This window comes from Dromaius novaehollandiae, chromosome 3, assembly GCF_036370855.1.
Source record: "Dromaius novaehollandiae isolate bDroNov1 chromosome 3, bDroNov1.hap1, whole genome shotgun sequence".
Lineage (NCBI taxonomy): Eukaryota > Metazoa > Chordata > Aves > Casuariiformes > Dromaiidae > Dromaius > Dromaius novaehollandiae.
The window spans coordinates 3,669,355-3,812,107 of NC_088100.1; the positions used below are offsets into that span (position 1 = coordinate 3,669,355).

Sequence of the window (142,753 nt, forward strand, 5' to 3'; positions counted from 1 at the left end):
TAACGTCATGACTCCACTGAGCTTCCCAAAGCTCAAACACTTCCCAGCTTGCCAAGGGGTTTGAAAATGCAGTTCTGATTATGAATGGAGACTGGGGATGGTAGTCAGTCTGCCGATGTGAGATGCCCACGTTTCACTGCTGACAGTCAGTGACGCAGCTGACCAAGCGTCGGTCTCTGCTGCTGAGCAGACCAAGTAGCTGTGCAGTAGCTCCAGTCAATACTAAGGTGGGACTTGGTGATCACATGGGTGTCTAAGGCCATTTTAGGCACAGTGGGTGATCCTGTTGCCATTCAGAGGGGTGTGAGTCTTTTGCTGTATCTGCTGGCCCTGTGTAGATGTCTCAGGTACCTTCAAGGTCACACCAGCTGCATCTGTTTGGCCAACTGTGTCCTGTCTGAGGGTGTCCTGGACTACATGCCTAAAGGGCAGTTTAGACATCCTTCTGGCACTGACCTGGAGAAATGTATCTGTCTTAATCCAGAGCTGAGTCCTGACCTGGGATGTCAAGTCTCCTAGACAGCTCCACACACTCACTTGCTCTATTTTCATGTCTACTTTTTCCATTTCCGTCTGTTCTCTGTGTGCAGGTCCAGGCCTCCCCTTGCCCAGCTTGGTGGAGGTCGAGAGCTCCTTCTGCATGGCAGGATCCCATCCCTGAACACCCCCTGGCAGCAGGGCACTGAAGCACCTCACACCCTTGGTCCTCAGAAGAACCCCAACATTTGAGTGTCAAGACCTGCACCAATAAAAGAGACGGTGAAAGACCTTTGCCTCCACCTTATTAGCACATGGAGAGGAGCCACCTCCTCCTGACTGGGGATGTGCCAGAAGCCGAGCAGAGCCCACGGCTTTCCAAAAATCCCCCCGCCTTCCTCCTCCCTTCCCCATGCCTTGCAACCCCCCAGCGGGCACCCCCAGCCTGCCTCCCCGGGCCCCGGAGCGCTGACAGTAACCATGCCGCGGGGGGCTGTCAGTCAGCCCAAAGTTGGGCAGTGTCAGCCACAGTTCGCTGTAATCTCCCGGGGGGAGAGCGGTGCCAGAAGTGACAGCTACCTTTATCCATGTCTCGGGCATATAAACAATATCGTGAAATAATGACAGGGGTAGCATAAGCATCAATATCCTTCAGCCGCTTTGCCCCCCTCTCTCCGCCCCAGAGTAAGTTCCTGGAAAGCCTCGTTTCCTAATACCTGGAGTTTCTTTGCTTATTAGCCTTATCTGCTGGAGCAAAGTACCTCAGTGAAAGACACTTTTTGGTGCTGTTTTTCAGAATGTTTTTGTAATCCTTGCATTTATAGGCAAAGACAAGGAGATCAAAGCTGCCCAGGGTTTATAAAGCATGTCAGGCTGAAAGTTTGACATCAATTAAAGTGATATACATGTTGTCCAGATTTATGCAAAAACACTGATTTCCCCCTGTCCCCTGCCCCCAAACCAGCAAGACTTTTTTCAGTGACCTTCATTTCAGGTCCTGCTGATGAGTGATCAGAGATCTGAGAGCAATGTGAAGGGGGCTTGATGCTCGGTGCTTCATTCCAGCTACAAGTTCTGGCCCTGCCTGAGCTGAGTTTGGCGATCTCAGCTACTTGCATTCACTCTCCTTGTGGCGTGGTTGAAGTGGAAGCATCAGCAGTTACAAATTATTCACTTGGAATGTTTTTGGAAGAAGGGGATGACACAGGACTGGAAATTGCGTTTTTCTCCTCAATCTTTTTTGGGGGGTGTGGGGGAGGCAGAGCACCCCTATGGCTAGATGGCTTGTGCAGGAAGGGGGGGATTTCAGTTGGGACTGACATCTTCTGTTTCCCAGGGAGGATCCCTGACCCCTTCTCCAACTTTCTTGCTGAAGCTGGCCTGCTATATATAAAAATAATGACTAATAAACAGTAAAGGTAACCAGAGGAAGAGGAGGCTGGCCACCATTTGTGCATCCATATCAGTGCAGTAAGATGGTGGGGACAGTGACCTCACTCTCCCCTGCCCTGGCACCTACTTCCTCTGGTCTTCTGAAATTTGCACTGCTTGTGCAAGGTAGTAAAATACGGAGTAGCAAAACCTAACCTACAAGAATGTCTTGGAAAAGACTTATGGTGCTCAGCTGCTTTGTAGCTCTCCTGCCCTTGGAAATCTGGCCAACGGAGAAGATTGCGGTGGTGCTAAGGATTGGGAAAGGAGCTCCAATATGTCAGGGAAGAGTGAGCTTTTCCCCAGGAGGAGGAAGCCCCTCGATCCCAGGGCTGCCACCACCTCTCAGTAGCTTTGGCAAGCCACGTGCTGCCTCGGTGTGCTTGGCCCTCTGATAGCAGGGGCTGCTGGATGAAGCCGTGCACGTTCCCCTCATGATTTCGTTCACCTCTGGTTTCTGGCCAGGCTGTAAATCATACAGGATCGTCTTCCTGCGGGTGCTGACTAAATATGAAAACAATCCAAAATATCCGACAACCTAAAAAAAGGTTCTGTATCTAAAAATGGCCAAAGGGAACGCAAGAGTGAGGATAATGAAAGCAAATTGGATTGTTCATCCGTAAATTAGATCTTGCTTTCATCTTGTTTTCCCTGCTGTGATTCAGATAGATATCCTCCAAGTGTTTCCTGGCAATCCTCCTGCATTTTTAACATCATAATTCCGTTCATTTACCCCAGCGTTCACTGCTCTTCCTGTGCCTTGTGACCGATGGCTGTTCGTAATGAACATTATTCCTCAAAAACAGAACAGGAGCTGACTGCCCCTTCATCCCTCCCTGAAACAAATGAAGAAATACTCCAAAGGCACCTGTGACAATGAGAAATGCAAGAAAGAGCAGGAGGTGAAGAGACCATAAAGGGAATCGGAGTCTGGCTCATGCTAGAGACATGCTCATCTGGGTTTAGACCTCCAATTGCATGGGCCATGTCTTCCCCAGCAGCCCCAGGAATTGCCCTGAAGTGATGTTGCCTGTCACAGAATTGCTGCAAATCTGACGGTGGTTTGGCCTTTCTGGGAAGGCCCCTGATTGCAGCCCAAGGTGGCGTGTCTGCACTTTCAGCTCTAGAAGTCATTAGTGCTCGCATTTGTGGGGAAAAAGAAAAATTCTCCAGGATCACACTGCATGGCAAAGATGCCTGAAAATCAACGATGTTTTTAAAACCTTGTGGTTTTCATGCTGATTTGATGACTTCTTCAGGAACTTGGGGCATTGCATATGTGAAACTGCTGCAGAGCTGAGCTTTGCCTGCATGCTCCCAGGTTTCCCCTGATTGAGCCCAGGACATCTCAGGACATCTGAGATAAATTGAATTTTCATTTAATTTGTGAAAGAACTGGAGAGTTCTCAAATGGATTACATTGATGACTCAAGCAAAAGCTGCTCCGTGATTACCTGGAGCTGCTGGTCCAAAGAGGCAGATTCACATGAGCAACCCGTTTTGGAGAAAAGAAGTGGAAGCAGAGACACTCTCAGAGCTGTCCTTTTGATCAAAGTGAGTGTTAGCAGCATTTAATAGGTGTTTGTGAGCAAACCCACCAGATGCTAAGGGTGTTGTCCCAGGTTTTACTCTCTGTGGTCAGGAAGCCAGTTTAAGGGAGTCTGGCCCTAGTGACATCTCCCAGGCCTGTGCCCCATGCAGCCAAACCCACCACTGCACCGAAGAAACCGTTTCTGGTGCTGTGTCATAAACCCGATCACTGGAATGATTGGGGATAACATAAAATAAAAAGAAAAATAAAGGGATAAGTTCTGCTCTCAAAACAAAAAAGATGAGTCTTTACTTCCCCTGCATTTCTGTTGATGTTCCTCAAACGAGCTTTGTCATCAGAGACAATGTCACCTAGAACTGTGCCCTGAGTCATGGAACAGCATCCTTTTCCAGATAGACACATGCATGGTGACATCAGCAGGACCTGACAGGTCTCAGAGCACACCGTGTAGGAGGAATCGTAAGTTTGGCATTCCCTAGGAGCAGCTGAATTCCTTAAAATACTCTAGAAGGTGTAGGATTTGATTGCAGAAAAAATGGTCACTATGAGTTATCTGGCACTGTAACATGGGGAAGTACTGTGACAGTTTTAGTTTCTTGGACCACAGGGTTTAGGAACTACTGAAGTGAGACATGCATTGCAAGATGCTGCATATGGTGCTCTTAGGAAAGTGGGCTGAGTGTGTTGCAATTTGTACCTTTGCTTTGAAAACAAAGAGGAAGAGGAGCAGAGCCATCCGTGATTCAGGAATTAATGTCCACCATAGAAAGCTTGGCTTTTAGCCCTTACTTTGTCATGAGTCACTTACCTGCTCTGACACAGCTATGTGATAGGAATAGCAGCTTCCGTCAGTTGCCAAGATTTTCCACTTCCTCCAAAAGAAACCCGGGGCTACAAGAAGCCTCCCAGATCTTAAGAGACTCAGCCTCCTCTTGCAGGTTTCAACATCTCTTCCAGATCAAACTCTAACCTAAGGAAAAGATTTATTCCTTTATTGCTCTTTCATAGAAAAATATCTCAGGAAAGCAATTTTGCAGCTTCCACTTGCCCACATTGGCTCTGTTAAATGTGCCTTCCTAATATAATCACTGGAAATGTAGTCCATACAGTCAGCAGAGCCTGGCAAGGGATTCAGTTCACACTAGAGCAGATGCCTGCATCTGATCATCTGAACTGCTCTCCAGGCTCCACTGACTGTACTGGCTAGGATGAATTTAGACACGTATTAGATATTTATATATAGAATATTAGATATTTATATATAGAATATAGATATTTAGCAGTTTTGGGGATCACTTGGTGTCGCTTCCAGTGCTAGTCTAGAAGGGTGTCTGTCTCCAGTAGACCCTACCTCACATCTACCAGCTTGGTGCAGATCTCTCGGATACCCTGAGGCGTCTGAAAGGTCACAAGATGCCTCTGTGAGAGCAGCTAGATCTCTGCATGTGGGTGTCTAATGCTGTCAGTCAAATCCTAGTGAAGTCATTTTTCTGGGAAGCAGAGATGTTCTGCAGTGATATTTGATGATGTGCATGCAGCCCAGTTTGACTTTCAATCTTTCGGAGAAGCAATCTCTGAAAATGCCAGTAGCATTGCGAGTTGGTGTGGCAGTTTTTGCATCGTGGTGTCTTGACACTGAAAATAGGCTGAGACCAACACTCATGCACCAAATAGCTGATGCAAGATAGTGGCTTTCCACTACAGCTCTCCTAGTTTGGAAACAAACCAAAAGTTCCTATGGGGCCCCATCTACAGACCTTTTACCTATCATCAGAGTTATATAGGGGTCTTTGGACGTGCAGATTTTCTTGAAAGACAGCCCGTAGTTTCTGCAGATACCAATGGCTCAGCATTTTCCACCTTTGGACTTCACTGTGAAAACTGATGTTTTGTCAATGAACTGAACCAAGTAATCAAATTCACTGTGGAAAGAAATACTAGTTACTGATCATATGCAAGAAATAACCAGAAGATTTTCTTCTCTTATGGCTTAAGCATCTTCTTTATTTACTATCCAAGGCAGAGCCCAGAAATTACTTTGGAGACAGATTCTACTCATTTCTCATACAAGTTTTCTGAGAGCTTCAGTTTCTGTGAGCTGCATTACTCAGTCTATGCTAGTGTTTACTCCTCCTTACAAAGCCATGACTATGAAAATTAATTCTAGGAAAAAGGGGACAACACAGCCACCAGAGAGGGGAATACACAGGAGTTAGCTGTTGTGTCTGTATTAGTGGGGTATGGGGCTGTAGCTTCACCTGTCTCAGACTGCACTGATTCCCCTTTTGTTAACAGTAAAAGAATTATTGGGGACAATTATTTTAAGAGTGAGATAGATTTTCATAGGATCTCTTCCTCTCCCTTGATGCTGCTGGTTGTCTCTTGAAGGGTTTGGTCAAATAACCCCAGTATCACAAGACTGTCCACTGATGGATGAATGCCTTTGGAAATGGCTCTTGTCAATTATGGAGCATATTCTCTGGAAATGAATGTTTAAGAGAGATGATTTCTAATTAACACAAGTGCAAGAAAGGGTAGCTAAGGGAAGGTATCTGAAAGGTAGGCTTACAAGCAAGAACAGACTGAGAGGGTGTTTCTGTGCACTTAGTAAAATGATGTGGAGAAGAGGATGTGATTGGCAACTTAAGTCAAAAGGCAAGGTTGGCACAGCCATGGAGAAACATACGTTGGCTGTGAATAGCTAGAGGTAAGAAATGCGAAATTGTGAGGGGTGGAAATAGACTCCCCATGGAAGCAGTGGGGACAAGAAATGGGGCCAGATTAGGATGGTGTGGGTGAGTTTCTCAAGGGACTGTATAGCGTGAAGCCTGGCCAAACGTGGTGAGTGTCAGCACTGTGCTCTCATCTGCCATTGGTGCCCTCTTGATTGAAGGGACTGTCATGGTCCAGGCTGGAGGGAAAATGTATATGTGGGGGTCTTTCTGGATGGTGAAGACTGGCTTCCCCTGAGAGCTGTGATCACTCACTTCCAGAAAACAAGGCTTCAGGGGTGTCCTACTTCTGCTCAGGTCTGTATGCTCACACCACCGCCAGAGGCAGAGGGGAACTGCTGTCAGAGCATTTAGGCAGGCAGGAGAACAGGGAGCAGGGGGGATGTGGGGTGACTCATGCCAAGCAGAAAAAGCCCAGCCGGTGTAAACCAGCATCTGCTGATCCTCAGCAAGCCTGGTCCTCAGCTGCACAGGTTGGGGACCCAAGCAAGAATGCATGCATTAAGAGTGTGATTTTAAACCAACACAGCCTGACAGAGCAGATGTGAACATGATAAGGGACGCGTAAAGAAATAAGCTACAACAGGACGACATCTTTCATGTCAATGTAATGTCATCTTACCCTATGGAGATTTTTCTGCTTTAACTGTGTCTGTGTCCACACAACATCTCCCAAAGCTGGGGGTGAAGAGCTGTGGTCCCTGGATGAAAAAAAATCTATTGGCAGAAGGCCCAGACTAGCTGAAATTTATACTGGCAAAACTGGACTGTGTCCCACTTAGCCTGTTTTTTTTCAGAGGTTTTAGTACAACTGCCCACAGCACAGCTTTGCTAGTGCATGCTCTTTGCAGCAGCAGTTTCCCAATATTTTTTCCTGGCATCCACATCCAGGTAAGCTGGACAGAGTAACAGTGAGGAAGGAATGGACTTTTTTGGTTTGAGAGACAAATTCTTTCCTCCTCACAAAGAAACCAGATCACTCTGCTCATGTGAAAGAGAAATGATACCAAATATTTCATATTTTTTTGTTTTATTACTTAATCTCACAAAAAGTTGAATAAGGGGATTATCATTTCAAGGCAAAACCATTGCACAGGAAGAAAAGGCAAGAAGTTTTATTTTGAAACTCAGATGAAGATTATTCAAAGTTTTCTCAGTTTTTTGGCTGAAACTATTTGCCAAATTTGACCTGAACTTCCAAAGAGACTCAATCTGCCAGAAACTGCATTTTTCAGTGAATTAATGATTGTCATGAAAAATTTCAGCCGGCTCAGACAAAGCCCAGAGCAGTTTCCAAGAGATAAAATGGTGCGAAAGTCTTCCCAGACAAGCCTTTATGGCTAGCTTCTTAAAGGAATGCATGTACCTAACTCCCTCTCAAATCACGGAGAGTAAGTACTTAATTCTTGGATGACATTGGCCCTTCATGCTTATATGATAACGGCAGTTTTCGACAGCAGAAGGGACTGAACCAATGATTATCAAGAGCAAAAGGTAGAGTTCATGCTAGCTCCATTCACCCCTGTCCAAGGACTTACACAGTTTTTCTTAGAGTACTATTTGAGCAGCATTTGGTAACACATCACCTGATGTGATGGATCTGTCCTGTGTGGTTTGGCCATTCTCCCTAGGAGCAAATTTCTGCACTTGGCAGGTTTCAAGCTCAGCTTGCTTTAGCTATAAAATGCATATTCTGCTGAAAAAAACCAGTGACCAGATCTGCTCTTTGGCCTTGCTTCATTTTCAAATCAAAGAACAGCCTCGGCATCCTCCCTCATCCTCCCTTTTGTTTCCCTCTTGGCAAAAAAATGCGTATATTTTTCCTAGGACGCTGGTATCTCTGCCCAGAACATGCCATGATATTATTTTTACCTCTGTTTTTTCTTCCTTGCTTTTCTTTATGGAAGAGCCTTAGAAGCCCTCTTTTTTTCATCTGAATCTGCATTTGCTTTGCCCTTTCCTTCCCTTCCACACTCCTCTTGATAAAAGGCCCTGGTGTGATTCCAATGAACTGCCAAATACACTGTGCACATACCTTGGCCGATTAAATCACCCTTTTTAAATAGCCCAAGCAGTTAATGTCAACTCTCCCTGCCAAACAGTTTCTTACCAACCCATATCCGTCCAGAGGAGCTGTGGCCAACCTTTTTGCTGCCTGTAACTCTTATTCCAGACTTGTCCTAAGACAGGACAGCTAAAAACCCAGACAAATATACAGACATACCTCAAAACAACAGGAGGGGGTGAAAGCAAAAGGAAAGAAGTATTGCTGGGCAGACTGGGCATTGCTTTGCACCAAAATGCCATTTCCTTGTTGAGTATGGCCCAAATGTTGTGATAATGGCCTCAGGAGAGTGACTGCTTGGTTGCACTGTGCCTCTAGGTGAGTTTGGAGCTTCACTGTGCTGGGGCTGTTGTAATTGGATATAGGGGGCCCTAAAATCTGGTCTACTCCATGGAGGGAGTCTGGTGCCCCTGGGGAAAGACTGAGAGGGACTGAGTGGGGGGGAATTGGGAGCTATCTGAAGACTGGTGGTAAGGAGCTCAAGGCACAGGGCTTGAGTGGAAACAACATTGTCTGAAGAACCACAGCAAGAGCAGAGAGGTGGTTTTAAGGGCTCAGATGTGGCTTGGTGATTTACCAAGGTCTTGCTTATGTCTGAGACATTGAAGTGCTTCCTGATGCCTCAAGTTTTCTTCTCAAGGACATGGGTCAGAGTGGCTTCCCTGCTCATGGGTGGTGAGCTCCCCACAGCACTGAGGCTCTCACTCTCAGGGGGTCTCCCCGGTGAGGCAGCTCTGCCTTACTGAGCCTTCAGGACCTTACAAAAGTTGCATGCAGACAAAAGGCTGAAGGACAAATAGAGGCAGGAGGAGATGACATGACTTCCTCTGGGCTGGTTGTGGTCAATGGATGACCAGGGAAGGAGAGGCCCTTCTCTGGCTAAGAAACAGCTTTCTCCTCAGGATGGAAAAAGCCTCTTTTCTTCTATCAGTACTGGTGAAGAGTTGGCTTGTTGGACTGCAGCAAAAACTGAGAGCTGACACTGTCCTGTGCATAGTGTGTGCAGGTTCAGGTGCATTTCTGTGTCTGCAGTGCCCTTAAGATCTCCAGGCAGCTTTGGGCACTGCAGGGTCTTTTATTTGTCTTGTTTTCATGTTTGCTTGTCTTCATTCAGGCATGAGGCCATTCTTTCCTCTCCTCTCTTCCATTAACTGAAGGACATCCGGGCTTACCTCCCTCCAGGACCCGCCAGGATTGCATTATATGGTTGCTCCATGCACATGGGTATTGTCGCTATCTCAGACATGCCTTCACACTCCTCACCTCCACAGCCATAGCTAGCTTGGCATATGGGAACCCACGCTGGGATGAGGAAGGACATCAGCTCTTCATCCCATTTCTTCCCAGTGCTGCCCAACACTGGAGATAGAAGGGAAGAGCATGGCCCCAGTTTCCCAGTCTCCATCGGCAATTAGAGCTGGGTGAGCTGTGGCTGGACAACTGCATGGGGAAACAAGCGGTTAGTGCTGTGAATACTTTCCACAAGATGTTACAAGAGCCCAGATAAAAGTGTCTTTAAAATCCATGTGAAAACAGAGTGGATGTTTGTTTATATGGATAACAAGGAAATCCAATGTTACGACAGCAAGACCTTAAACAACAAGCCAGGGCTTTGTAAGGAATACAAACCCTTATGTCTGAGAGTAGCAGCTAAATGAGGTATGGAAGAAATATCCCCTGGGAGCAGCTAGTCCTGCTGCTGAGGCTATCTGGCACCTTCCTCTGATGCAACCAGCACTCCCTTGCCCCAGAGGAGGTAGACCAGGCACAGCATGGCAATTTCTCTGCTCCCCAGTGATGCAGCACCCTAGGGCCGGCAGCCTGGAGAGGGGACTTGTGGCCGGAGCACCCTGCACCCAAGCCCTGCTGTTGCACGCTTGTCTGAAGCACAGCCCTTGCCTGTCCTTCCCGCTCCCAGACGGCAGTCAAGGCCTCCGAGGCAGGAGCGCCTGACGCAGGCGTCTTCCCCCCCCCGCCGCCCCGCGACGTTCCAGTGCCCGGGAACAGGACGTTCCTGCCCGCCCCGGGGAGTCTGGGGTGGGCAAGGGAGCCTGGGCACAGATGCATGCCGCCTGTTACCTTGAGCACCGGGGAACATCTCCGGAGTGAGCGGGGATGCAGTCGGCTTGTTTTTCAGTCCTCCTCCAAGCAGAGGAGGAGGTGGAGGAGGAGGAGCGGGGCCGCCGGGAGGGATCGCATGGGAGACTGCATTGGAAACACTCGGCGCAGCTGGGCTCTGTCCCATGGCCTTCACCTTGCTGCTTTGCTGGGGAAAAGGAAAGGGGAGGACTTGGCGGGGGGGCCTTTGATTTCTCTTGCCTTCATACTTCAGTTTCTTCCCAGGTGGAGGAGAATGGGATCACAGGGAACCATGGCTGGACATTTCTCCTGCAGTGAAAGGAGCTGAACCAGCTGAAAATTGACTGTCCAGAAACCCCACACACCAATTTGGGCTGGTTTTTGCTCCCTGGAACAGTTCACCGAAGGGGCAGCCAGCACCAGCATCGGTGAGATGTGCTGTGGTGGGTAAGAGAAGGGCTAGTGAGACTTTGTTTTCAGGATAAGCATCATTTTGTTGTCCTAGCCATATCCTCAGATGACATCCTGATATCCAGGTCTTTTGCCTCCAATGGGCACAAGGCTGTGAGAAGCCATCTGAGTGAAATACACCCTGTCCTGCAGGCTCAAATCTGCCTTACTTGTGTACAGGGAGCTGAGAGTGGGAGACAGGAGAGATGTTCAGACCATCAGCCTGATAGGTGATGCACTTATCTCATCTAATTGCTTTAGATTTGCAGGTCATGTCTTGAGGTGAGAGTGTTACAGGTGCTATGCTGAAGGCTTTGCAGTCTTCCACCAGCCCACTCTTTTTAGACCAAATACATAAGAGAGAAACCAGGACAATGCAGAAATCAGCTTCACCTTCTGTCCCCCTTGGGAGTCAGTCCCAGAACTCCCACCCCAGGCAGGATCCAATGTTCATTAGGGTTTCTTTCTGTTGATACTTCTGACATGGCCACCCTCAAATCAATATCACAGTCTCTGAGTGATGGCGAGATCTCCCATGAACAGGCCTCCACCCTAGAAGTGTTTCTCTCTAGCACTACCCACACAAAGCTATGCGTGTAGAGTGTGCGTGGACACACATTCACACTCCTACATTCATCTGCCCATCCCTTCAGTGCACCTTGACTGCCCAACTCTCCTTAAGTGTCACTCAGCTATACAGAACTGAGCCACTCTTAACAAATTTGGCACTATGCATGCCTCTTCCTCAGGTTCCCAATGTCACAGGAGTGAGAAAGATAGAAGGGGGGTCTCGGGGGAAGGGTGTAAATTGCTCACTGGGGTTGCTATCACATCAAGCCCACTGTTTACAAGCTGCTGCCAGGTTATTGAAGATCAGAGAGTCCCCGGGTCTAAACACAGCTACTCCTGGAGTGCAGCATGTCGAAGCTGGTTGATACATGTCCACCCGCTGCCCTTGAGTTGACCTTTAAGACCTCAGAGTTATCAGAGGGAAACGACCGTGCGGTGGGGCTGGAGGACCACCTACGGTGCGACCTGAGCTGTGTGGCGATCTTGCACAGCTCAAGGAGAGGAGATCTAGAGATACATCTGTCTATCTACAGAGGGGACTCCTGGCCCATGTAGATCCAGGACTGGGAACCTACATGGGGATGTAAATTCCCAGTGTAAATATCTTTTGCTCCACAGTCTGCAGAGGTGCTTTTACCCAGTCTATCAAGACGGACTGATTAACCTCCTCTGTGAGGTCAGCCCATGGAGCGAGATGGTTCTGTCCACCAGATGAAAGCCAATGCTGGTGATTTCCAGCAAAATTGGGCTTAGTGGCTGTATCTGTACTAGTAAATTAAATATTGGCAGCAGTTTGATCGTCTGCACTGTTAAATTGCTAATGCAAACCCAACAACGACTTGGCCCAGGCCGACTAGCACAGACCCAAACAATCCCTGGGCATGGGTCTAGAGACAGCACAGGCCAGGGATCATTCCCAGAAGGCTTTTTGGATGTGGCCACCCTGTTCTGGAGGCTGAGAGAGTTTAACAGTACGGACATGGCCAGACCAAGCCAGTTGGCCTCAGGGTCAGAGGCCAGGCCAGGCACTTTTTTTCTGTTTACCAGCACAGCAGTAATGAGTAGGCTTCTACAGTTTTAGGTGCTGCAAAGTCAGCACCACTCAGAATGGCCTTAGTGGGGTTTGTCTGTCAGAAGCAAAACCGTTGAGGTCCTTAGATGAAGATGGCAAAGGCAAGGTGCTGGTGGAGAAGGAAGATGGAAGCCCATCCTTGCTGTAGGGCAGGCTCCAATTCCAAGTGTAGAAGGACTTGCTGTGTAGCCCCTTTCTAATATATCGCTGTGGTCAAGCTGGTGTCCTGACTGGGACCCATAGCTTATGGTGCAGGGAAGAGCAGCAGACTGTGCATGTAGGGCTCAGTGGGGAGGAAGATCTGCCATTTTTCACATCACATTGCTAATCCTTAGCAGAGAGGAACCTGGAAGCCAGGCCAGATCTTTCATGCAACGGTTTCTTCCCAAATAAAACATATGAGCTCAGCTCTGGGCTAGGTGCCTACATGCCACTCTCTGCTTGGAAATACATTGAAATTGCTGCTCTGAAGTTATTCCTCTGTTTTTTGCTTGGAGTCCCCAGGCAGACACTCAGGTTCCAGGAAAACCCAGAAAACTGATTGCAGGCTAAGTTAACACCACACAGAGGGATGTGGGTATGTAAGCATCAGATGCCAGCAATAGCAGATAGCTCCAAAGTATATGTCCTCATTCCCAGACACCAATGTGACTATGTTTTCTTGACTCCCACCTCTGGGCAAGTGGGACAGCACAAATTGCCCTGCTCCTATGTGCACTGAATGTTCCTCAGAGCATTAAACTATTAAAATTATTGTTTTTCTTATTCAGAGACTTCAGTACCATCTGGTAATCATGGCCCACCTTCATGTTACTGCCTGCTGGTCCTCGAGGGGCATATGGTGACCATCCGTTATGGTGTCTAAGCCCAGGAGCTACAGTGGATCAGACCTTCATAAGGTCTGATCTGTTGGCCTTATGAAATCCCCCAACATGAAAGCTAAGCAGAGTCCCGAGGCCCTAAATGCCCAGGATCAGCTGTCAAATTAACTCAGCATCTTGCTCTGCTTCTAGTCACCTCCATTTGGCACCTCACTCTGAAGAATTTCCTCAAAAGAGCAACGTCTTTGAGAAGTCAAAGCTGGAATGGAAGCTGCAAGACAAGACCTTGTATGGAAGGATGGCCAGAATGTTTGTGCAGGGCCTAAAATAAAATAGTTGCGCTGCAAAGCTTTGTAAGGGATCTAGCCGTAGGTGGTCCATAGGGGAACATGTTGCCTCAAGATACACGCAGACTGGGGGGAGTGTTTTTTCCACTGTCTCCGTATTTCTGACTTTTTGGAACTGTTTTCCTGGTCCACCTGAGCCCCACTAAAGCTTTTCACCTAAATGAGGTGTTTGGGGAGGTGCAGGGTGAATGAACCAGATTCTCGAAGGTGTGTGGGTGGAGGGTTGCAGTTGGTTTCTCTGTTGCCTAATAAGGTGCTGCCTTTAATCTGAAGCTTTTTCTGCAGCTGGGGCATTTATTCATATTTTTTCAGCTCATGTGTCATTTAACAAGGACTATGTTCATGCCTTTTCCTTCAGAAAAGGATATCCATTGGTCTTCTTCCTCAGCTGCCAGTTTTCTGAAGCTCATAGGAACATGAGGTCTCTGCAATGTCCACCATTCTGGCCAATTTATTTGAAATGGCACATAGGTGCAATGGCTGGTGTGTGAGAGGCTGACAGTTATAGGCACAACTGCATTTATATCCTCAGGAAATTGGGCCTACAGCAAGAGAGAGTTTCTTGCCCTGCACAGATGCCTCAAAGCCAGGTGACACAGGTGTCCAGCTGCAGTGCCAGAAGGATGAGGGCTTGAACAAATGATGCAACTGAGGCCTTGCTGTCTAGACCCAAATTGTGGTGCTCTGTAGGTTTGTTATTATCAGAGGTTACCGGTTTGTCTGGGACAGCTTCTCTTATCCCTTCAGCTCTTCTCTGTTGTGTCAGAGATTTGTAGCACAGGAGTTTTTCATGCAGTAGCTGCTCTCCTAGGCCCTAACCATTGGGCTAGGCACTCAGTTTCCTAAAGACCCTGGCTTTGCCCCCAAAAGCCCACCAATTCCCTCGCTTACATGATATGCATCTCTCCTACCTATCTGCTGTGTTTTGTTTTTTTTCTGCTGTTGTGTTTTCCAACAGTCTGACTGACAGCTTCCCTTCAATTAAGCAGAATTTTCACTGTGAAAAGCTCTTTTTACCCAGATATTCTCAAATGTCTCTAAAGCAAAGGTCCAAAGCCCATGGTTTGTGGAGGGCATTTAATGATAAGGAAACACTTGGGTGATAGAGCAGTTCTTGGCCCTTGTTTAATCACAGGGCCACCTTTGTCTTCGAAAAGTATCCTCCCATATGCAGTGTCACCACAAGGATTTTCGTGCACAGCTGCCCAATGCAAAGGTAAAACTGACATGATCATTTGTTCCTCCTAGATAGGTGCACGTGCATTTCTTTTTTCTGCCATCACCGTGCTGCCCACATCAGCTACCACTGGCTCATGCACCGATGTTTGAGTTCATATGTCTGCCCCTAGATTGAGTTCACTCCCCAGGAGATGCCCTGACCCCAGGAGATGCCCTGACTAGTGTATCAGGGAGATAAGGATGCTCTTCCTCCATTGGACAAAATTCTGGTGCAAATGTTACAGGAAAGAGAAGTTACATGAGTGTTAAGGGCTGCAAGGGGCAGGGGCTGTGTCCGCCTCTCCTGCTGCTCGGAGGTGAGGCTGGGCTGTGCTGGACTGTGTGGCAAGCTGGAACTGAAGCCCTGACTCTCTTTATCAGCTGTGGGCTTTCCTGGTGGAGCAGACATCACATCCCCCCAAGCATCCCCAGTGCAGGGCAGGAGACTGACCACAGCAAAGCTTCCATCACTCTGCCATGGGTGGCTTTCTGCTATCTCCACCCTGTGGCTTCAGGCTGCTCTGGAAAAAAGAAAAGAAAGATACGGCCAGGAAGAGAGATCAGGTGAGGATGAGTTAAATATAGATTTGAAAGGCTGAGGGAATTCTCTTGCTATCACAGAGACAATTACGACCAGTAAAATACCTGGCTTGGGTACAACTGGGGTGACATCTGGCATTCAGAAGGTGGTGGTGGGAACTGGAGGACACTAGGGCCCCAGGGACATGCTCCTTCCTCCTGCTTTGCCGGCACAACTGTGGAGTGCAAATTTATGGTGGAGAGGGTGAGCTGGCTGTAAGTTCTTTGCTGGGGCATGAGGAACGCAGGCACAGGCTCCCCTCACCTCCGAGGGAGTCCACTCCCCTGACGCCCGCTCCCAGGATCACGAGGCCTGGCTCCAGCCCACAAGCAGGCCAGGCTAGTGCCGGGGTGGCTTGTGGGAAGTTGGCTGCCCCTTCTCATGAATGCTGAATAAGCTGCTAATTTTAACTGGAAGTGACCTTGAACAGATGTTGGGGAAGGAAATTCAGGAGAAGGGAGGCCTGGAAGCTGCCTAGAAAAAAGAGGCTTCTGTCTCTGTATGAGGCAACAGCATGAGGGGAGCATCCGTGGCAGGTCAACGCAAAGCCTGACTCCAACAGTGGACCATTGCAGATGCCATGAGGAGGATGGGGAAAACACGGAACAAGAGTCCTGAGAGAACAGAACAGGAAAATCCACAACTTAGAGCCTTTCTGACCCAGAGATGATGTCATAACTCCTGACTCAAATCACTGAGGGGTGGTCGATCATCCAGAAAAAGCTCCAGCCCTCCCACCTGCATCTTTGAAAGACTAAAAAGAGTGTCATTGACACGTCCCACAAACCTCTCTGGTTTAGCCACCAGCCCTGAGAGAGAAGAAAAGGCTTCACTTGGGCCTGCTCATGCTTTAATTCTCCATGGAGGGTTTTTCTGGCTGCTGCTGGAGTTGGGACATTGCACTGCATGGCCAGAGGAAAGGCCTTTTCTGGGGCAGACTTGCTGTGGATTTTTATCTCTGCCTCACATCACCAGCTTGTCTCTGCTCTCTGTGACCCACAGAGCCTGGCTATGACATCTGGCTCCAAACTCTCCTTTGGTTCGTGGGTGCCTCAGGGATGGCTGACCAGCAACCCACACTTTTCAGACCCATGCTTGAGCTTCACCAGCCCTTGGGGTTGCTCTGAAACAACATGTCTTGGGGAAAGAAGCCAGAGGAAGTCCCTGGACATTGTTCCCTTTCAAGAAACAGTGGAAAAGTGGAGCAGCCCAGAGACCGAGGCTCAGCCTGGCAGGACATTGATGCCCTTGTTTGCTCTGTACTGTTTGCCAGGGGATATTTGCTCTGCCTTGTGTGGGTGGAGGTAAATCAGAGAAAGTTGAGGGCTTCCCATCACCTCCCTTCCCTGGAGGTCCTGCCTGGCTTTTCAGTGGAAGTGTGGCAAACTCCAGGCACCCTGTCCTGCAAAGAATAGGTGGGGACACTCGGATCCGCAGGGTGCCAGGCTCATTATCCCCCTGGGAGAGGTTCTGAGCTCCTGGCACATACCAGTGGGTGCTGTTGAGGAGGCGGTGCCTGACAGCGCTGCTCCACTCAGAACCAGACAAGAGCCTGGCATGGAAGGGCATTCAAAAGAACTCCTTTCCCAGGACATGTGTAAGGTACATCATGGCTTTGCTTTTACTCTACACCAGCCCAGCAAGCCCACTTCCACAGCTCCGGGCTCCAGCTGTGGCTGCAGCCTCTTGAAGTGGATACAGAACTCTCTGCTGGGCAACCAGCCCTCAGGAAAGGGTACCAGCTCCCCCGTTAGCCAGAGATCTGGAAACGTAACGGACACAAGTCTTACCTACAAGCTTTTGTGCTGCATTCTCAGTGTAGCCCTGGGTACTTTTTCCTTGCCTCTGCCCTGGCTGAGTCCTGCCCACACAGGGTTGCAGTGTGAGCCAGTCAGGCAGTCCCAGGTATTAATGCAGCATGGGAAGGAAGAAGAAATGTGTTCCCCAAGATATGGTAGACATCCTGCTGCTTTTGTCTCACACTGAAGACTACTATCTTAGGGAGGGGAGACTGCCTTATTCTTCCTACCTCCAACAGATTTGCTCAGATAAAAGAGATTATCTTTCTGGGTGCCCTGACATCCTCTTTTGGTCACCACCAGTGCAGCAACACTCCCTCTCTCCTTGTCTCCTTCAGCATCAAGGCCCTGCACGGCCTGGCTCCAAACTGCATCATGAAGTAATATTCTTTAGGTCTTTATCCCCTGCATAGAGCCATGCACTCCCTGGCCTTCCTTCTCCTTTCTCTGTTGTTACAGCTCCACTAACCTCCTTGTCCTGCTCTAATTTTAGCCTAGCTTCCTAAAAATGTTCAGGAAAGACTAGAGTGTGTGTTCAATCCTTCATTAGATACTAGAGAACCCACACTGCTATGAGTGTCTTGGTTATGTGAAAGCTTTAGCTGGAGCTCATGCTTTATTAGACATCAGAGAAGCCACTTGATGTCGTCAGTTCTACTGCTTCCTGCTATCCTGTTCCCACGCTGGTCTTCCTTTGGTCTAACTCTCTTCTCTCCTTTGATCACCTCCTGATTTTTCCATGTCTGTCTCACCCCCTGGCCCTGGCTCTAAGTTCCCAGATGCTCTTTCCACTTCGCTAAGATGTCACAGTACAGAGCTATTCCCTGGAGAAGGCTTTACGCTGAAGCCGGGGGTATATGTCCACGTCTGTAAGGTGGAGCACTGAAAAATGCCACAAAAGTCTTCCCTCCAGAGCCTAAAATCACTTTCAAACAGGGTGTTAATGCAGATGAATTCAACATCAACAGAAGGCCAGGCATTTCCTGTGGAGACAGCTTTTCAGATAAAGGATGGGGATGAAGTGATGGGACCAAGGCTACATGGGCAAGCAATAGCAGAGACAGATAATGAAAGTCTGGCTCTTTCCATATTAAGATTGGCACCCTGGGAAAAATGGAAAGGGATATCTTGGTTGTTATGCAAGATATGTTACACTGGGTTTTAATCCTTGTCTGGGTCATTCAGAGAGTTCATACTCTAAGGCAGGGATTGCCTCTTATCTTGTACAGCACCTTGCACAGACTGATGCCTGCCAAAATATACAACACATCCTTCTTGGGTAGTTTTAAAGAGCCCTTGTAACTGACCTGTTTGCTTGAGGGGACGGTGATAGGGTCCCTGCTGCAGATCACTCAAGGATCACAAACTAAGCATGAAACCCTGGATCCCTTTTACTACCTTTCTCCTGCTCCATGGGTCTTATGTGAGCCTTTGGCTGGGGCCCGTGCAGATCCCCTTATCTCCAGCTGAATGATTTTGGTTGTGGTGGAGCTGTGGTGCTACTTTCCCAGAAGTTTTGGAAGCTGTCGTATGCATGCATGATTGGTCCTGAGGCTGATGGTTTCCCTCAGCAACTTGATGAGTCTCAAGTGGTGACACAGCCTACAACCCTACTCCGTTGAAGCCAAAAGAAGAGCTGCCAGTGACTTCCACAATGGCTTATCGAGGGCCTTAGTGGTGGAAACACATGCACTTATGCAGCCAGGTAAGCATTTTGTCTCCAACCATTTATTACAGGTGTGGTAGGAATCAAAATTCAACAAGTGTTTGTGCAGCATGAATAAAAAGGGCTATGATGTCCAGTGCAGAGGATGTATAACTTACAATCGCTCCTTTGTTACATTTACCCTGGGCTTGGCCACATGTTATTATTGGCCGTAAAAATACCCAGTTCCTTTCTAAATTCAGCTATAATACTTGACTCTCTGGCCTTGGATGATAATGAAATGCACAAACACTTAGCAGACACGATGTAACTCTTCTTCACTGTTTGTTCCAGCACAAATTATCCACAATTTTCAGTTCAATAAAATATTTGCAGCCAAGGAGTCATATGTCACAGGCAGCCCATTTCAGACGTATTTATCTGCAGTATGCCATTTAGTTAAGAGATCTCCTAGTCCTGCATAGGGTTCCTGGTAAACAAGAGAGACCAAACTGAAACTCAAATAGAGTGAGTGATTGTTTCTTCAACTCACATGTAGTTATTGAATAAATAACTAATAAATCCCTTGTGTCTAAAATTGCCTTTGTATATTTATAGCACGTATAGCTTGTCCTTTGGAACCATGAAACAAGTGGACCAAGCCTGTGGTTTTTTTTATCTTAAAGTAGCACCAGGACATTTAGGCTCAAGGAGCCCAGGAACCAAGTTGTGAAGACAGAGATGGGTGGACAAGCTTTGCTGAATATTAGGATGAAGAAGTCAATATAATTGTGTCCAGGCCCTGGCCACATCACTGCTCCCCAGCTGTTCAAGTTGATTTGGAGGATTAGTTCTGACAACTCAAAGAAATATTTGGGAGGAACCACATCTTCTTCCATGAGGATCAAAATTGCCTATTGTTTTACTGTGGAAGGCAGTTACAGATCGAATGAGCCATAGGCATGATAAGGGAAGAGCTCTGAGACACCGGGGATTAATTTACCTGCAGATTTGGACACTTAAGGGATATTCCACTGCGTGAAGATAGACGTCTCACGATCTATTAGACACTCAGAGGTTTCTCACCCAGCCTCCAGTTGCAGAGCCAGTGTGGTGCAGGTGTCCCATAGATCACATATTCTTTCCACCAGCCCAGTGAAAATGCCCTGGACACCCTGGCATATCTCTGCTGGATTTAGGGGCCTATGTTTTTGCTGAACAGTTGACAGAGCCTTGGGAGCAATTTGGCTAACCATACATGTTTGCTAAAACCATCCTAGAGTCTGCTGGTGCTATGAGCTAACTCTCTGCCGATGCCCTGGGTGCACTTGGAGACTCCTGCATGGAGGTGTCTGGAGCTGGGCCCCAGCCCAGCTGTGACACTGGGAGGGACCTGCAGGGATGAATCCTCAGCTGGTTTAAATCAGCACCTCCTTGGCTTTAGTGCAGCTGCACTGATTTGCCCCAGTGGGAAATCATATGGGAGAGGAGATTAGTTACAGGATTTCTGAGGCCTGTATCATCTCCCTCGGTTCCCTTCCTCCTGTGTCTAGGAGCCCTCATTTACTGCTCTTAAAGCCCCTTTCACTTCTGGAGATGCAGGGAATGACTTCTTCCAGGCTGTGCAAACTTGCTGTCTCCAGAGACCTTGGCCTCTTGGAGGCCAAAAGCCTCCAGCCTCATAAGCCAGTCCTGTGGCCTCCTTTCCTCAACTGGGAGTCTGGAAAGGAGGAAGAAACAGTGTGTGAAGCCAGGAAAAGAGCGCAAATGCTGTTATCCCATCAGGAACACCTGGATAATGATGCTGGCATCCTAGTGGGAGGGTTTTGTCTCATCACAGGCAATGAACAGGCACATTATGGCACTGAAGAACAAGGCCTTGAGCTGAATGTAGCTGACAATAGCCCAGTTGTACCTATAGATTTGTTATGAATCTTTCCACAGCTTTTTCCTTCAAGACTCCCCTGCAGCAAGGAGGTGCACTGGTTAACTCTGTGCCATGTGTTTATGAAGGTCAGATTTTTTTTTGGCTGTAAGTGGTTATTGCTGTAGTTTCTTTCTGACAGCATCCTGTTGATGTTACACTGTGAGAAGCCCCCTCTTTGGCGGGGCTCAAAATCTGGTTCACGGAGTAGAAAATAGGGTCTTCACTTTGGACCAGACCGTGTTCACCTGCAGCGCAATGCTAACATGGCCAGGTAGCTATCCTAGCATTAACTTAGCCCACCTTGTACCCAGGTTAAGTACGGCCTTGCCACACACTACCTGACCACTTACCAAGTTTTAATTATATTTTTAAACCTTCTGTGATTTCTACCTTTCCTCTTATTCCCTTTCCACACTTTATGGAAGAGAAATCCATGGAGGGCTTATCAATAAAGATACCACTTCTGGCTCAGAAATTGCCCAATGTGCTAAATGTTGGAAGAGAGAAAAAACATCCCTGAATATTTGTTCTTTTCCTAAAGTATTCCCTGGATGTCTGCTATTGCTCACTTGCAGCGAGAATACACTCTTACATGCATAGGCTTTTACCTGGCACAACTGTTCTTACACGAAAAGTGACATAACCTTGTCAAATCTTTGCCCTTGCAAGCACGTCAGCCCAAAGGAGCACCCTAACACTGCTCCTCTCTTTCACATTTCCTTTCTCTGCCAGGATGCTTATGACCCTACAACTTCCAGCTCTGAGCAGACCAAGCAGCCCAGGGACACCCTGCTCAGTGCCATAATCTGCAGCATTTGCAGCTGTGCTGGCAGGAAGCTCTCTGCAGCTGACCCAGATTCACCACTGGCAATGACCAGAAGTCCACCTGGTGCCCATTCCTGCCCTCTTCGTGCCCCTTTTGGTTTTAGCCCTATTCCTTCATCCTTCACACACACACCCCCCCCAATGTCCAGTGCAATCCATTGCTGACGATCAGAGACCATTTTTTCGCCCGGCTGTACGTGTCGTGCACGTCCTAGTGGGCAGCAAGAGAGCATTTGAACCCTGCCGGTGCCAGCAGAGCTGGGAATGGAGAGGCCACACCATGGCACTGGCAGCACTCTCTGAGGATGCACCAGTGCTGGCTGCAGGAGGAGAGCGGCCACAGGGAGTTTCTGCAGCCAAGGGCTCAGCAAAGCAGGGAGGGTGAGGTTTTGGGGATGTTTTAGTTTTTTTTTTTTTTTTTTAATTCGTTTTTCCCCCCTGCCAGCTGCCTCCCTCTCTGGATGGGTGGCAGGAGGCAGGAGCCCTCCCCAGATTTGCGAGGAAGGAGGGACATCTCGTGGCCACACCAAGAAACATCTCTCTTGGCTTCTGGACCATATGAGCCGGCCTGTCGGGATGCACCCCCCCCCCAACGACCACCCCCAGTACCATCCTCTGCAACCTGGGGGCCTTTCCTCCTCCATGAGCTGGAGGCAGAGAGGCAATGGAGGAAGCTGTTTTTGTCATGATGCCCCAAAAAAGAAGCAGCATTTGGCCTTAGCCTGGTCTTTATTGTTGGCTGAGGGCGGGGGGCACTGTGCTGACAGGCTGCTCCGGAGCTTGGGGGGCCTGGTGTCGTCCAGGGCAGCGTGGAGAGGACACGTTTCCACCCATGCCCGTGGCATGAAGGGGGTTGTAGTATTGCCAGCAGTGGCATCGAAGGTGGGGGAGAGATGTGCAGCCCCCCCCTTAGCACCACCCTGGGCCAAGTTCCCCGCTTCCTTCAGCAGCGCCCTGCCCGTGGGCAGCCCAGGGCAGTGGGACCACAGCTGGGTGGACGGAAGGGGCTTTTCACAGAAGAGTCTGTCTGCCCTCCTTCATGGCAAGAGGCAATGACCATGATTTGGGTACAGACCTTCAAGGCTGGGGGGGAAGGAGCTGTGCCAGCTCTTAGCCATTTTTCTCTTGAGTCTCCAAGAAAACAACAGATCTGGCAGCATCCACCTCCCTCACATCCCTCCTCTTCCCCATCTCCAAATACATTGTGTGGCAGCACGCAAGATAAAGGGAATGGCTGGAAAAGAGCCATCACTGGCTGGAGACAGGATGGGCCATGTGGGCTGGTGGCTTTCCTTGGGCTCAGTCCCCAGCTGCGGGTGGGACCTTGGTTACTGCTGTGGCTCTGGCTCGTACTGCTTCTCTGTGGCAGTGTAAAAGTCCTCGAGGACCGACTGCAGGTATTCGAAGGTGGGGCGCTCCTCAGGCCTATTTCGCCAGCATTTCAGGATGATGTTGTAGAGTTCGCCGGGGCACATGTCCGGGCAGGGCATGCGGTAGCCCCGCTCCAGGTTGCGAATCACCTCGGGGTTGGTCATCCCTAGGGAGAAAGGCAGTCCCGCAGGAGTTATTCGGTGCCATGGGGATGATGCCCGGCTCACGTCCAACCCTATGACAGGGCCAGTCTGGGACCATAGTGCCAGGCAGCATCCAGACACGGTCCCTTCTGCGGGGTCCTGCTCCCCCTCCCTTGATCCCCAACCTCCCTCCATGGCTTTCACCTGGCTCAGGTATGTCTAAGGCTTGCAGGAGCCTGAGAGAGGAAATCTTGCATGAAGAGTTAGGGGCATGTGTCTGGACACAGGGGTATGCGTGTCCACATGCGTATGCGCATCCAAGTGTAAAGCAGCATTAGATGCTTTGAAGCTCATCTGTGCTCAGCCCGAATTTGCAGCGCACCGTACCTGGGTATGGGATCCTGCCGTAGGTTATGATTTCTGTCAGAAGGATACCGAAAGACCAAACATCAGATTTGATTGTGAAAACTCCAAAATTAATGGCCTCTGGCGCTGTCCACTTAATAGGGAATTTGGCGCCTGTCAGGAGAAAGCAAAGGGAAATAGGACATTTAGGTGGAGCATCTCCCAGCATTCCCGCCGGCAAACGACTGTCCGAAAACTGAGTTCTGTTGACTGCACTGTGGGGCTGCGACAGGAATAATTGAAGGTACTGTGGAGTTTTGGGGATAAAGTTAAACTTTTAAGTTAAAGTACTTCTACAGCCAAGAAGGAGGTAATTGCTGCTTGCCTCCTGCTTTCATTATAAGGTCTCTTCTGCTTGGCATCTCTGTGCCCCTCTTGGATCTTTTTCCAGTGCAATCAAAGCTATTTCATCTTACAAGACTCTTTCACATGCAAACGCTTATAAACATACGTAGATAATGATACAAAGAGGCCCAATAAGGAAAAAAAAGGTTGCACTGGGAAATACCCATATTTCATGATAATACCCATATTAAAAAAAAAAAAAATTCTGGGCAAACTATTTTACTGATAAAGCTGCAGAAATCAGCAGACTTGTACCACTTTTGCATCTCTTACATATTTCGCAACAGGATCTCAAGAATGGAGCGCAGGAATTGGAGTCCCGAAAGCCGACCAGAGCAGCGTGCGCTGAGGGACCGGTGCTGGGGCCGAGCAGTGCCTGTTGCAGCCACTTAATGCATGAAGCAGGACCAGCTACTCGTTAGACACCCATCATGCCTCCAGTATTAACCTGCCATGAGCAGCCAGTGGGTTTCTCTAGCCCAGCGTACGTGTCGGCGCTATTTGAAGTAAATGCCTAGGATAGCTCTATTAGAAGCCAGCAATGGTAAGATTTTATGCTTTATAAAAATCATGCGCTGGAAGGGGGCTGTATTTAGCAAATGTGCACAAAAACTGCAGACAGATACAAATTCACTGCTTCTTACAGATGCGTACATAAATTTAAAAAAAAGTCCCATTTTGTCCACCAAGATCTTGTTTCACACACTGCAGATAGCAATGACCATAAAATTGCAATTTAAGTTTTGCTAAGGTTAAAAAAAAAAAACTTGATATGTAGGAACTGAATGTGTTAAAGGCTGCAGAGAAACAACATTTTTATTTGTATATCTCCTTGCAGTACTGAAAGTCCAAATGCAATGCATGAAATAAGTGCCTTTGTTCTTGCATGTCATACTTTTGACAAGTAGACAAATGAGGTTAGGAAATGCAATCTGTTAAGTCAAAATTGTTCGAAGTAGATAAGGGGCAGTTGTTATTTAAGATTAAAAGTAGCTGGAAAAGTGCTAATAGGAATTATTCTCCATAGGAAATGTAGATTTTCTGAGTATGCTAAAAATAATACTGATTTCACCAAAACTACTCTAAGGATAAAAACTCTCTAAACTAGTTCCAGCAATCTCAAAATAGCCCTTAATGACATTTCACAAATGATATTTGTGATTTTTTTTTCCATTTTGAAATAATTTTGCATGTTGGATGGCCACATTTTGTATCATAAAGTATTCTGAGAACAGCAGACTGAAACGGATGTTTTTCATCTTGTAAGGAAAAAAAAGCTTATTCAATTTCCTTTCTCAAAAATGTTCTTTATGGGAAATTTCAGCATTAGAAATCTTCATCCCACCTCTAGAGGAAGGCCGATTTCCAAAGACTGAAAAATTTTTGGTAAGAGCCTCTTATACTATACTTAATTGATTTATTTCCGTCATTTCTGCTCATTTCTCTGATCCCGTATAAAGGATCTTAGCGATCTGAATGACAGTCTCACAGCTGACCTCAAAATACAGGAAAGAAATTGTTGCTGGAAGAATTTGACTTAACCCTGTTGTCAAACAGCTGTAAATGGACATCTGCGTCAAGCAAAACAGCTCAGTGTGACGCCTCTCAGCCACACTGTCTTGTCCTTCACCAATTCAGAGGTTAAACCAGCAGCCCCAGCAAAAGGTTGGCTTTGCTGGTGGAGCCATAAGGACGTTTCACATTAACAAGTGGGAAGTTGTTTTTTGCATTTTTTTAAAGATATTCCAGGTACTCTGTTCCCATCAGAGACACCTGCCAAACTCCAAATGCAGACTCGTATGGTATAAGTTGCCCCTCAGTTACTGAAGGGACGGAGCTGCTCTGGGCTCAGCTTGCACGGGATGTCTGGAGTCTGCCTGTCGCCCTAAGTCTGCGGTTCCAGCTCCCTCTGCAGCCCCGAGGTGCTTGGTGACTTAATTACACTGCTATTTCCTCCCCTTCGGACTGACTCACTATTAGCACGCAAGCACAGGCAGAGGGCTACTTTAGTAGTGATCAAGTATCTCCAGCAACAGAACCTGAGATTCAGCAGGACTCCTCCACACAGTGCCAGAAAGACTTATTTTTTCCATCTCCCTCCGCAAACCTCGGCGTCTCTATCGCATCCCCAAGGTCTGCTGCCTCCACGGGGATGCCCTGGTCACCTCTCTTTCTTGCTGTGCCTGCTGCCTGGGTGCTGGTGCCAGCTGAAATGGGGACTCTGTGCTCATGCTGCCGACCACGGCGTCCCATGCCCACGTCCCGGCAGGCATCTCCTAGCCCAGCCCATGGATGCCAGGTATCTCGGCATGGCTCCGCGCAGCAGGAGGGTTGCAGATAAGGGGAGGTCCAGCCAAGGGGCTGCAACGGTGAGGCAATGCTGGGAACAACACCCACCTTCTTGTGCCAAGTATTCATTCTCGATGATCCGGGCCAGGCCAAAATCAGCAATTTTGCAGCAGAGTGTCTCTGAGACGAGGATGTTGGCGGCTCTCAGGTCGCGGTGGATGGAGTTCATCCGCTCGATGTACGCCATTCCTTCTGCCACCTGGGAGAGGAGGAAGGGCCCTGTCTTAATCCATTTACTTTCCCTTGACAAAATGTTGGTCTGGCTGCATCCTATCCGTCTTGACAAGCATACACGTATAAACAATGTGTGTAGGGTTGCCAACGTGTATTGGCCTTTATACATGCTCCATGGATGGATGGATGGATGATAGATAGATAGATAGATAGATACTGGCCATGTATGTCTACATGTGTGCGTCTCTACCAACACACACCCTGCCTCTAAAAGCTTCAAACAGTGAGGTCAAGCCGAACAGAAGCATTACTCTCTGTTTTGCTAAGAAGTTACAGCTTTGAGACATGTCTGTAGTGAGATGCAGAAAATTGAAGCAAACCTGAACCCACATCACTGGATTCCCAGTTTCTGCCACAAGATTCTCCCCTCTAGTTGGGATTTGAATCATAAACGTTGCAGATTAAATATATGCATTAAAAAAGAAAAAAGCTCAAGGAGCTCATCAGTCCCTCAGCCACAGCAGAAAACTTCAAATCTAAGACAATTAGATGCCCTTCAGCAACCTCCTCACTCTTTCTAGCTGGTCTGCTTTGGAGTGGGCAGGAGCTCCCTGGAGGTCCCTCTACAATAAAGCTGAGACCAGTGTTTGCTTTCCTTGTGCTGGATTCTGCCTAGGACCCAGGACACAATGTAGTTCCCCTCTGATAGCTACATGAAGCAAAAAAACCCAGAAAACCCAGGCATCCATTGGAATATGACTGGGATAGAAAGCACATCCCTGGGCAAATCCCTTATCCTGGGCACTCACTGCCTTCTTCAGCCACTGCCAGTACAGACTGCTGCTTTGCAGAGAATTTATTTTAGGAGGGATTTACTTTTCTTCTTTCTTGGACTCTCTCTGTGTCTAGCATCTTGGAGCAGGGAGCAACACTGGGGAGGCATCTAGCATGTGACGAGCCCCTGTAAATGATGGCAATGATCTTTTATCGCTAGGCACTGAGGGATTTAGCAGAGGGAGACTGAACAGTTTCTGTATCAGTCGAGCCTCAAATTTGGGATAGGCTTTTATCAGAGGCTGAGTGGATACATGCAGCCCCTGCTAATAATGGTTAGCACCTATTTAAGCTTTCATGTGCCTGCGGGTTGAAGGCAAAGCAACTTTCCACTCCACACAGATTCACATCAGCATCTTTGCTTGCATGTGGTTTTAAACAGGATACTAACACATACTTTCCAATGCTGCGTTTCTAACCTGTGTCAACACCCATTCAGTGCAAGTGCTGTTTGCTGCAGTGGAAAATGGAAGAATTGATGTCATTTCCTGTCCTGATGTTAATGAGATAGTACCCAGCAATGGGTTTGTTTCAGCCCAGAGTGCATTCAAGCATGTGCCCTCAAAAATGACCACAGGATCAAGTGCATCAGCTCAGAGCTTTCTAATTTTAACTCCTGAGGATGCTATTGAATCCAAAATTGTGCTCTAGAGGGCCAGGCTCCTTTTGGGCCATGGTGTCATCAAGACACCATGAGTAAACAGATTGCAAAATAGCTCAAGAGACTTCCCTCCTCCTCCTCCCAGAGATAGCGAGTGATTTTTTTGAATCCTGCTGCTCTGGGGAAGCTGGTGATGGAGGTGGGAGAGGAGTGATGAAAGTTGGCCTTCAGACTGACACCTGTGTCTCCATGGGTTTTGAGGGATGGACAAAAAGCTGCTTCTTACCCTGCTCATTGCAGATAGCTCGTGTGGAGATATTACATGGCTGGGGTGTGGGGGGTCATAGGAGCTCATGGTGACATCCACATGCACTTACTGACCCCGAATTACTGAGGGGGACTGTTCGACCTGCTCTGCACCACCGTAACGGAGCAGCTTCTGGCCAGCTCACGTCACGTGGTTACATTCAAGGCTTGAACCCTGAACTCGGAGAGGAGGCTCAGGCGCATGGCTCTGCAGGATGCCCGGGGACAGGTCTCTCCTGTGCGCCACAGCCCTGGTTTGGCTCCTACAGCTGGTTTGTTGTCAAACCTGCATAACCCTGTTCCCTAGGGCAGGCTGGACCATTGCCCTCTCTCCAAATGCTTGCATGCACCTGCCTGGAGATACTTCGTTATTCCAAGTGCTCAAAGCAAGTTATAAACTGTGTGTGAAATAAATGCACTAGGACTTGTAGCTTCTGCTGTCCATTCCTCAAATCTGGATGCAACATTGGCCAGTAGCTTTGCTATGGAGCTTTTTGGGTCACCCCTATGGCTGCAGTCGGGTTCAGATTGCTCTGGCTTTGGTGTTTTCTTATTTTGTATTAATGTATCAGTCTACGTTCTCTGGTTTATCTCTCTTCTGCAAGTCCAAGGGTTCCGTAACGTAGATGAATTTGGACCCTTCTGCTTATCATCAGGAATTTAAAACAAACCACAAGTTATTTTTTTCAGGAGAATGAAATAACAAAAGAATGAAAAAGAAAGAATGAATGAAACAATGAAAGAATAAAAGAAAGAAAGAAGTGGAAGAAAGAAAGACGTGAACAAGAAAAGAAGGATTTTAAACAGGGAGGCTGCATTCAGCTCTATAACCTATCGCAGGCAACAAAGGTAAAACTGCAGATAGGGAAGTTTTGTCAGTAATGAAGAGGAAAAGTACTAAATATGCTCCTTACATCATTCATGGGGGTGAGAATAAAAATAACCGATTTAAGGCATTTAAATGTTTTGCAAACAAGAAGCAAATTTTTTCACTATCATACAACCTTAAGATTCCCCACTCTTTAATTCATTTTTAAAATAACTCTGTATGATGGCAGAAATCAACTCTACACAGCATTTGCTTGGGCTGGCTTTGGCCCAGAGAGGCTGGGTGGTCCTGTGGGTAAATTCCAGACCTGCACCTCAAGTCAGCTGTACTCAGCCGTGACACTGACTCTGCATGGCTTTTTTTCAACATTTCCAAAATTAGCTTAACTCTGCTCAGGGGTGAGTCAAACTCTGGCAACAGCTGTCTAGGACCAGAGTCGAGGGATTTTGCCAGTCTCATCCTTCATGTATAACTTGTTGCCAAGACACTGCCACTCTGGTCCTCAGTTTCCCCAGCTTTGACCCTTTTGAGTTCAGATGCCCTGCTGGATCAAAAAGATACGGTACAGCTACAACTATTAACATTTATTGCCCCGGGAGGCTTTGAGGGAAGCAACCCTACTAAGGCAAAAGTTTGTTCTTGTAAGGAGCAATATTTCCAAATTTGGCGGACAGAGCATCCTTTGTGCCTAATCATCAGAAGGGAAGACCTCCTGCAAGCCAGCACGTCCCCACATTCAAAGTCTTTTTCTGAAATTTCTCTTCCTTTTGGTAACAAGAGAAACAAACTTATTTCCTGCTCGGTAAGACAGAAAAAAAGTATCTCCAGCACTTCGCTAAGTTCCTCAGAGGGTTATCCTAAAGACGGAAGAGCAATGCTGAGCTGACTTCCATACCAGCATAAGAGTGCTGAGGAAGAAATCCTTAGACAGCACACCAGGAGGTGCTGTTTTTCTCCAGGAAATTGATATTCTGGCACATGCTTCAAACTTGCAATAATTTCACTGGGACAATAACAAATCATGCCTCAAGTTCATTTCCCAGAGTCCATTTACTAACCTGAGAAGACATATCAATAAGTTTTGGGAGACTCAGTTGGCTTCCTTCTTCTGTCTTCAGGTAATCCAGCAAACATCCTGCAAAAGAGGAGAGACTGTCAGGACTGTTCTGAATAATTGTATGAATTTACTTTCCCTGCTCCTTCACTGAATATAAGCAAAAAATCTACCTGCAGCCTAGACAAAACCCAAGGAACAACAGTAACTGTCCTTTGGAGAATCTTCCATTAGGAAAGTTCCCAAATGCAGCCAATTTCCCCCTCCCACTCCCATCCCCCAGACCTTTTGCAAAATCCTGTGCATCCTTCACTCAAAGTCTCATAGGCAAGAGGGGCAAAAGAAAGGACAACTTCACCATGAAGGGAGTAAAAATCTCAAACAAACTTCCAGCAGGAACCGTGGAGGTCTTCAAATGGAGCATCATCATTTTGCAAAGGGGCTTATGAAATGTGAGACCACAAGAGGCAGGATTTGATCATCCAGGAAATCCCTTCCAGTGCTGGAAACAACCTTCTAGATCACTTAATCCTCCTCCTTACAGATCTGAGATAATGCTCTCCACATTATGCATGGCAGTACCTGTCAGCTTATCGACATACTTTTGCAGAAACCCCAGCCAAAAAGCTCCATGAGGCGCCTTACCGTTGGCCATGTACTCTGTGACTATGTAGATTGGCTGCTTGGTGACTACCGCGTATAGCCGGACCAGTTTGTCGTGTTGGAGCCTCTTCATCAAGTTTGCCTCTGCCAAGAAGGCATCAGGATCCATGCTGCCCTCCTTCATGGTCTTCACAGCCACCTTGACGTTGTTCTTGTAGTAGCCTGCAGGGAGATAACGAGGCCCTGAGAAATTTTGGCCTCTCTGCAAGCTCTCCTGGGCTGCGCAATAAGGAATACAAGAGCCTGCAGAGTAGGCTTCCCCTTCTGGGGAAGTGCTGGGGAAGAGGGCAGGGATGTGCTCAGTATCACTTCTAACAGGTCTCAGAGGTGTCTTGAGGGACCGGTGCTTCTGGGAGTGGGGAATGTTTCCCCATGCACGTTGCCATCCAGCTCAGCAGGGCTGGAGACCGAGACACTAAGCGGATTTGGCTGGTTGCTTTCCCCTGCTGTTTGTGGGTAGGGGGAGAAAGCGATCTTTGTGGATCCTGTTTCAGAGGAGCTGATGAGAAAGGCTGAGAGATCAATGGTTTCTAATCTCCCAGCAAGAAGCGAGTGCCAGTGGGCTCCTAGCAACAAGCAGCGATGAGAGGAGAGAGGACACACACGGCACAGCTGCCAGTCAACGTGCCTTCACAAGGAGCTGTCGCTGCTCCAGGTGGAGGCCTGTGCAGTGAACGTATACTGGCTCATTCCTCCCAGCCTTGTAGGATTTTTCCTACGGGAAATCCCTGGGGGCTTCCACTGTCTGGAGTTTGAAATAATCTGAATTCTGGAGCACCCACCTGCTTTCTGGGCAGAGAGAGCCCTCCGAGCTGAAGGGACCTGCATTCTCAGGCATTTCATCATACAGAGCCATCACTTTGCATCCCTATCTCTCTCTCTCTGTCTTGGCCCTCTGTCCACCACTGTGTACCAGCTCCGCCAGTCAGGACTTTGCAGTCAGGAGGTAGAGCTCAGTTTGGTCCTGTCTACCCTATAAATTCCCAAGGCAACCACAAAAAGCATGGGAAAGGAAGCTGAGCATGTCCCACTTGCTCTTCTACCAGTCAGCAATATGCAGGGACACATAACAGATGCAGGGCTGGGTTAGTGAGGCAGACTCTGCAGTGGGGCAGAGTCCCAGGGAAGCAAAGAAGGTGGGGCAGTGTCACCTGGGTACCCTGCCGTGTGCAATTTAGGATCCCACATTCACACCCAGGATCCCTGGGCAGAAAGATGGGAGCATGCCATGGGAAGTGAGTATGCAGCTTCTCTAACACCCCTTGTAGGTGTCTGGACTACGAAACTCATGTTGAGTCATTAAGTGCCTTGTACTTACCCATCCACACTTCCCCAAACTGCCCACAGCCAAGTTTCTTCACAAGTTTCAGAGACTCCCGTGGGATCTCCCATTCGTCCTGCGCCCAGGGTCTCTGGGGAACCAGCGATATGCAGGGAGCTGTGAGCCTCTGACACAAGCCATCACCCTTCTCTGTGTGAGGAGAAAGCACAGAGCAGTTCAATAGGATGGACTGACCCTTCAACCCCACATCTAGCCTGCTCCTCCATCCGCATGCTAGGAAAAAGTCCACCCATGGGATACCTCTACAGCCACACCATAACTGTTTCAGTCACAGGGATCAAGGCACCCAGAATGGACCCACTGCAAGGAAAAAGCCCAAGGAGAGCCATATAAGAGCAAATTCCCCTGCCCAATCTGTCCAAACCCTGCCTCCTGCATACGCCTTCAGCATTCACTCCTTTCTTTGCCTGCTGGAGAAACTCTCTGGCTACATGGCTGTGGGCAGAGCTTGCCCTCACAGTGCCCAAGGAGGAAGGATAAGGCTCAGGTGCCCAAGTTCACCTTGGAAAAGGACACCTTGCCCATGAGTGTGGATGGAGTGATGGTGGGTGACTGGCAACCCTGTTCTTGCCCTGCCCACACATCCACCTTCTGCTAGGAGACACACCCACAAGGGAACGCAAGCAACTTACGGCTGTAATGATGGATTAGCTGTGGCAGGCTGGAGAAAGCAGTCCTGGGGGAGATGTAATACCCCCCGCCATCTAAGGTGCGGATCCTGTAGTGTTTGATGATGTCCCCATGAGCAGTGTCACTGTCTCTCACAGACAAAGAATAGGCACCTGGATAAAGAGCAGAAGATGGAACTGTGAGGACAAGCAATGCCTGATGCAGGGACCAGCTACCTCCTCTTTCCTCTGCAGTCTGCAACTGCAGTGGTTCCTTGCAGATCCCCCCCTCTCAGCCCCTGCTGAGGCCTCCTCAGGGCAAGTCCTACCAGGCTACAGACCTCCTTCTCTCTGAGTCAGGTGGAGGGATGAAGGTTGACCAGAGCCCAGCTGAGCCTGCCGGGGCTTCGTTGAGGCCTGCCTATGCAACAGCTAGAAGCCTCAAGGGAGAAAAGGGCAATCCAAATATCGCTAGTGCATCTCCAGCCAGAGCAATCAGACTCTTTTAAGGTGATTAAGGTTCTCTGCCACAGTTCCAAGTCTCCCATCTGAGCTTTCTCACCCGCGACGTCCCATCGAGATGAAATAAGTGACTGCATTCTCGCCAGTTTGCAGGTACACAGGAGTGACAATGAGTTGAACCACTCAGCCAACACAACCAGAACTTCAGTTAGGGGAATAGATAAGGTCAAGAGGTATGTGTTCCTTCTCAGCAATACTGGGGACCACATGTCCCCATCATCCCTTACAGTTCTTGTTCCAAAGTCAACGGTTCAGCTGTCGTGGGCCTCCCTTTTACCATGAGTTTGTACTGGGGGTAATGAATAGGGGCTCAGGAGGTTGGTCTTGTTCAGCTGCAAGTTTGTGGCTATGGGTAAGCCATGATTCACAAAGAGATTTAGGTGCTTTTTCATTTCAAGGATGCTACTTAAAGATCTGCCACTCTGATCTGCTTTTCTCTCCTTATAGTGGTTTGTAATCCAAACCATGGGCTTTTGCGCACAAAAGCAGCACTAGATGTTGCTACAGAGCAGCAACTTCAAGCCTATTTCACTGTAAATTTCAATACAGTTTCACAATGTTTTTTTCCCTTTGTCTGGATCATATTTCCGGAGTAAGTTGTTGTAAGCCTGCTGGGCTGTTCAAAGTCTAATACGTCACCTGGACTGACAGGCTGCTTTTTTAGTGTTTGAAAAGGCAAGGCTATATATGTTAAAAAATATGTATCTATCATGTAGGATCATAAGCAGAAGCAGGGCATTCCACGATGACTCTGAAACCTTAATGCTTCATATGAGGGGAAAGCTTACTAATTTATAATGCTCACTGACTGGTATTTCTCCATCACAGCACCAATTCTCACTGCAGTTTCCTCCACTGACCGGAAATGATTCCTTGTTCTGACTGCATTTCTAAAAAGCAAGAGAAGAAAAACACCTCCATGGACATTTGTGCTGCTGCAGTGATTATAAATCCTTATAAGCAGGATTTGGGAGATTCTAACTTTTTTCCAAGTGCAGGCATTCATTTGGAGGTGACTCTTTTTCTGAGGAGACCAGACTGAAATTCAGTGGCTTAATTTTCACAGAAGACAGAGCATCTGCCAGTTTAGCTGTGGAGCCAGACAACCCCAAGACTGGAAGTACACAATTTTAGTATGGTGAGGTCCCTGTGAATGGAGAGAGGTTGCTCTTCTGAAACATTTTCCTTCACCATGAGTGTGGTTTTATGGCCTGAGTGAGGCAAGATTCAGGCTTGAGAATTCCTTTTGGTAAATCACCCACGCAGCCAAACCTCTGAAGAGCAGCGCTGCAGGGTCTTTAGCAGGGCAATAAAAACTCCAGGGAAGAGCAGAGAAATGGCCCACTTTTACAATCCGTGTCTCAGCTAAGGTCAATTTCTCCAGTGAATGATCTTTGGACCCCAGCTGGTGCAAAGAGTGCTGCTAAGACTCATGTCTGCACTGCTCAGTATTAGTCCTGCCAGAGCAGATCAGCCACATTTATGCTGCATTACACTTGGCCCTAGACCTCTACTGGTACTTGTGTGGCCTGAAAGTGCAATTACTATTATTATTACTATCATTATTGTGATTGTTGTTGTTGATTATGTTGTTGTTTTAATTTCATAGTGCTTCAAATAATACGCAGGCCTGGGTGTAGCCCATTAGAGCTGGGCTTATATTGCATGAAACCAAAGGGGTGCCTTACATGTCCTGGGATGTGGCAAGAGGTATGTGTGGGTATTTGAGAATGCAAAGACTGCGAGAAGAGTGTCTAAGATGAAGGAGCTAAACTTGGTGTGAACCCAGCTGTACCAATGATCGACAGCATTGCAGAAGGGAGCCCAGGAATTAATGATTAACACATGTGCAAGTGTGTGATTGGGGCTTGAGAGTTAGTAGAGAAGAGGGGAACTGATCTGTTTGTTAGTGTAGTTGCACCCGAAACGGCTCCTCTCCAGCAGGACCTGCTCTCCAAATCCCACTGACTCTTTAAACCCTCTTGCATCTCTCGAACCAAAGACACACAGCACACAGCAGTGACAGGGGCTCCCAGCACCCTCCAGGCCAATCTATCAGGTGCCTACTACCAGTGTTAATTTTATCCTGTCATTAGAGGTAACAGTTGTATTTCACCCCCTGCCAGAATTTAGGTCGTTCGCTGGAGTTGGTGTTGTAGAGCTTTCCCCATCATTCACTGTGGTTGAAGGGTTCCCCTGGGAGTGCGGCGGCAAGGCAAAGCACCAGGGCTGAAAAGCTTCAGCTCTCTCTTCTCTCAATGACAACAGCAAGTGATTAAAATTAAGTGGAGCTAGACAGATGGCAGGACTCCCGCTTTCCCAAAAAGTAACCAGGATACCTCAGAAGTCCTTCCTCCTTCGTTACAAAGGACATTCGCCTGCCCTCAGGCAGACACTGCATCCCAGCACAGCCCTGGGCAAATGCACAGGCAGACCCACACCCTAGCACACACCACCACAAAGCAGGGTGGACACAACCGAATCTTGCCCTGGGCAGTCTGGGTCTCAGACCCGCCTGTTCTGTAGCTCACTGGATCCTCACCCCATCCTTCACAAGTCTCTCAGCTCCTTTCCGTTCAAAAGACAAAAACTGGGGAAGACCTCCAGAAGGTACAGTGGGTGAGGATCAGCTCCAGATTCACATACCTAGGGCTGATTCAATCACCTAAACGTGAATGTTTGGTACCACTCAAGATACTCTGGGACATCCACACAGGTCTGGCAGGTGTATTGCGAACCCACACCTTCTGGTGGAGCACCCGGAGCCAAGCGGGACACCCTGGAGCATCTCAAATGGCTTTAAGATATCCAGGTTTTGGCAGCCAAATCAAACCTCATTGCCTACAATGAGATCGCAGACGACTACCATGTGCGCAGATATTTACATTTTGATCTCTATATGTCAGATTGAGTTCTGCTTTCATATTGTGTATGTGTGATCCTTTATCTCCAAAGGCCTCATGGAGCTCTTAACTCCTTACATTTGTACGAAGTGTCGGATGGTACCAAGTGCTGTTTTTGTGATAAAGATAACTCCTTTGTACCCTGTGTCCCCTTCTGCAGAAAATGAAATCCTGCAGACTCCAATCCCAAGCTGAAGCTCTGTGATATGGGTGATGTTATCTTCCAGCATCCACTGCCTCCCCGACTTGGGGTGAGAAACCCAGGAGTTCAGCTGGATACTGGGGCTGATCTCTGCAAGGGCCGGGAGCACAGACATGGTAGTCTTACTGCTAGCCAGGAGTTCGTGACTCGGCACAGCTGTACGACTGTGTTCCCACAGGTTTCAGAATGATTATTACTTCGGGGGAAGATTTGTTTTTTCCAGCAGCTTCAGTAAGCTAGTAGTCTAGTAAGACAGTAAGGCTAGCTCTCTGCCGGTGATTTCACTGCCGATCTGATTCCCACACCCTCCTAACAAGGAGCCCATCTTCCTAGGGTATTAAATGTGCCTTTCATGGCCTCTGCAAAATGCTGACTGCAAGAAAAGCCCCTAGATTTGCAGAACTTTAATATCCTTAACCGCAGGCAAAATGAGACACCTGCAATGCCTAGGGCGGACTGTGACAAAGTAGTGTACTTACGCAGGGTGCAGAATGCCTTCTGCTGTGGCTGAGTCCAGTATGAGACGACGACCCTCCACAGCATGCAGCTAGTGGGTCGATTGCCCTAGCTCAATTCTGTGCTCGGCCATGAAGGTCAAATGTTGTTGACGACGTGCTAGGTGAATGAAGATATACCATGGCACGGAGAAAATCAAGAAGAACCTCTGGGGTTCAAAGGGCAGGGTTAATTCCATGGCACTGCCCTGGATATCTTTTTGTGGGTCACACTGTTTTATATAAGCAAATGCAGCTTTACAGCACCTTTGGAGGTGCAAGGTTTTTTCTTTTCCTTTTCACTTTACAGAGTAGGAAACTGTGGCTGAGAGAGATCAAATGGTGTGAACATGGTCATTCAGGAAGTCTAAGGCACAGCCAGTACGCAAATAGAAGCTGAATTCATAGAATGATTCAGAGAAAGACTAGGTGCTTGAAGGAACAGCAGCATATTGAGACAGAATATTGAATATCAGAAAAGACAGAGATGAGACCCACTTTTCAGAGCAGAAGCTGATTTCTGACCCTTTGGGATTAAGAGGGGACTTCCACAGAAATGGAATATGATATGGCTGCTAATGCAGAATATCACACGCTTCCTGCTAAGTCTGCTTCTAGCCAGCAAAGACAGGACATTGGAGACTGAGTCTAGCCTGGCTATTCCTCATTGAATCTCAGGACCCCACCTCTGCCCAAGCCCCATGCAATATGGACTCACCCACACTCCAGAGAATTACTGCCATTGAGGGAGTAATTTTGTTTTGTGTTTGCAGCTCAAGGCAAGCAGAAACAAAGGACAATTGCACTGAGCAAGTGTAGGGAAAGGTCTGATTCCTGCCACGATAGGCATCCAGAGATACCACAAAGACTAAGGGCATGTGTGGGCAGAGGGCCTTACCCCTTGCCAGACCTTCAGTTGCAACACATGAGTGTCTGCTGGGCCTGTGAACAGCACATTAATTGTCCCCTATTGCCCCCAAGTGCAATTCACCGTTTTGGACCATGACAGGCATCTCATCAAATATCCCAGCAAGCAAAGGAGAGAGAAAGAAAGGGATAAACGGAAGAGGAGAATGTGGTGACTAGTCCAAGTTTGACTATTTCAATGGCGCCACAAAGACAGTGGGAGAAATAGCATTCAAGTAACCAAATGACTCACCGGGAGCAATGCTAAAAACAAGTTCTTCAGAGTTTCCTAGCCTGAATGCTCCAAAATTCTGAAAACTGCAAATCTGCATAGAAAGCAGCCCTCCTAGCTGCCCTCTATTCAGCAGGGACATGCAGAGGTGAAACCAGGGGTGGAGCAGGGGGGGGAAGTTAAAAGTCTAGATAAAATTAGGCTGCTGTAACGCTAACACAGCACCCCTACATGATGGCTGGAGGGGGGAGTGCTACAGGAAGGGGAGCATCTCGTTGCCCCACTTAGCACACTAGATATCACATCTGTTCAAGAGCAGCACTTCAGTGTGACTCTACTTGTGCGGTGAGATCCTGTTATTGGGGATGGCTGCAAGGTCAGGTCAGCCATACAGCCAGGGCTCTGTGCACCCAGACTGCCTCTCTCTGAGTAAACTGCACGATGCCAGAGCCTGCTCTCTGAGGTCACATCCACGTGATGAAACTCTCTTAACCTCCAAAACAGGTTGGCTACATTCAAGCTAACTGTTGGGAATGGTGCCTGGTTCATGCCAGGATCAAACTTGCACAGACACCGAGTGGACGACCTAGCTGCAGCATCCAGCCTCTGGCACTATTTCACTTGCTAGTAAGGATGTAGCCATGGAGGAATGGGCAGATACTGCCCTGGTGAGCACCCAGGTGAATGGGAGAAAAGACACACCAGAAAGGAAGAATAAGCTACCATAGGCAAGAACTGATTGTAAAATGGAGGACTCTTGTCTATCTGCTCCCACTCTCACTGTTTGGCCAGGGCCTTGTGGAAGCATTTGGGAAGAGAACCAAGGAAAAGAAGATCCCATGTTACTTCAGAGGGATGCTTTAAGTCTCTACCGATCTGTGTTAGGAAGAAACAGACCAGCTTTCCCCATATGGTAAGGAAGGACTCCTGTGTACGTTTCACAAGAGTGAAACCAAAGTGCGGTGAAAGTAAAGTACTTTCCTGAACTGCTCTAAGGAGCTGGTTCAGAGCAGAACCAGGGAACCATCATCAGCACCATTTCTTCCATGCTGTAAGCACAGCTACTGGTCTGGAAGATGCAAGGAGAGAAAAATAGGGAAGAACCAAAGTGAAATCCCCATTGGACAATTTAAATCAACTTTCAGACTGTCTACAAATTAACAGAACAAAGAAGTTGCAGTTACGTAGTTATTAAGTACTATGGTTATTAACTATATCCACTGCCTGAAAGAGGTGACCACAATGCTCAACCTTTTCCGTCGTCACTGGGTGATGTCCTCAAAAGACAGGTTCATATGGAGAGAAAGTGAATGATGCCCACCTTTCCTGCTCCAGTCTCCTTCAAAAAACTCTGCCTCTGTTTGCATCAACTCACCTCACTACAGACTGACAGGGAACAAATATTTCCTTTGGGAAAATACTTCTTTCCAAAACTTCCTCCAAAATTCTGCAAGTGTCTGCTGGAAACAGGACAAACACTTCCTCAAAAGTACCAACAAGAACGTCCATTTGCCAAAAAAGTAGTTTCCTCAGGGAGAACAGGAAAAGGTAATCCATTAATCACTCTTTTGGAAAGTCATTGCTGCTTATCTGTGTCCCTGCATCTTTGCAATGAACTATGGTGAAAGGAACCACCTTTACCACAGTCTGAACTAGAAATAAAGGTAACAACATGAACAAATCTTTGCTCTTGAAATCCCCAGCTCACTTCTACAGCCCTCCTGAGTCCGGCAAGCATTATTTTCTCCTGCCAGTTCCAGGAAGCTCCATAGAAACACTGACACAGCTGAACCCTGCAGCTCCAGTCTGAAAGGTTTTCCAAGCAGTGGCAATAATGAGAAGTTACACTCGCTCTGTGAATCTCACCTTTGCTGGTTTCACTCTCTCTGACAAGAAAAGAGCCAACTTTGTTACCAGGTGCAAACAGCAGCCGTTCAGCATCTTTTCTGCTCAGAGTTTTAAAATACCACCTGGGAGACAGAAAATGTAAAATCATCATTGAAAAGGAAAAAAAAGCTCTGAAAAAAAGTAAATTCTTTCCAGTTAGTTACGTTTTTTTTACCATCATACTCTGAAATTGAGGGTTATTTTTATCAGCAAGTAGCTTTATCTGCTGGAAAAGGCCAGTAATAGATTCTTTATGGTAGATTAACACCAGATTTTAATTACTTTAGGCTTGTTCCACAGCCTAGCGATTGAGTCAGAGAAGATAGTAGATGGTCTGCGCAGTATCTCTACATGAGGGAAGTGCAAGCATGGCCTCCGAAGCACATAGAGACCCCCCAGCTCCTCTGGCGAGCTAGCAAGCCCTGAGCCATGCCCAGGCAGGCTGCATATAAAGTAGGTACGTGGGCTGGATGCAGAGGATGGTGCGTCCACGGCCACTAAAACCTACCCTTTGCATCCAAAGAGCATTTATACCCCAGCCACATTTCTGTGCACTGTTAAATGTCTGCTCAATTCAGTGATGGTTGGGTCCCTTAAAGAGGAGATTGCAAGAGGAACAGATCATTTATAGCTGAAAACCATAGGGGTAGGTACCTCATGGGAACCCTTGCTTTCTCCTCTGGCATTATAGGAATAGAAACCCTCTTGGCTCAAGTCTTTCTTACCATCTTCTTTGAAGGAAGCCAAACACGAAGGCTGCATCTGTGCTACGGAAACGAACAGTGCCAGGATGTGGGCCTGGGTGCTGGCACTTGAATTTCTCCACTGTTAAATTGTTCACGTGGTCCCCTGCACAGTTGAAGCCCTGATCAACCCACCCCCTCTCCAGTGATTCTCAGTCTCAGTTTGCATACGGCCACCCTGTTAGAGGCTGAGGGATTTTCATAGCATGCTTGTGGGTGGACGGCCCTCAGCACTGAAGAATGGGGCCCAACAGTGTTAATTTACCAGTGTAATTATAACCCTACATTCTTTCCCCAAAACACTTGTTTTTCATGGTGGATGAAGTCAGTGGGGCATGAGTCTTTGGACACATTCCCAATAGCAATCTCATGCTCCCTGCTCCTCATCCACACTGCACTTAAAACTGCTTCTAAACTTTTGGGCAGTGTTGTCATGGATGATGAAAGGCCTCTCGCCTTCCAGCCCGGCAGTGACTACTTTCTACTGGCAAGTAAAATTTTTCCTGTTGAGAGGCTGGGCTCTTTCAGAAAGGAAAGCCTTGTGTCAATCAATGTTCACCATTTGTAAGCCTATGCACTTACTTTTCCTGTTCCAAGCTGTCTACTTCTGCAACGAAGTTACTGGGGATATAGCCTTTCCTTCCGCTGCTGAGGGATTTTGCCAGCCACCAGTCCCCCTCACTGCAAACCAAGAAGAAGGGAAAGTGTGAGAAGATTTCATAACAGGCCGAGGCTAAAGGTGCAGAGACAGCATGGTTTCTGGGCTTTAAAGAGCAAGCAGGCCAGCCCTCATTGAGGGAGATGTTAATCTGCTCTGCAGGCCCCTCTCAGTTTCCTAGGGCCACTGCTAAGTGGAATTTTCCTGAGAAAAACAACAGAGAGTCTTTCAGGCACTTCGGAGGTGGCAGTGTCTTTCCATCAATGCACGGGAAGTGACCATGGATCCAAACCAAGGTACCTCTGCTAAGTGTCCCAAGTGAGAGGAAGGAAATTTGGGCCACTGTGGGCTCTCTGGCTCCTCTGCCCCAGCCCAGTGGTCTTAGCCCACAGTGTCTGGCTGAGAAGTGTCACCTCACAGAGCAGTCAAGGATGGAGCAACCCTTCTGAGCAGCCTGCTCCAAGGCAACGTGATGGGCCAAGCCCACCTCCACCTCGTTATGGATGAGGCAGATGGACTGTCAGCCTCTCCTCTCATAAGTTTAAAAGAAGAAAATGAAATGAAACCATTCACTTCTCTGGCTAGACTCTGTCCTTTCCTCCGACTACGCCCAACCCACATCCTTTGCAAAAGCACGATCAGCACAAAATATGAAACAGGCGCTAGGTTATTGTTGTTATTTATGCTACTTCTGCACCCACATGCACTGGCAGACTTGGGCTCCAGTGAAGAAGGTCCCAACGATGCTCAGGCAGGGACACTGCCTGATCCCAAAGTATCTATAACCCAAGAAAAGCAACCAAATGTCACCTTCCCCATCTTGGAGAAAGAGAGAGCAGAGTGGCCAGAGTCACACTCGCCATCTGGAGCAGAGCCAAGAAACACGCACAGCTCTGGTGAGCTGCAAATTAGCACCCAGCTCCAAGGTCCCCCGACTTTCCCAGCCTGACCATGCACATCTTTGAGCTCCCTCTGGCAGCAGGTTACTTACGTAGAGAGGACTTGGAGTTTATCCCCCTTGACCAGCTCCAGGTCACGGTCACTTGAGGCAGCAAAATCGTACAGTGCAATCACAGTGAAGTCATCTAAAAGAAGAAGCGACACCATTGAATCCAGCCTGGTCTCTACTGAGGGGTGATGCGCACTCAGGTGTACAGCATGGTGTTTCAACACCCACCAGCACAGGGGCTTGCCCCCCCCCCCCCAATTCCCCCAAATCCAAGATTTCCACCAATCCAATTTTCCTGCCAACCTGGACTTGCACTGATACCCCAAACTGTTGACTATATAGATATTTGCAAAGCACTCCAAACCCCTGTTTCCACAAAAGCTAGTGAGTCAACAAGAAAAAAAGGTTTGTGAGGAATAAGAAGAGTCATAAATAAACTGTCAGTGTTTGGCCTCAATTTTACACGGTGGTAAACAAAAACCGCTGTGGCAATATTTCCCAAGGTGGCTCTGGGATTTCACTCAGAAGGATGAGGGTTTTGTTTGAAAAAGGCAGAGAGTCATCTATGTTCCTGCTGCTCGAGCCCATTGCTGGGATTTAACACTCGCTCCAGACGCTCTTGACTCAGCCTGTAACTGGGCCTTCCCTTTTATGCACTGTGTCTTGCAGACCCACATGTGACACCACATTCAAATCTTGATGCTGTTCTCTACCCAGCATCGCTAACGCCCATCTGCTCCCTTCGGCTGACTCTATTAAAACGTTCACTGAGGCAGCTGCCGCTCCAGGCTGTCCTTCCCCTCCTCTGGCCTTGGTATATTTTGGATTTCCTTACTCCAGACCATGAAACTGGTGCTTTCTGCCTTCCTGTCTCCCATTTTACATGTAACCTGGGCAGACTGAGGCTGTGAGTGGGTCTGAGAGCCCGTCCCCTACCCTACCCTATCACTTTTATTCCAGCCATATTGGTCCAACCTAAATTTTGTCACGGCAAAATAGACCTTCAGGTGCCGGGCTGTGCATGGCAGAGCTGCTGCCTGGTATTTGTGCTGTGACACTGCTAACCCAGCCTGGTGCAGGTCTCTGCAGGCGGGAGGCTCAGGGGAGCTGAATCGCTATGTTTGCATGTCCGGGTTGTGCCGGTGCTGCTCTGCGAGAGGTTGTGCAACCGTTCACATGTGCTCTGCATGCTCACAGCTACTGAAGCAGAAATGAGGAGCTATTTTAGGGCAGATCAAACCTTATAAAGAAGATCAGCACGCAAAAAAACCACCAAACTAAACACTCAGTAGCAAAAAAGAAAAGAAAAAGAAAAAGGAGAACATTGGCTGTGGAAAGGTTTTAGCTTGTACACAGCCTTATTAATGCAGTAAGAGCGATGGATGGTCTATATATAGTTTTTCAAAACAGACTGTCAGGCCGCTGTCTCTGTGTGACCTTTTCAAATACTGCCACGAGCAAGGGAGCCAGACTGGCCCTTTGTCATCACAAGATAACATGTCTCTGGGGCAACTCGGGTTCTGTGTGTACGCGGGGCCTGGCTGCTGCTCTGCCTGGAGATTTATTGGAGAGGTCAGATGAGAAAGGGCTAGCGTGGGAGGGGAGGAGAGAACTGTAGCTTTGCAAACCAAAGACAAGAGCAGTTCCCTTCAGGCTTGTAAGGAGGAACTTGGAGATCAATGAGAAGTTTCAACAGAGCCTCACCTACTCCTGTGTATGGGGGAAAGGATGGTCAGGCACAAGGCAGAATGCTTTGAAGTCTTTAAATAGCTCACACAGCTGGAGGCTTCCCCTCGGGGGATCTCAAAGCATTTGGCATTAGCAGTGCATCCAAAATCTCGCTGCCTCCTGGAGAAAGTTGCTGTTACCACTGCTTTTGAACTTGGATGTGAGCAACTCTGAAAGGAGAGAAGGCCACTCAGCGAGCACCTCTCACAGTCATCCGTGCGGCTTGCGGTGTAACTGCTACCTCCCTCCTTGGCCTTGGGCTTCACCCGTTCATCAGGTTAATGGAAGTCTTCTCCCTAAGATTAATCATTTCTGCCAACAGTCAGCTCATAGATTTCAGACCCTAACATATCTGCAGCACACGCAATGGTGTAGCCATGTCAGGCATGTTTAACGGGTGAATGTCCAAAACCCTCTAGCACAGAGCTTCTCTGACAGGAAAGGCTTCTGGGCATGTGCCCACTGCAAGATCTCCACTCGAATGCGCTCATCCACATGTATGATCCTACTCTTTTTGAAGATAAAATAATACTGTGCTCGCACTTTTGCTTTGAAAAATAGAAGCAAATGTGTAAACATCTTCAAGCACAGTGTGGATATGTATTCCAAAAAATAAAATTAAAAAAAAAATGCAGTTTTGATCTTGAAGCAGTTGAAAAAGTACAAACAAACAAACAAACAAAAGCATTGAGAGAGAAAAGGAGAAAGGAAAAGAACAAATAAAGCAAAGACAGAAAGGTTTTATGTGCTGAAGAATATTATGTCCACCTCTTATCCATTTCTCAAGATATGTATTGAGAAACACTGCACACTTAAGCGAGCCAGAAGAAAGGCTCTCTCTGCTCAAGCCAGCAAGACTTGCTGTCTCATGATGAAAGTGCTCCTTTCCGTCTCCTAGTCTGCCACCCCGCTGAAAAAAAAAAGTGTTGATAATAGTTTCTTGGCCCAATTGATCAAGTTAGATCATGAGTGATTCTGTACAGCGCCCAGCACAGCAAAGCTGCTGGAGCTGCTAAGAGTGGCTGCTCTGCAGATAATGCTAACAGTCCAAAGACTTTGATCGCGAGCCAAATATGTCTTGGCTCTGTGTTGCTGTCACGAAAGTTAGATACCAGCTCAGTTTGCATAGGCTGAGTGCCAGTCAGATGGCTTAATAGAAACGATTCAGACGGTCTTCCCACCGCTGTCCCGTCATGAATGGGAGGCCTTTGCAGCCATCCCACGGCTACAGAGCCATGCTGAGACTGTGCCAAGGCTCCTCAGAGGACGGCAAATTGTTTTCGAGCAATGCTAGGATGGTCGAGGGGTGAATGACAGCTCCTCAGAGCATGTGTTGGCCACCTGGGTGTGCGGAGCTATGAGATACTATTGCTGAAAGTGGGTCCAGCTTCCCGTTTCAGCACAGCATGGGCTAGTTCGCTGGAGTAAACGCAGACTAGAAAAGTGTGCCTGAGCAACACACAGATGCTGATTGCACACCGGCCTTACTGCTGCGCTCGCTGCGGGGGACCTTGTTCGGTCCCGTTGATGGAGACGCAGAGCCTGTGTGCTGGCACCGTCGCCTCTCCCAGCGGTCAGCAAGCCCGGGTGTGACCGTGTGGGAGATGTCTCTCAGGGCATCCAGACTTGCACTGGGAAAATGTTTTCTGCCCAAAAATATTTGAGCCTCGTGTTTTGACTCAGTGAAAGTATTTGCAGATAATTTCTGCTTTCTCCAGAAAACTATGACAAACCTAAACCCATAACTTTTCTGTTAGGAAATTCAAATGTTTTGGTCAGTTCTCCCTCATCTTCCTTCCTTCTCTTTCTTTTGATCAGCAACATCTATTTTTGATCAGAAGTTTTCATTTTTCTTCGAAAAGTCAGACTTTTCAGTAGAAACAACCCTTCCTTTTTCCAACCAAGTTCATAGCCATGTTCCTGACAGTGTTCCTCTCAAACTCAAATCCACATGCAGGGAAAGACTATAAAAACTGATGCTAATGTTGAGATGCCTCAGAAGACCTTAATTTCCAGAGCGTGCTTAGCTCTCACCCTCTGACAATCAGCCTTCTTCATACCATGGTCAGTAAAAATCAAGCAGAGAGGTTGAAGCTACAGTTCCTCAGTCAGAAGAAATGTGCTCCCCTCCCCACTCCCCAATAATTCTCTGTGCAGTCCTGGGTTATTATAATTAATGCCTGAGGACAAGCAGCTAAAAGTTCACCCTACAGAGCTGAGAGAGGATCCAGCACTGACCTTAAAGATATCAGTGCTTACCCCTGAGGTAAAACAAATGACAGACTCTCACAAGACAATCCACCCTAAAGTGAAATGTGTGTTGGCAGTAATTCAAACACTAGAGTCTTATCCAGACTTACAGACTTTTTGCATTTCTTCATGCTACTTCTAGAAGCCAAGTAAAGACAAGAGTAGGCTTACATTAACAATAAATAAATAAACAATTTGCAATACATCAGTGAAAACCTGAAGCTTGCCCAGCACTGAGATCAGAAGGAAAAAAAAATAAAATGTAAGGAATGTAAACAGTGTAAAAAAGAGAGGAAAAAAAGGTTTTTTAAAATTTTATAGCAAATCTCATATTTCCATAATCAGTAATTTTTGAATGACTGACCTTGTAAGTGCTCCACAAGCTATAATTCAGGTCTTTAATTTTTTTAATATAATTCAGGTCTGTGATGTTTAATGTGATCAAATTGTCTGGATTCTGTGCTTCCTCTGTCAATTTATTTCCCTTGCCTTCTTTCACCAGAATAAACACAGGCCTCAAATGCCTCACATGGTTCCTCTCAGCCCATTTTGATACACAAGACAGAGGCAGACAGAGTCACTTCTGGAAATCCAAGCACTACTAGAGAAAAATAAGAACTTCCCCAGACTATCGCTGTGAGTATTCCTCCAAAACTGGAACTGAACCCAACAAACCAAAACATTTTTGATAGCTGAATATGGCTAACATGCTACTTAATGCATTTTTTTAGCATCTTTCCACTTCTGCCTTCTGACATGAAGCAGAAGTAAAAGCTGCCTCTCTGAAGATAGGTTTTGTTGTGTTTCTAGCCAGAGTAAGAACATTGATAAAAACCCCATGAAAAACTGCCCTGGCGATGTCTGCTCAGTTTTGGAAACACGAGACCACAGTTGCTTAGAAACATGCCATGAAAACAATTTTCCAGAAGAAAGCATGGTTTCTGGAAAACTGGTATGTCCATGGAAATTCACTCCAGTTCACAAGGCTGAAGAGCTACACCTTGCACCACACCTGTGTCAGCACAGGGGAAAGATGGAATAATATCAAACTGGCTCAAAACAAAACATTTTAGTGTTCCCGTACTGATCTCCATAACAAATGTCTGTTCTGAAGAGCATTTTGACATTCCAGTAATTTCTCTGGACACCGCATGAGAGAGACCCCAAGACCATGAAGGTGTAGAGCCACTGTTCCACCCCTCCTATTTATTTACCGTTTCACCTTTTCCTTTTCCCACAGCCCCCAGATTTTCTCACTTCATCCCACCTTGCATTTCCCCTCCTTTACTGTTAAAAGGAATAAGATGGCCCAGCATGGGGTTGTTGTGCCATCTTTAGAGTGGCTCCTACAAAAAATATTTTTGGCACATTTTCTAAACAGCCCCTCACACATAGTCTTCTCTCCTTTTCCATTTTTGCCTCATATTTCTCCAGCGTGCCTCCTTCTCCAGAGCCTTGTCCCTCTCTCTCCTCCAGGCTCTGTCTCCCTCTGTCTCTCTCTCTCTTTTTAATCTGCAAAATATATTTGGCATAAATAGATACAAAGTGCTGTGGCAGGCTGGGCAGAGGTAGCAGAGGGTTTCCTGCTAAAAAGCAATCATCTACCAGGCGCCGACAGACAATTCTGCAATCTGCAAATAATTGCAGAGGTGGTTGAAGCCAACACCCAGTCTCCAAGCAGGGGCTCTGGGCATCCTGATTTTATTCTATGTTTTTTGTTTGTTTATTCTTTTCCCTTCTTTCTTTGAAGTCTATGTGGGCCCTCTGATGCCTTCAGTTCCCTCTGAAATTTTCAGATGGCTGGATATGGCATCTACAAGTTGTCACTGTGCAGACAGGGCCTCAGAGAGAGAAATCTCCTGCAGCTGATGTCTCAAACCTCACTTTGCTCAATCAATGAAGAAAGAGCATTTTTTCCTTCTCTCTTTGATGGGTGTGAGAAATTGGCAGAGAGAAACAGTTAGTGATTTAAACTGAATCTTCCGAAACACACTGATAAACTCTCTGCCTGGTGACTGTAAAAATACAGAAACCGCACACTCGCTACATGACAACTTGTTCTCGAGACCTGCTGTTGAGAGACCACCATCTTGTAAAACCCCACGGGAAGGCGAAGGAAGCAGCAATTGATCTAAGAATCTTACCTTGTGCAGAGGCTTGGTTTAGATGAAGGCTGTTGATATCTTGCCTGCCCTTTGATATAAACGGAAAAAGAAAAAAGAAAAGACATTTATTACTTTGCTATGTTTGCAGGAGGAGCTGCTTTGAGCTTCACAGATGACTGGAAGTCCGATTTGGAGTCCACTATAGTCAGTCAACATCCCTCTATTGCTGGCAAAGGCTCCTGCGTCTGGCTTCTTATGTGTTGTGATGGTTTTAGCACATTTTGCCAGGATGTGTTCATAGCTGGCTTGACTGTCTGCTTGAATAATCCTTGGCTCCCTTCTGAATAAAAGCATAAATCTGCTACCCACTCGTTTAGAACCTGGTCTATCCAATTCTGTTCGCTGGTGCCAGACCTTGGATAAATGGGGGAAGAGACGCGAATTGTCCCATTGAGAAATGACAGTCTCAATATTATTCTAAGCAGACTACCCGGGATACACTTTGCCGTAATTATCTCAAGGCTCGTAGAATATTCTTTGCTCAGGGATATGTTCAGGAAACAGAGCCTGCAACTGAACTAGCAGATTAACCACCAGAGAAGCACCGCAGCTCGCCTGCCCACACCGCTAACGTTAACATGGTCCCTAGTACGGCTTTGGCCCAGCCCAACCAGTACCGACCCACACAACCCCTGGGAATGGTTTAGGGGTTATCATGGGTCAGAGACCATTCCCAACTGGCAACTGGGATGCAACCACCTTGTTTTGGAGTCTGTGCTTAATAATATGGAAATGGCCAGGTGGGCTCAGTTGCCCTCTACCCTGCTTTAGACCACAATCCCGTGATCATGTGAGCAGCTGAAGGTGTAGCACCTACTGACTAAAGTGTGTGTTTGGCCACAGCCGGAGGTATTTATACACGTGTGAAGGGAGTGAACTGCAAGCACTGAGTTAAAAATGTCTAGTGCCTGCTGTCCGTGTTACCCTTTGATTCCTGCTTAGCAGCAGTGTGGGGTGGGAGAGATGCTCACTGCTCTTTCTAATCCAACTGAAATATATATGGATTTTCCTTGACATACAAGAGCTTGGTGCCTGTGGCAAAAAATGAGGACCAGAAGGTGACTGATGATGCTATATTTATACTGAAAGCAGCTCCTCTCCAATGAGCTGGGGAGAAGAAAACTTAGGAAAAGAACATCCTCTTGATCAATCTGACATTTGCTGTCATGAAGACTGGACTTCGGAACTGTGAGAGAACTCAGGAGTGAAACTAACAGGGTGAAAATGTCTCCATCTGTCATCAAAAGCAATGTTAAGCAATTCCTTTCAGAGCTCAAGAGCTGAGATGGTCTCGCATGGCAGTCGCACCTTGATCTCTTGTGCTGCCTGCCTAATGCAGTGTTGAGAAACCTTGCAGCATTGTTAGCAGAGAGCAAGACAAGAGAAAGCAACGCCATCCCCTCTGCACAGCAACAGGCAGAGATGAAGTGATTGCCCAGGTTTATATAGGGAGTTTGTCTATCCAGGTCTCCTGAATCCTAACCTAGTGTCTTACTGCTGTGACCTTCTTTCTTCAGCCTGCAATCTTCCCTGATGGTAAAGTTTCGATTGTGGTTTGCTGCTCTGAATTTTAGCTTGAATCTGGCCCATCTTTGTGCCGTTTTGCAAATCAGCAATATATGACTGCATTGCAGAGCACTGAGGGCAGCAGTCCTGTCTGAGAGATACAGGGCCAACACGGAGGAGCTGTGCTCAAGTTGTGCATGGCACACAGAGCAGTGTCCCCCGCACCTTCTCCTCCTGGCCCCTGTTTTGCTCCCCTGTCCAGCCTGTGCAAATAATTGTGTTCAACACAACCAGCTTTTGAGAGCCCCATCACTGTTAGCCCGCTCAGACAATTCACCACCGTAATATATCCCATAAAGAAAAGGGCATCCTTTTTGCCAGAGGAAAACCCAGAGTAGACAGGGCTGATTGAACAGTTCACCCGGTGTTAAGAAGCTTGGCGGGGGGGGGGGGGGGGGGGGGGGAAGCCAGGGATAAATATTTGTTTTCTGTCCTTTGAACCACGTTTCCCAACTGGTCAATCAAATTTCAGGAAATAAAAGCACTCAGGTTCCTACCATCAAACATAAGTACTGCCTGTTTCTCTCCAAGCACTAATTCAGCTGTGGAGGACCCCAAAAAGAAACAAGACACTTACCTTAGGTGCGGTGGGGGGAATTTTATTCCTGTGTTTTGGGTTGCTTCCAGAAGTGCATTTCTCATTGGAGGTCAGCTGATTTTTGCTCCCAAACAACCCCATCCTGAAAGGAAGAACAGAGAGGACTTTGTAATGAGACTGCTGCTGGGTGAAGGGGCAGACAGTGAGGGACAAAATGACCTCCTCATTCACAAAGAGCAAGTTGGAGGAGATGACAATGAAGGTGCAATGGGACAGTGAAGGGGTGAGTCTGAAACCATCCCACCTACAGTCCTCTCACTACCTTTGCCCCTCCGCATCTCACAGTTTCTGCTGTTCTTCTACAGGCTTGATCATTCACACTTTGCAGGTGAGGCTCAGAGAGACACTGTTAGTCACTAGCAAGAAATGGGCACCATAAGGGGTCCATCAGTAATATTTTTAGATGCTGGCATTAGGGTGAGATGAGTCATACCCCTCCAGCTTTTACTTCTCTGTACTAATTTTAAAAGGAGACACAAATGACTACTCTGAATGTGTCCATTCTACAGCGCGGAGATGCTCCATCTGGCACTGCACAGTCTCACTCCGGAGCCAGGTGATGCTGCATGCGTGCACTGCTGAAGGGTCGAGGGAGTTGAGGGGATGCTGGAGATCCCGGGGAATACCACTGTGCTGAGCGAAGCAGATGCTCCAGGACTTGGCTCTTCTGTCCATGTGCAGTGCCCTAGTGCTGCTTGACATGCCCTGAGGTCACACAAAGTGTAGATCTCCTGCACATCCTGGATTACGTTTCCAAACCCCGTTTGGGTGTCGCAGACATCACGGAGCATCTCAAAGAGCACTAAACACAAACCAAACCCTTTCCATGGGCTGTCCTCTGCTTCCAACTAGCATTTTGACCCTTGTGCCTGAGGGCAGGTATATGTTGCAGCCCAGAAGTGCAATTTCAGCTCTGTCCAATAACCATGGTGTAATACTAGATCTGGGCAGCCAAAAGAGCCAAACCATGGCAACCTGGGCCTGCTTAGCCCTGGAAAAATTAGGGAGAAGCTGAAGCCAGAGTCACTGAAGCTCTACTGCCAGTAGTATATAAGGTATCTACCCCGTCCAGCACCAAAGTCTGCCCCAGCCCCACGCCCTTTGCGATCTTCTGCCTTTCCTGCAGCTCTAGAGAATGAATTCGAGGTGGGGGTGTCAACCCTCTTGCACTAATGGGAAAATTAAGGCCTGTCCTTCCTCCCTGTTCATGCTATAAAAAGGGAAAACGCTGTTTAGCTGCAGCCAAAGATGTCACAATGTCTCTGAGAGACAGGACCAGAGCAGAAAAAGCTAGCTTCAAACCAAAGGCATCGAAACGTGTGGGCTAAATGTCCAAAATAACCCAAATTCTCAGACCTGAACAGAGACACTTTGACTCCTGTTCTTGTCAAAATACCTCAAGGTCTGTGATGAACAGAGTGTCAGAGATTGGAGGTCCAGGGATCAGTACATCTTTGTGGATAGTCAGTTTGCACAAAAGTCAATCTGGTGCTATGTCATGATAGTCAGAAACCAAAGAACACATTCAAAGAAACTTTTCACAAAGCATCTTTGCAAGAAAAACAAATTCATCTAGCCAAACATTTTTTTTTTTGTGGATTCTAGCAAGTTTATAATGCTTCAAAAATTGAGACCTCTGAAATGAGAAGCTGGTTTCCAACAAAGACATCCTAACATCATAATGTATTATTTTTTTAAAGTGTCTTCTCTCTTCTGCCTCATTTTTATTTTTACTGATAAACTGAGCAAAGTCAAAGGAATTGGTGAAATCTTTCAGGATACCATTGCACATTTTTATTTTTATTTTTATTTTATTTTCCAATTGAAAGTTTTTCAGCATCCAAATTTCACAGAGTTCTTCTCACACCTGAATTTTCGGATGGTCCATCCATCTGTACACAGGTCTCAGCACCACTCTGGGCACTGACTCAACACAGTTGGAGGGGAAGTATCGCCTGCTGAATTAGTCACGGCATTTCCTGAGCAAGTTCATTTAAATTTGGCAGTCTCTTCTCCAGGTTTTAACCAGGTTTTACTTTGCTTAGATGATCTGGTTGCCATGCAATAGAACATGTTTTATTAAGGAAGATTTTCCATCTCTTCCATTTGCAAATTTTTGGAAGATAAATTTCTGCCAGGATTTCCGATTCTGAATGGTGTTATTTACCAAAATAATAAGCACGAGCAGCTAGTGTTCCCTTTTCACCCAGGGAGCTGCAAGGTATTGCTTTTAGTCAAGGCAAGATGATAGACAAGTTTTAGATACCACTCGCTACCAACCTTAAAAAGGCCCAGAGTCTACATGAGCTTTGAAAGTCTCTGTATGGTCCTTGTTGCTGTTTCACTGAAGCATCTCAGGGTCTTTCACAAACTCTGCCTTCAAGGGGGACATACAGACCTAGCAATTGCTCTCTTCTTTATGGAGTTAGGAGACGCGAGGTGTAGTGCAAGTCAGTGATATGCTTTCACAGCCCATCACGTCACTAAGATCAGCTTAGGAGAGGACTGACGGGCTGTCTGTGGAGTCGTGGATGTGTGTTTTGAGTCTCAGTGGCACTAGCGGGGCAGAGCAGGAAGGGACAAGGAGGTAGGTGGTGAAGGGGTGAGGACATCCTAACCACGGCCACCCTGGCAAGGCCTGCGGGAAGCAGGTACCGTGCAGCTGGCTGTGATTCTGGCTCACGTGTCTGCCCACAGTGTGTCTGTGCCCAGGTGGGCATTGCCAACCCTTCTGCTGCACCACCTTGGGCATCCAACCACGCCAAGATGGGGACACATCTCTACCGTATGCCCTAGCCACCAGACCACTATCTAGCCTGTGTACACATGCTATCACAAATAAATCATAGCACTTGCGTAAAACGGGGTTTTCTCTGCACACGCATGTAGCAAAGAAATGTTTGTTGTGAGGCAATGCAGAGAAGCAAACAGCATGTCCCAGCTCGGGCGGGAAATGGTACTGGTGAAAAGTCTCCCGTAAACCTCATCCGCCACCACCCACATCTTTGCACAAAGAGATTACCATAGCTCTAGATACTTAGTATGCCTATGAAATCCACAGTTCACACTCTCCAGGTCTTCTCTGCAGGCTTTGCTAGCCAACGTGACAATCCTTCATGCCAGCAGGTGTTATACAAAATCCCAGAATAGTGCCGCAGACAAATGTTGTCAGATGCTGAGAGCTTCTGCTGAGCTCCCACCCCAGAGCTCGTGGAGTTTACTTTTTAAAAAAGTAATTGTTTTTCCAAAAGAGATGGTGGAGCTGAATAGACATTTTTTCGACAGTGTTTTTGTTTTTGGTTAACGTATTTTAAAATACGTGCTCCAACAAAAATTTTGAGAAAAGTAACATAGGTTTCCATGCCTTTTCTTTTTTCCTGTGGAAAAGAAATCTGGGAAGAAAACAACAACTGAGAAAATCATGACCACTACCTTTTGTATACTTACTAATTTTTCCCATCTAAAAAATTCTTGTTTATTTTTAATGACTGAAAGTCAGGAAAAACTTCTTTCTAATAATATTTGTGAATAGGGTAAGAAAATATTATTTTCTTCATCACATCAATTCAATGTTTAACTAAACTGTTCTAGTTTGTTTGTATTTTTCTTTACTCATTTCATTCTTTACCAGTTGAAAAAGGAGAAGGTAAAAAATAAAAAGTTCAAAAAAAGAAAATGTATAAAGCAAATTCTTTTTTAAGCAACCGGAAATCAAAATGGAATAAAAATGTCAAAGGTGAAGCAATTTTTTTTCCATATATTTGAGAAGTTTTAGCAATATAGAGTCCAGCTTTGTTTTGAGTAAAAAATTTTCATGCAAAAGTCTCTTTGGGAGATTCAAGATATTTTGTATTTTCCAGTGAGCTTTTGCTGTGGAAGCCAATAGACACAAGACAGTGAGTGCTGTGTAGCATCCATCTCTGACCTCGTGTGGACAAACAGGCAGGTCACAGACACACAGAATAGTTTTGCATAGGATCTCCAAAATTTGCTATGTACTTTTTAAGGGAAAAGAAGGATATAGCCTGTTCCCAGTCCTAAGAACTGATCCATGGGGGCACCCAGAACTGGGCTTGTGGATACCAAAAATTTTGGCAGTGCAGTTACATTTGTACCCTGGCGAGGCAAGGGACAGACACCAGGGCATCAAATGGAGGAAGGCAGAGACGAGCCTGGGCCATGAGACCCCTTTGCCTGCTCCACCTCCTCTGTGCTGGATGCATCTTTCCATCTCTCCTCATGGCTCACCCAAGCCAAGTGGATGGTCAGAGCACTTGTTGTTACAAAAGGCAGTATTTTACCCAAACTGTCTGTTTTACAGCCCTGTAAAAGGGAGCCCTGACCACCGAGCACAGCACGTTACCGTTTTGTCCGCAGTGAGATCAGTGTGTAGCTGCAGAGCGACAGAAGGTTATTTCAGGAACCTTCAGAGGTACAGTCGAGGTGACAGTTCAGCTTGCGAGAGCTGGATGCCGGCACAGATGCTACAGCACCAGCTGTTGTCAGTGCAGATGTGATGCATTTTTGCTCACTGATCTGCACCAGCACCAAAGGTCTCCACTCCAGGGGCTTGTCCCACCCCAGCTAATGCTCCAGGGGAAATCCCCCATGCCCAGCCTTCTGCAGGGAGAAACCAAAGGATGCCCACAGGTTTACACCAGCCGAACCAGCCGGCATTACAGATAAAACGTAAAGAGCAGATGTCATGTTTGGGGGAGGTAATAAAAGGAACTGATACTTCATGGAGGTTGAGCCTCAATCCATATGGGTGGGATGTTTCAAAGAGCTGAGAGGACTTAGGCTCTGAGTGGCAACAGGGCCAGGGACCTGCCCTGCTGGACTCTTCAAAAAATCTCGCCGCAGGGCCCTGCTCAAGCAAAGCTTCTGCTGGCATTTTGGTGACAGCTTTGCGGTGGAGCTAAAAGGATGTGACTATATGTCTTATCGCTTGCCTTTCTTCAAATGAGGCTAGAAAATGTTTCCCAGAGAAGCAAGCCATTGAATTCTGCCAACAATCTCAGTGAGGCCAAGGTCCAGCAGAGCTGGACACTGGTCTTCCCTGACCGTGGGGTTTGGGGACCTGCCTTGCCCCTGTGCCCTGCTTGTCCTGAGTCTCCAGGGTAGTTCCGACATGTGCACAGTTATGTCTTCTGCAACAGGGATGTGGATGACACAGACAAAGGGCGATGGGATTGCATGGGCGGGTGCGGGGAAAAAAAACAAGACAGACTCTAGCAGAAAAGCAGAAGTGTCTTCTCATCATTTGCCTCACCCCCATGAAACTGTGCCATGGAAAAAAAGCTTAAGACCTGAGCAAGCCAATAGTATTTCACTGTGAGGGCAGCTCCAAACCCCTCCCCCAAGCCCAGTGAAATCACAAAATGACCCCCCCACACCCTTTCCATCCGGACTGTAGTGTGGGTCTATCAAATGTTTTCATAGTTGACCAAGATTAGATATTCCACTTCATTTTAAAATTTAAGAATGTCTTTTTTTTTTTTTAAAAAAAACACATTTCAAAAGGAAATGGCATTAAAAAAACCTCTAAAAATTTTATTTTTAAAATGCAGATATAGACAGTTATAGAGGGTTTTAAATGCTGAATTTCTCTTTGAATGTTCTCCCCCTATGAGAATTACTGAAATCAACTCACTTTGGGTACAATAATTTAATTATTCCAGATTTGCACTTCCGCAGACATATTAAGTGCTCCAGCAGTTTTCTTTTCCCTCAACAAAACAATTCTTTGTTACGTTTCCTGACTTGGCACTCCTGGATTGCTTTGCAAGATGCAGAGCTGGAGAGTTACTGAAAAACTCGGTTAGATCAACTACATAAATGGGGGCGAAGGAGGCTTTGCTACCTAACCACTATCTATGCTGCTGTTGATCATTTTTGCTGGGTTTTGGTCAAGCTTTTTTATTATTATTTATTTTTAAGTCTCTAAATGATTAGCAGCTTTGTTGCTAGGAGGTGGTTAGAAGAGAGCTGTGAACGATGACAAGGATGTGCTGTGCTATAAACAGCACCAGTCACACAGAAGGCCTGTCTGAGGGAGAAGGTGGAGAGAAGACCACTGTCCTGTAGCAGGAGGCGGCTGCTGACGTCCAGATGGAAACCCCCTCCCTGAAGGAGGGAGGACAGCGAGACCTCCAGCGATACACACATGCTCTTGGGTCTTCAGCTTTTTGGCTCTTACAGCCCAAACTTGCTCCACGCTAGGGGCAAGCAGGCTGTGCATGGAGGAATTACAGAAATGCAGAAAGTGCCATTAAAGAGCTGAAGTGCCAGGAGCAAGAAGCATCACGATCTTTGCAGGGGAGCAGGCAGATGTGTGTGTCTCGCATGTTGCATCCTGGCTAGAGGAGTTGAGAACTGGGGGTATCCTATTGGCAAAGCTCAGATCCCACCCAGTCCCTGGTCTTTGTCAGACAGAGACAGCAGGTTGGATTTGTGCTCACATTAATGCATCTTTCAAAGACTTTGGCTCATGTAAAAGGTCTTCCAGGGAGTGTGAAGAGCCCTTCAGAGCATCCCCCAGGAGCAGTTGGGCTCCCCAGGAAATGGCCCAAGCTGGGGTTGCATTACTGCAGATCCCAATCCCAAGCTTAGCCAGTGTGGCCAAACTGCTCTCCCCAGGGGCTATCTTCTGCTGCCCAGTGTCTAGGGGACCAGAGAACAACTCCAGAGGAGCTCTGTGCTCCTGTGATTTACCCCTCAACAAGAGGCATCCACTGCAGAACAGAGACTGGAGTCCGCTGGGTTATTTGGGGATCTCTTATTTGCTGTGATCGAAACCTGGCCATCTTGCTATTTCCATTGCAACTTAAGTCTGTCCCAGACCTCTGGCTTTTCCCATGCCATGCTTTCTCACTGAAGCAGGTGATTCTGACCCAGGCAAACACACCCAACAGCAAATCCAGTTATTTCAGGTCTGTCCAGAAAGCTGAGACACCGTGTCGCAGAAAGCTGGGGGGGCAGCTGGGGGTAGGAGCGCACAGATTTCCAGGCCCTTGAGTTTAAGCAGATGCAAAAAGTTTCTTGACAGGGGAGGGGGAAAAAAAGAAAAAGAAAAAGATAATAAAAGCTCCTTGCGCTCTCCAGAAGTAGAAAACAGCTGCCTGCTGCCAGAGTGGCCGTTCGCTAATCAAAACATCTGTCTGGAGGAAAAATGGCTGCTTACATTGAGCATTGCGCCCTGCTGGAGCTTGGCAGATGCTTGGCTGAGCTGCAAGAGGCTGCGAGCCAGCAAACACAACCACGGCTCTGGGTCCCGGGGAGGTAAGAACAGGCCTCCAGGTCAGGAGGACAGATCTCCCTGCCTCCTCTAAACAAGCTCTCGTCATGAATTCACCCGAGGCATGGTGTCATCCAGGTGGCACGCCTGCTTGGGACAGGTCTAAGGGACCTGAACTCCTGCAGCACAGGGATGGGGAGAAGCTGGGATGGGATGCACCGGAGAGGGGAAGGAGAAGGATGTGGCTGGCACAAGTGGGTGAATCTCTCTTTGGGAGGGGGTGCTTTGTGCCAGGTATGTGTCTGCAGTTCTCCAACTGTGAGAGGGCTTATTGCTAGGTTGCATTGCTCAATCACAATTTCTGCAGTGGCCAAAGCTGACATTTCTACCCAGATGTATCTGCTGTTTAAAATGGGCACGAGCCAAACTTGCTCCTGGGTGAGTTTGGAGCACACTGGGGAAAACCGCTCTGCACAGGCCATCTCCAACTGTGGTCTAAGCCCTATGGAAGTGCATTCAGGCCATGTTCATTTGGCCAAAATCTGTAACGCTCTGTCTCACAGTGCTTTTTGGGCACACCACAGTGGCCTGTCGGGATGGGGGGAGGGCCTGGCCTCCTGCTAGCCATGTCCCAGGAGAAGCAGTGAAGTCGGTGGCAGGCTGGTGCTCTGGCATTCGATGCCCTCAGAGACCCCCTTTGTCTCGGTGGGCATGAATGACGGAATGAGGGTCCCTCCCACCACCCCCAGATGAGGCAAAGGGCAGCAGGGAAAGACGTACATCCCTCCTCAGGGCTGGATTTTAGTGGTTGCTAGATAGTGCCTCATCATCTCTACATCCCATGGGGAGGGGAAACAGGGCATGGGGGCATGCAGAGGGGAGGTGAGAAAGGAAGACGACAGATAAGTCTGTTGGGCTTCTCTCTACCCTCAGGGAAATGGGCAAGACAGTGGCTTGTTCCCTACTTGCGCTGTTTCCTAAGCAGCTGCCGCTGCAGCCACGACCCAGGATGGATGAACCTCTGGTCTGACTCATGACAGGCGCTCTAGGGAGCTGAGGGCAGAGGCACTTGCAGAGTTTCTCTGGAATATCCTCCCGCTTCACACCTCATCCACCCCATCTGTGGGACTAAGCCCTGACTATTTTGAGTGTCACACCCTCAGATTTCAGGAGCAGTCTGGTTTTGCAGATGCTTTTAATGGACTTGCTTTTTTTAACCATGTCTTTGTGTCAGAATTGAATCTTTTCTTCCCCCCAAGGATTCTTTGCTCTATTTTGAATATCAGAATGATCCATTTAGGAGGGGGTGTAAGCTGCACTTCCCAGAGAACCTGGCCAATCAAAATAACAGTGAAAAAAGCAAGAAACACAAAGAGAACCCAGATACAAAACCCAGCAAAACCCACAGACAATTAACAGCTGTCATTAAAAACAGCTACAATGACTGTGAATGGGTGATGTTTCCACTATGTAAACCAGCAAATTTTAGGAAACAGCTGAATAGTCCGGCTTTACAATGATCTTTACTTTTTGTGATTATAAAAGACCTTTTTAAATGAAATGCATTTTGTTCCAACCAGCCCCAGACCTCTATGAACTCACTCAACTACAGCATTGAAGACGCAGGGTGGTCTGACGAATGAAGACCTGGACAGGGACTTGTGGGCGACTCTGGGGAAGTTACATTCTCATTCTGCCTCAGCATGTTCAATGGGGAAAGAGAAACATGTCTGTCTTAGGAGATATATATTTTATAAGAACCAGGATTTATTTCTACAGACTCCTTAGGCTTCCCAAAGGGTGCATAAATTGGCTTCTTTGAGGTGTTTTCAATGTATATGACACTGACGTAGGGACAGTGGTACAGACCTGCTGGGTCACCATTTAGTCTTCTTAAGTTGCTGCAGGGACTGTGTCCGAAAAACCACCACGTAAACCTCTGAGGGTGATCGAATGACATAGTTTTTACATTATATCAAGGGGCAGGAGGGGACTTCTGGTCTCAGAGATCTTTAGACTGAAAAGATCTCCACACTCCAGCAGCTCTTACTGAGAAGGACAAACACAAGCGAATATCCGCTGAGTGTGATGTACAACCTAAAAGCCAACCCACGCACTGGTGATGTTGTTTACAGAAGGAAAGGCTTCACAGAGTGACTCGAAGCAGAGGTCATCAAGGCAGAGAACTTTTACTAGCCACATGGGTAAGACCCAAGAACGAGACGGGAGGAGAGCTGGCTGAGGATGCGACGCTGTGTGACATGGGACTGGAGAAAGCAGCTTCAAGGCTGCTCCAAGATACACAAATGTTGCCCCGGCATTGCTAATGGGACTGTAGAGTGACCTTCCCTTTGACCTTTCCCCAGAAAAGCCACACTGGACACACGGCATGAAAATTAGCCTCTCTGCACATCACTAAGGCTCTGAAATGGCTCTGTGCTCCTGACAGAGGAAGGAAACCCTGTGGTGGGCTGCAGGTCTGCAGGGCAGTGGTCTGGGCCTGAAGCAGGAGTCAGCACGTGTCTAATTTGCTCTGGGGTCATGCCAAGGCCCTCACCTTATAGCTGCCTACGTGTTGGCACAGGTTTGGGTCAGCGTAAGGGGTTTCTGAAGGTAGCCAGAACTGACACCCTCCCCATTGCCCCCTTGGGCAGGTGCTGCAGAGGCAGGTGGCCGTTTGCATACAAAAGAGATATAGAAATGAGGAAGCCTTTGCAAACAGATTTGTCAAACTTCTCCATCTCCAGCCTTCTTTTGCTGGCTCAATTCTCCTCTAGCCAAGGACAGGGGAGAGGAGGGAGAGCCAGAAGCAGTCAGGGTGGGGGAGGACAGTTCTGTGGGAAGCTGGAGTGCCTTGAGCTTTAGAGCGGGACCTCATCCTTTGGTGGAGCGCACATCTGAGGTACCTGACCGCGCTTTGCTAAGCGAGCTTCACTTCCTATTCCTACGAAAAGGGAAGTTGCTTTTTTAGAAAGCTGCTTGCCATCCACTGCTGAGGTAGGAAGGAGGAGTTATTATGAAGTGCAGCAAAGGCTTAGAAATAAACTAGCAACTGCCAAGACATCTTGGGAAACTAGGTGATAGCACAGTGGTTCCAGACAGAAACCTGCTTCTGATTTGAGACACTCCCTATTCTTAAAATGGGGAAATCAAGCAGTAGCAGCCGTGCTGCTGCAATGACCCCTTCAGGGACTGCCACACTTAAAGTGGCTGAGAATTGAGAAGTTTAAGTAAAAGGAATAGATGTGGCGCAATCCCAGCTATTGCATTCCAGGGAGGTTTTCTGGTACCCTCGTTGGATGCGTACCCTTTGCTGTTGTGTCTCCCCTGTTGTCTCCAGGCTGATTAGATAAGCCAGTGTCTCGTGGCTCTGAGGTGATAACCTGAGTCAAGAAGCCCACACAGTGAAGGCCTTCCTGCAGCTTGCTTTCTCAGAAATCGTGAAACACTAGCCCGGGGCTGCCCTTTGAAAGCAGGTGGAGGGAGAACACCGAGAAAGTATGCGAAAAAGAGAGCTAGAAAGAGAGAAAGTCTCATGTATGCAGCTCCCAGGTCACTCCAGATGGGCTCCATGTGCCCCCACTTCCCTTGTCTAAAAGTGCAGGCTGTAATCTCACCCATTTGAGTAGGGTCTGTCCAGCAGTGCTTTCCACCTTTTTTTCAAATGTGGATCCCCAGATGTTCTTCAGTAGCTTTGCAGGCCTCTACAAGACCTAGCCAGTCTCTAGAACTGCTTTTCCCCACTACCTTTTAGCCTCTTTTAAGCAGCGCACAAAGCTCAAGCGTCCAGCCCATGGGGTGAATATTACTCTGACAGAGGAAGAGGGGCTGCTCTAAGAAAGGTCTCTAGCACCTACCACTCTATGGACCGTGGAGAGAGCCCAACCTCCATCTGGATGACCCAGAGCCCACCACGGTGATCTTCTCAGCCAGACATCCACGCTGGTGGGCTGACTGCAAAGTCGCATTCTGTGGCAGGGATGTTATCTCCTGCCCTTCTCCATGCAAGACATGTCAGCAGTGACGTCAGGCAGTGACGGGGGAGTGAACAAGAATTTCTAGTTCTGGGTGGAAAAGGTGACCTCCTTCCAGCCCACTGACTTCACTCAGGGTTTTGCTGTGGGCTCAGCATAGCAGGAAAGGCCGCGGTGGGGAGAGGATCTCACATCTGCCAGGGATCACTGCTCAGACCTCTGGACTGCAACAGGGGCTTGACATTTCATCAAGTTCACACTGAGTAAGAGTGTCCCCATTAAGGCATCTGCTCCTGAAAGGAATCTGGCCTTGGTCTGAAAACATCAAGAGGGACAAACACACCTCTCCTCCTCCCAGTGGCCTCAGGGGTTTCTTCCCTACACCCTGCCAGTTCAACTGGCGGAGACATGCCACAGAAGGCTCATTCCCTCCAGACACAGACCTTTGCTTTTGTCCTGCACAGATGACATTTTTCCTGTTCCCATTCACTCCCTGGTAAGAGTGAGTGCCTAATTTACCATCTGAACTTCCTATTTCCACTCCCTTGGCAGATTAAAAACCTGTTTAATGCCACATACTGTTGCTCCTGGAAAGTGCTTATGCATTATAACCAACCCACAAATCTTCAGCAGTTAGATTTTCTGAGCTCTCTAAGGCAACATCTCTACTAGTCAAATAAACAGTATCAGGGCCCATTCTCTGCTTCTGCAGCTAGCAGGCACAGTCCGGTCTGGTCACTTTTCAAAACAAGGTGGTTGCATCCAAACTCCTTGTGGTCCCATGCAAACTTCTGGACTGTGCCTGGGAAAGTCCAGCTTGAGAGCTCAGGTTGTGCCACTTGTCTGCCAGGACACTAGGACCTCACTGAGTCTCTGCTTTCCGAGACACAGGTTGTCCCTCTAGGCCAGTCATCAGGTTGGCCCTAGATTTACTGCCTTAGATGTGTATAGGACAATATTTAGATGCCAGCTCCGTGTGTAGCCACAGTTACCAGGCCACCCACGGCACCAGGCACTGCCCTGGGCTTTGCAGGGTGGTGCTGGGCTCTCTAGAGAGCATGACTGTACATGCTGGTTTAACAAGCATTATTTATTGATGAATCCTGTGGGCACTGCAGTGCTATCTGGAGGGACTGGGAAGAAAATGCAGCAGTGCCTTTGGATGGTGGTGACTAGGGGGAATTCTACCAATAGGACAACAGCAGAGATTTTGTCTGGCCCCAGTGATGAAAAGCCCTTTTGGAGGGAGATGGCAAGCTTCTTTATCTCACACACACAAAAAAAGAAAACTAATAAGGAGAAATGCAAATATTTTAAACAGACTCCTTGTTGGTGGCCTCATAAAAGCATGAATTTCCACTGGCTGGAATCAGTACAACCACTTGCAGAAAATAACCGCTGGAGAAGCACCGAGCACAGCCCTCTGCCCTGGGGCAGGATCAGCCCTGACGAAACCTTCCCCGCAGGAGCCTTTTCTTGGTCCCTGGAGCCTGCCCTCCCTGGGTGTGACAGCGCTGACTCCTCTCTCCTCCCCACACCAGTCCTCCTTGCCAGGCTCTCTCCACCCTGCTCCCAGCACGCATGTTCTGGCTACTTGCAGCAGTGAGAACCTGGCTCACTATCCCTCATCTGATGGACTGAAGGACAAAACACTGGGGTTTTTCCCCCGCTTATTCAAAATCAGAAGATGAGCTTGACTTTCAGACTCAAAAATGGGATTCAGACTTTCTCAGGGTGCTCGATGGGGACAGAAATGTGAGAGAAGGAGGCCATGTGTTGGAGCCGCTGCTATTGCAGAAGTCATTATTTGTGGCACGGAAGTGGTGGGGCTGATTTGCTCTCAGATTATCTCATCTTTGATCTAGTCTAATTCTATGGCATTGGAGCAAGAAGAAATCTTATTTCCTTGGAGTTTCTTGCTTTGCTGATGTCCAAACTCTCACTAACGTCAGCAGGACAGGCATGGTGGGTTTATGTCCACACAGCACCGGGTTTACACAATCAGGATTTCTTCCCACCTGGCTAACATCTCTGCTGTAAAGAGTCCCATGGTCATGATTCTCTTCTGTGCACAATTGTTATTTATTGGAAGCCCACCCAGAAACTTTTACTCCGAACATTTTTTCCCACTTTCCCCAAAAATTCCCAGGGGAGAAAAGAAAGAATTCTGTGGAAAATCGAACTCTTGAAAATGTTCTGTCACAAAAAAAACCCACACGTATATTGACATTTTTCACAGGAAAAAGAGTAATTTCCCGTGCAAGCTTGCTACAGTAATGTCTCAGGTGGCTACATTCCTCTTCCTGTGCTTCTCAAACACTGAAGGCCAAATAGGTAAGAGACAACAGGGAAAAACTCCGAAATAAAAGTCAAGCTGGAGCTTTTATCTTAGTTCCTCTGTTTGCTTGGTATGGCCTTAGTTCTCTTTCCTTCCATCCCATGCTGCTGATGGTTTTCTGCTTATGCTTGTTTTTTCCGTAGACCGCATATAACCTGTACTCAAAGCCCGTTTCTCAAACATCAACCCCCATACAGCCATTCTGAGATCCCCTGCTCTGTTTTCTCAGTTCCAAGCAGTTCAGCTCTCCCTTCACCCTCAGCAGTTATTCACCTAAATACAGATGCCATGGTGGCTCAGGTGCTGGGCAGGTACCTGTCTGGGCTGAGAGCAGTCCCACAATTTCTTAGCTCCTCTGCCCATGGCATTTTGTCAGGGTTTTCCTTTTCCCACCCAGGCTTCATTGAGAAGAGGAGTATTTTCTTATGAAAACATCGCATGTGACCTGATGGCCCTTATCCATGTGCCGTCGTAGCATGGGGAAGCACGGCGGTCTGAATGACTTTAAGAAACAAGGAGGATGTGAGCTCCTGAGTACAAGGATATATTGTAATGTAGTAAACGGACCCTCATGAACCTGGGGTGTGGGACCAAGTGCCTCGTTTACTCCCTGTCCATAAGGACCCTTAAATAGATAGCGCAGAGTTTGTTCCTACAACCTTCATCCACCAAAAAAAGTTATGTATTCAGCCATTGGTGAGGCCGCCCAGACATCCCAGACAACCAAAGAATTTACTCTTCACCCCTCTTCAGGTAGCAAAGAATTCCTCTGTAAACCTCGTGTTTTCTGTTTCTGCTCTGTCTCCTACAGGTCTGGCATGCTGTATTGACAGGACCCTGAGAGGTGCTGCACACTGCTATTTGATCAGTAACAGATTTGCTGTTTTTCAGAGGAACAGAAATAATCTCTGAGATGCAGTCAAATTTGGAGAATAATTTCAGAAATGAATGAATAAAAGATTGTCAAGGAGAAAAGAGAGACTTTAAAAGCCTGTTTCACTTCAGAAACAACAGGATTGCCAAAATGTAGGACTGGTCCCTAAAAGGTCATCTCACCTGTCTGGTGGACCTACACCATTTCTGAGAGACTATCTAGCTTGTGCTTAAAAGCGTTCAGTGATGGAAATTTCCGCTGCTCCCCGGACAGTCTATCACAGTAATCCAATTCCTCTAGCCCTAAAAAGATTTCCTAATGGTCAGCACCAATTTCGCTCACTGAAAGACTTGCAACTGCTTGTCCTGTCCATACTGGCCATGAAGTTTAGTCCCTTCCTCTTTACAGTGGCTTTTTAGCCACACTTCTCTCTCCTCTAAATGAAGCAGCGTTGTTTCTTGCAAACCTTCCTTACTGATCACACTTTCCACACCTTTGCTCAATTGTGTGCCTCTCTTTTGGGAATTTTAGAGTTGGTTTTGGAAGTCTGAATAGGCGAGCTTGCAATGTTTTCCAAGGTAAAACTGACTTACGTTAGAAAAGGCAAAATTACTCCAAAAAAAAACCCCAGAAATATTGTTCTTCAGGTCAACAGCAACATTTCAGCCTGAGGTGAATGAGTCTTTTCATATCAGCCATTTTCTTGAAGAAAAGTTATAAATTATAAATTATAAATTATAAATCTATGTTTTATTTCAACACAAGGAGTTGCTGTCTTTTGACTTGCAGGGAGAGGGCTGGCCAATGTAACGAATTCACCTGGGTTTACTCCTGATACGAAGGACAGACTGACCTTTGCACATGGCAAAGCATGAAATACTAAAGGTCTGGTTTACATTCTTCTTCTATACATTGCGCGTCAACATTTATTTTTAAGCAATAATCATGACCATGTATATCCTGTTTTGTTACAGGGATGTGCTTTCTTTTGAGCTTCGTGGTGACTTCCAGTGGTGCAGTCAACTCTTCCACACCCAGTGGCAGGACCCCGAGGCTGTAAGCTGTTGCCAAGAGCTCTGGCAATGGAACTTTCTTTTTTTTTATATCTCCTCCGCTACTCCTAATCTCTGCTGCTTGCAATGTGGTGCAGACCTAATGAGAAAGCTGACTTGCACCACATAAATTGAATCCGTGAATGGAAACTTTGAGGTTGCCAAGAGCTTTTGTAGGATTTAGTCCTAGGGACCCCCTGCAAAATTCTTGCCCACGATTGAACCCTGTGGGCCTGCAGGAAACTGTATTGACTTCAGAGGAGGGCAACCACATGGAGTCAATGGTTGGTTGCCTCCTAAGCCTCGTGAACCGTGGAAGCGCAGCAACGAAACTCCCTTTTTAGCATAGAGAGAATGGAAAGAATGAGAGGAAGGAAGGAAGACAAATAATGATGAAGGAGTAGTATGCCCAAGTGCTCCTGCTCTGCTGTGACTCCTATGAAATTCACAGTGACCTATTTTAAGTGTTGGGCCTCCGAGATAACACTGGGGTATCGCTGGTGAAGAATTCCTCCTTCCCAAAACACTCGTCCCCACTTAAACACAATCTCAAGACTTGATGTGCTCATAAGGATGCCATGGAGAATTAAGGGCTGGAAAGTCAATGAAGAGAAGGGAGTCACACAGCAGGAATAAAAAATAAGAGCTGATATCCCTGTCTGAAGTGGATACAGTCCAAACTGTTCAGAAGCTGGATGCTTTGTTTTTTGTTTTGCTCAGCCTGTGTTATCATGGACTTATTTAATAGGCATTGAGGAGCACATCACCTCAGCCGAGATAGAAATGCATGCAAGAACATCCCATTTCTGATTAGGCAGAACACAGAAAGTCATTAGAAAAGCATAACAAGAAAAATCAATAGCCGCTTTGCAAAAAATTTCACCTATTTCTTGGGTCTTTCCTCCTCCACCATAAAATTCAGACCTCAGCTGAATTCAGGTGCTATTTTGGCAGAACAAAAAAAAAAAAAAAAAAAAAAAAAAAAAAAAAAAAAAAAAAGAGCCAAAATGTCCAGGAGAAAATATGAAGTATAGGTAAGAAATCACAAGTTCTACAGCCCCCAAATCTTATACAGGTTACTGAAGCCCTGACAAAATGACTGATCAGCACTAATAGAGCATATTAATGAGGATGCCTTTGCTACCCTGAAGCTGTCCATTTTTCTCCTTAATTTCTAGCTGCCTACTCTTCTCCAGCACGTTTGAGTCTGTACCACTTGTGAGTGCTTGTGAGAGCAGTAGGAACCCGTGCTGCTGAGAGCATAGGTGTCTTGTCCCGATTCTGTACTGTTACTCGCAACCCTTTTTTTTAGATCTATAATCAGTTCAGTCTCACAGCAGCTCAGCAAGATAGACAACAAACACCCTCATTCCACAGGTGAGATAACTAAAGCACCATGAAGGCACTGCCTTGCCAAACATCCCTGGCTACAAAGCGCTGAGCAAATGCCTGAGATGGTCTGAGACGCAAACACCCCACAATGCTGCAATGACCCTTCCCCCAAGAAATCACACAGCAAACAAGGCGGCTCCTGAATTATCCAGGCTCCAACTTAGAGCATTGAAATTTGAGCCAGGGCTAAACTACAGCCAAGACAAAAAGTTACAGAGGTTTATGCAGACTTTGCTTGTCTGGGTATGGGAGGTCCCTGAGGGAGAAGCAATAAGTCCTTTCTTCCTACAGCTCCAGTGTGCTGAAGGCTTTGTCCACCAAAAAAGAAAAAAAAAACTGCATTAACCTGCTGCTGGTTCTATCAGGTGGACTGAAAGAGCCAGTGGCTGAGAACAAGATGATCATCTCAGAGTAGAGACACTGCTCCAAAACTATCCAGCTCATCTGTGGGGCGAAATGGAGCAAGGACCCTCAAAGCCAAATGTGCCTCTCTGCAGCATGGGAGTTAAAGCCTCAGCCTTTCTCTGCACCATATGCAGCTGTCCAGGGGTTCGGCTCAGCAAGCATTGCCCAGATCCAGGGTATCCACCTCCCCTTAAATTCAGAATTGGGGCCTTGATTTCAGTTTTTCCCTTCTCTTTTCTTCCGAAGGAATTCAGTTGGAAGAAAGTCATTCGCCCCTGCTATTTAAAGGGCTTTCATCTACTTTCACTCTTCAAGAGAAAGAGGTTGATCTGTGCCCAAGAGTAGGAACCTGCCAGGTCAGCTTGTGACTTAGACCATGGTGGCATCTGAGTAAATCAGTCCCACCTCAGAGTGCCCTGATTTCAGCATTGAGACACTCCACCAGAAAGAAGAAAATGCTCCCTGCCTTAATCCATGCCACCAATGTACCTAGTTCCCTCAGACATTCCACTCCAAATCTTTAAGGGTTTAATTAGCATCGATGCATGGGTGATAAGCAGAGTGGGCCAAATCTTTAAATACTCTAAGAGGATGCACTCAGTGAAGCACCAGGCAATAAATACAACAGGCAGCAGGAATGAAGCAAAGCCCATGGAAAATCGTTTGCACTTACCTGGTGATTCCTTTGTTTGGATTAAATCATAGCCTGCTCGATCCTAGTTGTCCACCAGAGTTAAAAAATCCTTTGCTGGATGTGTTCCTAAGATCATAAGGCCTTCTTGATAAGTTTTAATCCTTAAAGCACATAGAAAGAGAAACCCTAATTCTTCTTGTTGTTGTCAGTTGACTGCTGTTAGTGGTTTCCTGTCGACAACAGCTGAATGACAACTTGAACTGGTTTGTTACACTTATAGCAATTAAGGGCTGGCAGTATAACCGCGCTGTTCATTTAGAGCTAATGTTAGAACAGTGGCTACCTTAGAAGAGCCGTTACCCACAAAGGCTCGGCAGGCTATAAAAAGTACCGTCCGTGTAAAAACAATGTCCTGAAGCTGCCTCATTCAGTCTGGTGCCGGTTGAAAGTCACTGCCTGGAGCCACAGGGTGTAAAGCAGGTCTGAAAACAGGAGGAGAGATTTGGGTCCTTGATTTTTCTAAAATGGCCCATTCACAGCTAACAGCACTCTGGGCCAATAGCAGAGGTGGAGATAATTATTTCATGCATTTAACCTTTGGAAGAGTTTTTCTCCAGCCTGGTTCTAGTCTGAACAGTTTCCCCTTTTGTAATCATCTAGGTTATGGTGCTGTAATCTTACTTTCCATTTGAGGTTGTGTTTCTGCTAAGAATCTCATTTAAAGAGAGTGGTCGTGTTCTGTCTCAGAGCTGGCTGCATTTCAGCAATGACTAAAAGACACCTGATGTCATTTAGGGCATCGGGGGATGGGAGGTGCAGCTGATGGAGCATCTTGGTATCTCTTTATCTCTTGTACATGAAGATCTGGCTTATCTGTAGTTTGTGCAATTAGTGACTTGCTATACTGCGAAAAGCTTTGCCTGGGCTGAGCAGCCGGTGCCCACCTGGAGGTGTAGGCAGGGATCAGCTCACATCTCATCACGGGGTGTCCTGGTGACCACGAAGGTCTTTGGGGCACAGTGTTGCTTCCAGTCTGTGGAGGGCTGTGAAGCTCCATGGCTCTCATCCCCACACCCATCAGACCTGCCAGCCCACCTAAAAGCCAGGAAGCTGATGAGAGTCAGCTATTGGATGCTGTTCACTACTGGAATCCCTGATGGATTTTGGATAGAGTTTCTGCTGAATTAACACAAGTGGAAAGGCAAGCTAGTCAAAGCTCCATCAGAAAGGATGACAGTGGGGCTGCCAGGGGTAATTCAATGATGTGGTTTTTGTCAGTTCCACCTGAGAAGAGGGATGATAGATTTTGGTAAGAGGTGGTTGAATCTTGGGTCTCATTCCTGCAGTTTCAGGTAACTTTCCTGGCTGAGATTACATCCTCTTATCAATGGTTATTGAGGAGATGGGAACATTCTCCACAATTCTCTGGAACAGTGGTCATCAGGAGAGAGTTGCAAATGATTGATTTTGTGCTTCATTGGCTGGGCTGAAAAAAAAAAACAAAGCAGAAGAACCTAACAAACAACATGTTGAACTTCTTTTCATTTTAAAGTTAAAAAAAGGGGTCATTTTGGTCCAGAAACTTCTCCTCGACATGAAAAATCAAACTGCTGGGCTTAAAAAATGTCAAAAACAATTCTTTGTCTTTCATTTTTGCTCTGAGCTGAAGATATTGGCCAGGTTCAGTTTGTCAAGCCACCAGGTGTTGAAGTGAAGATACATTTCTTTTTGTCAATCAGCTACAAATTCAGGAAATTTCACTCAGCTATTTTCATACCAGCCAGCAGACACTGACCCTGAGATGGGGTGGGGTGACAAGGACTGGGATGCTGTGGCTTGTCTCTTCAGAGGACCCCTGTGTCCTGTGGCAGCTTGCCTGCATGCTCCTGTTGCTCCTTGCAGATGCTGCCTCAGAGCTCACTGGGGAATTAGGCTGTCCACGCTGCTTTTCTGTGCAACCCACCACAAACACGGCCACTCTGGCACCTGGTCCAGAACAGCGAGCATAGCTCAGACACAGACTGCAAAAAGTCTGGATCCTGAGGATCTCACCCATCTTCTTGGAGTGGCCCCCACATATCTGGTTGGTGGTACCTAAATGTCAGGCTTTGACAGACCACATCTTCACCACTTTGGGGGTTGAGCTACCAGACCTAACCAGCCTCTGGGTTAACCTGTGCTCTCTTTCAGCAGCAGCCTGGAGGGCTGATGAGCAGCAGACACCTCAGACAAATGGACATCACACATGAACACACACACACACACACACACACACACACACACACACAAAACCCTACACCTCTGGGCAGTGACTGAGGATCAGTGTGAACATATGTAGGAAGATGTAGACATCAGGAATATATCACACATTCAGATCAAGGGCAGCAGGTACTGGACGCACCTCAGTGAGCATCTAAAAACTCAGCATTTAACCCATCTTGGACACAGGAGCCTCTGGAATGAAATTCATCCCATCCTAAGGTTAGTTTCTGATATGGTTGTGAAGGCTCATGGGATTTATTTACCTTTCTTTTCTCTGGCTCAGCAAGCCAATGCAATAAGTTAAAGGTAGGCACAGAATTTTCAGACAACTGAAATCTGAGCGGATGGTGTCCATCCAAGACCTCTCCGCTCCCCTTTTTTCAGTGAAGATGCCCAGAAGGATGGTATGTTGCTAAGCAGCCTTATTTGGAAGCCAGGTAAGACTGGAAGTGGAATTTTTGGTACACTGGCAGTTCTGAAAAAAAATTACAACAAATATTTTAGGTAAAAATGGAACACAAAGCCTTTTTCCAGAAAAAGAAAGAGGTGGAAAAAATTGCATCTCAGTGCTGAGATTTTGAATGTTTTGTGTTTCCCTGAGTTACTGCTGTGAACTGGAGTTAGCAGAATTCTCAATGGAAAGTGATTACAAATGAGCCAGTTCAAATCTTTGGAAATGGTTTTGATTTTCTTTGGAAATTATTTTTAGCTCTTCACGATTTGGGAACTTTTTTGGAGTTAGAGGGAAGAGTAATTCACTAACCCAACATATACATTTGCAAAACCAGTTATGGAGTTACCAAATTGATTTTTTTCTTTAACTTTTGAAAAACAGCTGACCTGAAAAAAGCCACCATGGTTTCAACAGGACTTAGAGCACTAGTGTCCTTTGCTTCTGTCTTTGTTGATGACTCACCTGAAAGAATCATGTAATGAAAATGCCACTGCTCCCCCCGGGCAACATCTGATGCAAAAACCACTGTGTTGTTCCCTGACGGTGAAACTTAAGCAATCTAGTTTCCTGTGGTTGTTACTCATGTGGATGCTCCGGTGTTCAACCAGCTTGGCTGTGTTCGCCATAAAGCTTCTCCTCTAAAGGTATTCATCTCCTCTCTCCTCCTCTGGGCTGTCGCTTCCAGTGAAACTTTTCAAGACTTTGTGTCTTTGAAATATCTTTTCCTCTGCCAAACTCGGGCAGAATTTACCAGAAAGTTTTTAAGTTATCTGGGCAGAGGGACTGGTGGACAGACAAACAATGCTATTGATTTGGAAATCCAAAGGAAAAGAGGCTAAGGGGTGGAAATCATAAAACCAACCTGTGAAAATTCTAAGAAAGAAACATAAGGGATGACAGGGATAGAATTTGAAAGAGGAGGGTCGAATTTGAAGAACTGTTCCAAATAGTGGTGATATATTTGCAGCCCCTTGCCTGGTTCCCGGAGCACTTCACAAAACACCATCTCTCCCCTGCATCCCTACTCTATCTCTGTTTACGTGCTGGGAACTCGCACACAGAAAACACCAGCTTCTCACTTTCTTGGACCTGTTTTACTCTGGAACAGCCCCCACCACTTTCTACCACATTATTCCAAGTTCCCAGCAGCCGAAATCCTCCCAGTGCCACATCTCAGTAAGCGTCAGTGAACCTATACCAGGCTCCGGGCTGGGCCTGGATGCTGGGGTGGACAATGCTTTGCATGGGAACAGGAGTGCACGCTCTTTCCTGGCAGGCATATCATTTTGGCAGGGTGAGGGATGGGTGCTCAGCATCATCCAGAAATGGAGCAGGGACAAACACACTGCCCTCAGGGCAGGAGGCTTGCCCATGCAGTGGGCAGTTTTGTCCATGTTGCTCAGCAGCCTTATGCCAGCCCAGCCAGGAAAAGATACTGCTTAAAACCAGCTGGCCCAGATTAAACATCCTGCCCCCAGCACAAACCAGTGGGGAAGTGATGCAGATGATCTGAACCTCTTCAAAGAGCAAGGTGGCACCAAGATCGTGAGCTGGGGCTGTGCCACCGAGAACTGCCAGGTCCCAGGCCAAACAGAACCGCAAGACAAGGGCTGCTTGTGAAGACCTACAGAAGGACCTCGGTGAAACGCTGAGCTTTGGGCAAGGCGCCACTGTTCACAACAGCACCTGCTGCTGGGAGGGAGAAGCATGGCCTTGCGCCTGCAGTGCACAACCTCACACAGCCATGGGTGTATGGGACCGGGACAAGGGACAGGCCCAGTATGACCATCAAAGTTGTGTCAAGTCAAAGCCTGGCGACTTTAGTATCAGGGACAAACTGGAGGATTTTGGTGATAGATTTGCCTGGGGAAGCAAGAGGGACCTTGGAGGGAGAAGGAAGGGACAACTCCATCCTGAACTCCTGCTGGGGGTCTGCTCCTCGGAAGTGGGACAGACAGCAGGAGAAGATGGAGCCAAAGCTTCCCGCAACGCTCTTGGGCTGAGCACTGAAGACTTCGCTGCACTCCTCTGCCCGCCTCCGCACACCTCCGGCTGCTTCCTACGGCCTCTTTCTCGACAGTTTCCTGCAGATTTGCAATCTCACCCCACAGATGAGTGGGCGTGAAAGGACACATGCACGTCTCAGAGTAAAGTCCAACGTTTCAGCACAAAAACCGCATCACCAGCACTTTCGGCCAAGCTGTCTTCTTGCAAATGGAGGCGGCTACGGTGTGGACACACGCTCATTGCTCCAGCCCTTTCTGCAGGGGTGGTGATCTGCAGCGAGACAGCACGTGGGGGGCCAAACAGCAAACATCTGGGGGAATGTGACAGCTTTGTCCAGCACAGCTGGATTGGGCCTTCTGTCAAAATAATGCTTCTTGTGACAGAAATGCTCCCTCAAAGGCATCGTGCTCACATCCCCCAGGCTCCTATGGCCCATTCCTAATCTCCCAGAGACCCTGATGGTAAGGTTTTAATCCTGCACACACCAGCAACAAATCTTACTGGTTTTAAGGGGAGGGGATACAGGGCTGGAGCCCTTCCTGGTCTCGAACACAGATCCCTCACTACCTTCCCTTTTGATGCTATACCTTTACTTTGACAGAAACTGTTCCTGTCTAAACTGGCGCTGTGACAAGCCCCAAACCCCTAGGTGTCTGAACATCCCCAGTGAAGCCTTCACGCTGCCCTATATCTCCAGGAGGATGTCGAAACAAAGCTATGACTGCACCACTTAGTCATTTCCTTTGCCCTGGGACTCTCTGAGTCTCTTGAAGTCCCTCAGTGGTCCAGGGACATGAATGGCTGGGTGACCATGACCCTCTGCAAGCATCTGTATTTGCACCTGGGCCCTTGTGGTGACCAGGGGACTGACAGAGCCAGTGTTAGCTGGAGACCTGCTGCCCTCTGTAGGTACCTCTGCCACATTTCCAGGGTAACTCGCACCCAGGTGGCCCTCAGGCCATCTCAGACTTTCAACGTGCGTGTCCCTGTGCAGGGAGCGGAGGTTGCACCCAGCTAGGACGGAGACGGCTGGGCACCGCAGCCTTCTCCCCATGCTGGAGACAGCAGTGCCCAGGCAGGCTGACACCCATGGACCTTGCCTTAGGGAAGAGACCTGATCTCATCAGTGACCAGATGAGAAGTGACCATCGATGCTCCTCCAAGATGCTTCCAGCAGGCAGTACCATGAGATGTCCACACTCCTCTGGTGGGAGGGCCAGCTCCTTCAGGCGCCGTGAGCGGGATGTGTACAAGGAGAAATCATCCCAAAGCCAGGAGCCATGGCAAGGAGCAGATAGTTTAAATCTGAGCTGTGCTGAACCACTGTCATTATGTCATTATGTAAGAGAAATGGCCCTCCGGAGCTGCCCATTTCTCTTTGGTGTTATGGAGATAGTTTAGAGGGTCCAGATCAGATTTAGCCAGATAGCTAAAGGGCAGGTGGGTTTTGCCAGCACATGTAACTTATGGTACTAGGTGCTGCTCCAAGCTGCTATGGCATAGGAGATTTGGGTTCCCAAGAAAGCCTGGAGGGATTTTCACCACAGCAGGTAGTTCCCAACCTGGGTTTTGCAAATCACATCCCAGCAAGGATCTAGGCCTGTATGAGATTCCAAGGATTCAAAAGTACTCCGGAAAAAATGCTGTGCCCAGGGATGCTGAGGGACTTAGTTCCCAGGTCTGGCAGCTTTTCCAAGTCTGAATACAACAGAAAGACCTCTCTGTTTCCAGGCCAAGGAAAAAAATCCAGGGTCCAGATAGGGACAGCATTAACATCACCAGGTTTATTTTTACTCACTGGAGGCATTGTGGGGAATTCACACCAACTTCTCGAGCGTCTGCACTGCTGGGGCACTGCCTGCAGCACTGAGAAATGCTCAGTTTGTTGACAGAGCTTCTCCCCCCAAAAGATCCCTCAGTGCTGAAACCATATGGGTTTTTGTTAGATGAAGGGGGCACTGAGGGGCAGAGAGGTGGCTGTGAACTCATGACACCTAATCTCTGCTGCTTACTGCAGGCAGCTGGGGTTTGAGACTCATCTCTGAGTGCATTTTGGTGGAAGGAGAGGTGCAGGTCCCCACCACAGGCCTGAAATGGTCTCCAAAAGGGCCTGTCTATTGGGTGACGAGAACTTAAATGAGATAAATTCAGGCCAAAAACATTCGAAACCCATGAGGAGACTTCAGAGGGACCTGGCTGCAGCCTTTCACTAGTGTCTTTGGCAGCTCATTCGAAACCCATTACACAACTAAATTAAAAATAAACATTTACAGAAAAAGAAGAAGGTGACAGTGTGTGGTCTGTTGCTGCGATGATATAGATGTCCAGCCTTGGTAGCAACACCTCTGTTAGTAAACTAACCCGTGCCAGGCCCGGTCTCCGGCCGTGAGGCCAGCTGGCCCTGTCTGGCCACATCCGTGCTATAAAACACTCTCAGCTATCAAAACTGGATGACTGCATCCAAAATTGTCTATTGAGAATGTGGTCTCACCTTGCAAACTCCTGAACCATGCCCAGGGAGTGTTTGGCCAGGGTCAAAACGAGGCCACCGATTGCATTACACCAAGTTCCCGTGCCCATACCCGTTCCCTGACACTTTAGTTCATTGGCATGAACCCAGCCCATGTTTTGATAAGATGTCGCAGGAAATGTTGAACCACACATTTGCCAGTAAGAGCTTAATTGCAGTTATAGGTCTGCATCAGTTGATTTTAAAATGAAGGAACAGCTTTCCCATCTCCTGACTCCCTCTTAACCACCACTAGCCCCGGGAAGGGTGGGTGAAAGCCTTCAGACGACTGCCTGCAATGCAGCTTTCTGAGAGCTAATCACCAGGCTGAGTTTGCATATGAATATTTGAAATTTAACAAAAAGGGTGCTGTCCAAGCAAAAAAACCAACGAAACACACACATTTGCATCAGAAATGTGAACGGGTGTAAATGCTGCTCTTCGTTCTTCTAAGTGTGTGTAGCTGCGTCTCTCAGGGCACCCATTCCCTGCTGTGCTCGGTGCTGTACAAAGTCTCCACACTATTGGGGTGCTCTGGGAAACCCCCAGTCTGGCTGCCATTTGAAAGGAGGTCTCCCCCCGCCTTCCCCTTCGGAAATCCCAGCGCGCTGTGGGGGTTTGCAAGGTCCTTGTTGAGATCTTGACCTCAGAAGATTGGAAATTGCTCTCTGTTGTCAGTGGAGGAGAGGAGGGACGATTTAGGCAGAAGAGAGGAAGGGTAAAAAAAGGAGGCTGTGCATGGGTACCTCTCACAAAAGCTTAATGTGGAAATGGGTGTGGAAGGACTGACAGCCAACATTTAACCCTTCGCACCACTCGGTTCACAGGCATAACCAGTTGCCCTGAGACTCAGTACCCCAGATGTGCATTAACCACACTTGGGGACTGATGTATGGGCTGATTTTGAAAGCCATCCCCAGGCTTCAAAGGGTTAATCTTTAGCCTGTGATAAAGGGATGAACCTCGCTCCAGCCCCTGGGTGTGTGGGTTTGAAGTAGGGCCCGAGTCAGCAAGCTGCTGGGCCGTGTGCCTGTACTAGTCCCTCCTCGGAAGCAGCCAAAATGGTTTCCAGCCACCCTGGAGGAGATGTGGAAGCAACAGGCACTTTCCAAAACACAGTCAAAGGCTGCTTTCCATGCAAAAAGTATTTGGCACTATTCTGGATGAGTGGTGCCAGCGAGTAGGTACTAGCCACGGGCTTCTCCCCAGGTGCCCCTGGACACTCACCTACCAGCCCAGAGCTTTCAACACCTTGCTGGAGATGCTGATCCACCCTTGCAAAAACACCCCCATTGCTCCCTGCCCTTCACACAAGCGCTGACCTTTTGACAAACTGTGGTGTCTAGAAAGCTTTAGCGAAAAGCTTTCCCCTGTGCCAGAGGTCCCCGTGCTTTTTTTTTTTTTTTTTTTTTGGAAAACAGCTCACAACTATCCATTGCATGCAACAGGGACAGCCGCGGGGACGCAAGCTTGGCTCATGCCGGGGGGGAGCCTTTCCCACAAGGGCTGTGGGATCCTTCAGGATTTCCTGGTGCTCTGGGGCATCCCCAGCAAGCCTTTGGGTTGCTGCCATCAACATCAGTGGGGAGCACCCCCAAAACCTGGGTAGTCGAGGTGGTGAGGACATCTCTACCCCTCCTCCCTCCTTGGGATCCCACAAGGCAGCAGAGTCGGAGGATGTTTAGGACCCAGGCTGCGCGGCTCCTCCCTTTCAGGTCTCTTCAGGGTTATTGCTTGGTGGGAGGTAGGTTCAGGGCTTGATGGTATGAATGAAAGAGAGACAGGAAATCTGGACTGAAAAGCTCAAACTGGAATAGCTCGCTTGTCTCCAGGCAACAGGCCTGACGCAACCGCTGGGAAAAAAAAAAAACTCCCTTAAATAAAAAAACACACACACAGAGATTTCTGAAGCAAGACAGAGACAAGGATGAGACAGTCTCCTGGAGGCACTGGTGACACTGCTTTGCAAATACCAAGTTGGAGACTCGAGGAGGAAGCAGCGAGCCAAGATGTCCATGGAATATTCCCTGTGACTCGGTCCCCGGTAAGTTTGTTTCTCGCAATGGTTCAGTCGTGCTGGGGCTGAGGCGAAGCACAGCCTCCTGGGGACACCTGGGTGAATCCAGGACGAGAGCTGTCTGAGAGCCATCTCGTGCAAGGGGGGGGGACCCCTGGCATTTTTAGCCGTGCAGAAATGGGTAGCAGCAAGGACTTGGTCCCTGGGGAGCACCTGGATGGAGGCAATGGGGACCCCCTGCCCTGTGAAGTTCAGCACCAGGCTTGGCCATGCCTCTCCCTACACGCTGGGGCTGGGGGCTTGTCTTGTCCTTCCAGCCACAATCTCCTGCCTTGCCGAAATACCCTGGAGATGTCCCACACTGTGGCACAGCGCTGTTGGGGGGTGGCTGGAAATCTGGGCAGGGTGTGAGCCCTCTTGCAGTGCTTTCAGCTGGGAGAGGCGTAGGGCTACCTCACCACCTCCATCGGGATTTTTCTGTGCTAGCTGGGGTGTAATGGGGCAGAGTCTGGCCCCGGTTCGGGACATTCACCTGTTGCTCCTTTTGCCCCCTCTCCGAGACGAGCGAGAGCCCTAGAAGTGTTCGCTGGCTTGTTCAGTGCAGACATGATGGGGTAAAGCATGGTGGCCTTGCAGGGCGTAGCTGCCTTCGATTTTTGAAACAGGCACTGTGTGTTGAGCAGAGCAGGTTTCCACCTGCTCAGGTCTGGCCCATGCAGCTCACGCTAGCACTGAGGGAAAAAAAAAGAAAATCACCCAGAACTTCTTCAGAGCCCTTTATAGCAGCTGGGGGCTGATTACTAAAATAACACCCCTCCCAGTGCACACACTTGTGTAACCCCAGCCAGCGCATCCCACGCAATGCATCCCCACGCACACACGAGCCGTGCACTCACACCACACAAAAGCGCATCTTGCAGCCAGCACCCTTTAAAATCCAGGAACACGGACACCTCTCCCACAATTCCCACCTGCGCGGGGCTAAGGAGACTTCTCCCTGTTTTTCTGTGATGCTCCCAGTATTATTTGGCACCGCTCTGCCCTCTGGGGCTTTTCTGCGTTAGGTACCTTGGTGGGGGGGTTAAAAAAAATTAAAACCAAGAGTCCTTTTCCAGTGAGGGCAGCTGTGTCTGGCTGTTACCACATTACCACGGCTTTGTCTGCTCATTCCCAGTATCTTACAAATTTGCCACTCTTCAGTGGGAACGAACCCATTTTGGCTACTGTGGGTCTCCTCCCTACCAGCCATCATTTGAACATGCTGGTCCTGTCGCTGTTATTTGCATTTCAGATCTCCTCCACTTTCGAATGCCTGTTGAAATGTTACCTCCTCGGAGGGATCTGTGCAACACAAAAAAACACAGAATGGGAGGAATGTGGCTTCTCCCGTGCTCTGGGCTTGTAACAGCTCCGCAGCCATTAGGTGTTTGCAAAATCTGGCAAGTAGACACTGCAGAAAGAACAAATCAGCCTCGTAGTAATTTGGTCTTTTTGGGGGGGAAGGGATTGGGAGGTCCGCTTTGTACCAGCTCGCTTTATATATATTAAATAATAACAAAGCGTAAGTCAGATCAGTATTGCAAGCACCTAGGAGAAGGCAGGTCTGAGCATAGCGCTTGGATGATTAGCACCCGAGCAGCTGCTAAGGCGAGTAATTGGATGGGACAGGGAGCATGTAAAGGGGATTAGGGCATCGCCAAAGGGCTGACCCCCATCCCCTGATCACTTTAACTTGGAGCCTGGGGGGCTTAAATGGGTGCTGGGCCCTGATGCTACAGGGGCTTGAGGGGGTTCAGTGCTGGCAGAATGAACCCTAGAGAAGCCAGAGTTTTTTCCTAAAATATACCCTTCAGCCTGCTGCTTTCCATGCTGCATTTAGGGAAAAATAGCTCCACGTGGCAGTCCCCTGGGAAGAGAGCATTTCTCAGCCTGATCTGGCTCATTCCCAAGGAGTCCCAGCCCTTTGCATTACCCCGGTGGCACTGGTACAGAGGTCCCTGCCTGCTCTGCATGCTCTTTTCATTGGTGAAACACAGCTACATTTGGGGTGGCAGTGGGGAAAACAGGGGAAGGAAGTAGCTCTGACAAATCACAGGTCCTTCAGGGGCATTTTAGGGGGCAGGTTAGGCCTGCCCCCTACATGATTTGTCCCTGAGACTGGGAGATCCCAAGACCTGCTGGGACTCTGGGGCAGTGCGTGGAAAAGCAACTTCTGCTCACAGTCCCTGGCTCCCCCTGTGCTTCCACTGACCTTGCCAGAAGATGGCTAGCATGGATGGGTATCTCCTCACCAAGAAGGTCTCAACTGGCCAGTTCTGCTTAATCGCTTCCCCCTTAGGATAAATATACCTTGTTTCAGATGGTGGGCTGTGAGTCAGTGCTGCCTCTCTCTTCCATGGCCAAAGGGTGGGCTGAATCCCCAGCTGCCGTGATGCCAAGTTTGCCAAGGTTTCCCTCTCACTGGAGGACTGCTTTGCAGGAATGTCAAGCATCTGGCAATGCCTGGGTCATCTCCAGTCTGGATTTTCACCTAACTGTGGGATATCTGCTGGTTGAGGGGAGCTGGGCTGATCTGAAAATGGAGCTGTCAGGATCCATCAAAAGCAGACACCCATCTCAGTTCTGCTTCCTTGATGGAGCCTGCTCAGGTTTTGTGCAGCAGAGGCAGGAGGGAACAGCTGTAGCTAGGCAGGAAGGGATAGGTGTATGTATCAAATCAGGTTCTGCCACTATTACTGAGGCTTGAGACCAGCCTGGAAAAATAACTTAGAGTATGGAGTACAAACTAGTCCCTGCTGCTGTGCCTCCCCAGGCTCCTGGGGAAAAAAGGGGCTGCATGGCGCAATGCCAGTGTGGCCATGGACCGTTGTCCACTCCAGCACGGCTAAGGAGGGGCCTCACAGCCTCAGGCTGCATCTGCGGGACAGGGTCAGTCCCCTCACCTTCCTCCCGGCACCTCTTCGCACCTCTGCTCTGCTTTTCTTGTCTGTTGGGTGGACTGGATGCAGTTCCCCACTGCTCATCCCTCCTCTCTTCTTTGCATTGGTTGGGCTTTTGTGTTTTTTCCAGGGGCCTTTTGGGCAGAAAGAAGTGCCGGGGGAATCCTCACTTACTACAGGTCATATGTGAGTGGAAAACCCCACTTCTTCCCCCTTGTCCCCATGAATCTGGGAAAGCTGCATCCTAAGGTGCATTCCCACTGCTCACCTTAGCATCTGAGTTGTCTGGGAGGTCTTTGGGTTTTATTCCTGACAGTAGATTTACAGGAATATCCAGCTGTTTTTAGGATCCCATTAAATCAGGTGCTTTACCAATGTGTCAGCCCACAGTGTGAGGCTGTGATGTGACCATCTCACAAAACCAGCCCCAGGGTCTTGCAATATGGATCAGCCCAGGGACAGAAACTCACAGCTTGGCTCACAGCAAGGCCACTTAAGGGCAGTTTGGAAGCTGTCTCTAGATACACCTAGTACTAGTAAATACAATACCAGGACTTTGGCACTGGCATTCAGTCAGCTCTGCTACCCAAATGTTAGCATGGTCCCTGCCATGGTCTGGCCCAGGCTAAATAGTGTTCTGGACCAGGTCAGCAGCAAGAAACTCTCTCACTCTCCCAAACAGGGTGGCTGTGTTCAAACTGCTTGTTTGGGCTAGTGCTAGTTGGCCTGCACCAAAACTGCATCAATGTGGATAACGGAGGGACAGCACTTGGGTCTCCCCTTGGACTTTTTTAATGTGTTAGGCTGGAAGTTGGGTTTGCAAGTGTGTGAAGGGACACAGCTAATGTGGGTAGCCCTCCAAGGATACCTGGAGGCAGAGTGACCAAACCAGGACCTGCATTTTGCTGTGTTCATGCATATGATGCTAGACTTGGTGACTTAGGTGTCCTCACCTTGCCCCTGAAAGAAAGGCCAAGACTCAAAGGCAGCTGAGTATGGCTTGTAGATGGCTTGGACAGCCTAGTGGGCACTTGTACAGGGCAGAGGGGTCTGCCATGACCCTCCCCAGCCCTTCTTGCTCCTGTACACCCCTCGTTTGCTTCCCCCTCAGATCCTCATCCCCACAGGGAGGTGCCCAGCACTCCCTCTGCCCCCACAGAGGGATCAATCCTGGGCAGTTCATTGGTGGAGACCCCAAAACATCCTTCCCAGATGCGGTTTGGAGCCTGGTGGGTGATGGGGAAGGAGCCAACATGAAGAGAAAGGCACCCTCTGGCATGAATGCTTAGCAAGGCCAGAGGTTCCCCTGGGCAGGTGCAGGCAGGACTCAACACCATGATGGATTCAGGATTTGGCTGCCCATAGCTGACACCATGGGCATCCTTGTCCCTCCTGTCCCTTGGCTGTGCCGACCAGGCTGAGAGCATCTGATCCTGAGGGCACTGATTTCATCAGGGGCTTCTGTCCTGGAGGGAGTCCTGGCTTCAGGATCAGGCCCCTGGAGTGACTGGTCTTGCTGGTATCTTCTGCTTTTGGGGGGAGGGAGGCTGAAAATCACTTAAGGATGAACGAGAAGGGCATTTTGGAACCAGATCAGTTTTATGTGGGAGCATATTTCAGGTGTTACAGAAACCAGTCGCTTAGCCCTGAACTCACCAGAGTCCACACTGCATAACCGCTCACCTCCTCAGGAAGGTTGTTTTGGCATGGAGAAAGGAATTATTCCTGCATGAAAACCACTGGCTCCAGAAAGCCAGTGTGTCGGCCCAGCCTGGATATCTTCTTATCTTGTCCAGGTCCCTGGGGCCTCGGCATTGCTGCTGCCCGGAGGATGCTCTGGAGCCTCAGCCCGCTGTGCGCAGCAGCCGGGGAGGCAGTGGTGGAGCTGGAGTCCGCCCGTACTCCATTGCTATGGCAACCCCCTTGCAAAAGCTTCTCCTCCTCACTGCCCGCTGCCAACCTGCTGCAGACTGGCAGGGTCCCGGCTCCCAGCTGTCCCCAGCATGATGCTTGTGCAGCTGAGCCGGTGCTGGTTAAGCAATGAGGCAGCGCTGGGGAGAAGGAGGTGGGCTAAGTAGCTGTCATTGTCCCCTCTTTCTACCTCTAAGGCAAACGTGCACCTGGGCTGGCCACTCTCACTCATGAAAAGGGAGTATCACCAGTTGTTCAGCTGCTGCTGTTGGAGGAGCATATCCAGGTATCTGATTATTCCTCACTCTGGTACTCCGCAAGGGCCAGCCATCTCCACCATCCCCATCTTCTAGGCTTCAGGAAGGAAGGCAAATTGCTCTCACCGCACCCTGGATGCCAGTCCCCCATCACTCAGCATCACCTCGTTATTTCTTTGGGCTGTTGTTTCAGCCTCAGGGTCCATCTGACTCACAAAAACCTGCCGCAGAAGATTGTCAGATATCTCCATCACAGCTGGTCACCTCAACCTGCCCTATAATCACGGGAGAGCCTGGAGAGCTAGAGGATGTTGTTAGCAGGTGCAGTTTACCTAAGGGTTTCCATCGGTAGGATCAAGGGGGGCCTGCATGGCCCATGGGGTGACATGTATGCAAACCCTGAAGTAAATGCCTGCAAACAGTCAGGTAAACCATGTCCCAAACTCCATGGATAATATGGTATATCCCTGCACTGATTATAGTTGGAGCATAGACAACCAGATGAGACGGAGACACCTGAAGACACAGGAAGCTGATTTCTATTAGTCTCTGAAGACCTTCAGAGCTTTTTTCCAAAGACCAGTTGTATGGACTGCCCTTTTAGGGAAACTGAGGCACAGAAGGGGCTAAAGTGTTTTTTTGAAGGTCATTAGCAGGCCAGACCATGACCATTACCTTGTTTATCACATTCCAGGGTAAGTGTCATCCCATGGGCCACACAGGCACACCTTCATCCGGCAAAAGAAATTCCCTCAGACTGGACTTTGTCACATACTGAGGTTCTTATTTCTTCTCAGAGACTAGATGGGCAGAATAATACAGATTCTTACAATCACTGTTGCTCTTCTGCGTAAAGAAATGTTATTAGGATACACTGATGTCCATTAGCAATAGTGAAGGGAGAGCAGTAATTTGTTCTCCGCACCTCTTTCTTGGCTAGCTGTTTTATTTATGCTGCTTTTTTCCTCCAATCTCACACCTGAGTGTTTCTTCCTTCTTTTTTTCTTTCCTCCTCTAGATTTCTTGCTATCCAACGTGTGACCCTCCGAAGTACCAAATACCCATAGCCCTGTTTGAATTTAACAGGTGGTAACTGTGCTGCTCCAGCCCAGCACCCAGCAAACAACGCTGCTTCATGAAAGGCTCTTGTTCAAAGCTGACCAGGGTTCAGAGGGCTGATAGGAAAGTACTGTCTTATAAAGCTTTTCAGACACATAAAACTCCTGCAGAGCTAAAGGCTATGCAAAGCATCATTTTGCACAGTCTCCCTTCTGACTGAGAAGAAAAGCATCTGAATTGTATTTTTATCTATCATCAGTGAGGATAAAGCCAAACTTTTCTCCCAGCCCATTCCACCTTCTTCTGCCTTGTAGCACTTCCCCTATCACACCTGCTTTACAAGGGGATATTCACCATGGCTCTTTTGATGCCTGCTTTAATGCATGGGCAGAGATGTGTGATGGGGACAGGTCTGCTGCATCTGCTTCAGGAATGGAGGAACGGCTGCAGTGTAAAGCTGTGGTGGTAAATTGTGCTGCTCAGTTTGGCTTCTTAGGGCAGAGGACTCCTCATGAACTGTACCAGGTGCACCTGGCCCGGGAAAGGGAAAAATTAGCTGTCCTGACCTGCAGACTTGCAAAAGCCAGGCCCCAGGGCATGTCAGCTCAGTCACTCTTGGTGTGGTGGGACTTCACATCCAGTCTGGTTTGATAGCCCTATTATTTCTCCACCTGGCTGTGTGCTTCTGCTGCTCCCTTTGCTTTGCACCTAACGATCCTGCAACCTGCAGGGTAGGACAGCTAAGCTCACTCTTCTGATGGAAGCCTAACCCAACAAAGAAGCTGAAGGGTTTTTGTTGACTCATTTACCCAAACTGGCATGTCCTATGCCTTCAGGATAGAGAGGTTTCATGCAAGAAATGGGGGGGAACCCACAGGCAAGTGTGCTGAGTGGAGATGGGTGTAGGCCCTCACCATTTTGGTGCCAATCTCCTGTTGCACTTAATTAGGCACGTCATGAACCTACTGGCAATGACTAGTGATGTCTAATGAAGGCAAATCAAGGGTTAATCACTTAAATTCCCTTGCTCAGGCTGGGCTAGGGGAACATTGAGCCTGGGGCAGGGAGTCTAGGAGAATACTGTTGATTTGAGCGAGAAGCCAGATTTGTTCCTGCAAGCCAGCTAGCTCTCAGGCAGCAAATAGGTTTGTGTTACAGCCTCACACACAGAAATTTTTCTCACACTTACCATTTTCAGATCTCTTTCTACAGTAGATCTTTGACCAAGTCCAAGGTATTGATAGGAAATTAGAGGCAGCTCCCATCTGCTGTTTTTGAGTTTGGACAGGCTGCGGAACAGGCATTCCTATTTAGGGAGAATCTCTGCACAGAGTGAAAGGAAAGTTTCATGTTGCACCTGGCAGGAGGTGAAGGATGGGTTGGAAGGGTGCCACTTTCAAAGCAGAAAAAACAAATCCATCATCAGCCCCAGCAAGGCAGGGACAGGGAGGAGAACTGCACTGCTCACAGCAGGGTCGCAGCAAAGGGAACACTCCAAACTGCCGTGGTGCTTCCAGGGCCCCGTGCTGTACACGCTAACCTGAGCTACTCCCAGGGCACAAATAGCAAGAACTTTTTCTGCACTGAGGATTTTATACATACAGCAGACACAAGACAAAAAAAAGTCCGTGGGGGCTCTGCATTGTAGTTGTGGAGTTCAGAAAATCCAGCCGTACAATAGATATATTATCTCTGTTAGGAGTTGCCAAATTCGGCAGCCTGATACGGAGTTGCGGCAGTCTCACCTCTATTGGGCTGCTGTATTTGGCAGCTCCTGACAATCTTCATCTCAATGGAGGGAATGAAGACTCAGAGGCAGAGTCTTTAAAATCTTTAGGTGTTTCACTTTATTGATTTTGGTGGGCTAGAAATATCTTGTTGAACTTCTAGGCAAGTGAAATTCATTGATATGCCTTCAGCCCTGCAAAGCATCAGTTCAGGAGCTGGTGTATGGTCTGACTCTCCGAAAGGGCAGCAATCTGCTTTCACCTCCCATGCGATCTTTTCTCAAGAGAAAAAAGAAAATTGTTGCTGCTCCAGAAGTAAGAATTGTTGGCTTCAACATGATATAGTGTCTGGGTTTGCTCCTGCTCCCTGTAAAACTCTCATTAACATAAATAGGAGCAGGAACAAGACCGCAACATGACTAATTCTCCACCTCCAGACTGTCTGTGTGTACATTATCAGCTACTCATTCAGCTCATGTGCCTGCACACAATTGTGGGATAAATCTTGTTCTCTGTTAGTGTTTATTTTAAATTGAATCTTCTTACTGTAAAGGTTTGAGAGGCGTAATTATGGTCTGGATTTCAGAGTTACACGCGTCTTGGTGGGCGTAAATAGCAGGGAAAAGAATGGCTGAGTAACTCATATTACTGTGTTTTAGTGCATCCAGCTAGAAAACTCCATATATCCCGACTGATCTTTCGGGCATGTTACCAGGCAGGATGGAAGTATTTGCTTTGCGTTCTACGTTTATACGAGACGAGATCTTTTCCTAGCTCAGTCACAGATGAACATATGACCTTGAGAAAGTCTCTTATCTGATCCTGCCATCGAATGAATGCAGAAGCTGGTGTGCTTAGCTCTTGCAGAGCTGCTTGAGTCCTCTGTCTCACGGGGTCTCATGGAGGCAGGTATCATTAGCCCAGCTTTGCAGAGAGGGAAACTGCAGCGCAGAGTGGGGACACTGTTTCTCTGACTCCACACGCGATGTCCAGAGGAGAACCTGGGATGAAAACTCCTAGCTCCTGAGTGCCAATATACTGTTTTTGAGTCTCCTGCCTCTACACAGCATCCTGCCATGCTCAGAAACCTATGTCAGGAGGTACGTGTGTCCAGGCGAGTGAGTGGAAAAAGGCCCCCTGGATACAGCAGTCCTGGTGAATTAAGCAGTGCCAAAACACAGGCACTGCTCCCCCAGCACAGTTCAGAATTTAACATGGGTTAACCAACTTTTTCCAGCTCTCCTTTTGGCTCAAACTCTTGGGAGCTGTTTGAATTTAGTCTTATTTCATCTGTCCCTGTTTTCCCTATTTGAAGAAATTGCAGCCAGAAAATCCTCAAAATGGAACATAAAAACAAGGAAATACCCCAGTCCCCAGGAACAGCCATTGCTGGCTCCGGAGGACATTGGGTTATGTGATACAGCTCCAGAAGGGCACGTGAATGTGTCCTGGCCTCTTTGGCAACCTTTTCATGGCCTCTTGATTTAAGATTGGAGACATAGGTAACCAGAGCTTCACTAAAACCTAAAGCCTGTCTGTTCCTGCCCAAAAAGCAGTCAGATGGCTGAGGTGAGGTAACACTCCCCAAGAACAGCTTGGCACCATGCCTTTTCCAAAGCCCTCACTCCCTCCACTCCAGCCTGCTTGCGGGAAGAGCCATCTCTCCCTTCTCAGTCCCTTTCACGTCTCACCATCGAAACCAAATCTCTGCCTTTGTTCTAGGTGTTCATCCAGGGCCAGTGCGGTGCCTGAAAAGGAGACTCTGTGGATGTGGCTGTCCTCCAAGGGGCTGTGTCTGGCACACCACGGCAGTGCAAGAGAGAAGGCTTGGCTCCGAGGGTTTCCCATTCCAGTTCTTGCACTCTGCAGCCTACTTCTATGCTGTTTGACTCCCAGAGAGGATGTCTCTCCCTAAAATCCAAATAGAAGAGGCATTGGATAGCACGGATACCAGCTCGGGAGGTGCTGTTCCTCCCGATGATCATCTGAGGAGCCTCAAGGCATTGACGGAGAAGCTGAGACTGGAAACCAGGCGCCCATCATACTTGGAGTGGAAGGCAAAGCTGGAAGAGCAGTCATGGAAAAGCCCCCAGCCGGCTGGAGAGGAAGAGGTGAACGAGGCCAAAAAGGCCACAGAGGAGACTGTCCCTCTAAGGAAAGTGCAGCTACAGCTCAATGGGAGCTCTTCCCAGGACAAGGTGACTCTTACCTCAGGGAAAATAGGTGGTTTTGAGAGCATCGATGAAGCTTTGACTTGGCTCAGGAAGGAACTGGTAAGTGGTTTCCTGTCCCTGTTAGATAGTGCTCTTTCAAGAGAAAAAAAGAATAAGAATACAAGTGATTCCTTGTTCCCACCTGTCTTCAGGCCCAGGTGAAAATGCAACGATCAGTTATTGCTTTTTCTGTGGCTGACAGGAGCAGGAGCAGCCCAGGGAAGGGAAAGATGCATGCCAGAGCATCTGTCAGGATCTAAAGTCCAAGTGTTTGCCTAATAATTCCCCACCTTTTTTTTAACTCATATCTCTCCAGGCTCTCTAACATCCTGTGGTAACCTGCAGCCCCTAGTTCATTTCTGCACTGTGGGACCAAGTGTTTCCTTTTGTTTGAAGCTATGTTGTGACAGTGTGATGAGTAATGAATAATTATTCCTTCCTCTGCTGTATGTATGATGTTAGAGCCTTATCTCAGACTCCTCTTCAGCCAAACCTTATAGGCTCATTGTCTATTGAGTCCTGCTTCATCAGAAGCTGGCCCAAATTTTCATCACTTCCATGTCCCAGCTTTGGGCCCCGTATTTACACATATTGGACATTTATTTCTGGTAATTATGAAGTAAAGGGTAGTTGTTAGGTGAGATGGCAGCTGCCTACAATATGCTGTGAGGGTGACGGTTTTGGCCCTTATGGTGGGGACAAAAAGTCCCACAGTTGCTAGGGATGAGGCTGGAAGGACTAGAGACCTCCGAAAGCAAGGGGAGGGCTGGTGGCTTTTTGAGGGGACACTGCTGGTGGGGAGGATAGGACTGTATTGCAACCTTCAATGCCTTCCTCTGTGCAGTTCAGTGGGAGGGGAAAATGCTATTAACCACATTTCAGGGAGATGAAGACAAGACACAAATGCTATGCCTATGCCAGGAAAATAAACAGAGCCAGGGCATGGGTCCTGATTTTCTATATGTTGTGTTGCTGTCATGGTCTTTGCCACATATTTGGCCTGGGCCAACTAGCACTGATCCAGGCAGGTCCCAACCCAGCCCAGCAGTCAGCACAGCCCAGTGATAATCCCTAAGAGGAAGATCTTTTCTGGAGGCCAAGGGAGGTTAATATCATGGACATGGCTGCATTGTGACAGCTGTTTGGGGGGCTGGGGAATGAGCCCTGGTGCTCTTCATAAGTGTACGTACAAGCAGAGAGACAGAGTGGTTTTCTCAGGGTCAAAGAGTATGTGTCATACGTCCCCCCGCACTAACCACTGACCTTTCCTCCTTATTGTAATGAAAAAGCTTTATTATATGGCCCAGGTGCCTGGGAACTGGATGCAAGTGATGTCATGCGACTCTGTTTCTGTTGCCTGGTTGGATGTTTGCCTGTGATTCCCACCTCTCCTGACAGCAGCAGTATTTGCAACACTGAGGGTCCTTCAGGACTGGGAAAGTGCATGTGGTTTAGATACACTTGTGAAAATGTTCTTGTGCAAATGGTTTGCTTTTGATAAGCACCAAAAGTCTTTGAGGAAAACTTCTCATGCAAACTAGTGAATGATATTTTAAAAAGAAGTCTCTGCAAACCTCACTCCAAAGAATATTTATCTGTCAACTCTTTGTTGCTGAAGCTCTATAGCACACCTACATTGATCTCTAGATAACTTATTTACAGAAGTGATTTTGGAAGTCACTGTTTTTGGTGACTGAGATGTTTCTCAGGATTGTGTCTTTTGGAGGTGAATGCAGTTCTTTCAGGAATCCAGGACTACTACAATAAGTTTTGAGCTAATCTCCTAAAACCACTTGTGTTATGGAGAATATCAGCTCCTGATGTCAGACCAGGATTGGGGTCCATGCTTGCATCTGTGATGAAATCTTAAATTCACAGTGCACTTGATGTAAAACACAAGTCTCAAGATCCCCAAAGGCAGTAAGGAAGGGATTTCCCTTCTCAGAGCCCCAGATTTAAATGGGTTTGGTTTGTTCTCTGGGATTCTGCCCATGGTGGAAGTATAAATTTTCTTGGAGTCCGATTCTACCCTTTAGGCTGGGATGTGGTATATAAACCACCATCTGATGAAAACTGTAAGTTTAAACTTATTAAAAAAAAGGCAAAGCAAATCCTAATTGTTCCTCACTTTCCATTTTCCTGTCTCTTAATTATACCAGTCTTCACTGGATCTGGATGTGACTCATGTAATTTAGAACAATTTCCCCCAAAGAGAGAGCATGCATTTGACTGACCACACGACTAAATAGCTGTGTTGGAGGCACTATCATTGTGTAACAGCTGCCAGAAAACAAGTCAGAACATAGCTCATCCATAGCTTCCCAGTATGATGGAAAATGAAGATGCATTTTACGTTACATTTGAAGGGTGAAACTCAGATCCTGTTGGAATAAATGAACAGGCTTCCGTTCACTGTCATGCAGCAGGATTTCAGGGCTGAGGCCTGCATCGTTTACCCCTATTGGTATTCTAGTAAGGCAAACGGGAAGCTGTTGGAGCAGCATATGGTTATGTCTGGGTTTCTACATCTATTAAAGCAGGAACCAAGGCCAGAAAGGACAGTGTCCCTCAGGCAACACCCTGCTCTGGACTTCAGCACCACAGCCCTTAAGTATGGCCAGCCTATGAAGGGGGCAATGTATCCTTCTGGTCGGGTTTAACGTATGGCACCAAAGACCTGGGAACATCATGTAACCCAGCCTTGCCCCAAGCAACCAGGTACAAAGGTAGTATAGCAGAAGAGACAACATCTATACCAGCACAAACAGTGCCAAGGCCTCTTCTCCCACTATTGCGAATGGTCCCTGGCTGTGGGCCCTGGCCCAACTCGTAAACTGTGCCTGGAAGTTGTCTGAGTCAGCACTAGCTGGTTGGAGTCAAAGCTGTGCCAGGGACTGTGCTAACAAAATAAAAGAGTGGATGGCCAAAGCCCAGAGCCTGTGCCACACTGACTCTGTTACCAGTAGAGATGAAGCTAGTTTGAACATCTTGGACAGCTTCCTCAATAGCATCCAAAAATGTAGCCAGAGCTGGGGCGTAGCTGTGTCTGCCTCACTGTCCTCCACTGCAAGGTGAATTCTCCCCCAGTCTATGCAGTCCATCATTAGAAGTTAATTTAGAGTACATAGGATCCTCCTGTCCAATGAAATGGCAAAATCCAGTGCATGTGGAGGCTTCTATCCAGGAAACAAGGATACTAGCCTATGTCCATACTGAACAAAGTGCCAGGACACGAGCACTGGAGCTCCATCACCCATTCTGCATCATTGATAGCACAGCCCCCCGCATGGTGTAGGCTGGGTTGTAGCATTAGCATGGCCCCAGCACATTTTTGGCTTGTGGCAGTTAGTATCCTGCCAAACAGTTAGATCTTCAGGAGTTTGCACATGCCGACGGCTGTTCCCTACAGACAGCTTGCTTGGGACCACCCTCTTTTGGGGGCTAAGTGAATTTAACAGTATGTATATGGCCAGACTGTCAGCTGGCCATGGTGCTGCAGGATGGGCTCTGGCACTGGTTAGTTACCTAGAAAAGTGGTAGTCCAGGAGTTTCCAGCTTTAAAATTAAAATTTCCTGTTATTCCCAGCCCGCACAAAATGGGTTATCCAGTGCTGCAAAGGATTTGCTTCAGTGTCTCCAGACCAGACCAGGTGCTGGCTCCTCATGCGCTGAAGTGAAGATAAGGACAAACCCAAGGTCGTATTGTGCATCTGTTGTTTTTGATCTTTCTCCCTACGAGACCTTTCCTAGGGCCTGATTCTGTGTTTCATACATTAAGGCCTGGCCCCAGTCTGCAGGATTGACATATGCCTGCTGAGCTCCAGCCAGCGGCGTCAGCTGGGACCTGCTGAGAATCTGGCCTTGAAAAGCTGATTTATTCAGACTTGCAAATTCTTGCTCTTGTTTTTGCACTGAGAGGCTCTACGTAGGTGTACGAGCAAATTGCAGCACTCAGCATGTGTTGAACCACCCAGGGGCTGGAAAACTTCCTTTGCTAACATTTTCTGTCTCTTCTTCGCCCTCTTGTTTGCCTTTTCTCTGTCAGATGTGGCTACTCTTCACCAGTGCTGAAAATAAGGCCATCACCAGCCAGGGTATGCAAGAACCTCCAAACTGTGCTCTGTACAGACTAGAAGAATATCTGGATGGCCAGATCTCAGCTTGGAGGGGCAGTTCTTCTGGGAGATCTCTGGAGCACCACAGTAAGGGTGGTGAAAGACCCTAGGATCAGAGTGGCCAGACTGTGTTTTCTTCTTTGTTTTCGAAATTTGTCAGGACAATTTTTTATCAGCTCTAAAAATGAGCCCTCAAAGTCCTCTTCTTCCTAAATGAATAGCGAGTGGTTAAAGAACAGAACCCCACTGTGAATTTGTATGTCTTAGGACAATTCTGACTTTAGTCCAGGAGGAAAATATTTTTTCCTTCCTGAATTCACCAATGTTTGGCACTGAAATCAGAGGAGTATGAGCCAGCATGTAGGACAAACTCTTTTAGAGACCCAAATGTCTCATGTTCTGTCCTGGGATATCACAAAACTTCTCTGTCCAGTTGGTCAATCATTTAGAAAAGCCTTACCAGTGTTTATAGTTGACCAGACTCATTAAGGATTAGACTTGAGTGCTACTGAAGTCCCTGGGAATCTTTCCAATGGATTCAGCAAGAGTTACATTGGATCCTAACAAAGCAGACAGCAAAGGTGGCTGCGTTCATTCAGGAAAGCACCTGTTTTGGTTTAAGCTTGTTTGATCTTTGAAAATAAAAAGAAAGACTGCCCCCCTAGGAGCAGTCACTTCTCCACAGGCCACCACCCTGTGCTTCATGGACCTCATGTTAGGACTCTACTCATGGGACACTTCTCTTTTGGGAAGAGGTCCAGAAGAGCTCCATACCTGCTCTGTTACCTGGGGTGCTCGCTGCTGCTATGTCCCTCCTGTAGCACAGGACAGATGGAGCAATGGCAGTGGGAACATTCAAACTTTCCAGTTTATGACCATACGGATAGTGCACGGTTAAGATAAACCTGGAGGCAAGTCTGGGCTACATCCTAGGCTAGATCTGTTTGGGCTAAGCCACCTGGACGAGACAAAAGGCAAGGAGGCATCCAAAATTTTCTCTCCCTCTCCCTATTTTAGACATCCCTGGGAGACTACGAGGCCCAGTCCAAACAAAAAACTTACTGGGTTCATAAGACTTGCTCAGTCAGGCTGTTGTGGTCCAGCTTTGCAATTCGGTCTAATGTTTGCAGTAGCTCTTCTGCCAGGAAGCGGGGACGCCTGGGTTAGGTTGTCCCTCCCACCAATGGAAGTTCAAACCACCAGCTTGTGAATCCCAGTGAGTGCGCTAGCCATGCAGCTTTGCCTGCTGGAGCGGGGCCAGCGTGCAGAAAGCGGTGGGGGGAGGCAGAGTATATAAAGAAGCAGCTTGTCTACGTGAGCAAGACACACCTGAAACTGTTCCTGCATTTGACGTGCAAGAATCAAAGGAGGTAAAGTGCATGTCTTCTGCAGGGTGTATGCTGTGGGTTTCTGTGGGGCATTTCACTGAGTGTGTGCAATCATGCCACTGTCCCACACAGCTGAACTGCACTGTGGTGACCAGCCCTGTGGGTGAACTGTTTAAACCAAAAGCCCACAACTTCCCGTGATGTGGACACTATAATCCTATTATTTCTTTCCAGGAAGCTTTGTGGATCTTTGCTGACCCGACAGTGCTCACTTTAAAAAGAGATCATTAATCATTTATAGCATGGTCTGGTCCTCGGCTTTGATGGCTTATATATTTCTAATACTCTTGAAGAGTGTCTGGAAAAGGGAAGGAGAATGGAGATTTCTGGGTTCTGACCCAAATTCTGCTAATATTCTGGGTATTTTTGAGCAAATCACATCACTTCTGGATTGCCCAGTCTTGGCTGCAGCCAGTGTCACCTTCTCAGACAAGATGACTCATACATCCCATCCAGCATAGCCACACAGCCGTAGCACAGCTTCCTGCCCTTGTAAAATGGAGATGCAGAGACTGGCCATGTCTGCAGGCTCGTCAGGGCATGACCTCAAGGCATAAGGGATTTGGGATTGTCCAACAAAGATGCCACAGCACTCCGGTGGTCTTATTTGCAGAGGGGCAGGACCTCCAGGCAGATGCAAATCCCTCCCCGTGGGAGAGCTGAACCAGCGAGCGGCTTAGCTATGCTTGTCACAACTCTGCAACACCGGGACAGCTGGAAAGAACAAGGCCACTGAGGGATGACAGGGTTTTTGCATCTTGAGCCAAGCCTTGGCAAGGAGCAGGAGGAGCAAGAGAGACCATTCCTTGGCCTTTATGCCCCCCACAGACATGCTCCACCCCAGGAGCTGTCACCGCACAAGGCAATGCTGAGCTCTCCAGAAGCCAAGGGGACTCCCAAAAGGACCAAGTGGTGACAGCCCTCTTCTCCCATGCCATCTCTTCATTGTGTGCATAATCCTTTAGTCAGCCATTACCCAGCTTTGTGCCTCTCCCATTCTCTTTTCTTTCCTTTGACAGAGAAAGGCAGCTCCCCTTAATGGAGACCATCCAAAGAGTAACGTCCCAGTCCCAGTCCCAGCCCTGACGGAGGGAAGAAAGGGTCGTTATCTCTCTGGGAAAGTGCTGCCTGTGCCAGTCCATGCATGATGTACATCTGACACCTCGCCCCTACTTCCCCATTCAGCCCCAGAGCATGATATTCCTTGGCACAGTCAGTAAGAGCTGTGTCTGAGAAAACAGTCTCTTTTGATCGGTGTAGATGGGCCCTGAGGGTGATTTTGCTCCCTGCATCTCAGTGGACAATGCAGCATTATCTCCGTCTTGCAGACAGGCCAGCTGGCCAAGTGGATGTGGAAGAAGCTGGTTTGGCAAACTCTAGGATCGCCAGGTCAGACAAGGGGAATGGAAGGGTGATCAGAGGTGTGAGCTCCTGGAGGGTGCAAAGAAGAATCCGCTACCACACCACAAACAGCTTTGCCTTCGAGCTTACGCAAGTGCAAAACAGCTTTCTAGAAACACACAGAAAGCAAGAAGTGGTCAAAAATTGAAGAGCTGGCTTGCAGAGGAAAAATAGAAATCTCCAAGTCACTTTCCTCTCCACGATGACCTCCTATTTCATTTTTAAGTCCTTTTTATTTTTTTATCCCACATTCCTCAAAAACCTTTAATGAAAGCGTTTATCGACATTTCTGTAGCTTGATAAACTGACAAGAAGGAATGTTCAAGGGCCAGTTTAATAGCGGCTGCGATCACCTTCCTGATAAAATGCCAAGTCACAGCATTCATTGTGAAAAAGGAAAAAAATGTCACTAAAAAGATTTTTTTCATTGCAACTCTCGTGGGAGGAGAGGAAAACCTGCAGAGTAGCATTGCTCTGCTGGGGGCATGGATTATGAGGCCTACAAGGCAATAGTGCTTTTTCAAAGAAGGTAAACGGCCATAACCCTGCCAACAATGCAGGAGGGAACTTCACTCTGAAATTTGTACAAAGGTGGCTTAATCCTCTCCAGGCAACCGCTGTGGAGTCCAGTTGCTGGCTTAGAGCACACAGGCAAGTCCATCCATGCTGCCTGCATAGCTGAGGCACCAGGAGTGAGAAGAGCCCAGCTTGGATTAACTTTCATTCTATTAATGTCAGCTCTCAGCTCAGGCTCAAGAGCGGCATTGCAGGGAATTCGGGGGCTTCCTGGCCCTGCAGAGAACAGCTGGAGCAGAGCCAGGTTTCCCTCCGAGCACTTCGCCCTGCTAAAGTGGCTTCTTTGCTTGCCGCGAGCCTGCTCAGGCATAGGACCTTCCTTCACGATGTCTGGCAGTGCCGAGGCAGAAGAGCTGCAATTCCTCAGGGATCAAAACCAGGAGTCGTGGTAATGAGGGGCTCCCTTCTCATGCCGGTTTGTGTCCTGTGACGGAGACAGGACACAGCACTGGGGCGGACGGAGGACTGTTTTCCACCCAGTCTTGGTCCCCCTGGTCTCCAGTAGTTACAGAGAGATTTAAGACATAGGGTTTGCTACGAGCTGTGTGATTTATCTCCCACCACTCTCTTTTCTTTGTGGCTTTTGTGGTTTCTTGCTTTTTTACGGGGAGGAATGTGGGGTGAGGAGTGGGGATTGTGCTCTCGGTATTTGCTATTTTAACTCTGCCTACTACTCTTATCCAGATAACGGCTGATCCTTGCTGTGAATCTCACCAAGTGCTCACCTCCTTCCTCCCCACCCCCAATATCCTGCGGCAACAAATTTTCTGCTTAATTATGGGTTTGAATTAAAAAAAAAAAAAGCTGTTTCCTTTCATCATGTCTGAATCTTCCACCTTTCAAAGTTAAGTGCCAGGGGAGGACAAACCCTCTGAAACGCTTAGCTCATTAGCCTGCAATGTAGTTGCTCTCTCTCCTGTGGGAAACCAGGGAGTCCCATCCTGAGAGCCACTTCCAATCAGCAAGACAAGCCACAGGGGAACAGGGAGGGACGTGTTCCCAGCTGTCGTGAACCAGTACAACCCCACAGAACTGCACTGATTTATGCAAGCTGGAAACCTGGCCCAAGTATTCGGGGATCAGGTCTCTGGAGCTCTTTTAATTGGTCCTTTCCACCTCTAATTGCCACTTCTCGTTGTGGCTGCTCCCTTATGAGCAAAATTAATTTGGACTTGGTTAACGTTGAAATAGGAGCTCTGAAGCCTGTGCTGACTGACACCCAAGCCAACTTTGGCATGGCTGGTTTTAATTCCAGTTTCATAGCAGGGAGGTAAAAATAAGAACTAGTGCTCCTGGAAATCTGACCAAGCACAGGCTGCCTGGACTCTAAAAGACCACCATCCCAAGCACTGATTTGCCTGGGGTGCATTGCTGGCTTGGAAGATGCCTCTCCTCCCCATCCTCCCTCCCAGTTCTTTGCAACAGGGTAGCATCTCTAGCGAGCTACGTTTCCCATGATCTGGTGCCGCCTCTACTCCGGCTGGACTCTGCATCAGCTTTAACTGTGGGGGTTAAAGTTGATGTGCCCTTGCTCATATCCTCTTCCCTCCCCACCCTCCATTTTGTGTTCCAGGCAGAAATGCGCCTGCAGGACCAGCAGCTCGCGAGGCAGCTCATGCGCCTTCGCAGCGACATCAACAAGCTGAAAATCGAGCAGACCTGCCACCTGCACCAGCGCATGCTCAACGATGCCACGTATGAGCTGGAGGAGAGGGACGAGCTCTCCGACCTCTTCTGCGACTTCCCGCTCATGACCTCCTTCAGCCTCTCCACACCACTCAAGCTCATCGGGGTCACCAAGATGAATATCAACTCCCGCCGGTTCTCGCTGTGCTGAAGGGGGGACAGAAGAGGAAAGGATGGGGGAGAGAGAGAGAGAGGATTGGGCAGCACAAGGGCTCTCTCCACCTGACGGCTGGCTGCAAAGAGGCCTCAGAGGAGCAGAGGTAACAGGAGCAAACAGGGAACCCGTAGCTGGTCTTGGTGGCAGGGCAGAGAAGCAGAGCTTGGCACTGAGATGGCCCAGAGATACCTGTAGAGAAGACAAGACCACGGAGAGCATCTGAACCCAGTATATGCACTTAGCCGGCTCCTTTGCAAAGTCCCTTCTCCTCTTTCTCCACCCCCTGCAGTAGTGAAGAGGCTGACACAGCTCCAGTATGGTTGGTTGTACTCAGAAATCAAAGGGGAGGTTCAAAGACCAGCCACAAAGCAGAGCAAAATCCCTTTTCCCTTCCCCTTTACCTCCTCTCAGGCTAGGGCCATCTTTTCAGAAAATAAGTCACCTTCCTCTCTGAATAAGTCCTTGGGCATCGACCCTCAGCCTCTGCTGTTCCAGGCACAAGGTCCATTTGGCTATTTCAGGTGTGAAGCTGATTTCCAGTGGAAAAGAGCCCTCTCAGCAGGTGAGGGACTGGGAGTTAAATTGTATGCAACCCCAAGAAGTGTTGAGAAGGTGCACTGTTAATGTGCTCTGTTGAGTCCAATGTACACTAGATTAATTTTGCTGGTGATATGGATTATGGCCACATCACGGACACATTTATATAGAAACTCCAGCTGGCCAGAGGTCGTCTGTGTGCCCTAGAGGTTATGTTCAGAGCAACACAAGTCCCAGATCTCACTGTCAGCAGTGGCCACAAGACGCCGTGTGGTTACCCCCATAAGCAGTAAGGCAAAGAAGATAATTTACCCAGCCATGACATCCCATACCAGAGGGATCATCCCAGACTGACATTCACCCCAGCACCACCGGCAAGTCATGGATCCTCTGTAGCAACACGCTTCCACCAAAGCAGGGAACTTCAAAAGGAGAAAAGGAACTTTTGTGTAATGATCAAATGTGTAAAGCGTGGCTATAAAACTAAAAGAAGAAATATTGCTGCAAAAAGTTGTCATCAATATGCTTTGGAGCTGCAGCAAACACATAGGATTCCCTCCCTGTTTGGCAGAATATAAGACACTGTAAGATGTTGTATTTTCTTGCCTTTCAGTGCAAAGAGCTTCACATCCACCTGTACACTACACGTGGCATGGAGGGCACAGATACCCATGGTCTAGATGAGCAAGGGTAGGGACACAACCAGTCTAGCCATGGTAACCCTGCTGCCTGAGACAGACTCTTCAGAGGGAGCATAGTTGTCTCCAGGCTCTCCACCCTGTTTCAGCACCTCTCCTGACCATGTCATAACAGCACAGTCCTTCAGCCCATCACCTCAAACCAGCTCTGCTCTCTACAGCATGCTGGAGAGGATGGATGCAAACCGAACTGAACAGATGCAACTGTGTCTGCACAGCTAACAGTCCAGCTGCGGAGGAGAGTGGGGAATGCAAGCCAACACCGAGCCAAAAGCTACGTGGCTACATTGACATGTGTCTGTCTGTGTCTGTAAGCTGTGTGTGTGCATATGTGTGTGTGTATGTTTTTGTATGTGTGCACATGAGCCTGCAGGAAGCCTCTCTAGAGAAGGCCAGAAAGAATGGTGGGCCAACATCTTTGTTTCCAAATCGGATGTGAACTAAAAGCCGATAAGATTCTGCGACGCCTGAGAAGAGAATGAGGATGCAATGAGACCTCAAGGCTTTGGGTTTCCATGGAGAGCTCAGGCCAATGCAGAGCGCTGGGCCCATGAGACAGGCACTTGTGGGAATCTGAAGGCACAGCCTGGTGCAGCTCTGTGGTAAGGAGGCTTGTGACTCATCTGCCTCTCAGCTGGTGCTTTAACTTCATGGGAGTCCCATGGGAGGGACAAGTTACCTTGCAAAGGGGTTCATAACGACATGGGACTGCCAGTGCCCTCTGGATCTGAGTTCAGTCCTCTATCTCTAGGGCCTCCATACTGTGTAACTCCTTGATGATTCCTTCCCCTCCCTTTTAAAGCTCACTGGAGCTCCTTCCTCAGTGGAACTTGGAAGCTCTTTGAGCACTGAGAAGCTTTTGTGGCTGGAAACCTGCCTCTAGTTTCCATTCTCAGTCAGTTCACAACCAGCCTCTACATTTAACATTTTCCAGTCTAGCTGCAACACATCTCCTCCTTTCCTGGTGCTTTTTCCCCACTGCATTTCATAGACAGCAGTCAACCTCCCCTTTCTCAGCCCTCCTTTAGCTAGGTTAAAAATCCCAGGCTTATTTAGTCTCCTCTCACAAGACAGGCTCCTCCATCCTCAGCCTTCCTGGGAGCCCTTCTCCCCGCTCTGCACTGGGAATTCGCGCTTGGGGCAGACTGTCAAACCACTGCTTCGGTGAGGTTGAGGTGTCTGTGCATTTCTGTGAAAAGTATAACTTCTTTCTGCTAAGAAAGGCCACTGGAGCTCTATCTATACTAGTAAGTCAAGAGGTGTGCAGCATTCAGACATGGAAACTTGGACTGCCCAGGTATTCAAAGTTTAATAGGGATGTGGCCAGACTGCCAGACAAAGCCGAGAACAGGCCACGATGCTGTTTAGTTTACTAGTAGAGAAGTAGCCTTATTTTCCCATGGACATTTTGAAGGAGAGGGAAAAAAAAAAAAAAGCTCATTAAAATTCTTCTTTGTTTACTTTTTTAATAAAAAAAAAAATTCCTGTCCCAAATGCTGATTTTTAGAGGCATTTTCAATCAAAATACAGCAATGACAGCCCTTCTATTAAAATAATGTCTGGGAAGAAGAGGACTGTTTCTCTCTAAGAGAAGCTAGAGTCAAATACAAATTGGGCCTGCCTTCGAGCCCTTGTTTGGTGCCTGAATGCAGGAGGTTAGCACAAGCAAAGTCTTAGAAGTCATTGTATGTGGTGTTAGAAGTACCAGATGTCTGGGTTCCAGACTTGCATTTTCTACATTAAGTGGGATGGGGAGGTTCACAACTGCCAGCTGTTCATCAAAACGCACAATTTTTTAATTATAAAATGATGTCTGTATTGATTTCTGCATCTGGCCTCTCACTGTGTCCAGTGGCTCCACCTCTGCCTGCAGAGCCGTTGGGGGACGGTAAGGGAGTTTCTAACCATTCTCTGGGGACAGGAGAGCGTATTTTTTGCCCATCAATATGGTGATCCTCTAGTAACGACTATCGGCAAGAGCTGAACAACTGATGTTCTGCACTGAAGGGCACAACGCTAGAGAAAAATGCACTTTCAAAATGCAGACAACAGTGGCAGGCTGGAAATTTATGTGAAGCACCAGGTGGTATTAGCAACTGTGAGCTAAGAAGCACTTGTCTGGTGCTTTCAAGGTTTGCAGGTACACAAGATTTCCAGTCAAATTTCTCCAGGATTTTCCATCCATGCACATCATGAGGACACCTTTACAGCTTCACTAGCAACTACTCTACCTCACAATCTGTAGGAGATAGAATTAAAGTGGGAGAATCTGTTACATATTTGGACAAAAATGTACCAGAAACAAAGCCAAAAAAGAGAGGTCTTCTTTTGTTAGGTGTTGTTTTGTTGCTCAACCGCTGAGTCAAAAGTGGGTTCAGACACTTAAAAACATATCAAGCGATGGAAAAAAATAAATAGATGAGTGTCTGATTTTTGCTGAGCTTTGTTTGAAGAAAAAAAAAAGAAAAAAAAAAGAGAGAGTCATCCAAAGGTTGGGCCTTGAGAAACATGAGTTTGAGTCATGGCTCCCACTACAAAATCCCTGGAAAGGATTCATCAGGGCTCAGCTGTCTGCAAGGAGACAAGTCATGCCCTCAAAGTGCCAGGTCTTCCCCTTGTCCAAGTGGCCAAGAGCCATGTTCACCTTTTTGAGGGCAGCTGTCACAAGCAATAAGAACAGCAGCAACGCGAGGGCAACAACGCAGCCCGGCGATCCAGTCCTGTGGGACCACCATCCCCTATGATGACTGCAAAGAAAGGCTGGAAATGCCCAAAATCAGCACTTCTGGGGTCCATCCTGGATGTAACTCTTAATATGGCCATCTGAATCAAGGTCTTGATACCTGTATTTGGAGCACTGGCTGCATCTCAGATGCTGCACAGGTTTCATGGCATGGCCATCCAGCTGGACCATCTATACTTCAAGCAGGGCTCCACTAGACTTTGATAACAAATTAACCTCTCGGATTGTCCATAGCCCCTCTAGCTGTGAGGCATGCTCCTCACTGAAAATAAAGAGCAAGTCTGAGACTAGTCTACATAAATAATTGACCTGATTTTTAAATTATATGGCCGGACTGGAAGACAACAACTTTCCCCAGGCTAACTTGAAGACCAATTCCCCCCCCCCCCCCCCCAAAAAAAAGCTCACACATATGCAAATTTCGGATGGGGGGGGAGTTGATCTAATATTTTAACTGGCTTCCTTTTTGTTTTATTTTAAAGAATTCTAAAAATATTAATCTTAAACTGAAGCCATTAAGAACAGCTCATTTTCATTCAAACATTGTTTTGTAATAAATGGTCAAAATATTTTCCCTGCAAAAGCCTTAATGAAACTTTTCTACTTGCTCCCTTTCTTTCAGTGGGTAGAAGTCATTCTTCAAACTAGACCCAAGTCCTGCAGTTTTAATCAACCCAAAATGTTTTATCTTTCAGCATGAGAAAGTCAGTTGAAAATAATTTGCCCAGCTTGACTTCTGACTTCTCCTGAGACAATTAAGATGAAGTACAAAGCAATTTTACATGTTTTAACCTGAGATCAGCTGGCCACACTCACTGGCATGGATCTGTCAGAACATACTAATGGACAAGACCTTGCTCATCTGTCACAACCCCAATTCAGCCTCTATAAAAGGGTCATCATTCCTGAGGAAAGTGTCTCATTCTGTACTCTTCTGGCAGTACGAAGTGCTATCATACGATCAGCAAGTGATTGTATTTTGATGTCTCCCACTATTGCCTCTATATTACCATTAATGCAATTAAATAAAGATGTCATCCCAGAAATGCCCTGACAGGTCCTGCTTACACCAGGAAGGCCAGGACATTATATATTCAAAGAGTTGCACACTGAATTTTCAGATTGCCTCTACTCCAAGGTATTTCAGATACAATCGTCTGACCTCTCTTAACATCTGAATAAAACCTCAACTGGAGTATTCCCAGCACTTTGTGTTTTCACAGACTGAGGCTGTCTGTTAAGTGGGTTTTATTTTAGATCAAGAAAGGCAGACAGGCATGTGTGTGCATGGAAAGACTTGTAAGGGGGAGGTGGCAGACAGCAAAACCAGAATCAGATATTCTTCCCCTGTTGCACATATTACAACCAAAATCTCAGACAGAAAAAAAACCATTAGGTGTTACTCATAGCTTAGCAGGTCTTCAGAGGAGCTATACAACTGCCCGGGCAATGTCCCGAAGGAAGAGTGCCACTGAAAGATGTGGAAACCACTTCCATAAAGCCTCACTGGTCTCTGTGCGATTTGTGAAGTCTGGAAGGCCAAACAGTCTTGGCCCTTCCCTTCTCACTCCTACTAGGTGAAACCCCTGAGCCCCAGGTGACTGTACTTACTGATGTGAAATTGAGCCCCATGCTACGATATTTAGATGTGTATTTTAATGTAACCAGGGTTCAAATTTGGGGCAAGCTCCTGGTCCAGTGGCAGGGGGCTGCTCTTGATTTCAGCTCTTGTCCTTCCAGTGTATTTTATCAAGAAGGACCTGGATGTCAGCTCCATCATTTAGAGCAGCCAAGAGCTGGATTCACCCAATACCCATTAGCAAAAGGAGGATAACGCAGACTCTTCCCCAGTTGTGTGGTCTTATCCCTCAGGTAGCCAAGCCACCCTTATCATCTTTTGTCTGCAGCACCATGAAAGGTCTGCAAATGCCACAGTGCTGAGATGCTTGTGGAAGAGGCCCAATGCTTTACCGCTGCTCCTTCCCCGACATCTCCTCTTTCTGGTGGCTATGTTGGCTTCCCTGTGGGCTCCTCAGAAAAGGAGGTGTGCACAGCGGAGGGAAGGGGGGGGAGCATTACATAATGTTTTTGTTCAACTGATGATTTCCCTGTGCCAGTTGGAACAGGCTTCTCATAAATTGCAGCTTTCTGGAAGGGTTTCAAGAGCTTTGCATTCTTAGATCGTTGTCTCTCTTCCCTGGGAACAATGGGGGCAGGAAGGAGCTGCTCCAAAAATGCCATAACCTACAAGGGGATTTCTTTAGGATGGGGATTGCTTGGAGAGGCAGAGGGAGATGCCTCAACTGCTTTATATTGCAGTCTGAATAGTTAAGGCGGCAACTCAATGGGAAGCATATGCCTGAGGACACTTCCCGTAGGAGTGCTATGAACAATATTCTGTGGCTATCTGCAAAGGTCAGCTCTATGAGTCACCTCCTCCTACCAACCCAGAAAGGTAGTTAGAATAATTACGCTCATATAATAAGGCAGAAAATGAGATGTAGGAAGGCTGACTGGTTGCCCCAGGCTGCAGCTCCCAGGCTGCTTAGTCAGACATACAGCCAAGGGCCTTTCGGCTCTGGGTTTCGATGTGACCACATTGGCATGCCCAGTGTGTCCTTTGCCAGCCCAGAGCTGCTGGGACTGGGATTTTAGATGAAAACATCTCCTGGAGGCAAATTAAAATTGGGAGCCTGACACAGCCTAACCAAATTAGAGGGATTGAGCTGTTAACATGGTTAAGTTCATACTCATTCCATGAAACCAGCAGCTTGTTGGACAGTCCTGTGCCCCACTTCCCATGCCAGTACTCAGGCCCTTTGGAGAGGCAGCTGCCCTCTGAGCCCATGCAGCATGGGGGATCAGGAAGGCAGCAGTGTCTAACTTGGGGACACAGTGGGGTGAGTAGGGGTCAATAGACAGGCATGGAAAGGTATTACCAGCATAGTTCCTGGCATGGTTTTGGTCCAGGAGAACTAGCACTGACTCAAACAGGCTGCAGGTATGGCTCAGGAGTTGTCACAGTCCAGGGACCATCCCCAATAGGCAATATGGGGGCAGTCACCTTTTTTAGTGTGATAGTTTAACCATATGAACACAGCTGGGCCATAATAGGTGGCCTCAGGGCCGGAAGAGGGACCATGATAATATTTAGTTCACTAGCAGAGTTTAGCATCTGCATCAAAAAACACAGTCAGGACAGCATGCAATTAATCATTTTCATAGTGCAGCAATCACTAGTGATTCATAAGTCTTGCAGAAGGACAGTTCCTTTACCCACTGTTAAGTCAAGGCTGTAGAGAGAGTCTTTTTGATTCATGACATACCTGAAACCACCTATCCAGAGGGGTTCTCATTTATTCAGAGGGAAACACTAAGAGCTGCATCTCCACCACTCCACCAGTAGCCAGGATCAATTCTCTGGCCTTAGGCCAAGTGGCCACACTGGCTGTATTATTAAACTCCTTCCCTTCCAGAACAGGGCAGCCAAAGCCAGACTAACTTTCAGGAACAGTCCCTGACCCATGCAAACTCCCAAACCCTGCCTGGAGATTGCTGGCCTGGATCTAAACAGTGCCAGGGACTGTGCTGACCACTGAACAATGTGGACAGTCAAACTCCGGTGCCTGTAAATGCTCCTTGGTCATTTGGCTTGCTAGCACAAACATAGCCACAGCACAGGAAGGAGCAAGCAAAGCGCCAAATAACTTGCTATTCCCTGTTTGAGTCTCTTCCAAGCCCACCCAACAGAGGCAGTGGACCCCAGTCCTCTCAGCTATTCAGGAGAAAGGCTGGCAAGCTCATCTGGAAAGGTGATAATGAATTCTCAATTATCTCCACCAGCTGCCAGCAGTCTGCTCTGAGTGCTCATCCCAGGGATGCCAAGGCACTCCCAAGACATCTTGGTAATAAGATGCAAAAAGGAAAGAAAAAGGGAATTATTTATCAGATTGTTTGTTGACACACAGAAGGACAGGACAGCAATGGAAGGATGGCCCAGAGGCCCTGATGGGAGGACTGGCAGCCTCCAGGACCCTCTCCAGTGGATGGTGCTTTGTGGTGCTGGAAATCCCTCCTGCAGGCAAAAAAAGCAATGACCAAAAGCAAATGAAAGATTCCTTGCTGTGTCCTCTGGGTGGGATCAGGCACAATGCCATGCAACAACTGAGACAAGGCATCTGGACAGGGAAGTGTGTCACAGCTCTTCTGAGAAAGCATGGAGATCTCTAGCTGCCTGGGAGGAGCATGCACTGAGCCCCTTCCCTGGGCAAAGATGAAAGCTTCTAGTGAGAGGATGGCTAGATAAAGCCACATTATCCAGGAACAGCCCTTCATTGGGTTTTTCATCTGCCCCTGGGAAAACCCATCTCCATTTTCTTATCCAGAGGGAAGGGAGGAAAGCTTGCAGCAGACAAATTTGCTTCACTTGCTCAAAATTCCATTGACTGCAAGCTTTGCCAAGGAACTTCTGTCAAGTTTTGCTGTGTCCACTGAAGGGATTATTGCCTCTGTCCTGATCCTCTGACATACAGGACTCCTCCACAGAAGATTTAGCAGCAGATTTGGCAGACCTCAACCCCCTCAGGCACTCCTGGACATGGCCCAGTGCCTTGTGACAAACCTTCAGCCTGAACAGCCCCACTCCCTTGCCACCTTCACCTCAAAATGAGGTCTACAAATACCTCCTAGCTAGGCTGGAATAGCCCTAAAGCCATATGTTGATATAGCTGAGCAGTGTGCAGCCAAACTACGGGTAAGCCACTGGCATCTGGAAGCCAGGTAGCTGTTTTTCCTCAAACCCCTGTGGGACACAGCAAACACAGCCATAGGAAATGACTGCCAACAACATGCACCAACACCTGCTGCTTCCTTTTAAAAGATACACAGAAGAATGTGACAAGCCTTATTGGAGAATACCCAGGCACGAAGGGGCATATGAGGACTCAGTGGTCAGAGCACTCCCCAGGAGGGTGGAAACCCTGGATTCCTCTCTTTCTCCACTTTCTTCAATGGCTTTAATACGAAACAGAGTAAGACTTGGGAGTCAGCTAGCCAGGCTTGCTCAGCTTGAGCCAGACCAGATTTCTGTAAGGGCTCTTTCTCTTGCCTATAGTCATTTCTGAGAAGGAAGGGACCAGCTCACAGAGTGAATCCAACTATTTTGGGGGGATGAGAAGGTGCAGGGACTGCTCACAGTGCATGCAAGCCTCAGGATTTGCCAGGCATCACAGTGCAAGGTGAAACTTGCCCCCTCATCTGTGGTTTCTTCCCTGCTTTAGCACTCTGTCAGAGAAGGAAAGGACTTATTACCTAGTCTTCACTCAGTACTAAAGGGTTTCTTCATACATCCAAAATACAGGCCTTCTTCCTGTCCCCAATTTAGAGTCCTTATCACTTAAAAGCAAAACCATATGCCTTTGTATGCTCTCCCTAAAGGCCTCAATTTGTTTCTGCACAGCCGCTTTTAAAGTAACCTCCACACAATACTCTGTAGCTTGGGGTCTCTGGGCCAAGCTGCAGCTTTGATTGCCTCCAGAAAAGCAAGGGAAGGGAGCCACAACTCTCATTTTCTAGGGACGTGCTCTAACACCAGTGGACTACAGCTAAGATAAGGGGAACACCAGACAAGTGGTGCTTTATAAGCTGACACTGAGCTCTACTCAGCTTTTGGAAGAGTCTTTCCATTCATAGCAACTTTCTTGGGTAGTAAGAGTGGGTCCCTGCAACATAGGGTCCTGTCTACTGTCGCTAGATCTTTACTAGTGAACTATAATGGTTCCTTCTCTGGCTCTGAGATCATTTGGCACAGTCTGGCCACATCCATACTACTAAGCACATTCAGCCTCCAATGCAGGGTGGCCATGTGCAAACTGCCTTTTGGGAATGGTCCCTAGCCTGCGCTGGGCAAGTCTCCTCCCTGGATCCTATTCCAAGGCACCAAGCACTCCCCATGCACTGGGAAAAGGCCCATAGCACTTCATGAAGAGTCCTGGACTCATATCAGGGATTCAAAGGTTAGTATCTGGACCAGCTGGCCTATGGTTGCTCCCACAGGAGTGGTGATGGTGAAGCCTTCACTCAATGGAGACATTAATACAGACCCTGCAATGCAATGGGCTCTCTACTGGACCCTCCTCACTTCAGTAGCTCTACTGGATCCTCTCCAGTTTCTCTACATCCCTCTTGAACTGCAGATCCAAAACCAGGCACAGTATTTCAGGTGCACTCTCACCAGTGCCAAGCAAAGGCAGGTGGCAGCTTCCCTTTATTTGCTAGACACATTCCTGATGTGGATCAGTACATGGGTACTCTACTCAAAGCAAGAATACACTACTGGTTCATCTTCAACTTAGCATCCACTGTAAGCCCCAGGTCCTTTCCAGCAGGGTTACTGCTCAGCCAGTACTCCGACACACTCCCAGTGCAAGGTGTTGTCACTCCCCAGGTGCAGAGCTTTTCTTGACCCTCACGAGGTTTCTGATGGTCCCGTCCTCAGGTTTATCAAGGTCTCTTGGAAAGATGTTTGAGCAATACCAGCCCCAGTATTGACCCCATCATCCCCTGCTCATTACTAGCTTTTGGACAAATGTAGAGCCATTGGTTATGGCCCTTTGAGCCTGGCAGTCCATCCAACTTTCAGCCACCCTAACAGCACTTTCTTCTAGCCCATACTTCTTCAGTTTCCAAATGAAAATGATGTATCACATGGCATCAAGAACCTTAATAAATTCAAAGTAACCATAGAAGATACCATTTCATTGTAGAAGGCAGCAAGGTTGCTCAAGGGTGATTTACCTTTGGCAAATTCATTTTGGTTATCCCTGCTTACCTTCTTGCCCTTCATATGCCCAGAAGGGAACCCCAAGAGGACAAACATCTTTCCAGGGCTAGAAGCAAGGCTGGCCTCTGTAATCCTCCACAACCTCCTTCTTGACATATGGCACTGAGGGAGGTCAGATGGCTGGAAAAGGCCAATTGCCATGGTTTTTCATAGATGACTGACAGTAGCCTCACAGTCACATCAGTGAGCTCTTTCAGAATCCCATCCAGTCCAGTCATTCAGTAGACCCTACCCTGTTTTTCCCCCACTGCTGACTGCTCTTCTCCTTCCCAAATGCTGCTGTCATGCACAGAAGCCTGGAGCAGGCTTAGCATATGAAGACTAAGGCAAAAAAATGCATTCTTTTTTTCCATGATTATTCATCACTATGCTATCTCCCCCATTCAACAACAAATACATATTTTTCCCCAAAGTATTCTGCAAAATACTTGTAGATTGCCTTCTTGTTTTTCTTAACAGCCTTGGTCAGCATTAGCTCCAGCTGGCCCTTGGCCTTCCTACTTTTATTCCTAAGTACCCAAGCAATGCTTTCATACTCTTTCATTTTATGTCTTTTTCTCGTTTCTTGCATGCTGTCTTTTAGCAGCTTAGTTCATCAAAAAGTTTCTCAATTAGCCAGGCAAGCTTTGTACTGAAACTCCTGATCTTTCCATGCAAAGGGAAGGTTTGCTCCCAAGCTCTCAGTAAAAGCTCTCTCTAAAAAGAAAAAAAAAATCAACTAGTTTTCTTGGATAGTATCTCACCTCATAGCAACCTTTCTGAATAAGATGAGGTCAATTCTCCTAAATCCATTGCTCACCTTCTTAAGCCTTTCTCCACATCATAAGCCCAGCCATTTCACAGCCACCACAGACCAAACTACAGCCCACAACCACAATTACCCTCTCTTCTTCTCCATTTATGAGCAGCAGGTCAAGCAGGTTGCTGAGGAAGTTGATTGGCTTTGATTGAGGACACCTGATGAGTCTGAAAGTTAATGTAGGGGAGGCAAGGGTGGTAGTTAAAAAGACAGACACACACAGGTCCTGATGGTGCAAGTTTTTCTTAGAAAACTGGGTTAGAAATAGGGCCAGTCCTGTTCTCCACTGGAACTTGCCTGGCTCCCTTCCAGATGTCATCCTACCTGGCTGCTCACTGCTTTCTGCCTTTTTCTTCTTCTCTCCCATATAGTGACATAAGCATGGTGGGGTATGTTGGATTCAGTCCGTGACTCATTTCTTTGCATGTTTTAGCCATGTCAGTTAAAACTTAGGTGGATTCATCACTCCACTTCCCCACAAGGCTGCACAAACACTTGTGCTAAGGCATAGTGGGGGGTGAGAGTGAGGGGACATAGACAGGACCACTCCTCTCTGTGGCACCAGCTTGTGCTGCTAGTACAAGCAGCTGTATTTGCATTTACTCTCCTCCCCAAGCACTGAACCAGCCTGCATTTATTTGGCACGGCTGGACATTCATCCCAGCCTGGCCAAGGAATTAGGTCATGTAAAGAGCACAGGGGGCATGCTTTTTCGCTTATATTGTGCTGCCTTCCTCTTCCTTTGCTGCAATCGGTGGGAGAGCCTCTCTCAAGCCTGTACGTTGGCACTGCCGCTGGTAGGAATAAGGCTTTTCAAGAGCGAGTAAAGAATACAAGCCCGGCAGATCTGAGAGATGCCATCGTGGGTCAGCCTCCCACCCCTCTGAGCTCAGCTTGCCTTTCTCTAGGAGTGATGCCCCGCGGAGAGTGTTTACTTCTGCTTCTCTGCTCCCCTCATGTGGCTCTTTGTTTCCCTTTCACTGCTTAAGGGCTGCGGGGATTTGATCACCTGCAGCTTGTTAATTACAACGTGCTGCTCTCCTCCCTCTCTGCAAAAATGCAAAGAAAGGTCCCCTTTTAGTTTTTCCCTGGAGACCCACTTTGTATAAGGGCCTCCAGTTCCCTCGGAGAGCGGCTCTGCCCTGCTGCCTGGTGCAGCTCGCTCGCACAAAGCTCTCTTTGTGCTCGTGCTGGGCCCGAGCCAGCCCAGGCTGTAAGCACATGCTTATCTTTAAGCGGAAGCAGCATTCCTGGCTGCAGCAAGACAGCTCTCAAACCGAGACAAGGAAAGCATCATGCTAGGCATCTTGCTCTTCCACTGGGTGTTTGAGAAATATCCTCTTTCATAGCTCATGGCACTGAGACCCATCTCCACTCCGACCTATGCTGCACACACGACGATGCCTGTAGCACATCCACCTGCATCATCCACGCTGTGTTGCTGTGTGGGCATCCAGCCCCTCCCTGGGAAAAGGCCAGCCTGGCAGCAGGGCGGTGACACCAGCACTCACTGGTGCCGGGACAGTGATCTAGCCACTGGCCAACCCTTCTTCTTAAAGACTGGAGCCAAAGAGTGCTGGTGGAAAGGGGGAGCAATCTCAGGATGACCGAACTCCTGGGATTTGGCTTTGTTTGGGACCTGCTTGTGTAAAGCAAACTCCATGTAAAGATTTGCCCGTTTTCTGTTCTTTCCTCCAGGGCTGCACTCATGGTTCGTGAATGCAAACCCAGCGGGCAGTGCAGAGCAGCACAGAGCATCCCATACGCGCCGTTTAGATGCCATGATGTACTGGCACCGGCCAGAGGGACATCAGGCTCCCTGGCCAGGCTTTGAAGGGCTCCTGCCAGCTCAGGATTCCTCCGGGGCTCATCCTGGTCTCCCAGGGCGATTGCTAACGGGGGCCAGGGGAAAGTCAGGAGTCTCTGGCAACAGCACAATGCTGACACTCCTTCTGGGATTAAAAGATTGAATTCACGATGCTTAGGTACCTGGAGGGTTTTCACACATTCCAGAGGAGGCTGTTTTCCTGGTGGAAACTGAGGAGTGTAGGAGACAGGTGGTTTGGGGGATGGTTTCTTTCAAGGACTGCTGTTAAAGGAGAAGACGGGGTTTTCATGTCTGTGGGGATGGTTTCTTTCAAGGACTGCTGTTAAAGGAGAAGACGGGGTTTTCATGTCTGCAACGGGCTCAGGAAGAAGGTTTTTTTAGGATTCCCTCTTCCCTGTTTTTCCCTGGAAAGGTGGCAAATTCCCCTGTTGCTATGGGTTTCTCCTCTGTAGGCTGCACTTACAGACCTCTAGCCTTGCATGGAAGTCATGGGCTTTGGGCTTGTTTTGGTAGGGCTGCCTGCTGTTCCTCCTGAGCTGACTGTGAGTCCCAGAGGGGAAAACGCACTGCTCCACTGATGCAGGAGGTCAGAGGGGACCTCACCCGTGTGTTATTGTAGGGTCTCCTCTAAGGGGAATGCACTTTGCTCTTGCTGGGTTGCTGGTGAGAAGACAGACAGCCACAGGCTGATTTTTTTGCAGGAAGAAATCTGCCTGGAGGGTGCAGCCCACTTACCCACCCACCTCCAGAGCAAGCCATGCATCCTGATAGCTTATGCACATCAGCAGTCAATTTTTGTAATTCTGGTGGTGTAGGAAAAGGCAGGAATCTGTCTCTCACAGGGTAAATTCGCTCAGGCCCTGCTGCAGGACGGGGGAAACCTGTCTCTTGCATCCCCAGCTGGCACTGCCCGCGGGAGTGATGCGCAGCGGGAAGAACAAAGACGCTCCCTTTAAAACCCGCCAGACAGACAAAAAGTGAGAACTTCGGGGATGTGTGAGCAGCAGACAAAGCCGCGCTGAGGAGGGGAGGGAGGCGAGGGGATGGCTCCAAGGCTGTCGGCCGTGTTGCCATGGATTTCACACTAATAGGCCGCTTCCTCTGCCTGGTAGCAAAGAGAAGGGAGGGTGTTTGGAGCACAGAGAAGCTGCCTTCCTACCTGAGCTGTCTCCTGTGACCATCTGTCGAGTGGCCGCGCCAGCCCAAAGGGACAAAATTCGCCGGTATAAAATATGCTGGAGAATAGGGAGACCAGAGACTGTGCCCCAGAGCCGGGGACAGCTGCTCCGTGACAAGCCGTCGTGCCCCTGGCTGGGGTCTCCGTTCCGGCCGCGTTTTCCCGCAGGGCTTCCCATGTGGTCCAGGTAGAGTCAAGTGTGTCGTGCAGATAGTGGGAAGAGGCAACTCACAGGAGCAGGTGGTGCAACCGGGGTTTCTGTGTGTCCAGCAGCCTGGCCACAGCTGCAGGCCCACGGGGGCAGCAGGACTTCCACAGATCCCAAAAAACCCCCCAAAGCCTTCCTCTTCCCCTGAAATACAGACATTAACACTCCTCCCTCCGTGAAGCCATCCATCCTCAGATTTTTTCTGTCTCCTGGCACCAGCACATGTCTGTGAGCACGTTTCTCTTTGAGGCGTTCAGGATATTATTGTCTACCTGGACCGGGCAGGATGGGAGCAAGCCTGGGCTGAGCCTCCTTTCCTCTGAGTGGTTGTTTTTCTATTCAGCCCTATTTTTCAGGTGCAGAAACTAAGAAGCCCTTGGTCACCTGAACCACAGTGCAGCCCTGCAAATGCTGTGTGTCTCCTGCTGCTGGTGTCTGCTTCAAATGCGTGGCAACATTGCTAGCTGAACACAAACAGGAGGACAGGAGCACTATGCTCCAGCGCTTGCAGAGCACTAGTGGTGTCAGGGCAGTCATCAAGGACGTGCTTTGGTACAGCTGCAAGTTACCGTGGTGGGAGGAGGCTGTGGAAGGAGGGGGACATCAGCCTACCTGCAAGGTAGGGCCCAGCACGCGTATGCTCCAGCCTGCTGAGACGCAGTCAAAGCCCACCCTCCCCATGTCACGTCCCAGGTCACTGCTGGAGAGACAGATGCGGTTAATCCAGAAAACCCACAGGGCCTGAAGGGAGCTGGGGGGGCTGGGATGGAGCATCAGAAGGCAACCTGGGTAAAGCCAAACACTAGCGGTGCTGACTTTCCCGAGGGCGCTGCTGTCTTGGTCGACCAAGGGCAATGGCTGGCAGAGGTGGTGCCAGCACGGGACATCTGAGGAGTGAGAGCCAGCACTGAGCATTCGGGCAGGCAATCACACGCCAACCAGCGTGGGGTTTGGAGGGCTCCAAGAGCTGTTATAAAGGGACTGTAATTTATTAAGCTAACTGCTAAAACTCATTAATTGGCCTCAGATACATAAAGAGCTCTCCAGCTGGAGCTTGGCTTCCAGGAGTGTGATGTATTTGCTGGGTACGGGTGTGCGTGTCTGTACACAACAACGTGAAACACAGTGCATGTGTTTGTGTGTGTGCACCACAGTGGAAGGAATGGGGTGTGTGTGCCACTCTGCACGTGTGTCTTGGCACATAAGGGTGTTTGCATGTGCATAGACCAGATTGAGCATGTTCACATGTGCAATACAGACTCTGTGTGTTTGTGTGTGTGTATCACAGGATATGTGTATATACGTAACACATGTTTTAGTAGTGTGTTTGCTACCACTGATAATAAACAGCGTGTGTGCGTGTACTGCTATGCTTGCGCACATATCACTGTGTGTGCTTTGAACACAACAGCATACATGTGAAAATACACTATTTACATGCAGTATGTCAACCACAAGCACGTGCACGTTTACATGCATGTGTATCACAATATATATGTGCATGCATGAGTGTGTGTGTTCAGCAGCATGTGTGAGTGTACTTCAGTGTATGGGTGTGAATAAGTACGTGTGCACCTTGTTGCCTATTTCTATGAAGCATATCGTGCATGGGTGCATACAGCCAGTACTGCACATGTGGGTCACTGCAACACTCACTTTAATCTTCATTTTCAGATTGTTTCCTTGAAGAGCACTGAGGGGCAGGAGTTGGGCTCCAGAGCTGAACATGCTGATGCTCTGAGGGGTGGTAAAATCAGCCCAGGACGCACATCACTTTCTGGGCTGTCAGATGGGCCAAATGGACAATTACTGTCCTGTGGCTGGTTTGTGATGTCCAGTCACCTTGCTGCTGCTTGCTTTGCGCTCCTGCATCCACAGCAGATGTCAAGCGACAACTCTGTGTGGGAGCTGCTGGACCACCATGCTCCTGGGAGCCCTTGCCAACAAAGGTGGGTTGTAAGGTGACGACCAGTTTTGGCCATCCCTGGGGAGAAGAGTGAAGAACAGCCCTTTGGTGTCGAAATAGCAGCTCCCAAACGAGAGCTCGTGGTCTTTCAACCGTGCAGAAGACACCATGGCCCGACTGTGGGAGCTCAGCTCAGTCTCCTGCCTGCCAACTGCATCTCGGGCAAGGTTTTCCTTACCCGCAGCCAGCATTTCTCACAACATAGGCCCCATGAAGGGCCCCATAGTCAAAAATACAAGCACAGATACTGCCTATGGCAGTTCCAAGCTAAAGTTGGCAGAAGTCAGGGGAAAACAGGAGCAGTACCTCCTAACTTCTCCCCGTACCACTGTCAGAGCCAGGATCCTAGGGCAGATGGGCCTTTGGGCTCTTGAAGGACACACATTTTTAACCTCACTCCCGCCAAGGGAGAGGTGTTAGAAACCTGCTGAAGCCACATGCCCCCCCTGAAACTCACTGAGGATTTTTGCAGGACACTGGTCCTTTGCCCTGGTAAACATCAACCACTGGAGAAGAGAAGACAGTAAAGTGGTTGTTTCTGCAGTCCTTGCCTCCTCCTGCGATGCTGGGGCAATGCTTCTCCCCCGGCAGCCTCCAGGTCCTGCATGGGGCACTCTCCATGTCCAAATCCACCTCTCCTCTGAGTCAGTTGCCCAAGCCTGCTCTTTTTTGCTGTTCTCCAGCTCATCTCCCCCAGCTCATCTCCCTCCCTGACATTCCCTTCAGTGCTGTTTCTTCTCTGAAATGCCCTCAGCTGCAGCAGTAAGATAAGGACAAGCATTTGAAACAGATGCAAATGTCTTTCCTTCTGCTTTACTTTACAGCTGGTTGCCAGACACTCCTACTCCAGCCACTTCGATAGACTGACGATGGTGCCAATGCCATAGAAACCCCTGCCTGGCTGGAGATTCACATGCTGGCTTGCATTTTGGTTGCTTCTTGCTCCGCATCCCAGTCAGATATTTTCCTTTCCTTGTATCATCTCCTTGTAGAAATGAGATGAGGGAAGGAAGGCAAAATGCTCTCAGCTCACCCAGCCCATCTGTCCTCCACATCAGTGCAGAACTCGTTAAAGGAGAGGAAATAATTAAACAGGAAATAAATAAAAACTGTGCTGGTCCTACTCACCACTTTACTGTTTAGCGGCATTCCTCTATATTCTCTCTGCTCAGCTGTTAGTGCTGGTCCCACATCAGCTGGATCCAAAGCGATCCTTTTTGTTGGCTGCTATGGGGTTTGGAGCATTATATAAAAACAAAATTTAAGTCTGCAGTGAGCAGGAATGCAAAACAAGAGCTGACCTTTGCACGGCTCCTTAAGGACTAAAAAGAAAAGCGTTCCCTCAGAATTTGTGGCCTTCACCGCATGTGCTGGCTTACACAGCGAGGGAGCCCCAGCTGCCTCTGTGGTGGTACCTCCCGTTCTGGATGGAGCTGCTTCAGCACATCCATCTGCTGCTGACCCTCTGCCAGGCTTGGGCAACAACCAGGAGGGCACCACTTCCAGAACTTTTCTGGGTACGCATCAAACATTTCTCCTTTTATCATGGGTTTTTTAACAGTGGTTGTTGAGGTTCTTACCCCATCCAGATGCTGCAAATCCAGAGCCCATAAGCATGGTGGCCAGGCTTAAATCCTAGACACCTGAACTTAGAGGACTTCTGAACTGTCTAAAACCACAGCAAAAACTCCTAATACAGTCACTTCCATCAGCAGCTGTTTTATTCCCTGTGTTTGCAGTGTTCAGGTACCAAAGGCCTAGCCAGAGCTTTAACTGGTTTGGATCCACAAGATCCACTAAACAAAGCTGGTGTTCTCCATCCAGGTCCCAGAGGACCAGTGTCATCATCACAAGAGCCTTTACTGGACCATCAGGCAGGGCAGGAAAATGACCATACTGCCATTCCTCCTCAGAACCTCATTTTAGGGGTGAATCTTCATCCTTGGCCCCACATCTGAGATTCTGCCATCACTGTAGGGGTTTCCTGAGTGAGACGGTTCAAACGCAACTGATAGACCAATGCCACACGAATTTCTCTAGTTCCTCCTTTGAATCTTGGACTCCGCAAAGAAGGTATCTTATTAAAGAGGGCGGATGCTTTAGCCCAGGAGCCAGGCAATTTTTGAGGACTCCCAAAGGCAAATGTCAATGTCCAGGCTTAGAAACATCTCCCTGGCACACCTAGGCCTGTGATCAGCAGCCACGGCTGGGGATCCACGTCTCTGCTCCACTGAGCCGTTACGGCTTCTGCCTTGGGATGAAGGTCTGGGAGAGATTCGCCAGCTCGCTGTGCTGAGACGCTCTCCACAGTAACAGAGAGACTCATCTGTGCTCTGATGTGAGTTGTGGGAGGGCCAGAAGCATCCAAGCAATTGAAGCCTGATCCTCTCTTCCAAAGCAGGTAGGTTCCAGCTCAAGCGGAACAGCTGGAGACAACCTCCACCCCTTCTCCCTCCTCCTTTTAGCCCAGGAAGCCTACCCGAGGCCTGGAGTTTTGCTCTGGGGAGGAAAGAGAGGCAGGCAGGGCTTGTAACTCAGGACAAATGTGTTAATTCGGTGTGGAAGAGTTTTTGTCTCCTGTTCCTCACCGGTCAAGCGAAGAATGTGCTCCTTTCCCATCCCCGCTCGGTGCCAGCCGTCCTTATTCATATTCTGAGCTCATTTATTGCAGTGGGAGCTGCGCAGCCCTCTAGCTGGGCTGGGAAGCACATCTGCATCGTGATGTAGTCAGAAACCCAGGTCTCCAAATCAATTACTGACCTTCAGCCGCTCCAGAAATTGCTCAGGATGGATTTGCATGTTGCATGTGGGAGGGAGCGACTCAGCTTCGTTTTCTGCCTCCCTGCTTCTCTGGCTTCCTCAGAGCAGAACTGTGATTTATTTGGTAAATCAAATTAATTATGCCTCATAAAATTTCCCTGTTTGTCCTGATCTTTTTCTTGGTATCCATTCTGATTGTTGATGCATGGGCTGCTTTTAGCTTTTTCTTTCCTAAGCCTTTGACATTTATAAGATGACGCTGATTGTGTATCCCTTTGTTTGTAGTCCACCCCCTCTTCCCCTCCACAAAACTTGTAAACCGTTGATCCCAACCAGATTTGACAGAGCACTGAATCTCAGAGATGTTACATTCCCACAAATGTTTAAGTGTTTTTCCATCAGTATATTTATCCAGCAGTGGAACGTACTTGAGACTGACTACACAGACTACATCTGTACCAGTAAACTAAACCATGCCTCGGCTTGTCCTCTACCCTGGGGACCAGTCTGGCCATATTCAGCTGTCACCAAAGTGGTGGATAAGGCAAATGCAGAACCACCTTTCACCAAATCCTAGAGAGCATGTGATGAAACTGGGAAGGAAATCAGTTTAAAACAGATAATAGAAAGTAGCTCTTTGCACAGTGGGTATCAGAAGGTGTCAGCAGGATCAAAAAAAGAGCTAGAAAAATTCATGGACAGCAGGCCCATTAATGGATGTTGAAGACCAGGCTGGGATGTCCTCTCAAGCACCCCAGGTCCCAGAGGTGTAAATGCTGGGGTGGTGCAGGAGGACTGGCCCACAGCCAGTTGCCAAGTTCATGTGCTCTCCCTAAAAAAGCACCTCTCTTGCCAGCGTGGGCTCAAGGGACAATGCTCTGGCCCGCGGAAATGTTTCCCATGTTTGTTCCAGCTTTTATCACCCTGGATCCTCACAGTCCCTCTTGAGACAGGTCTCACTGTGCTGGGGGCTGTACGAACACATCCCGAGGGGCCCAGCCTAGGAGCAGGACGTCCAGCGGAGGGGACACAGAGGCACAAATCACCAAGGGCAGTGTCGCAGCAGGGTGGAAGTCCTGCAGACCAAGCAGATGCAACCAGGGCTTGTGCTGCACTGGACATTTCCAGCCCCTCCCCAGCGCAGCTCAAGCGCTTTACACCAACTCCTGACCTGGTCAGACACTGCGCGACAGCATTAACACAGTGTAATGCTGATTTTGGGGTGCTGCTTGGTCACTGTGGATAAATGCTCCAAGGCAGAAATCCTCCAAAGATAGAGGCCTCAGAAAACATGTAGGGGGGCTTTGGGGAGATAACTGTCCTCCACAAGCAGTTCTCAGTCTCCCACTGGTGTCACATGCAAAGCAAAGCCAGTAGCGTTAGAGAGCCAAGCGTCGGTGTTTGCTGAGCCATGAGCATAGAGAAGCTGATATCATTTGTCTCAGTAAACTAGTTATTAATTCTTGCAGCCAGGAGGGAATGCATTCTCATTTCCTTGGCAGTATCCGATTCTGGCAGAAAATGAAAAGGCAGAAATGTCGGCTCTCCCACATTTAGAGAGCACAAGGACTCCTGGCCAGATCTGGGGCTCTTCCCAACCATCTGCAGAGATGCTGAGAAAGCACCTGGGGTGTGTGCAATCGCTGTGTAAGCTGCTGGTCTGAACATTGCCAATGCTCAGATCTAGCTAAATTTGGTGGGTGGTTTTTTAGCTTTTTTAGGGGGAAGAAAAAAAAAACAAGAAAATCCAAACCTCTGTTCATTTATAAATCCCTACTCACTCATGCATGCATACATCCAGAATCAAATAAGTAAGTAAATATGGGATGACTGCTTTAGTTCTCCTAGCATTTTTTCCTCAGCCCACTGCTAGGGATCAGAGCATCTCCTGAATAAAATCAGTAGTCAGCTCAGACTCCCAGCAGGCTTCAGGGAGGCTCCAGAGTTGCTCCTTTCCTAAGATAAAAGATCAGCTTTGGGGGAAGGCTTTGGGATTGTATTATTTCAGTTTCTGTTAAATCCCCTCCTCCTTTTCCTGGTTGCTTGGGGCTTATGGGAGAGGGAGGATGGTGAGAAATGCCCCTGCCAGGCTAATGCCATGTAGGAGGGCAGTTGCAGGCCAGATTTTGAAGAGACAGGAAGGTGCCAATGTCAGCAAGGCTCCTGGGGGAGTTAGGCACCTCATGTGGGTGTAAAACCTTGATCTCAGGCATAGCACTGTTTTTAGCTCTGGCTCCAGTTAAACCAGTGCCCTGAGACAGTCTGGGAGGACAGGAGCATGGGTGCACATGAAAACCAGCACAGAGGCCCAATTGCAGCTTTCACCAATGGAAAACCACCAGCAGCACTAGCTAGGTCTCTGCTCACTACTGGGGATCTCATGCACCCAGAGGGACGGGGTAAAATTCAACGTCAGAAACTTGCTCCTGTTATAGTCATTGGAGATCCAGGACTCCTTCGTGGCTCTTTCACGCTCTTTGGTATGCCCTACCTTCCAGCAGCTCCCCTGGAGATGGGCATCCCGTAAGATGTGTGCTGCATCCACCAGCCCCGCACAGATGTCTCAGAAACCTGGGCATCTTCAGTGGCACTGGCACATGCGTGGTTGCCCACACTTCAGCAGATGAACAGACCCAAGGGTCTCCAATGGCTTTAATGGGACCTCAGGTACAGAATGCACAATGGGTTGCTTTTATTGCAGACATCAAAATACCATGTCTGACTATAAAATGGTTTCATACCCCAGGCACAGGATTCGTCACCTAAATGCCCATTGCCATTTCAGATGAATGCTGTGTGCTGGTGGGCTGGCTGGACACACTGGTCTGCCCACAGAGCACACAGACCACAAATACCACGTGGACCAAACCTTGGAAGGATCCTTGAAGCTTGCAACCTAATCCCATTCCTGTCCATCCATCCTTGTCTCTTCGCTGTTGCTGGTATTCAGAGCTCCGCTGCTAATTGGGAGAGTTCAAAAACCCTATTACAGTCATTCAGAAACTCCCTTGACACATTCCTCCAGGGAATTTTGAGTTGCTAGGACACTCCTGGGGTCATCTGAGCCAACCCAGGCAAACTGCCCAGCCAAAAGGAGAATAGTGAAAAGCAGAGATGGTCTGTGTCAAAAGCGGATTGGGTAGGAGGACTGGTTTTGCAAACAATATTTTAAAGGATCACAGATTTCACCAGCACCTTTGAAGATGAGGGAAGGATATCAGATTTCCCAGAAAGAGATCAGATAATGCTTCTCTGCCTGTAGAGATGAAGAAAGGCAGAGGATTGACTAAAAGGATTTCTGAATCCCCAGCAACCTTTGAAAAATGGTCTTTGATCAGGAGAAAAGCAAAGAAGCTCCATGCAATGGATGATTCTTTACAGGCTTCACATCTCCTAGGCTTCTTTCATCCACTCCCATAAGACCCCTAGATAATCCTCATTCCTTCTTCCCAAGTCACCTCAGTCGCCCAGGTGCAATGCTCCCACTCCCCCCTCATCATCTTCCCCCATCTCTCACCCATTCTTGGCCCTCTGGCTGCAGATCCACCGTGACTTGGCCTTGTTTGGAGCAATGCAGGTGCTGAGCAGGAAGGTACAGGCACTGATTGCGGACTTTCTGCTCCGGAGCATACCAGGCATGCTGAGGAACTGCCGCCCCTGCCCTTCCTTCAGTGACAACAGTAATGCAACCCCTCTTCTCCAGCCAGCAACCAGTTTTGACAAAAATGTACAATCTTTGAGACCCTTACCTGACACCTGGCTGTGATTTGTCGACATATTTCAAGATGATTAACCGCACAGACAAGCAAGTGGCATAGGTCTGCATGGTCGTGTAAGCCTCTTTCTTTAGGAAACCCAACAAAACACCATTTCAGAGCCTTTAGTTGGCTGTTGGCTGATGTGTGGTTTTATTTCCTCCAAATGTTACTATGTAAACATTAATCAGTCCAAATTATTCAAATCACAACTGCCAAGCATGCAAGTAGCCTAGGCATTAATGAGGAAGCAAAGTGAACAGACTGGTAGAGCAGAAAGTCTCCTTTGGCTGGGGATCAGTGGCTCCCGTCCAACATATTCAACTCACACCTCTTCCTCTCCTATAGCCCCTGGAAATACCTCTCCTTGGGACGGAGTTCTGGGCCACATCTGTCCAGCTTCCAGGTTTTATGGCTGCCTGAGCACTAGGGGATATTTCCCTTTTCCTGGAGAATATAAACACCTTTAGGATTCGCTCCAAACTGAGATGCCCCACAGACTGGAAGGCCTTTCTTCAGCTCTGCTGACAGGTTTTCACACAGTACAGGCACTGAGTGAACTTGGGTGGCTGCTTGGGTGAACTTGAGTGGCTACTGGGTGAACTTGGGTGGCTAGTGTAAAATGAGGAAGGGTGTGAATCTATCTATCCTTCCAGTGCCCCTGTGCAAACTCATGGTTAGTTTAAATTATTTCCCAAGCCAGCACAAAGCACTCCTACTGCAGAATAAGCACCCTTTGGGGCAGACTGCCCTGGCCTGAACCATTTGTCTGGAGACAAAAACAGGTTGCTGTCTTGTGCAGTGATGGATCTTCATGCTCTCTCTCCCATTTTAAGACCTGACGGAGATGACTGACTGCATCTGGATGGAGAGAAGAGGCTGTGGGGCTGCAAGCCACCATGCTCAGACCAAAATGGCTAGAAGGTGCCCTGCCTACAGCTCCAGCGCAGCCGTGACGGGGCTCCTAGCAGCAGACTCACACCCTACCATGGGGCCTGACATAGCTCTGGCTCAGCTCTGGAAGGCAAAATGATTGCAGTGGTTGGTCACTGTGCTAGCTCATCTGGACCAAGGAAGACACAGACCTCCAAAGCCCAAGTCTGAAGGCCATGGCAACACAGGACATTTCTTACAGCAAATCTGGTTGTACCATGGAGGCCATGGCAGTGTGTTGACATTCATTGCCTCCCCAACCTGTCTCCACAGAGCTAGGGAGGCTATATCAGAAAAGGGGGAAAAGGCCTTCATCTCGTCTCAAAGCGTTAATGACGATAGCCAGGCCCTTCTTGGCCTCCAGGCACCAAAGCATGGCATCTCACATGGGTTTTGATAACCACCTTATATGCAGCATGTTGATATCTACTCAGTACCCTATGCGAAGATCACAGATGAGGCCAGCAAACACCATACTTAGACAAGGAAGAGCAGTTGTGACAGCAGGTTTTTGTTTCAGTCTTCAGTATTAAGAAGACTGGAAAAGTATCCAGGCTGGGTCCTCGAAAGTCTCCCCAGGCCTTTGCAGACCTGTGAAGGGGCTGAACGCTGCATTCACAGCTCCAGGGCAATCATCTCACATCACACCCACCTGCCTGGGATAAGCTGCCAAGCTGAAACAGTCATAGCCTGTTAGCATAAAAACAAATACCAAACAGCAAGCAAAGTCCTTACCATTCCCTCTGATAAAGACAGGCAGCAATGTTGCCTCCAGGGGCTCTGGCTTCACCTGGAGTCAACTTGGGACGTGGAAAATTCCTGAAAAGAGTTATTTGCTCAGCAAACTCTCTCAATTAGAGGGTGGCATGTCTCCTTGGGTATGTTCACACTCCTCTGAGCACTTGAGGTGAGTGTCTTACCAAGTTCAAGCCCATCAGTAAAACCACACCAATGTTCTGACAAATGAGCACTAGCAAATCCAGCAGTTTAGATCTTACTGTCTCTGCCTTCATTTCTTTCTCTGCTGCTAGAAGTTGCCTCTCCCAAAGCAGAAAGGGCAGAGAGGGGACACACGCACCCCTCATACATCCGCTGCCCCAGCGTACAGACTGGCATGAAGGCAGGCTGGTGCTGATTTGCTGACCTGTGACTGGCTTTGCTGTGGGCAACAGCTTCTTGAAAAGGAGTAGAAATAAATTATCCAGATGTCTCCCAGAGATGCTGTGGGATCTCCACCCTTGTAGGTGTTCAAGACTCAACTAGACACAGCTCTGAGAAACCCGATTTAATTAGACCTTCACTGAGCAAGGTGTAGGACTGTATGAGCTCCAGAGGTCCCTTCCAAGCTCAATTATTCTGTGATTTTAAATTGCTGTTGTGATCTGTACTAATAAACTAACTACTACTAGTCACTGGGCCTGGAATAAGTTTCATCTTGGGGGCTACATGTGGGCAGGTAAACAGATTGCTTTGTTGTGTGTTTTTTTTTTTAATTAACATTTTTCCAGATTATTTTTTAACAGCCTGCCTGAATAGCATTCTCTTGAACTTGAAAGGCTGCTACAGCGGCATCAATACCTGAAATAGATGTGAACCACTCCTCTAGAAATGTCCTGGTAGCCCCTTGTAGGAGGGTCTCCAGTGATGGGGGTGGGGATCTTTTGGGGGCTGTTCAGATTCAGCATATTGGAGCAATTTTCAAAAAACGAAGCAGGTGTTCTGTGCGGAAAGAGTAAGCCAGACTCTGAGCTTGGGCAGAATGACATCATCCCATGGAGAGCTGCTTGTGTATGGTGAAAGCCAGACAGAAATCACCTGCATTCAGTATGTCATCCAACTGCAGGATATACTAAAGCAGGAAACCATCAAGTCAGGCCTTGAAGTTGGTTTTTAAACTATCTGGAAAATATCCCAGACATTAAACACTTGGAGCTGCTAGAATAAGGTCAGAATAAGACAAATGATATTTGGGAAAGGAAGGAATGAACCCATCGATCTTCAAGCGTCAGGAAGAATTATTTTAAAATCTTCAAGGGGAAGAATTTTGAATTTGGCCAGAGCACTGAGGAGCACCAAAAATGACTGGGTTTCCCTCTTTGCTTTGCTGACAGTCCAGTTTTCCACCTGTCTGGCCTAGAAACATGGAAAATTTGGTTGTTCTGCTTTGTGGCCCTGCTCCTTTCCCAGCTGAGGTATAAAAGGACCAGTGTGTCCTCCTCTTTGCTCCAGAGGCAGCAGCATTTCCAAGGGACAGAGGCCAATGCCTGCACCCAGAAGCTGGAGGAAGGCATCTGTATTGCTCAGAGACTGACTGTTAGCTTGTTTTCCACCCAGGCTTAATTCAGTTTGGGAAGTTGCAGTAAGGTTTTGCAGGCATTAGTCCTATGGCATGGAGCTGCTCCCTTTCTACCCAGCGCTTAAGCACAGATTGGGCTGGCAAAACTGTGGAACTCCTTGCTGCAGGATGTTGTTGCTGCCAAACTTGACATGGATTCAATGGGAGACCAGATAATTTCATGCAAGGGAAATTCAGTGATGGTAAGTGAGTATACAGAAACCACAGAGCAGTTCAGGAAGACCCTGAGCCACAGGTGATTCTGGAAGAGGGCTTGGGGGAAGGATTATTTATGTTTGCCTTATTCTTATACTATTCCCTAGGCATCATTCTTTGGACACTGTTGCAGAAAAGATACGGGGAGAAACACCTAACCCATGAGGGCTGATCTTATGCTTGTAGATAAAATTTTGCATGTCTGACCCACCTGGTTTTGTACACCCCGCTCCAACAGAGACATCTGTGCTCTTTGGTCTCTGGATTCTTGTGATTTAGACTCCTGCTCTTTGCATTTCATCCTGTCTGTTATCATTAGCAGGGCTTGGCATTTGGGGCAGTTTGTCCCAAACAGGAGGCCCGAGGTAGCTTCCGCTTGGCTCCAGCTTCCTCCTGAGAGGAGACAAGACCGGTGGGGTTTGTGCGTATTATTCCAGAGACTCCCAGATCAGTTCTTTGTAGCCCAAGGGGGGGAAACCATGACAGAAACCAGCCCCAACCACACATCCACGTACCTGATTCACAGATGTCTACACTGTGATCCGAGCAGATATTTGTAGCAGAGCTAAGCTGGGGTTGGGATTATATTTATACCCACAGCATGTCCTTGACTAATGGCTAAATACCTGTGACCAAGAAGGATGCTGTCTGTATTTGGGTAAGTGCAGACTGTCTCTCCTCCGGTCAGACCTTGCAGCAAAGTCAGTGATGTGGGTCAGGGCTGCAGTTTAGTCGGTGCGCGTGTGCTCAGGGGAAGGAAGCACGACCGTCCCACTGCCTCACACACACCCCACAGCGTGGGAGCTCCTCCACCACATCTCCCACAGGTCCCGCGCCGCTCGCAGCCTGGTGTGGTGCTCTTCGAGGTCATGTCTGCTGCTCCGGGAGCAGGAGGAGCAGATTTCCTCCCCACGACTGCAGCACGTTGCAAAGCAATGGCCGTGAAACCTGGAGTATCCGGTTGGGCACTGCTTCCAGATGCAAGGACCCCAAAGTGCTTGCGTCTCGCATTTTGCATTGACTTTCAGGAGTCTTTCAGGCAAGAAGCATGAAAGAGTGCAGAGGGGTTAGGTGTAATTTAAGCCATCTGTGCACAGGCCCTGTGTCGTATTTACTGCAACTTGAGTTTCTAAACACCAGATATGCTGTGGATCGGAGCAATGGCAGATTTATTACCTGCCCCCCAGCTCACTTCACCTGGAGACAGCTTTGGAGTGACAAAATTAGCATCACCAATCCATTATGCAAGCAAGATGGAGAAGGAGGAGAAAAAAAGACCTCTGGGGTTTGTAGCATGAGCAGCTCTGGCATTTCACAAGCAGATGGAGAGCAGTGGGGTGGGCTGAGCTCAACACTGAGCCCTGGCACCACATGTGGAACCTGCTCTGGGCAGAGGGATCCTCAGGGCCCACCACCAGCCCTGGCTTTGGCTCGTCCTTGCCTGGAATCAGATATTTTTAATGACCTTTATCAGCTGCAGAAACTTGGCTCTGGGGAAGGCAGTTTTACACAAGACTGGTTTTGTCTGCTTTCACCAGTGAAACCGTTTATGTGACTTGGCCCATTGCTAAAGATTGATGGAGCGTTTTACCAGAAATCCAGGAGGAAGGTGTTCCTTTGCTCTGGGATGTGCAGAATAGACTTTCATGTTGCCAGCATCCCCCACGAACCAACCACTACTGTTAACAAGATGAATTAGATGTCAGCACCTTCTGCTTCTCTCAAAGTGGGGGCAACCCCCAATTTAGCTATCCCCTGCTTTGCTGGGCATCTCCTCAGCTTTTTATGGCATGACACTGAAGCCAGGAGAGTGAACCTCTGCTGGTGAGCCTCACAGCAACCTAAAGGCAACGTCACAGCAGCTGTCCTGAGGCCTGGGTAAGGGCCGAGGGGTTTGGGGAGAGCCGGGCACCTCACAACACCCACAACCCAAAGCCAAGGGACCCCTAAACTAGCCATGAGGGTTCAAGGTTATGTCTGAGAGCTCCCTCTGAGGACCTGCACGACAGCATTAACGGCAGAAAAGATTCCCCCTTCCAACGAGACTGATTTCAGGAGGGGGTTTGGCCCCCAGATCCTAGTCCGAAAGCAGAGGCTGGCATGAAGCAGAGACCTACCTGCTAGGGGACATGCCTTGTCCATTGCAATGCCAGGCCTGCAAAAGTTATCCTCCAAAAACCTTGAACCTTGACCAAAGTAAAAGAGAAAGAAAACAAACAGAAAGGACTGCTGTCTTCCATCCTGAAGAGATGCATGCTAGGTCACACTGCTATGCCTGGCCAGCACACAGACTGCTGGCAGAAGGACCACCCTTTCTCTCATAGCCTGTACAGCCAAACGCTTGAGAAGTTGCTGTTCCCAGTCTCTCCCCAACCCTTTTGCTACCATTAATCCCCTTCCTCCTGGATTTGGGGTATAAAATCCCTACTTTTGTAAGCTTTTCAGCAAACCCAGGTCCTTCTGACAGTGTCCGTCTGGGATGCAGGTCTGTATTTGGCTGGAGGGGGGAGGTCACTGTCAGTGGGTGACGTCTGGGTGGTCTGGGAGTGGTGAGTCCTCTTCCCAGCCCTTGGATGCTCAGGCCCCTTGGGGCAGCCGAGGTCCCATGGCAGCCCAAGGCAAATGTCCTGTGAAGGACAACACTGCGGTTGCCTTTTAACAGTGGCCTTTTGACCAGTAAACAAACCAGGCCAGGGATCAAGCAGGCCCTGATGCCTGTGTCCATGTAGCCGCATCCTCCAAATGAATAAAGAGCCTGGTCCCTGGACAGTGGTGACCTCTGATCCATGCCTGGAGTTGCTCAGGGCTGTGCTCATTGGCCTGGGCCAAAATTGTGCCAGGGATGATGACCCAGTGGAGATGGCCATGGTCTGGCGAGTTGGTCCTCATGTTTTGTTCTCCAGCATAAACATAGCCAACAAAATCCCACTTTGCTCTCTCCATCCGGCTGTGTTAAGCCTTTCGAGAGACTTGTATGGGACTTCACCTTGTATTAACCCCATGTTCCTTCAAGAAAACATGGCCAGGACCCAGAGTTCTTCAGAGGCCAGGACATACTTTATTGTTGTGCAATTGTGTGGGTAATTACAGCAGAGAAGCTAAAAGAAATCTGAAGAGAAGGGCCAGCCCCAGCCACAAGATAATACATCATATCCCTGCCCTTGTTCTCTGTGTTTGAGATGCAAAGGAAAGGCTGATGGATCCAGGAAGCGTAATTTGCTTGCAGTGCTGAGTGGGAGACTGGGAACAGTATTAGTGTGCCATACATCATCTTTTAAATGTCCTGTTTATTTACAATATTCTCCCATGACCCACGCCCTGAACTTAAACCTCCACTCCTTGCTTTCTTATCCGCTCATCTCCGGGTTTTCACATAGCTGGGAGAAGGGGAAGGACAGCCTGTTGGTTAGTGAGCTTGGCCTGGCCCTTAGGAAATGCAGATTAATAGAGCTGAAAAGGCCCCTGAGAGGTCATTCAGTCCCCTTTCCTGCCCCACAGGAGGAGAAACTTCACCTATATGGCTGCTGGCAGCACTTACCTGATGGGCTCCTCAAGCGATGGAGATATCTCTCCTGACGGCTCCCCTCTACCCACCATCCCCTCCACCAGGTAGCACATCGAGCCTGGAGCTGCCTCCCTTGCTCACCTTGGACACAACAGACACCTCCTTCCCCTCCTTTCTGTCCAAAGACTCCTGCCAAATCTGCCCTGAGTTTCCTCTACTGCAGACTGAATGATCCCATTTGTCCCTGCTCAACTCCATTGCTCTTCTTGCCCTGGTGACCCCACTCAGGTCCCTTTGGTTGGGCTTTTCAGCACAGGACAATCCCCACAATGCAGAAAGGCCCATAGCAAAGGTCTCAGGGTCTTCATCTCCATCCACACCCTGGCGATGTCTTCTGGACACCTTCCCCAAAAGCCTATTTTTCCAGTCCCCCACCCCCACACACCTGTGTAGAGGGGTTGTTTGGGTCAGTGGGACATGTCCTGGGCCAGGATTGTGCTCATAACAGAATGGGTGATTGGGTTCAGAGCTGTGCCCTCGCATTGCTTGGTGGACCGCAATAGACAGCGTCATCTCTCAGACACCAGTTAATAGGAGCAGTGACACCATGGCAGTGAATAGCGCTTTCTGTTCATGCAGGTTTTATTGGAGATCTCAAAGAGAGCAATATTAGCCCCTTCTGCAGCAGGGAAAACTGAGGCACTGACCCGTAGTGTGATATACCCGCATTCCCCTAGCAGGCAGCAGCTCGCTGCTGTGCCACCCACCCAGTGCTTTATTCACTAGATCACACTCTCCCTCTGAGCCTTTATACACTGCGTGAGCACAGCTCTGAGTCTGCCTGCAGTCTTATGCTGGCTCCAGTACTGCCTTTTCCCCACAGCTGAAACTAAGTCAACTCTTTAATTATTCCAGGATTCTCAAAAAGGGATAATTTTCTACTGGATGTACTTAAATACATTTTAATGTATATCTTTAAGCAAGCACTTACAGCAAGACAGTCTGGTGTGACTGGTCTCTGGTCTCTGAGCCTCTTCAGTGCCAGACACCAAGAGGTTTGCAGAGAAGTCCCAGTGCCAAGTGAGGGATCTCTGGGCAGACAGGATTGGGGCAGGGTGGGTCCTCCACAGAGGTGGAAGACAGGCAGACTGCCCCTTGCTTTAGCCTGCCTTTTGCAAGAGAAAACCACGGATTGAGCCCTGCCATAAAGTATGAAAATACACTAAAAATAGCTGCAGTTTCCTGCTGGAGTGTGTTCGTGGCTGCTTGAAGGCTCTTATCCAGATCTGCACGCTGAAGTCCTCATGAAGCTGAGGGGAACAGAAGATGTGCCCTTGTGGACAACAGCGGTCCTTGGCATGCCATTCCCCACCCCACACAGGCCAGGCTGGTCCTGGTGCCAGCCTTTCTGCGGGGGAAAGCCCTTTTCACCATGCTGTGGCACAGAAAATGGATGCCAAAGACTTTTTGGGGTTCAGAACTACTCACCTGCTCCCTGTCAATGAGCCAGGTCCTTGCTTTGCCCCCTTCAACCTGCTGCACCTCCCTGGGTGGTAAGTCTTGCAGGAATGGCAATTCTCTTGCAGCAGTATTATAGGTTGGGACAGGGTATCTCACAAGATGGCTCATTCCAAAGAGAAATCCCCTAATCTCCATCCCTAGATATTTTTAAGAATAGGTCACAGAAATATCTGCCAGGAGTGGTGCAGGTAGAGTGATCCTACCTTGGAGCAACAGGGTGGAAAACAGAGCTCTCCTTCCAGCCCTTCAATTCTGTGATCGTCCCCAGACCCAGCCAGTATGGGCAGTAATGGCACAAATCTTCCTGTGAACCCGTCCTGCAAAAGCCCCACGCATGGCACAGAGATCATCCTACGGCCTTTCTGCTGCTTCTTGGTGCCATGCATGGGGCTTTTTTCAGGAAGGGCTCACAGAAAGTTTTGTGCTGTGCTCGGCTGGGTTTGTGGTGACCACAGACTCAGAGATCTGGAAGGGGAACTCAGGTTCCTCAGACTTGATTGCACAGCTCATTTTGCAGCCCCCAGTGCCTCACCCTCATGTATCTGTTCCTTCCCACCAACATCATGTGGTGGAGTTTCCACCAGCTGAAAAAAGGGGGACCTCAGGCTGAAAAGGACCTTCGGCCTCATGCAGGGATCCCTCCCCATAAACCTTTCCATGAGCTGCACGTGCAAAATGGCTTATTTAGCTGCATCCCTATTTCTAGTTTGCATCCCACTGCAGGGGTCTTCTTGTCCTTCATGTTCCAGTTCACCTGGCTGGTGGCACCCAGCACTGGTTTGGGGGCACTTGTACAAACAGCCCCCTCAATATCTCAAAAGAGACAGCAAAGCAGTCTGGAGCGGTGGGGCTGTTGTGCTTCCTACTCAGCCTTTCCTGTTAAAAGGACTTCTAATCCCTGACCATTTTAAACAAAATGTGTCCAGCATAACTGCAGAGCCCCTGAAGTAGGGCTGGGGAAGCAAAGACAATTTGCAGGTATCAATCACACTTCTCTGCTCCTCTCCCATAGCTACTCGCTGCAACTCAGAAAAGTCTTTCAGAAAGCAGTATATAGAGTTAAACTTGAGGGCTACTGCCTCTAACCTCGAAACCATAGAATATTTCTGTTCCTGTGTTGATTGGGACTTACAGCTTTGAAAAATGAGCATTTAATGCAACCAAACCTCCTGGAAACCATTTAAGAGTTAGAAGTCATTTTTAGACTCTTTATGAAGAGCCCTTAGGCAGAGCCCACTCAGACACTGAACTGCTCTTTGCTAGTGGCTGAGCCCCTTTGCAACCTATTTTTAGTTCTGTGCATCTAACCTAGCATTTTCTATGTCCCTGTACATATAAACACAGCCCGTTGCTCACTTTAGATTAAGCCTGGGCTTCCTCTGAAAGGCTGGGGCTTAGTGGTTTTCTCCCTCTGACCTGCAGACACACCAGGATCACTGCAAAGAAGGCCCCAAATGGTAATGCAGGACCTCCTGCCTTCTCCTGGGTCCCCATACAAGGGCCTTCACCCCACATAAGCTGGGCTAAAGACCCTTTGGACAGCCCTGGCTCTCCCCAGACCTCTTTCCCTGCCAGCCTGTAATGACCACAGCTGCACTTCTCTCAAACTACCACCAGCGTTCAAAGCCCTTCTTGACCCTCCCCATGGCTCCAGCTCATGGAGGCCTTTGAGCTCGGGCAATGCCGCAAGGGTCACTTGCCAAACCTGCTGCCGGCAGCTGTTCCCCTTCCACCAGGTCCCTGGACATCCCTTGCTCCCCTCCTCCCTTCCTAATCAGCTCAAGCCAGAAAAAAGCCACAGAAAGAGAGAAAGGAAACATGTTCCCAGCTCCAGCCCATGGGGAAAAGGTCTGGAGAGCTAATTATAGACTAATGCATTAGGGCCATCAATTATTTAGAAAGCTCTGAAACTGAGCTGGAAACGAGATGCAGGACAGCACTTGCTCGGCTGCAAAAGTACCCAACGCCACTCAGCCCTGGGCTGGAGGTGGCAGAGCACTGAGCAAACACACAGGACATCACATTGTCATTAAAAGCAGTGCTGGCCCCTATAGCTCTCCTCCTCTCCATAACTCTCTCCACTGTCCTGAGCGGAGAGATGGACCTTCGTGAAAAGGATGATTTTATCAGGATAACTATTCTGAGCTAAGGTCAAAGGTGGGGTGGATTAGAGGCTAGGGACCTCGGAGAGGTGTTGTGAGTGGGGTTGTGAGAGGACGAAGAAGAGCAGGACTCACTAGGGACCTGCTGGCCACCACTGCATGCTGGAAGATGGGCCCTAGTACAGAGTTCCCGGCTTGTATCTCTGACAGCTTTGCCAGGACTTAAGAGTGCCCTGCGTATTATCCATCCGCTGTGCATCTCCACCCTTCCGCCTGCCTTCTTTTGAACACCCAAAGCAAGAGGGCTGTTGCCACGTCCTTATGTTTTCCTTGCTGTTAGGTGAGTTCAGATGAACTCTGGGTTTCGAGAGCACAGAGCTCTGCCTTTTTCTCCCCCCCCTGAAGAGCAAAAGTCTTGCTCACATCCCTGCTGCCCACCTGCACCCAGCCAGGCTGCAAAGGGCTCCTGGGCCCATTTCAGCTGACTTTCATGGTGAGTGATTCCCCATGGCTTCCAGGTCACACCAGCCAAGCAGCTGCTAACCACTGGAAGGCAGCAGAGACCTGCTCTGGTGCCTACTCATCTCCTAGTCCTGTAAATTACCCTACATGCATAAAGCCGCGTATTTCAAGGAGCAGAAAAGAAATTCAGGCTCCCCATCCTTTTTCCTGCTTCACCAGCAAATGAAGACAACAGGATCCTGCTTTTCTCCAGGTTTCAAGCCACCAGACTCCCGCTTGCCATCACCTCTTACTCTCTGGCAATACACAAGTCACATTTATCCCTTACCTCTTCCCATACTTAGAGCTCTGCTTTTCTCTACTTTGGGTAAGGTTTTGTGCTCGCTGGAGCAGGGTCCTATTTGTAGGGTTGGGGTTAGGTAATCCATACAACATCATCCCTTTTCTAGGCCTCTAGAAATGCTCCACACTTACTGACAGTGTTCATGAGGTGTTAGGACGAGTCTAACACATCTTTTGGAGCATCCTTTAAATTCAGAGGGAGCAGGGAGAAGCAAAACTGGAAGGTAAAAGCCCTAAACTGAGGCTAACACATGAGCACTTGGGGAAGCCCTTGTTAAACTTGGGCTTCAATCCATCCTCAGGTGCATCTCTCATCAGCTGAGCTTCTTGAAGGACATGTGGCCACCGCTGACTCAGCTTCAGCAAAACAGAGAGATGGCATTTTTTAGGGTGGATGAAATAGCAATTTTGATGTCAGTGCACCCTGAAAACACATCCAAAGAGCTTCCTGTCTGTCTCACGTAGACACTCACACATGCACACCCGTACATGCCCTCAAACACACCCAGGTGGGTGTGAGCCTGGCCATGCGGCCACACACGTGTACCAATGCACACACAGCCTGGCCCCATGGACACACCACCATGCATGCACATACAGACACAGGCACCAGGACATCCAAACACACATGCACACATGTGCATCTTCTATACACATGGTTGCCCACGGAGCCCCCCCTGCCAAAGTTCTCAGGCAATCCTGCCCTGGGACAGTCCCCCATTCAACTTGGCAAAACCCTAGGAAACAGTCTAACTCAGAAAGTATTTAGGGGCCTGAGAGCCAGTTTGGCTGAATTTAGGTTCCTAACACTGCAGGAGAGGGAGGAAAGAAAAATCCCACCTAAACCACGCAGTCCTCACAGAGCTCGATGAAATTCAGAGCAAAATTCCTGTAGCAGTTAAAATTGCTGTCCCACAGGACAATGGTCCTTCATGCAGACTATGTTTGGGGATGTGTCTCCAAAAATTAAGCATCCTGAAAGGGCCCTGAAGAGCCTGATTTGCTGGGCCTGTTCTGAGCATCCTCAAATGCCTCTGAGAGCAGCTTCAAAAGGGTGGTGGATGCTGTCTAGTTTCAGGGTGCACCATAGTGGGACTGAGCCAGCCCTTCACAGCAGCTCCAGGAGTCACCTAAATTTGGAGCTGGGCCAGGAGATGCAGGAGACCCTCTGCTCTGAGAGCTGAGCAGGGAACCCTGCTCCCTGCCCAGGCTGAAGCTCTGGCTCCCTCTCCTGACACCTCTTCCTATTCCAAAAATCCTCCCAAATGCTGGTGGGGAAGGAACTGGGGTCAGCCCACACACATCAGATGTGGACCGTCAGCGTGAACACATAAAGAGGTGTGAACCAAACCTCCGAGCAGCTCAGACATCCCTAAAAAAAAAAAAAAAAAAAAAAAAAAAAAAAAAATCCAGGTTTAGTTATAGTTCACCCACAGCATGAAAACCTTTTAAGGAGGAATTGGGAATGATGCATTTGGGCAAAGCATCTTTCTGGAAAAAAAAAAGTTAAGCAAGCTAAGTCAAACCAAGCACTCCCTAGTGTGATCCTGGCATGCATATAGGATATACCCTATCCCACGGACCTAGCAGAGGGCAAGCTTTTCCCCACACACGTGTCTCTCTGGTGCATCAGTGATTTGCACTTGGGAGAGCTCCTCTTGCTTCTTGAAGCCCCGTTTGCCCCCCTGAGGTCTCTCCTGGGGCTGGTGGAATAGCCCTGCTGTTTTGCAGCCCCCTGACCTCACCAAAAAGGCATTGACCCCCCCCACACACTGGTCAGGCTGCCCATAGCTCATCTTTGAGACCTCTGTGTTCAAGAAGGAGAAACTGGGAGAGGTGCAGAAGGGATGAGCTGGGGAAGGGAGCATCCCTGAGCCAAAAGCAAAGACAGAGCAGGGAGGTGGCCGTGGTGCAGCTACCCCGAGGGAGGTTTAGGTGAGGGGCAACACTACCACCAGGATAAAGAGGCGAGGAGCAGCCAGGAGTATGTTTAAGCGTAGACCACAGGAGCAGGGAAATCCTTCTGGAAAACAAGAATAACGCTGCTCGCAAGGTTGTGCTCCGTTCCCTTCTGAGTGGGCTTGTTGCCCGTGGGGGTGTCAGCAGCGGGATAGGGTCTCTGAGTGGGCCTGAGCCCCGCAAACTCCTTCTCCTGCCTGTCCTCTGCCCTGTTCCAGCTGCCTCTGCAGAGCTCCCACCAGTAGATGGCAAGACAGGCCCGTGTTTTGGGGCAGCAGAGAGAGGCCCCAGCTGGGGAGTGGCTTCTCTGGTGTCTAATAGAGTGTTCAGCTCACCCTGCAGCATCTCCCTCAGTGCAGGAGCCTCACTCCTTCCAGCTGCCTCTGCCGCAAAATTTCTACAAGCTTGGTATTTTTTTAGCTCTCTAGCCCTCAGTTCAGCCTGGTTGAAATTGGTCACTGGCTTCATTTATTGCTGAGGGAGCGCGTATGGGCAGGCAGACAGCCAGTCCGGCACATATGCTTCGTTTCCTTAGGAACTAGACCAAAAAAAAAAAGCCAATGGTGCTGGAGTTTGGGGAAGGGGAGGAGCAAGGAGGAATGGCCAGATTTCAAGTCCTTTAAAAAAATAACTGAAAGAGCAGTGCCTGGCCCATTGCAACCCCGCCTTGCAGCCCACCTGGCTGCGTTCCTTGCCAACCCAAGCAGAATCTGGCCTTCTCAGGAGAGATTTCGTTCACTCATATCCCCCATTTTTAATAGCTTTGGGATTTATTCCAGTGACCACTTTCTTCTCTCTCTCTCTCTCTCTCTCTCTCTCTCTCTCTCTCTCTCTCTCTCTCTCTCTCTCTCTCTCTCTCTCTCTCCCCCCCCAAGCTTCCCATTCTGTCCTTCTACTTATGGTGCCACATGGGTTTCCAAAGCATCATACACAGCTCAGGGCAGCAAATCTCCTCTCCCCATGCCTGGGACCATGCTGCCAACCTCTCCTGGCAGCTAACGGAGGCTCAGCAGCAGTGTGGTCCTCGCTTTCCCCTGATGGTGCCTTGCGTGACTCTGGACTCCTCAGGGGTCGAGAAAGCCACCGTGTGACCAGGGTTAACCCTGAGTTATCACTGTGCATGGAGGCAATATCAGAGATCCCACTTGCACACAGACCCTCAGGATTGACCTCTCCAACCATTAGCAGGGAATGGCTGAGCTGGAAGGGAGATAAAAGGGGAAGAGGATCAGATTAAAACAAAATGCATCATATCGCAAAGTAACTCCGTTGCTCACATTACAGAGTAATGTCACCCATCGGCAACTGGGTTTGCACTGAAATGCTCATTTACCAACAGACAGGAAAAAAAAAGGCAATGAAAATAGTGAAAATGTGTACTTTGAAAAGATCCAAATTACGACTTCTTTTATAAATCCAAAAAAAATTAAAAAACTGAAGAGGAAAAACAAACAAGCCAGCTTCAGTGTCACAAATATTTTTCCCCAAACACCTTGTTTTGATGATGGAGTGGAAAGAAAGTTGGATGCTTTCCTGCTTTTTATGTTTTTTAATGGCTTCCCTGCCATTCAAACATGTTGACCTTGCTTTGGGCTCTGGAGGTGCCTGTCCCTGCGCTGTCACTGTAGAGAAGGTGCAGGGCACCCCCAGTGCCTCGATTCACATGTGCAGCAGTGGGATGCTGCGTGCAGTTGGTTTTTTGGGAGAGGGCTCAGATCACCATTTCCCACCGGTGACCACAAGGCCCAGAAACTCCCTGGAAAAAATGCTGCCTAGGCAGCATTTTGGGGGGGGAAATCCGAAATGCCAGGTTAGGGGCCAACAGCCAAAGGTCATGTCTCCCCGCCACCTCCTTGCTCCCCACTCCAGGATCCCAACTGCACATCCATTTCAGCTGTTGCTGACTCCAGGACTGTCCAGTGCCCAAGTTACCTGGGGTCTTCACCTCTTCTCCACTCAGCCTTTTTAAGTAGTTCACTGAGTATTGAATGCTTTAGGGAGAGGGACACAGGACAGATGGAAAAAGCTCCACCGTGGGGACAAGCAGCAGACCCCTGCTCCATTGTTTCTGCCAAGGGAAGCAGAAGATTGATGTGCACAAGGGTTAGATATGCAGCTTGATGGCTGAGCCCAAAAGGAGGGCGGACTGTTCCTCAGCCCAAGCCATGGGTGAGCCAACAGTGATGAGTGCCAGCTCTGAGCAGCTCAGACATCCCTAAAAAAAAAAAAAAAAAAAATCCAAGTTTGGTGATGGTTCACCCACAGAATGGAAACCTTTTAAGGAGAAATTGGGAATGATGCATTTGGGCAAAGTTTATTTCTGGAAAAAAAAAAAATGTTAAGCATGCTGAGTCAAACCAAGCACTCCTTAGTGTGGTCCTGGCATGGATATAGGATATACCCTATCCCACGGACCTAGGAAAAGGCTTAGGGACTGTAGACTGGGATGAACTGCAGAACAATTTTCCAAAAATCGCTTGCCCTTCAACTCCTGCTGCATCCCTAGGGGAGATGCCCTTGGGTTCCCAGTCCTGCCATGCCTTTTTCCTCCTCTGCACTGTGTAACTGCCCTTCCCTGCCACAACCCCCTTTGCCACGGTGGCCGTGTCTCTACTGCAGTCACTACAGAGTCAAACCCCTCCAGACTGCCCTGGACCTTTGCACAGGTGCACTGTGTGGACCAGGCTGTGGTCCCCAAGAACTGAGGCACAACCATTTCTACACAACGTGGAGCTCACCGATCTCGCTCTCCTGCCAGACAAGGAACCGAGGGGTCAGCGGCAGGCGTGCACGTCTGGGGATGGAGGTGAAATGTTCCTCCGCTCTCTCCCGAAAGCTCAGCGTTATCTCGGGCAAATGGCCCAGCTGGTGTTGCAAAGTTTAGAGGCTGGAGGTGGAAAATCTGCTCTTGGTGCAGATTCCCAGGACGCGCTGCCAGCAGAGCAAATACCACTGGGCAGCCCTGGGTCACCAGGAGCTCAGACATCTGTTATATCCACTGCGGCACGTCTCGAGTGAGAACATGCCGCTTCTGGGGGACGGCTGGGGCAGTCTTTCCACCTGGTAAGACTGGAGTCAGACGGCCCGTGAAATAAAGGTGTTGCGGTTTTCTTGCCAGCCAGCAGAAAAAGCAGCTGAATAAACCTCTGGGCAGGCTCTGTCCTCTGACGTGTCATGATGAGGCTTTGCGATTCCTCTGCTGTTAATGGAGAAGGCAATATTCATTCATAAGGGCTGAAAGAGGTGGTACCATGGTGCCGTCTTGGCCAAACCAAGGGCTGAACCTTAGCAGCTGGGCGTGCGGAGCTGGGTTCCCCAGGGAAGGGTGGACAGACACGCTGGCAATGACGTGGAGGGATAGGGGGGACATGCTGAGCCCCCAGTGAGTCCTGGGGTCCTGCTGCTCCTAGGAAGAGCCTGGATTTTGCCAGAGTCCATTTTCTTACCATGTCCTGGGTGCAAACTCCTCCAGTCCCCATCAGCATGCTCTGCTCCCCATCAGTAACAGCTCCGACAGGATGCTTCTGCAGGGAGGCTGCTGTGCAGGCTGACGGGGAAACTGAGGCAGGCGGCAGTAACCAAAGCTGACCCAAGCAATGAGGAATGGGACCCCAGGGCATGGCTTGTCACCCTCCCAGCCCTGCCTTAGGACATCCCCTGCCCCACGAAACAGCCAGGCCATGATTCACCCTCTTCCAAGCACAACAGAGAGACTAGCTGCAAAACCAGCTGCCCTGGGCTCAGACCTGCACCTTGTTGACTCTCCTCCTGCCCTTTCGCATCAGTAAAGATGGTTGTTGCCTGACTGGGGATTTTTTTTTATATATATATGTCAGGTTTCATATCACTTCTGAGCAGGGAAGAGATTTCAGGAGAAACTGAGGTCATTCCCAGTTCCCAAGGTACATTTGGCTTCAATAAGGCAAACTTTGACACACATTGGGTCTTGGCACAGCTTCAGACCTGTATAATGCACATGTAAGTGTGGAAAAACCCAAGTACTCAGGCAGGGAGGAGGGGGTGACACAAAAAAGGGGCAACTGGAAAAAATGGAAATTGCTCTGTTTCATTTATTGCCCTCCCTTCCTTTGCATTCTTCAAGGACAAATACAATGGGAAGAGTGTGGAGGGGATATGTGTGTGCACGTGGGAAGGAGGGGCCAGTCACAGGCACAGGGAAGGGCTGTCTTTTTGCAAAAGGAACATTTTTGATCTCATTAAAAACTCATGAAAAGTTTACTTTGTGAAAAAGCCTGAAACCAGTGGAATGAGAACAATATATTCATTTTCCAGGATTATTCCAGCCTGGCTTTACATGGAAATGAAGTCTACAGCATCTGGGTCTGTTTCTCTGTGTGCTGTTTCTTCTCCCAGTTAGATAATGCAGAAATACCACATTGCTACCAGTTCTTGTAAAGTCAGGCAATGGGTAAGGGATAAACAGCTTGCTTAGAATCTCCACTAAGGAAAGGGGCAGCCCTTTCAGCCTAATCCTTCATCAGGCACCAGAGAATCAACCCACAAGAGAGAGACTGAATATTATATCAACTATAGGAACTTTTATTAGACACCAATATCAATCAGCTGCAAGACACAAATCCATACTAAATCAGGTTTGCCTAGTGCTGGAGCTCAATAAACCACTTATTCCATGAAACTGCACCCTCGGGACGGTATTTGTGCGTAACTAAACACACTCAGATACTCTGCGATGAGTGCCATGTAAGACACTAAAAGAAAATGTCATTTTAACAGTTCAGCACAATTTAGTGAACATTGGCCAGCCATATCAGAGAGATTACAGGAATTACAGTGTAATTCCTGTATTTACCAGGGGAATGTACAAATATTGCTACAGCCACTGAGTGAAAAAAATGAGTCCACTGAATTAAACAAGATTATAAAAATATAAATGATGATTATAAATAATAATACAATATTAAATCCTAGGGTCTTTTTCAATTTACTTACAGATTTTTGAGCTCATATAGTGTATATTCATGTTCAGAAGATTATTTTCCTTAAAATGAGAAAGGTCAGAAATGTAGGGATTGTTGTGAAACCATCTGCTGTGAGTTTCTGAGAATTGCGAGACTCCAGGAAGCGGGGCTTTAAAAACGCACCAACTCTAACGACATTTGGGCTTCGTATCCAAAGAGCTGACAGTGCTGGTTGAACGGGAAGTGGATGGTTGACGGATGAACTCTGGACTTTGCTTTGTCTCCTCTGATGCTGCACTTATGACAGCTCTACCAACGATGGTTCTTTAAATTGGCATCACTAAAAGGCCAGTTAGATTAAGTGTCTGTTGCATAGGATGGACAGGAAGAAATCATCCTTGCAGCAATGCTTTTGGCCTTTCTTGCCAAAAATTGGCTTGCTAGTGACCGTGGAGCTGCACTCTGACGTCCCCTGCCAAGAACCTCCTCTACTGAGGATTGGTCCAAACATCACCCCACCTGTCCGACAACATGGTGTGACCTCACTGTGCGAGGGAAATGCCCAGGGATGTGTTTATCCTACCGAGAACATGGTCCCAGGCATTTCCCCTGCCAAGGAGGGGGCTGCAGAGGCCCACAGGACTGGGAGCAAAGGCTGCCCTGGCCCAAGGCAGGTTGGGATGTGATAAGCATCCTGCAGCAAGGCAAAGATGCAGAAGGGGTTGGTAGGCAATGTACAGAGAACATACATCAGCTGTAATTGGGTAAAACACTGCTCTTTCCCCTCCCCAAAACTCCCCTCCCTGCTCCACAGATATTTTCCTCACTCCCAAACTGAGAGGGACTTGTACACCACGCAACCCTCAGCTGCTTCCCTTCTAAGGACAGTGACAGAGTCAATGCAAGTCAAGGATCCAGGGACATCCAGAACCACCGCACAGGCTGGGAACAAGCTCACGCAAAGGGCTCTCATTAGCTGCTCTGGAGAAGTGTGGCTGAGAAATCCAAGGCTATGTTTGTGCTAGGAAATAACCTCTCCTGCGGCAGTTTTGCATGCTGTAAACCTTCAGAAGAGCCATGCAGAGATGGCTTTGAACCACCCAGCTCTAACTGCCTCCAAATGTGATGCCAAGCCCCAGTTTTCCAGTCTCTGCCATCTATCTATATCCACCTCTCATTGTACAGTAAGACTTTAAAGCTCTAGGGCCAGGATGATCTCTTCACCCTGTGCCTGCACTGGGGGGTGGGGCTTGCTCTGTCTTTAAAGATCAAAGGGACTACAGTAAAGCAAAGAAATAAGACATTCGAGCACTGAGCTCTGTAAGGGGTTTCTGCGTTTTCCCAGCGCTCAGATGCAATCTGCTTAAACTGCCTGGGAAGACATGGAAGCTAGAGAAATTAGCACTTCTGCACTAGGGAAATGCCTTCTGGATCAGAAAAGGAATGGAATTTCTCACTGTCTGAAATCCTCTGAGATGAAACACATTTCAAGATAAAAGGCTGTGCTGGAAAAGTAAAACTGAACGTCCTGTTCTAATAAAATCTATATGGGAAGTTTCTGACTCCACTCAAAAATATCATTTATAAGAAACCTATACATTTTCCATATGAAATGTTATTGAAATCAGTATTTTTTTTTTAATTCGCACTCTCAGTCAGAAAAGCATTTAGCAGGGAATAACTCCAGCAGTTTTCAGGAAGATCTTGGTGGGCCCTCACAGTGGCTGAAGAAGGTCACAGCTCCCTTGGAAGGATGTGAGATAAATGAGCTGGGACCTACACATTATGGGATGGTACAGGGGAAAGGGAAGCACAGGGGAAATACTTATCCATTTGTAGGACTTCGCCTGGCAGGATATCAGAGCTCTACCAAGATTGGCAGAAAAATTATCTCACACTTTAGCTCTCTTCTACTGCAGGGACCTTTTTTTTTTTTTTTGGGGGGGGGGGGGCAACATCACATGTACTTAGCTTCAGTTCTTTTGGGGGGGGGGGGGGGCCAAAAAGCATGAAACCCCCTCAAAGCTGACTGCTAACCTGTGCACCGCACCTTCTCTCCAGGAACCTACGCTTGCTCCAGCTCAGCATCACTGCTAAGTGACCTCAGTTTACAAAACTGCTCTTCCTCTGGTTTGAGTCCTCAGATATGCGCAGATAATCACTGCCAGGCAGCTTGAAAGAGACCCTCCTAAATTGTTCTTAATTGTAGTCTCAGGTGCAGGAAGCAGATCTCTATTCTGGCTGATCAATGTCCACTTCAAATTTAGGGTCCTCAATCGCACTGATGAAGTATAAGCGTCTTTTCAGTAGACCCTATTTCCATTGAGAAGAGTCATTTGTGAGCACCAACTCTCTTCTTCACTGCTGTATGAGGTTACAGTGATCTTTAAACATCTCCTTTTAGCCTAGAAGCTGGGCCTGGCTTGAAGAGTAGGTAACATTTCCGTATGCAGTGATCCGAGGGCAACAGAAATGAAACACAGCAAGGAAAGAGAGCAATAGAATCACTCCTGTGATGCAGCCCCTGCCACCCGAAGAGCACATGCAAGCACACGCCTCCACCCACCCGCCACAGGCCCCCTCAGCTCCAGCGTGCTGCAGGCACGCAGACCTGCGACAAATTTAGAATCGCATACAATTATGGTATGAAGCCTGAAATAGTCTGAAGAGCACTTTGTCTAGTCTAGTGAATGCTTGTCTATTCCAAGCCCCCAGGAGAAGGGCAGAGGTTCACAACTCAAGTGCCCGTTCTTCTAAAATAGAAACAACCCGCCTCGAGCAACTCAGGGAAAACCCTCCACCCTGCCTGAAGCCTCACACGTGGCTTCATGAATGGGAGGTGAAATGCAGGCATCCCAAACCTGCAGATCCACGCTCAGCACCCTTTGGCTAACCCCAAAGGCTGGATCTCTCGCCTCCCCATGTCCCTGGACCTGACTTCTCCTCCCCAGAGGCAGGCAGAGCCCCTGGCAACCGGTGTATTAAAACCTGACACTGCTTGTCCTGAGGAGCAAAACGAGAAATCTTCCAAAAGCACAAAGTGGTTAACTGGGTATAGCCCCAGCATCATATCTCTGAGGGAAGAAGGTTCCTCCTTTTCTATACTTCTCCCTACTATCTTAAGCAGTGAAGAGCTGAAAGCAGCTGCATTTGTATGGACTGAAACAAAATAAGTCCCGAAGTCTGACATTTTAGGAATAAGTCATTGCAATAGAAACCAGACTCAGGCTCAATTTCCAGTTCTGCCCCAGACTTGCAGAGTGATTTTCCAGCACATCAGAAAGGATCTGCAGGCTGTTTCAAATTCAGTAGTCTAGGTATTAACAGCATGTTGCCACAGACACACACAGTTCAGTACCGACTTCAAAACCTGTGGGAAGTTAAATAAGCATACACCATCAGCAGCCACACCACGAGAAGGAACAGAGTTCCTTAGTTTAAAGCTTTTTACTGTATGTTTACCAAGCACCACGGTGTCAGCATTGCTACAGATCTGTGAATTTCCTCTTAAACAGGTATAACAGTGAAGCGAAGGCAATGAAGTCAATGACAGACTCCAAGACAAATCAGTAACAGAAGGGAGAAATAAATCTGAGAAGCAAAAGCAAAAACGATAGGAGGCTTCCATTGTCATTGCATGAATATGACTGCAAAGTCAAATATTCTTAAATCTCTGAAGAACAGAGAGGGAAAATAAGAATAATGGAATACTTTTTTTTTTTCCCAGGACCTGACAAAGAACCTTAAAGGTAATGGAGATCCTTCCCCAGTCTACAGCAGCTTTCAATGAGGCACAGGCACCTGAAGTGCTTGCAGAAGCCAAACTGGGCAAGTGTAAACACGAGTCAAACTAATTACCAAAATGAAATAGCTGGAAAGAGTGTGGTGCTCTAGCATCCGCACCTGTTCTGCAAGAAACATAATGGCTACACTAATCACTAAATCATGGTTAAATGAAATGCCTCCTCCACAACAAGAAGCTCCCACCATTACAAAGCATAAGTGTAGGAGGAGGGAAAGGCCTTGTTTAATGTGAAGGGAGTGTTTAATCATCAATTCATGAGGCAGGGTAGGTCCACGATGATAAGTTATGGAAAGAACACCCTGGAGCACATGTGCCTCATT

The 142,753-nt window shown here is 48.2% G+C and overlaps 2 protein-coding genes and 1 long non-coding RNA gene across 3 annotated transcripts; 2 read left to right on the forward strand and 1 right to left on the reverse strand.

The window, feature by feature from the left end:
- Positions 1-22,323: 22,323 nt before the first annotated feature.
- Positions 22,324-68,581, reverse strand: BLK (BLK proto-oncogene, Src family tyrosine kinase). Its single transcript, XM_026113481.2, has 13 exons — positions 68,363-68,581; positions 50,397-50,499; positions 48,233-48,281; positions 42,153-42,246; positions 41,086-41,184; positions 39,740-39,843; positions 32,639-32,788; positions 31,983-32,135; positions 30,647-30,826; positions 30,006-30,082; positions 26,252-26,402; positions 23,492-23,623; positions 22,324-23,127 (listed from the first exon to the last, which is right to left on the reverse strand). The coding sequence occupies exons 2-13, from the start codon at positions 50,496-50,498 to the stop codon at positions 22,919-22,921; spliced, it is 1,500 nt and encodes a 499-aa protein (XP_025969266.1). The 5' UTR covers position 50,499; positions 68,363-68,581; the 3' UTR covers positions 22,324-22,918.
- An 8,730-nt stretch (positions 68,582-77,311) lies between these two features.
- On the forward strand, positions 77,312-100,058 carry FAM167A (family with sequence similarity 167 member A). The gene is made up of 3 exons (XM_026113490.2): positions 77,312-77,599; positions 87,188-87,738; positions 96,732-100,058. Exons 2-3 carry the CDS (start codon positions 87,367-87,369, stop codon positions 96,993-96,995), a joined length of 636 nt encoding a protein of 211 aa, XP_025969275.1. The 5' UTR covers positions 77,312-77,599; positions 87,188-87,366; the 3' UTR covers positions 96,996-100,058.
- A 13,123-nt stretch (positions 100,059-113,181) lies between these two features.
- Positions 113,182-122,654, forward strand: LOC112991174 (uncharacterized). The gene is made up of 2 exons (XR_003261241.2): positions 113,182-116,199; positions 121,150-122,654. It is a non-coding gene; the product is annotated as an uncharacterized LOC112991174 (long non-coding RNA).
- The last annotated feature ends 20,099 nt before the right edge of the window (positions 122,655-142,753 follow it).

What these genes read in the sequence shown, in the direction of transcription:
- BLK (XM_026113481.2), bottom strand. Translation starts at nt 50,498, where the DNA reads ATGGGGTTGTTTGGGAGCAAAAATCAGCTGACCTCCAATGAGAAATGC. An exon ending in AAACTCCAAGTCCTCTCTAC is followed by an intron (nt 41,185 to 42,152) that starts GTAAGTAACCTG and finishes CTTGGTTTGCAG; the next exon opens with TGAGGGGGACTGGTGGCTGG. An exon ending in GACAGCTTGGAACAGGAAAA is followed by an intron (nt 39,844 to 41,085) that starts GTAAGTGCATAG and finishes TCTGTCTCCCAG; the next exon opens with GTGGTATTTTAAAACTCTGA.
- FAM167A (XM_026113490.2), top strand. Translation starts at nt 87,367, where the DNA reads ATGTCTCTCCCTAAAATCCAAATAGAAGAGGCATTGGATAGCACGGAT. An exon ending in CTTGGCTCAGGAAGGAACTG is followed by an intron (nt 87,739 to 96,731) that starts GTAAGTGGTTTC and finishes TTTGTGTTCCAG; the next exon opens with GCAGAAATGCGCCTGCAGGA.